This window comes from Nomascus leucogenys, chromosome 8 (assembly GCF_006542625.1).
Source record: "Nomascus leucogenys isolate Asia chromosome 8, Asia_NLE_v1, whole genome shotgun sequence".
Lineage (NCBI taxonomy): Eukaryota > Metazoa > Chordata > Mammalia > Primates > Hylobatidae > Nomascus > Nomascus leucogenys.
The window spans coordinates 4,031,833-4,153,728 of record NC_044388.1 but is presented as its reverse complement, the minus strand read 5'-3'; the positions used below and the strand labels follow the sequence as shown (position 1 = coordinate 4,153,728).

The following is a 121,896-nucleotide window of genomic DNA, read 5'->3' as shown; positions in this document are numbered from 1 at the left end:
GGAACTGTATAAGTATTCTGGGTAGAGTTGGGGGTGTGGCTTTGGGGTACAGGCAGGCAGACCCCTATCTAGGATTTCAGGATCTGAGAGAAGAGGTGTCAAATCCTTCTGGGCCAGAATTGGATGGCTAGATCAAGAAGAGGCTGCAGTGTGGCTATAAGTACCAGGGCCTCAGGTTGGGAGGATAGATGACTGCGGAGACTGGGGCAGGTGGAGGGAACTAAGCTGGTCCCTTCCCCTTACCCCCATCTCCCTACAGAGTCAACAAAGGTGATGTGGTTTCCCCTGTGGTCTGTTGCCCTAGACACCTGCAGTTCTGAATATACATGTATGTGTCTATGTGCCAACTATGTGGCGGGGGACACAAGGAGAAAGCACTGGGACAGGATGGGGAGGGGCAGGAAGCCAGTCTCCTCAAGCCCAAGACTTTCAAAGAAGCTACCACGAATGAAAAGCCGGCAACGGTCACCCCCTTGACTATGCCAGGTCCCCAGCCAGGAGCATCAGGAGAGAGCTAGAAAGGAGACACTGTGGGGATCAGGAGCCTAGGCCGGGAGTCAGGGAACTTGAGTTTGAGGCCCAGCTCTGCCATTAACTTCCTGGGTCACACCTTTCTAAGTCTCAGTTTCCTGCTTTGTAAATAGCAATATCTTGGCTACTTACCTCACAAGGCTGGCCTGAAATCAGATGAATAATACAGGAAAAGATTTGTACCACTGTGAGTTTTAGAATTATTTTCCTGATGGCATAACGAATATTACAATTGCTTACTTTAGCTCCTGCATACACAACACAACCAGCGTGTGGAGATAAGAACATTAAAAACCAAAACAAAAATGAAGCACCTGCCCTTCTCTTGGTCACAGAGTGTTGAGGAAACAAAACAAACACATAAAATACTTGAAAGCCTCTTGGAAGGCCAACTATTTAAAAAATCTCACTGTGTGATCTTGGCCAAGTCGCAACCACCCTGGGCCTCAGTTTTCTCATCTATCAAATGAGGGGGCTGCTTTAGATCGTCTCTACTTATTTTTCTGAGTCTAAAGCAGTTTTCTGATTCTATTATTCCAAGCGCAAATGAGCGCGTCGCAGAGAGGGAAGACCGGAGCACATCAGGGCAGAACACGGCCTCAATGAAGCTGGCAAGTGTCGGTCAAACTGGGTTTTGAAAGAGCCCAGAGATGTGAATCAGAGTGGGGAGAGAAGAGGGGGTGACATTCCAGGTAGGGAGAATGGCATGTGCAAGGGCGAGGCAAGGAAGCAGAGGGTGGCAAACAGATTAGCCAGGCTCAGGAATGAGGTTGGCAGGATTGGAGGGGCCTGGGGAGGAAGTTGGGAAAGGAAGAGTAGAAGGGGGCAGTCCCCAGGGCTGAGTGGCTAAGATGTGAAAGTGGGGGAGGAATATGGGTGGGGAGAGACGCTCTCAGCCCCAGAGTTTGGTGCCAAAGCCTGTGGAGCCAAACTCCACCCAGGAGAGAGGGAAAGCAGGGTCCCCTTGCCAAGAGGCCCCACCCACCAGGGAAAGCCCTTCCCTCCCTACCCTCCTCTCCCAGCTTCACTCCCAACCCCGAGGTGTAAGCAAGGCCCCGCTTAGGCCAGAACCTTGTTCATGGCAGAAACACACAGATGGGCAGCCACCACATCCTTCTATAACAATAATGCCAGCAGCAAAATAATGATAATGATAATGAGGAAATAAACTACCCATCACCTGCTCTCTGATAAAACCCCTCAGCAGCAAAGCCTCACGATGTACCCATTCCATTTACTCGAATATTTGCTCCCAAAAGCTGCAAGTGTTTTATAAGATTATCTAGTCTCTAGGGTCCCCTAAACCTAACACTAGATCAAAACCACGTAGGCCGGGCGCAGTGGCTCAGGCCTGTAATCCCAGCACTTTGGGAGGCCAAGGCAGGTGGATCATCTGAGGTTAGGAGTTTGAGACCAGCCTGGCCAGCACGGGGAAACCCTGTCTCTACTAAAAATACAAAAATTAGCCAGGTGTGGTGGCACATGCCGGTAATCTCAGTTACCCAGGAAGCTGAGGCAGGAGAATTGCTTGAACCCAGGAGGTCAAGGTTGTAGGTGCACCACTGCACTCCAGCCTGGGCGACAGAGCGAGACTCTGACTCAAAAAATAAATAAGTAAATAAAAACCACTTAAAAGAACCTGTGAAAAAAAGATTCCTGCGTCCCATCGCAGACCCCATCAGACTCTTTGAGAGGGTTGGATAGTACCCAGGAACCTGCAGCACCACAGGTAATTCTAAGGTGTGGTTAAGTTTGGGACTCCCTGGTCTAATCCAAACCATTCCTTTTACAGATGAGGAAATGGAGGACATGAGGAGGATGTAAATTGCCAGAGCTGACACGGTTAAGCAGGGCTGGGGCAGGCAGAGAACTCGAGCCCCCGGGCTTCTAGATCAGCGCTCCTTCCACAGCCTGCGCTGCCCAGCCCAGAGATGCCTGTGCCAGCAGAGATTATGGTCAGGGAGGCAGCCACTGGGCCATACTCTAATCATGAGTGAGAAGAAATTCGTCTGAGTTGCAAAATGCCTTTCTGCAGCCAGCTCACCATTACTTGCTCCACTGGGCCCCTGCAGGGATGCTGTGGTCCTCCCACTGGCAGGCTTCAGCTTCCGCCTCGCCATATGCCCCAGCACAACCCTCCAGTTGCCCCAGGGGCTATACTGGCTGGTCAACAGGATCCCACTTTACTACAAATCTCAATGCTTCCTCTTTGGAGGCACATACCTCTGACTCCAGAATCTCCAGGAGAGACCCCTGAGAAGGTCTTGGCCTGAGGACACTCACCTCTCTTTCCCCAGAAGTGTCTTTTAGGGTGGGTTTGGATTATGCGCCTGTGAGTCAGGAGACTAGAGGCAGGAAAGAGAGCAATGAGCTGAGGGTGGCTAAGCTGGGAGGCGAGCAAGGGTGCCCTGGCTGAGACCTTGAAAAACTCCACCCATGATGGTCACCATTATACCCCTCTTCATCAACACACATTTGTTGAGCATCTACTCTGTGCCAGGCACCGTGTCAGGCTCTCAGGCACAGACGCAAAAAAAAAAAAAAAAAAAAAAAAAAGCCACAGTGAGGAATCCATCACCTCCTGGGGAGCAGGATACAATCTAAGAACAGAACCTGGAGTGGACAAAACTGTTGGATGAGGGACTCAAATAACATATGCTGCAAAGGAGAGGGTGGATTCAGAGTCACCAGAGTTCCAGGCTGGGAGACACCTGATGGATCCCGGGATCAATGTGGGTTGGGGTGATGGTTCTGCCCTCACCTGCTGTCCTATGTGCTTGGGGTCTGAGGAAACCCAGAACAGTGATTCTAGAAGTCTCTGCCTCATCACATCCCTCACTTCAGCTTGGTCTAAATGGCTCAGGGTGGGAAGGCAGAGGAGGCAGAGACAATGTGCAGACATCTCCCTTGGGCAGGCCCTGAGTCCTGGGCTCCAGGGTTCCCTGCACTGAGCATATACATATATATATATATTTTTTTTAGACAGAGTTTAGCTCTTGTTACCCAAGCTGGAGTGCAATGATGCAATCTCAGCTCACTGCAACTCCCGCCTCCCGGGTTCAAGCGATTCTGCTGCCTAAGCCTCCTGAGTAGCTGGGATTACAGGCACGTGCCACCACGCCTGGCTAATTTTTTGTATTTTTAGTAGAGACAGGGTTTCACCATGTTAGCCAGGCTGGTCTCGAAGTCCTGACCTCAGGTGATCCACCTGCCTCGGCCTCCCAAAGTGCTGGGATTACAGGCACGAGCCACCATGCCTGGCCCCCTGCACTGAACTTTTAAGAGATCATTTAGGCCTGCGTGGTGGCTCACACCTGTAAACCCAGCACTTTGGGAGGCTGAAGCGGGAGGGTTACCTGAGGTCAGGAGTTCAAGACCAGCCCAGCCAACATGGCAAAACCCCATCTCTACTAAAAACACAAAAATTAGCCAGGTGTGGTGGCAGGCGCCTGTAATCTCAGCTACTCAGGAGGCTGAGGCAGGAGAATTGCTTGAATCCAGGAGGCAGAGTTTGCAGTGAGCTGAGATCGTGCCACTGCATTCCGGCCCGGGTGACAGAGCGAGACTCCACCTCAAAAAAAAAAAAAAAAAAAAAAAGACATCATTTAAAAGTACCCAGAGGAATGGACAGAGTGAGGAGGTGTTGTACTGTGGTTAAGAGCAAGGATTTGGTGTCGAGATGCTTGGGCTGGAGCTTGTTGCTTCCCCACTGCTTGACCTTACGTATATTATTTAACCTTGAGGAGTCTTGGTTTCCCATCTGCAGATTAGGGTATGAAGTGCCTGCTATATTAGGGTTGTTGTGAGGACTGATGAGATGGGGACATGAAGTACTTAACTACAGTGCCTGACACACACTGGGTTAGGGACAGAGCTCCAATGCCCACATCAGTAATAGAAGAGAGACAGTGTCCTGTCTCTTCTGTCTCCCTAAGCCTGTTTTCCTCTATAATTTGAGGTCTCAAAGTGAGCACTGAGCTGATTTATGCAAATGAATCCAGTAGGGCCTATCGTCCAAGCTGACCTTTCTAGGGTATACAGGGTAGCTTGGCCAGGCTACAGAAAGGAGAAAATAGGTACAACCTTCCTGATCCTCCTGAGATCCTCAAGTGTTGTCTTGAAGTTGAGGGGAGCCAGGTCCAGGCTGCGGGGAAAGCCACAGGGACTGCAGAAAGGGCCTGGCCTCCCCTCCCAAAACACTGCACATCTGGAGTGATCTACCCATCTGGCTGCATCCCTGGGGCAATGGCCACAGCTGCTATTTGAGGGAGGAGACATCCAGCTCCTTAGCCAGGGCCTGGGGGTGGGGGGGTGGTGGTGGGGGCTATAAATAACTAAGAGGACCAGGGGGGCAAGGTTGACCTTTGCGGGGGGGTGGGGCAGGAGCTGGTGACTTCCCCCTCTTTGCTTGAGTCCAGAGCCAGAGTTTTAGCAAAACAGGAAGAGGCAGCAGCAGCTTCTGGGAAAGTGGGAGTGGCTCCCCTTCCCCACTTGCCTGGGGCCTTCAGATCCCAGCCAGGACCTGGGAGAGGTGGAGTCATCTACGCAAGGAGAGGGAGGGGCAGACCCACGCAGACTGGGCCCCAGCTTCAGTGCCCTCAAATGGCGCAGCCAGGGCACAGGGAAAGGAGAATGAGACAGAGAAGGGCAGCCCAGTGGAGTATATCTGCCGCCACTGGTCCCCTCCTGTTCCCTTCTATAGGCATTAGAAGTGGAGCTCAAAATGTGCCTGTGACCCAGGTAGTGTACATGGAGGTTCAAGGTCAAGTTGAGCACACCTCCATCTCTCATCCCCTCCCGGCCTGCGGTGAGCTAAGCCTAAGCCAGAGTGCGTGGGAGGGAGGGCTCTAGACAGGAGGAAGGACACCTCTGGGCTTCTGGAAAGAGATCCAGGACCTGGCCCAGGTGGAATGATAGAAAAATCTTCCAATGAGCTATCAAGGTGAGGCAGCCCAAAGGTCTGGGTGGTCCTCGGTGAGTGTTTTTCCAGAATAATGGGGTATCTACAGGGACAAGCTCAGGAGAGCTAAGCTTCAATCCAGAGACCCTCATGAAGTCAAAGACTGAAGGAATTATCCAGGAAATGTTGCCTGGCTTTGCTTTGCCTGAGGGAGGCTGGCCACTGAGAATCTGTCCTTCAGTGTCTGTCTGGTTGGAGCTCTGGCTGGCCCACACCTCTAGTAGGGTCTGTACCTGTGTCTGTCACGGACTGCCCTTGTCTCCTGAGCCTGCAGCCCCACATTTCACCGGCTGGGAGGGTCTAGATCAGCGCTGTCCAATAGAAACAGAATGTGAGCCACATATGTAACTTATTTTCTATTAGCCACGTCAAAAAAAAGGAAAAATAAACAGGTGAAATTCATTTTAGTAGTATATGTATGTAACCTAATATAGTAAATCTAAAACATTATTTTGGTATGCAATCAAAATAAAAAATTACTAATGAAATCTTTTACATTTTTTTCCATACTAAGTGTTTGAAAGCCAGTGTATATTTTATACTAACAGCACATTTCAGTTCTGACTGGCCACATTTCAAGTGCTTAGTAGCCACATGTGGCCACCGGCTACTGTATGGACAGCACAAGTTTAGACTTATAGCTTTGCCTCTTCTTCATCCCTTCCAGTCTCTTGCTGGGGAAGAGGCTCAACAGGTGAAGGAAAAAGCTGGTGAGGCCAGTGTTAAGGGTTAATTTGTTCTAGGAGAGTGACCACTCCCTTTGGCTTTCAAGCACCTATCTCTAGACCTGGATCCGTTCTAGTGTCCAGGCAGGCAAGGAAATTGAGGCACAGAGCAGCATCTTCCCTGACAACTGGCCCTCTCCTGCCCTTCCCAGTGCCCTTTCTCTGAGCAGAAGGTTGATAGAATCCGATTACCTCTTCAGGCGCATTAGCCTCCACCTTCCTCTTTCCTCTTCCAAAAGCGACTCCAAACCCAAAGGTATTTGAGTAGCTGAGTTAGGGAATATGGGAGGAGAAGCAAATTTGGAGGAAAATGCAGAATGGAGCTTTGCACAGGTGGAGTTTGAGGTGCTGTTGGGATGAGCAAGGGTGGGTGTTGAGTGGACAGTTGGAATCTGGAGCTCAGGGAAGAATTTGGAGGTCATCAGTGAGAGATGAAATTGTAGGAATGAATGACACCACAAGAGCAGGGGAGAAGAGAGGAGAGAAGGGGAGGGCAGGGAAGATGGCTAAATACAAAAACCTGAGAAAACAAAGACTTCAGATGGATGAGGAGTGGAAGCTGGAGGAGGCCGGGAGCAGTCACAGATTTCAATGAAGCAAGAGGAAGTGCATCGGAATCCCAAGTGGGAGAGAATGTCAAGAAGGAGAGACTCGCACACGGTTGCAGTTGACAATGCTTTAAAATCACTTTTGTTGTTGTTTGTTTTTGTTTGAGATGAAGTCTTGCTCTGTCGCCCAGGCTGGAGTGCGATGGCGTGATCTGGGCTCACTGCAACCTCCGACTCCCGGGTTCAAGTGATTCTCCTGCCTCGGCCTCCCGAGTAGCTGGGACTACAGGCGCCCACCACCAAGCCCGGCTAATTTTTATATTTTTAGTAGAGACAGGGTTTCACCATGTTGGCCAGGCAGGTCTGACCTCAGGCAATCTGCCTGCCTCGGCCTCCCAAAGTGCTGGGATTACAGGTGTGAGCCACTGCGCCCGGCCCTAAAATCATTCTTATAAAGAGAGCTCACACAAACTGTTAAGAAGCACTAGAACAGTGGAGACTAAAGTTCAAAGCCCAGAAACAGACTCTTCTGGGACAGAGGAAACACAACTCACAAGCAGAGGTAGGGGTATGTTCAACCTGATCGTCCTCAAAGTAATGCCAATTAAAATGAGACAAAGGTTGGTGCCTTTCTGAAACATTAGCAAGATCTCGGTGAAGTGTGTGTGCTGTCGGTAATGGCGTAACCTCTTTTGAAATCAGTTTGGCAATATATAGTAAGAGCTATAACGTGCTTTTACCCTTTGGCTCAATAACCCCACCCAGTGTATCCTAAACTACATTTCTATAGCCAAAATTGGGGGAGGAGGAGCGGAGTATGTGCCTAAGGGTGTCCTCCATCACACTGCCTATAATATAAAAAATTAGAGACAATTTGAACTCCTATGATTGGAAAATTGTGGAGGTAAATTATGATATTATATTTCCACTTAATAGAAAACTATGAAGCTGTTAAGAAGATATTTATATGCAACACAGCATCACAAGAGAATATAGATTTGTGCATACCCTGTGAGTGCAACTGTATTAAAAAACATATAGGCATGGAGGAGAAGGTGAAGAGGAAATATGTGTCATAGGTAATGATTATGTAGAGTGGAATGGGTATATATGGTTTTGGTCTCATTTAATGAGTCTTAACATTGTGGAGAGCGGGAATGAGGGTTGACCAGAAGCTGAGATTTGGGTCTCAGCTATAGGGAGGGCCCTGACAACCTTCCAGGGGCCACAAATGCGTTTATCTGGCAACTTAATGGACTGAGCTCCGACCACAAGGCAGGTGCGGTCACTGTGGGTATCAGCTCAGCATTCTCCTGATAGGAAAAAGCCCACCGTGAGGGGTGATGGCCAGGTGCTCACTGCAGATTCCCTCCCACGCATGGGAGGCTCCTGGAGCTCCGTAGTCTCCTCTACTACTGCTGAGCAGCAGGCCATGGCAGGCACCTGTGGGGACAGCCCCCAGAGGACAGGGCTGCCTACAGGAGGAACACAGCGCCTGCAGTAGTGGCCACAGTGAGGTGAGGAGCTCAGCGGGTATGAGGGCCTCTCTGCTCTGGGGTGGGGGTTGGTGGGCTGTGGTCAGCCACCTGCTGTTTCACATCACCCCCTGAAGGTGACATGAGATGCAGGGGCCATCACCTTCACGGCACCCCCAGGAAATCTACCCGGGCCCCCACCTACAGGCGCCATTAGGCCTCCTGCTCCTCCCCCCTCCACTCTCTTCCCACAACAACACACTGGGGCCTTGAAATAACACATCTTTCTTTACGCCATCATTTCCACAGAATTTGCCTATGATTCATTTGTTGTCAAGCGGTATTAAAACCTCCAGCTCCCAGGCACCCTGGTCTTTGTTCCCCTCCCTCCTAGGTCCCACCACTCCCCTTCCCACGGTGTCCTGCCCAGCTCTTACCCAGTCTCCCTGAGCCCCAGCATCCCAAACTCAGCGCCGCCACCCCCACAACCACCCCACCCCTCTCCTCCCCACTTGGCCCCTTGAGGAACAGCGGGAAGGGGCTGGGGCAGGTCCACATGGCACCCACCCTCCTCCCCAGCCCAGCTCCACCAGAGGAAGGCCCTGTGGGGGCCTGTAGCCTTAGGACTTGGAGATGAAGCCCTGGAAAGGGAAGAAAACTCTTTGCCTAAAAACAGCAGGCGGTGGAACCTTCAGCCACAGAAGCTGCCCCTTTCTGTGACTCCCCAACCCCCTCACTTGGGCAGGCTGGATTTTCCTCATACCTCGAGGCCCGGTCCCTGGGTCCCTCCCCGTCACTGTTTCTGACTAGGCACAGGGGTATAGAGTTTCCACGTGTGTGTGTGTGTGTGTGTGTGTGTATGTGTGTGTGTGCATGTGTGTTGGGGAGTAGGAAGAGCTGTCTTCTCACACCCTCATTACCCAGTAAGGCTTTGGGCTTCCCCTCCCGGTCCCTCCCCAGGGCTGTGTAGGTGTGTCAGGGAGCTAGAAGGTGAGGGTGGCAGGAGAGGAAGAGGGCGAGGGGCGAGGGAGCTGGGGGGCTGCTGGGAGCCAGGCTGGGGTGATGGGAGCTGCTGTGGTCGGGTTATCTGATGTGAGGAGCCAGGTGTGCAGCTTCGAGGCTCTGGGGGTGGGGGAAGAGCAGCCTGAGAGAGAAGTAGAAACGGCAGAAGCAGCCTGGAGCCAGCGAGGTAGACAGGAAAGACAGAGGTGGGAGAAAAGAGCCTTAGTGAACCCAGGAAGGCCTCTCCCCAGAGGAGGAGCACTTTTCTCCTCAAGCTTTGGAGGCAACACCGGAGCAGGCAGGCAGGTGGGCAGGGGGGTGTCCCCAGCCTCTGCCATGGCCCAACTTCCCCAGCTCGCCAGCTCCCAGGGAGCCAGGCAGCCTCCCCTCAACACTGCGGGGCTGATGGGCTCGAAGGTCCGGCTTATCCCTGAATCAGAGCAGTTGGAGACAGTTGAGGCTCTATAATCTCGGTTGGGGGTTAACGGGTGGAGGAGGCTTTGCAGGAGGAGATAATGGGGCGGACCTCAGGTCTTCCGCACTACCCACCAGCACAACACCGTGGAGCTGGGGGAGTAAGCGGAGTTGCTGGCACCACGGGCCGGGCCAGGGCTGTGTCTGCCATCCTAGGAGCTGGGTTGAGGGCCAGCTTGGCCTTTCACAAGAGGGGTCCACCTGTGAATCCCCGCTTCTACCCCGTCTATCCCTGACTTGGAATGTGTTGGAGGAGCGGCTTGTAAGGAAGACGCTATCAGGTTAGAGGTTATCTCTTTAGAGGAGAGAGTCCCCAGAGGATGGTGAAAATTACAGTAATAAAGGCTAACATTTATCGAGCACCGGACTCCATGCCAAGCACAATTCTAAATACTACACAGTAGCTCATGTGGTCCTCATAACACCTAGGAAGTAAGTACCATTACTCTCTTTGCTTTACAGAAGAGAGACAAATAGCCAGCAGTCCCACAGCGACTCAGGGGAGTGCCAGGGTCCAATCCTGCTCCTGCCAGATGCCATTTCTGCTGCTCTTCATTGCTGCCCTAGACAAGGCCAGGCCCTGCGGCGTGCTGCAAGCCTTCCTTCTGTTATCTTTACCAGCTCTACACTGTCATTCACAGATGAGACAGCTGAGGATCAGAGAGCTCACACATTTCCCCCAAGGTTACACAGTCAGTAAGAGACACTATCAGGATTCCAATGACCTACTCTTAAAGTTCATCTCTTATTCACTCATTGCCTCCCTCAAGGCTGAGGAGTCCCGGGGTGGCGGGGAGACCAGCAGAGCTACTGAGCTCAATCTGCCTCCTTGGCCCTCCCAGCCCAGAGCTCTGCCAGCAGCGGTAGGAGGAGTGTGGTAAGTATTTGCTAATGAATGAACAACCGAAGGACAAAATAATGAACTGTCATCTTCCAAGGCAAAGGATTGCAGAAGCCACTGATATCCTGCCCACGCCCTCCTCATCCACTCCTCTACCACCTCCAGTCCTTCCTGTGAACACAGCAGAGGCAGGAGCCTCTTGGGGTGGGGTCCCTATCAGGGAGGAAGTGCAGCTGGCTTCTCCCCCACCCCCTTTATCACTTCTCCCCCATCCCTACTTTATCACCCAGGGCCTCCACAATCCCCTCCCTGTCCCTCTCCGGGGGCTCCTGGGTAGGAGAGGGAAAGACATGTAAATCACTGGGGCTAGGGGAAGCGGAGGAAGCAGAAAGGATACCAGGAGCAATTCCCCGACACGCTTAACCTGGGGCTCACAGTCCTTGCCAGGCTGGGCCAGTGGCTTAGGGGACCAAGCCCTTTCTGAGAGGCCGCTTGATCTATCTGGCCGGCCTAGTAGGCAAATGGGGAAATGGTAGTCTGGAGTTGACAGAGTTGGGGCATCTGCCCTAGCCCCATGCCAGCTGCCACAGATGTTCACAGGTGTCTGCAGGATTGTTTTGTTTTTGTTGTTTTTTGACATAGGCTCTCACTCTATTGCCCAGGCTAGAGTGCAGTGGTGCCATCATGGCTCATTGCAGCCTCAATCTCCCGAGCTCAGGCGGTCCTCCCACCTTGGCCCCCCAGGTAGCTAGGACTACAGGCACATACCACCAGGCCTAGCTAATTTATATTTAAAATTTGTTTGTAGGGCCGGGCGCGGTGGCTCACGCTTATAATCCCAGCACTTTGGGAGGCCAAGGCGGGCGGATCACGAGGTCAGGAGATCGAGACCACGGTGAAACCCCGTCTCTACTAAAAATACAAAAAAATTAGCCGGTCGTGGTGGCGGGCGCCTGTAGTCCCAGCTACTTGGACAGGCTGAGGCAGGAGAATGGCGTGAACCAGGAGGCGGAGCTTGCAGTGAGCCGAGATTGCGCCACTGCACTCCAGCCTGGGCGACAGAGCGAGACTCCGTCTCAAAAAAAATAAAAAATAAAAAATAAAAAATAAAATAAAATTTGTTTGTAGGGATGCCGCCTCTCTATGTTGCCCAGGCTGGTCTTGAACTCCTGGCCTCAAGTAATCCTCCCGCCGCAGCCTCCCAAAGTGTTGGGATTACAGGCATGAGCCACCATGTCCAGCCAGGATTTGGGATTGGGTCAGGGTGGCATGGGCCCTTCCAGAGGCCCAGTAGGCTTCTGAGTGCAAGTGAAGAGTGCAATGGGGAGGCCCTACAGAGCTAAGTAAGGGCTGTCAACCAGGCTCTGTGTGACTTCTCCTTCACCACCAAGGTCTGGAGGTCTAAGGGGAGCTCTGCCCACTACCCCCAAGAGCTCACGGGAGCTTCTTCCTGCCTTCCTCCTCTCAGCAACCAGTATCTAGGAGGCCATGCCTTCCTTCCCAGAGTCCAGCTCAGACAATTTGCAGAACAACCCAGCTTGAAATTTGATACTCGATCCACCCCTCGTGCATCCCCTAGATCAAATAACCCTGGATCTGTGACCCTTGGCTCAGATCTGTCTAATTCTTAAAGAGTCTGTTCAGACTTGGAGTGAGGCTGTTGAGTCCTGAGGAGGGAGGGGCTGTGGCTGCATTGACAAGTTTCCCAAATTCCTGTGGTACCTGAGTCTTTCCAATGATTCCCCTCACCTGAGGCTCAATCTCTCATCACCCACCTGCTTCCCTTCCTTATCAGCGAGGTCTTGAACAATTGAACCAAAGAGCTTCTGGCTCATGTGCTAATGTTAACCTGCAAGAGGACAGTCTTTGGTTCTGTCTCAGTCAACTCTGAATATGGTCTGCAGACCTAGGTTTTGGAAGACACAAGAGCAGGAGGGATGGTCAGAATACTGGATGACAAAATGAGGATTCAAAACATTCGAGCAGGCCAGTATGGGATAATCAAATCAGATAAATATAAAGAGGGACAAATGCTACATTCTGCATTTAGTCAAAAACAAATTGGTGGCCAGGCACGGTGGCTCACACCTGTAACCCCAGCACTTTGAGAGGCCAAGGCTTGGGAGGAAGGGAGGGGGTTTGCTTCAAGTCAGGAGTTCAGGACTAACCTAGGCAACATAGAGAGACCTCATCTTTACAAAACACAAAAAAATTAGCTGAGTGTGCCGGTGGTTCCAGCTGCTCAGGAGGCTGAGATGAGAGGATTGCTTGAGCCCAGGAATTTGAGGCTGCAGTGAGCTATGATCATGCACTCTGGCCTAGGCCACAGAGAGACCATCTCTCTCTCTCTCTGTCTCTCTCTCTCTCTCTTTCACACACACACACACACACACACACACACACACACACACACACACACGAATTAGCCAAGTACAGAATGAGGGGGATGTGGCAGATAATTTAGGGAGAGGAGTTAGTATGAAGTTTCTGAAGCCACATGGAATTAACTTCACAGGTTCTGAAGTTGAAAGGAAGGTGTTTAAATTTGCATAAGTCTGTTTGCATTTCATTTACTAGCAGGGACATTATTAGCCTTTTTGACTCTCATTTTCTCACAAGTGTACAGTGGAGTTTTCCGGAGGCTTCTTGACACATGATATCATAACAGGTTGAATGCAGAAGCCAATATGAGAATCTGGCTGCCTTCTATTAAACCAGACATTAAAGAGATTTGCAAAACTGTGAAACAATACTGTCTTGTCATTAAATTAGTTTTACTTTGGAAACTGGTTATTTTAAAGAAAAATTGTGTCATTTATCCTAACTTTTAATAGATTCATTATTGCCACATTTAAAGAATACACTTTAAAAATGTCTGTTTTAATTTCTAATGGTACATATTGATGAATCTAACCCACATACACAAAAGTTCTTTGGGGTCCTTATTTTTAAGAGAGTAAAAGGATGCCCGGACCAAAATGCTTGAGAAACTCTGGTTTAGAGGCAAGCCACAGAGGTGCATGTTCAGAGAACTGCACGTACCCAGACACAGTGGTCGGTTGGGTTTCAATGTCTGGAACAAAGACAAATGACACTGAAGAGATCATGGTGGGGTTTACACCTCTTCAGAGAAGCAGGGTTCCAACAAACACGGGGATAAATGAATCGATCAAACCCGATTCTTGAAACTTGTCTCGATTCCCTTTTCTCTGGGCATAAGCCACCCCTTGCCAGAGAATACTGACGTTAATTATAGGTCAGTAAATACGCATGTAGTGAAGTCCAGGTGTTGGTGATTGTTGAAGGATTGACATTGACAAATAAAGAACATGACTGAAAGAAGTTGGGGACAGTAGTCACTAGAGTTCCATGTATTTCAGATTCATATTTTATATTCCTACCTTTCCACCTCTTTCCCACACTTTTCTCCCCAGGCAGCTTCCGGTTGGGACCAATTTGGTTTATTAAGTGGCACACCTGCCCCCTGGTGGCCAGGTGGTACTATGACACCTTCTCTCAGTTCTGGTAGACATGGAGCAGGAGTCCCTAGCACCAGAAGCCGACATCCGGAAGAGGGGCCCCAAAAAATCAGCCTGGAGTGAGTCTAGAAGGCCCGTCAGGGATCGGAGGTCGGAATGTGGGAGCAATGTCACCTCCTTGATAAAAACTTATTTGGCCATCTCAGCAACCCAGTAGTGATGCTGGCCAACACTTATGATTGATAACTATGTGCCAGGTACTGTTATAAATGCTTTACACAGATTATATCACAACAACAGCAAATCTATGAGGTAGGTACTATTATTGTTACCATTTTGTGAATGAAGAAACTGAGGCTCAAAAACATTACGTAACTTGCCCAGGGTCATACAAACAGCAAATGGCAGAGCCAGGCCTGGGAGACTGCAGTTTACTTGTTAACTGTTACTTGTAACTTGTTAACACTTTGCAGCTTTCACTTGGCATGCCTTGTACTCATCTGTCTGTAGGGCTGTCTTCTCCTACTCCACAGTGTCTTTCTTGGGGGCGGCGACTGTCTTGTTCATCGCCGTATCCCCAGCACTGAGCTCGGTGGTGTGTCTGGTTAGAAACATTGGAAGGACTACATAACTTGGCTGGACCTCAGAGGGAACCTGCAGCCTCGCTCACTGTCAGCACGTACTATGCTCAGAGGCCCGGGGCACAAGACCCTGGGAAGCCCTTGGCTGAGGTGTGAAAGGGTCAGATACTCCCTGTTGCCTGGGAGGAGAAGCCAGAGAGCAGATCCCTAATCCCATGTCGTTGGCATGAGGAGAGGTAAGCACCACCAGGTGCCTTCAGTAGCAGAGACTCAGAGCCTTGATGAATGTCACTCACATCATGGAGATAGAGAAATGGTGGAAGGGGGATATGATTGGGGCTTTTGGGTGGGTGGGGGCAGGCAAGTGGCTCAAAGCTGTCCCCGTAGGGCAGTAGCACCACCTAGTGGTGAAACTCAAGATGATTTAGGAAAAACAACCCGGCTAACACATACCTGAGGGGAGGCTGGGAACCCCCTCCTTTGGAGACAGCACTCTCCTTGGATAGAGCCACAGGAAAGGGCCTGGAACTCTTCCAGCGTCTCCCCAAGCCAGAGCAGCTCACTCCAGAAGTGCTCACCAGGTTGTATAGAATGTGAAGAAAACACCCCCTATGGACATGCCCTATGGGCCACAGGCTGAAAACAGCCACCTAGCTGAGGTCATGTCAATGAAATCACACGCTCTTCAGGGAACAGCCTGCATCCAATGACTACCTGATGCAGGAATATAGAAATGTCTCCCCCTCACTTCATCTTGGGGCAATCCAAAGGGCCATCCCAGCTTCAGAGATCCGCACACGGGTTGATTGAGACCTTCACTGAGACTGCTTTGCAGCCCAACTTCTCCCACTGCTGATTCTACTTCTTTCCCTTCCACCAGGGCTGATAATCCTGAGACCGCTCCCCAACAAACTCCCTGCACTTCAACCTGCATTTCAGAGTCTACGTCCCTGGAACCCAACTTGCAACACCATCCCTTATATCATGTATGACATGCATGCAAACAGAGATTCGGAGCAGCTGTCTGGAGAAGTGAGCTCTCAGATTCCCCCTGCCAGCCACAGGCTCCACACCCTGCTGTGCTTCTGGGTCTCGAGGAGCACAGACTCCCCATCAGCCTCACGGGCTCCCTGCCCACAATGAGGACTAGTTGCCTATAGGATGTCAGCATGATGAGCCATCTCCTTGGCCACGCTGGAGGTGTCAGACAGCGTCCATCCTTCTTGTCATCTGCAGGGGCCATGGGGTAGGCAGACTGACCTGCACTGCACAGGCAGCCTGCAAGGAGCCTGGTAGAAGCTGGGGAAATTGAAGGGCTCTGGTCACTCCCGGAAGGCCCTGTTTGCCTGCTCCAGGGCTAAAAGAATCAATACTTCCTAGCACACCAGTGACCTATTTATACCACGTGATGCTTTGAGCCTAACAACCCCACGATCTGTGCAGTGCTTTTGCTTTATGTCTCTTTTAAGGAGCAGACTCATTCTCACTATCCCAGGTGTGGCACAGCCCATTGTAAGGGGAGGATGTTCCCTATAGAGCTTCCATATGATGTCAGGTTTGTGGCCATTCTGCCTGACAGATCAACAGAAGCACATGAGGCCAGCATCCTCATGGAGTCATTCACAGTTAGTACCAGATAAGAATGCATTGTGTAGACCAGTGCTGCCCCATAGACTATTCTGCGATGATGAAAATGTCATGCCTGTAATCCCAGCACTTTGGGAGGCCGAGGCGGGCAGATAACTTGAGGTCAGGAGTTCAAGACCAGCCTGGACAACATGGTGAAACCCTGTCTCTACTAAAAATACACAACTTAGCCAGGCATGGTGGCAGGTGCCTGTAATCCCAGCTACTCAGGAGGCTGAGGCAGGGGAATGGTTTGAACCTGGGAGGCAGAGGTTGCAGTGAGCCGAGATCGTGCCACTGCACTCCAGCCTGGGTGACAGAGCAAGACTCTGTCTCAAAAAAAAAGAAGAAAAAAGAAAGAGAAAGAAAGAAAGAAAGAAAAAGAAAGAAAGGAAGAAAGGAAGGAAAAAAAATGTTGTGTATTTGCAGTCTGTTACGGTAGCCCTGAGGTTATCAAATACTGGAACTGCGGCTTGTGCGGTTGACAAGCTAGATGTTTACCTTTATTTCATTTAAATAGTCACATGTAACTAGTGGCTACTTGATTGAACAGTGTAGGCATAGAACCAAAGCTTGGAATATGAAAACTTGGAAACCCTTGATCCTAATTATGCAATCTTCCTGGGGTATATTCCTCTTGGTTTACCTGGAAAAGTTCATTATAACACAGCCTTGGAAATTTTGTGTTCTTCTAGGTCAGCTATAAAAATGCTACATAAGATCCTTCTAACAGTGTATCAGAACTCCATTCTCCACATTTCTCCAGCCAGAGACATGCCCATTTATGCAGCTGTTGATTTCCTTTCTCTAAGTCCCTTCATGTTTCACAAAATAACCCTTAAGTTCTAACCCTGATTCCTGTAAGTCCATCTCATCCCACTGAAACACATTTTAGCCTTTGGTTTGAAATATTTTCAGATGTTTTTGAAAAATCAGAGTGAATCATATCCCCAGGCCAACTTATCCTAAATCAATACATTAGCTGGCATGATTTCCTTATTTTCAGATCACAAAGCTGTGTCCTTGGTTGGTTATTCTTGTTTACTGTGCCTAGCAACGCTACCCTTCATCATAAACCCCACTTCCTTGGGAAGCAGAGTGGAGTGCACTGGCATAAGTTGGGCCCCTTAGTGTGTCCGGAATTGGTGGGTTCTTGGTCTCACTGACTTCAAGAATGAAGCCGCGGACCCTCGCGGTGAGTGTTACAGCTCTTAAGGTGGCGCGTCTGGAGTTGTTCGTTCCTTCCGATGTTCAGATGTGTTCGGAGTTTCTTCCTTCTGGTGGATTCATGGTCTCGCTGGCTCAGGAGTGAAGCTGCAGACCTTCGCGGTGAGTGTTACCTCTCTTAAGGCGGCGTGTCTGGAGTTGTTCGTTCCTCCCGGTGGGCTCATGGTCTCGCTGGCTCAGGAGTGAAGCTGTAGACCTTCGCGGTGAGTGTTACAGCTCATAAAAGCAGTGTGGACCCAAAGAGTGAGCAGTAGCAAGATTTACTGCAAAGAGCGAAAGAACAAAGCTTCCACGGTGTGGAAGGGAACCCAAGCGGGTTGCCACTGCTGGCTCGGGCAACCTGCTTTTATTCTCTTATCCGGCCCCACCCACGTCCTGCTGATTGGTGGAGCCGAGTGGTCTGTTCTGACAGGGCACTGATTGGTGCGTTTGCCATCCCTGAGCTAGACATAAAAGTTCTCCACGTCCCCATCAGATCAGTTAGGTACAGAGTATCGACACAAAGGTTCTCCAAGGCCCCACCAGAGCAGCTAGATACAGAGTGTCGATTGGTGCATTCACAGACCCTGAGCTAGACACAGGGTGCTGATTGGTGTATTTACAATCCCTGAGCTAGACATAAAGGTTCTCCACATCCCCACCAGACTCAGGAGCCCAGCTGGCTTCACCCAGTGGATCCTGCACCGGGGCTGCAGGTGGAGCTGCCTGCCAGTCGTGCGCCATGTGCTCGCACTCTTCAGCCCTTGGGTGGTCGATGGGACTGGGCGCCGTGGAGCAGGGGGTGGCGCTCGTCGGGGAGGCTCGGGCCGCACAGGAGCCCATGGAGAGGGTGGGAGGCTCAGGCATGGCGGGCTGCAGGTCCTGAGTCCTGCCCCGTGGGAAGGCAGCTAAGGCCCAGGGAGAAATCGAGCGCAGTGCCCCTGGGCTGGCACTGCTGGGGGACCCAGTACACCCTCTGCAGCCGCTGGCCCGGGTGCTAAGTCCCTCATTGCCCGGGGCCGGCAGGGCAGGCCGGCTGCTCTGGGGCGGGGCGTGCGGGGGGCGCCAAGCCCACGCCCACCCGGAACTCCAGCTGGCCCGCAAGCGCCGCACGCAGCCCCGGTTCCCGCTCGCACCTCTCCCTCCACACCTCCCTGCAAGCTGAGGGAGTGGGCTCCGGCCTTGGCCAGCCCGGAAAGGGGCTCCCACAGTGCAGGGGTGGGCTGAAGGGCTCCTCAAGTGCCACCAAAGTGGGAGTCCAGGCAGAGGAGGCGCTGAGAGGGAGCAAGGGCCGTGAGGACTGCCAGCATGCTGTCACCTCTCATTAGGAGTCCTGTTTCTGCACAGCAGTCATTTGTAATCCTCCAGGTCACTGGCACAGCCGCCATCTCTAATGGCAGACAGAGTTTTGCCAATAGCTGTTTGGTTTTCATTTTTGAGGGTCTCACGTAGGTGTCATATATTGACTGCACACTTCCTGGGAGTAAAGCACAGTTTGGTCCAGCACCTCTAATATTCCCGGCTCAGGGCCTGCTTTAGGAGAGGGAACCTCTTTTATCTCCTCTCTAGGAGAGAGCTAGCAAGACCATCAGTCATCTGTCAGGTCCCCCAACTCAATAGGAAGCAGGGCAATGTAGCAGTTAATTTGTGGCTTCTGAAGCTAGCTGCCGAAGATTCAAATCCCATCCCTTGCTAGTGTGGCATTGCTCAAGCTATCCCTTCTGTCAAATGGGGGTAATAATGATTCATCTCCCATAAGGTCCTTATAAGGATAAGGCAAATTGGTTTGCATAAAGCATTTATTTACAGCAGTACTTGCAACAAAGTAAGTGCTATATAAGTATGAGCCATTTTTATTACCATAAGCGAAGCTTTCTACATTGGTTGACTTGACAAACTTCTGGCAAACTTTTTTTTCTCTTTGGAAACCATTCAGCAGGCACTGTTTACATCCTTTCGCTGCCATATCTCTAGCTTTCACCAAATCTGCCACATATTCCTGCCTTCTGTTGGCCTCACTTGGATTCTCCTACATGCTTCCAGTTAGCCAGCCAGAGGATTTTCCTGTCTCTGGGAATCTTGTGGAAAATCTTGCATTTTGGGGCACCCTCTCCTTCAGTTATAGTGATATACCTTAAAAGTTTTACATTTACAAATGTCTATTTTCACACTCTCATTCTAAAGTAGAATTGATGATGACCTTTTCTCCCAGTTCAGCCCCATAAAAACTCATTTTCCCCTCTTTTCTTTTCCTCCCAGCTCCTAGACTTCCTTTGGAGGAGTGGCCTAGGTGGTGAGGCCCAGGGCTGAGTAACTGATATTCCCAGGAGTTCCCTGAAGAAGGCAGGGCCAGAGGGAGAGCTGGGAAGGTGGTGACATTACAGACATGTTATGGATGAGGCAACAGCATTATACAAGGCTGAGGCGGAGAGCCCAACAGGCCAGGGCCACGTCGTGGTGGGGCAGGGTCTGATTCACATTGAGGCAGAGGTGAGTCTCCTTCCTTCTCCTTCTGATGGGTTGGTGGAGTTACAAGCCAGGGAAGGAAGGAAGGGGTCCCAGATCCAGACTTGCTCTGTCTGAAATCCAGGGCTACCCCCAGGGACTGGGTCAGCCACCTGGGGAATGGGAAAGGGAGTCTGAGCTCAAACATGGTGTAGTGAAAAGGACACCGGACCATCACTCCAAAGTCTGGTCCTGTCCTGGTCCACTTCTAAGACAGTTTCCCTCTTGTTGCCCAAGCTGGAGAGCAACGGCACGATCTCAGCTCGCTGCAACCTCCACCTCCTGGGTTCAATTCTTCTGCCTCAGCCTCCTGAGTAGCTGGGATTACAGGCGATGCGCCACCATGCCCGGCTATTTTTTTTTTTTTTTTTGTATTTTTAATAGAGACAGGGTTTCTCCATGTTGGTCAGGCTGGTCTCGAACTCCCGACCTCAGGTGATCCACCTGCCTCGACCTCCCAAACTGCTGGGATTACAGGCGTGAGCCACCGTGCCCGGCCTGTCCTGGCCCACTTCTAACTAGTTATGTATGCTTGGGTGAGTCACGCCCTCCTCTGTCAGTTTTCCTTAATGAGGGGATTGACTCGTTTAGCAACTTTCAAGTGTTTTCTCCCACTGAAGAGCAAGCTGGACCAATATGTTCTGCAGCTAAAATCAAACAAGGGTCTCTCCCTAGACCCTTGTAAAATAACAGCAATAATAATTAATGTACAGAAGTTTCACAATGTAAGTTCTCCCCCCATAAATATCTCCAAATCAGTGGTACGTGCTACCCTGTATATTAGAATATAACACAAATGGAGTCTGAGTCTGAAAACAACTCGTATCTAATACATTTAAGATTAAGCGATATATATGCTATTCTGCAGTAAGGAATGTGGCTTTCAGATGTTTTTCCACCTGAAGAATTCTGAGAGACACGGGGTCAGGTGGACACCAAGGCTCTTGCAGTGTGAAGTCTGATTCCTCCCTGGGTTTTCAGGGAACTACGGATGCAGGCGGAAGGACACAGCTTCCAGGAGTTGGGGCGGTCACGTTCCCGCTGACTTTAACTTTCCTGGTGACACAGGGAATGCGGCCGCATTCCCCAAACTCAAGCACTGATCTGAAGAAGCCTCTGTGATCCACCTCGAAGAACGCCTTTCTGTACCGGTCCTGCACACCTACAGCTCACTCTCACAAGGACCCCACCTTGGAGCAAACGGACAGACGCTTCCCACCAGCTGGGCTGAGCTGGCTGCAGAGGGGAGCAGGCACTTGAAGTTCTATCACTCCGCCCCTGCCTCACAGGCCCCTTTTGACCTTTGGGTGGTGGAGTGAGAATAAGAAGGCACCCTACCCTACATCCTGGAACCCCCAAACGCTCTCTCTGACTAGCCACCTGAGACTGCCCCGCTCTGCCTTCCCACACTCTGGGGTGCGGCAGCGCTAGCCCTTAGCCCTGTGGGTCAACAGCGGCCTTGGAACCACATGGAGGCGGCAGGGAGATCATGACTCAGCCGCTGGGGTCTGAAAATTCTTCTCCTCCATCCCACCCTGCCACGTGGAGGAGATGCGGCTCACTGCTTCTCCAGACTGGAAGTGGGGAGGGGGTGGGGGAAGCAGGCTCTCGGTTACTCTCGGTGATCCGAGGAGGACAGGGAGGGCTGGCTCTCCTGGGCGGGAGGTAAGGCACTGGCAGGGGGAGGACGAGGACGGCAGGTGCTTTTCTGCAAACTGGGGACATTTCAGTCCTGCTACATGGATCCGTGGAAGGAGGGCTTCCACCTCAACCAACCCCTTAGATCCAGGGCGAGGAACTGTGGGCTTGGTGACAGGGACAGCTGTGGCCACCATCCATTTTCTTCTGTGAGGCTGTTTTTGTCAGTTTTTCCTCCTTGGGTCTCTCAGCAGGTGGGTTCGTGCCTGTGCTCCAGTGATGGGAAGCAAACCCACCTCACCACAGCTACTGCCTGTGAGAATATAACCAGGGTAATGGGATGTTGGTGGGTACTGAAGGGGGTGGGTGGGAGCTGTGGGCCGATTATTTATCGTGAGTAGGCAGGAGAGGGAGACCCCACTGGGCTCTGGACACGGGGGACCTGCAGTGGGGGGAGGTGCAGGTGTCTCTGTCCCTGAGGAATGGATGCATTTCTCCTGCCTCTTCCGTCAACATCAGTCAGCAGCCACTTATGCAGTGGTGGGGGCATCTCTGGGCAAGGCCCTGCCTCCAGCCTCTGCCCTCTGCCCCCACTTGGGTTTCTTTGTCAAACAAACAGCAACTCCTCATGGCTGAGGTCTCAAGGGACCGGGGAAAGGCCTGCAGGAAAGGGGTTAGGTTGGACAGGAGAGAGAATGGGCTGGGTGGACAGGGGAGGTGGCAGAGGAGGGGCTGAACCCCAGATGGGGTGAGGAGGGCTGCTGAGTAGCTGCCAGCCCCGGGCCTGGCACGTGGCCCTGGAGGAGCAGCTCCACCCAGGCACCGCCACAGGCTGTCCTAGTCAGGAGATCTCATTGCCAAACACTTCGAGCACAAGAGGCGTGAGCTTCATGCTGCACTCAGGCTGGAAGGAGAGGCAGCGGTACTGCTTGGAGTGCTCCTCATTGAGGCTGCGCAGGTCGGCTAGCTTCTGGATCATTTTGGCATAGAGCAGGTGGCTGCCCGGGGGCGGGTGGCGGCAGCGGATGTAGGTCTGCAGTGTGTTGGACAGGCGGTCCTGGATGGCCTCAATCAGCGCGGCATCCTGCACCCCAGGACGATCTGTGGGCGTGGGGATAGAGGAGAAGGCACAGGAGCTCTGAGCTGGGCCCCTCACTGCTCAATCCCACCACCCCCCACCCACACAGACACTCAATGGCAGCACCCCCTAGGCCACCCCTCTATGACTGCTGACCGGTGACACCACTGCCCGGCCCCAAAGCCCTCCAGTGACTTCTCCGTGCATTTAGGATCCAGTCCCAGGTTCTTCCATGGGCCCACCTGGCCCTGTCCCTGCCTGGCCTTGCTCCCTGCCCATGCTCTGTCCACCCCTCAGCGTCCCAATGCGCCGTGCTGTCTGGCCACCAGCCTTCACATCTGTGCTCCCTCTGCTTGCAACTCTGCTCTGCTATCTTTGCCAGACTCTTACTGATCCTTTGGATAACAGCTTAAAAGGTCTTCCTCCAAAAGGCCATTCCTGGCAACACTCTACCTCTGTGGCCCAGACCACGTCAGCTTCCCTCCTATTCTACCCTTCTGTAGTATCACTTACTTTATTTTTGAAACCCTAACCTTGTTAGGAATTAGTAATTAAATAACATTTGTTTAATGTTTCCTCCTAAGCTTCATGGGAGAGGAGCCTGTGTCCTGTTTACTGCTGAACCCCAGTACATAGCATAGTGCCCGGTACCTAATAGGTGCTCAATAAATTGTTGCTAAGTGGATGAATGAATGAGGGAAGGCTGGCTGGGCAGGGGTAGAGGAGCCCACCTCCATTCCTTGAGCCTCCAGTCCAGGAAAGCATCCTGGGCAGAGGCCACTAGCTTGTTGCCTAAACACAGCACAGGCTGAGGCAAGGCCGCCCCTCTTTGGACCTCATCACTGACATCATGTCCCCAAGGTCACAATAACTTCCTCTTCGGTCTTTTCTCCCTCTTCTCACTTCTGACCAGCAGAAGAGTTCAAGGGTCACAGCACACTGCCTCCAAAATCAATCAGGTAAACTATATAGGCAGAACCATCTCTCAGGCTCCAAGGTTTTATACCCTGCCTGCAAGAAACCTCAAGTAACAGGAATGTTGAGCCCAGTTCACATAAGAGCAGAGCTGCGTATTGGGAACGTGCAGGCCCATCTATGGCCCGAGGAACCCTGCTGATCTAGTTCCTCAGAGTCCCCCCTACGAATCGCCTGCAAACTCTGCAAGGCAGAGCCAAGGGCAATGAGGGGCACCTCAGCATCCACACACCACAGGGCCTCTGCAAACCAGCAAAGTCAGTACTTCCTTCTCCGCCTCTCCTTTTGCTACACCTCCCTTAGGTTGCCCAGCTGGCCCTCAGCAGGGCTTTGTCCTTCATACTTCCCGCTCCCCAGCTCCCTGAGCTCCTCCCTGCCTGGCCCCATACCTGGGGAGACGATGCAGATGGCCATGAGCAGCACATGCTCCTCCTCATGCAAGTTCAGCTTCTTCAGTCCCACCTGGAACTTGATGAGGGGCTCAATCAGCTCCAGGCTGTGTCCGGCTGTGAGAGACAATGGCCAGGTACCGTGGGCAGAGCTGAGGAGCTGCCCACCCACCTCCAACCCCATGGGTCCGACCCTCGCCCTTCTCTCCCTGTTGGTGCCTAACTCCCTCCCATGTATCTGATTGGAGCCCAAACCCCAGGAGGGGTGGAGCCAGCGTCTGGGAGCTGGAAAAGTTGGAGGTGGAGTCCAGGCAGACCTTTGGTCACGTCACTGACGCGGTACTTGTAGTCTTGGTTGCCACAGGTCCAGGACATGTCGTCCATGGTGAAGGACTCATTGGAGCGCAACATGATGACCTCAATGGCACTTGACTTCAGCAGTACGATCTGGTCCTCAGAGGTGAGGTCTCTGCAGGGGAGGGAGGGAGGGAGGTCAGGTTACCAGTCAACGCCTTCAAGCCACACAAATCAGTTTAGTGTTTTGACAGGTATACACCTGCTGGGCACCAACATGCACCCTGGGTCTTTCATCAAGGAGCTTGCAGCCTGGCTAGAAGGGACAAGAGTGTTCCTTGAGAGAGAACGGTTCAACACTGTGATCATGTGCCAAGGCCAGAAGTGAAGTAGCTCAGTTACTAAGACAAGAAAAACTCAGAGACCAAGCAGCCGGAGCTATGGGGCACAGGAAACGGAGCCCAGGCATGAATATGGCGGTCTGCAAAAGGTAGGGCCACGGTATCTTCAACAACACCCAAGTTTTCTCCTCCTCTCCCTCCTCCTGTCCTCCAGTCCTTCTCAGTAGTAAATTCAGCCAATTCTGTCTCCAGGATGTCTCTCCAGCCCACGATCTTATTCCCACTCCTACCAGGAGTGCTCTGGCTCAGAGCTCCAGCGTCTTTTCCAATAGCCTCTTACGGGAATCCCAGACTTGTTTCTCTCCAGTCTCTCATTCATCTTTCTTACCACTGCTGCAGGTCAATGTCCTCCTGTGCTCAGAAATCCTCACTGACTCTCAAACACCCTAGGATCAGGCCCACACTCCCTAACTTGGCTCCAACCTCTCATTCCAACTCCCTTTCCCATGGTAAACTCCACCAACCTTCCATTCTAGCAGCATCATGCCACTCCACATTCAGATGCTGTGTGTTCTCACTGTGCCTTTTTTTTTTTCTTTTTTTTCTTGAGACAGGATCTCGCTCTGTTGCTGAGGCTGGAGTGCAGTGTTATGATCATAGCATGCGATAGCCTCAAACTCCTGAGCTCAAGTGAGCCTCCCACCTCAGCCTTCCGAATAGCTAAGACTACGAGCATGCGCCACCATGCTCAGCTAATTTTCTTTTATTAGTATTTTTAGAGACAGTGTCCTGTTCTGTCACACAAGCTGGAGTGCAACAGAATGATTATGGCTCACTGCAGCCTGAAACTCCTGGGCTCGGGCAATTCTCCTGCCTCAGCCTCCTAAGTAGCTGGGACTACAGGTGCACACCACCACACCTAGCTAATTTTTTTTTTTTTTTTGAGATGGAGTCTCACTTTGTCACCCAGGCTGGAGTGCAGTGGCATGATCTCGGCTCACCACAAGCTCCACCTCCCAGGTTCACGCCATTCTCCTGCCTCAGCCTCCTGAGTAGCTGGGACTACAGGTGACCGCCACCACGCCCGGCTAATTTTTTTTTGTATTTTTAGTAGAGACGAGGTTTCACAGTGTTAGCCAGGATGGTCTCGATCTCCTGACCTTGTGATCTGCCTGCCTCAGCCTCCCAAAGTGCTGGGATTACAGGTGTACACCTAGCTAATTTTTAAATTTTTTTGTAGAGATGGTGTCTCACTATGTGGCCCAGGCTGGTCTCAAATTCCTGGCCTCAAGTGATCCTCCCATCTTGGCCTCTCAAAGCATTGGGGTTACAGGTGTGAGCCATTGCACCCAGCCATCACCACGCCTTTGAGCATACTACAGCTCCAGCCAGGAATCCCCTTCTCATTCTCTATTTTGTTTTTCTGGTCCTGAATCCACTGTGTTTTCCCTTGGAGCCCCGCACCTTCTGACTCTTCAGCACAGTTAGGCCATGTCGCTGTGATGCATTGAACATTGCTGGTGCTTTCATTTGCCCTTCTCCTCCAGTTCTGCTCTTTTCATGCTTGTTTTCTACTCCTGTTTTTTTTTTTTTTTTTTTTTTTTTTTTTTTTTTTTGAGACAGAGTCTTGCTCTGTTGCCCAGGCTGGAGTGCAGTGGTGAGATCTTGGCTCACTGCAACCTCCACCTCCCAGGTTCAAGCAATTCTCCTACCTCAGCCTCCTGAGTAGCTGAGATTATAGGCACCCGCCACCACACCCAGCTAATTTTTGTATTTTTAGTAGAGACGGGGTTTCGCCATGTTGGCCAGGCTGGTCTCGAACTCCTGACCTCAGATGATCTGCCCACCTCAGCCTCCCAAGGAGCTGGGATTACGGCGTGAGCCACTGCGCCCGGCCACTTGTTTTCTACTCTTGTTTGTAAGTTACTTGGGGGCCGGCACCTCTTCTTAACACCTTACTGTTGCCCACACACTGACCATTGAGCCCTCAGCACAAGAGGATCAATAGAGATGCGCTGATGATTTGAGAGGCCAGCGATTAGTTCCACTATTCTGAATCACGAATGGGCTTGTCTGAACAATGGCGAGGAAAAGGCAGGGCTCACAAATCATCTTGCTTCTGGCTTTTACTCCCTTTCTCTTCCTGACTGTCTACTTCCTCCTGGATATCCTGTAGATAGGCTGTCATCCCCTCGATGGCTGCATGTTTATATATAAAGACGGGAAGCTGATATTAACTGATGAGAGTGTTGTATCAATGGGTGATAGATGGTGGGGAATGAGAAGCCTTGCATGATCAGGATGGCCAGCAAAGGATCTGTATTGAAAAAACTCACAAAGTGCTAGAGTTGGAGCGCCCCTCTTAGGAACTCTTAGAGATGGCTCCTATATAACCTTTGCAGGACTCTCCTAGGGTCAGGGAGCTTAGGGCCTCTGGACACAGCCATGGGGTTGTTTTTTTTTTTTTTTTTTGAGACGGAGTCTCGCTCTGTCGCCCAGGTGGAGTGCAGTGCGCAATCTCGGCTCACTGCAAGCTCTGCCTCCCGGTTCACGCCATTCTCCTGCCTCAGCCTCCCGGTAGCTGGACTATAGCCGCCCCCACCCCGGCTAATTTTTTTTATATTTTAGTAGAGACGGGTTTCACCGTTTTAGCCAGATGGTCTCGATCTCCTGACCTTGTGATCCACCCGCCTCGCCTCCCAAAGTGCTGGGATTACAGGCGTGAGCCAATGCGCCCGGCCCAGCCATGGGGTTGTTAGCGCCGAGATTAATGACCTCTTCTATTGAGCTACAACCTACGTGATGGTACACTCATTTGTGGTTTACAGTTTTGTACTCAATAAACCCAGAACCAGACTTCTCCACTAGCCATGGGACTTCCTTTGAACCATAGCTAATGGAGGTTTTTAAAAAGGAAAACTACCATGTCCTCCTTCAGATAGTCTAAAGACACAATATCTAAACATCTCACCATCCTTGTCACTTTTCTCTAGATGCTCAATCCACATTTAAAAAACAAAAATGAACACCATCCCCATTTTTGTTTTGACTCATTATACAAGTAAAACATACTCATTATCAAATCTTTGGAAAATACATAAAAATGTAAAAACAAATTAAATTTGCTCATAACCACACTTCACATTTTGGGGTATTTTCTTCCTATCTTTTTTTCTTATTTATTTAATTTTTTTTTGAGACAGAGTCTTGCTCTGTCACCCAGGCTGGAGTGCAGTGGCGCAATCTTGGCTCACTGCAACCTCTCCCTCCTGGGTTCAAGCAATTCTCCTGTCTCAGCCTGCGGAGGAGTTGGGACTACAGGCATGTGCCACCACACCCGGCTAATTTTTGTATTTTTAGTAGAGATGGGGTTTCGCCATGTTGGCCAGGCTGCTCTTGAACTCCTGACCTCAAGTGAGTTCTGCCCACCCTAGGTGTCCCAAAGTTCTGGGATTATAGGTGTGAGCCACCATGCTTGGCACCTTCCTGTCTTTTTTCTATGCAGATATATATATACCCACAAATACACATAGAGAGAGGGAGTATATATTTAACATACTGGAGCTTATACTAATTCTTTATCCTACTTCCTATATCACTCAAAATTATTTAGCCCAGTTCTTAGAGGGTCGCATGATGTTACATCGTAACAGTATACTCTAAGTTATTGAGCCAGTCTTCCATTTATCTATTTTTGAACATTTTGATTGCTTCCAATTTTTGCTATCATAGGTAATTCTGGGAGGAATATCTTTATACATAGCCTTTTGTTCAGTGCCCCACTCAAACAGATGGCCAGCAGTGAACACACCTTCCATGGATGCGGGCCAGAGAGACTTCAGTGGGGTCACTGCTTTTGTGATCCACACATCCTGCTGCTAGGAACACAAACCCAAAACGACCCCAAATGACTGCCCACAGCCTGGAAATACAGGGCCTTTCTAAATACAGCTCACAGCCAGGACCAGGGATGGTGGCGGGGTGCGAGTAGAGGCGGAGTTACAGGGGAAGCCATAAGAGAGCTTGTTCCACGATGATAGGCATCAGCACAGCTCCGTTCCCCCTCCCTCACCTGTGTGACATTTACACCCTCCTCTGTCTTCACGCCTGCAGCCGCTTCTGGGCACCCCAGATGTGCCTGGAATGTGTTGCTGTTTCATCTTTCCCACCGCAACAGGCAGAGCCTGGCCCCTCCCCTCCCACATTCCCACGGTACCTCCGGCAGGCTTGTAGCAGGGCTCTTATCTCCTTGCAGCAATTGTTTACATGTCTATCTCTTTCATCAGACACCAAATCCCTGGATGCCAGGGACTGTCTTCTCAACAACTTTTGTCCCTCACAGTTTATGTAAGAAAGCTATTTGTTGGATGGATGAAGAAATGAATGTGGAGAAAGGCCACAGCACGAAGGAAGCATGATAACCCCCAGGGCTCTTCCCTAGGTATGGAAATGGCAATGAAGGTGAAGGCATTTAGCAGAAGAGGGCAGGGCTGCAGCTTATGTGGCCTGGTCTCTCATGTACTTTACTTGTCAGTGAAGCCTGGGGGTCCTAAGTCCTCGGATCTAAGGCTGCTCTTGGCCATTTAGATGCTGCTGCTGACACCACCTCCTCCATGCGTTTCATTTGCAGTGCCAGCAGGGAGGGAGATTGGTGGGGTGAGACTGAGAGGCTAAGGGAGGAGAGGTGGGAGGAGAGAGCGGGCCAAGGCCACGCTGTAGCACAGTTCACACCCAGAACAGCCCATCCAGCCCCACCCCACGTTGGTCTCATGCCCACACTGGAGACTCATCCTGTGCCCCCGCACACCCACACAGAAGTCTCATCCTGCCTTCCCCACACCCTCCGCCCCTGCCTGCAGGCAGCAAGATCAAAGCCACCAGGGACACAGCCACTGTTCTTCTATGTCTTGGAACAATAGAACCCCTAAGTGTGGAAAGCAGCAGAACAAGAGAGCTACTGGGCTGGCCCACCCTGGGCCCAGTTGGAGCCTAGGTTTGGGCTCCAGTCCAGGCTCAGCATCACCTCTGTCCAGTCACAGAGTGTCCATACCAGTGTCCCTGCAAGCTCTCTTGGCAAGGCCTGCTCCATTTTCATTGGCATACCTTCTGCTCTGGGACTTCTCAAGTCACACTGAAGTCAGAGAGGCCAACCCTAGCATGTTCAGGATCAGTTTCACCCATTTTGCCTCAGTGGCTGGGCAGCTCCTGTACCTGCCCATATGTACCTCACTTTAGCCATGAGTTGCAAGGACAGACTAGGGGACAGAGGGGAACATGATGAAAGGAAGAGGGCAGACTTCAACTTAACCTCGGGAAGAGAAACTGAGAGTAGTGCTATTTGTGTCAGGATACATGTGGGAGGACAAGGGATAGGGGCCTTGAGCATGGGAGAAATTGGAGGCTGGGGTTCCTTAGTGAAGGGGGCAGCACTGGAGTAATCTGATTTAATGAGTAACTTTCTTTTTAGGACAGCTTTCCCGTGTGTGCAATCTCAGCCACCACTGGAATCACTGAACCTGGAATCACTGTATCTGGAAAGGGCCGTGGGGGCCCTCTGTCCTACTCTGCACTAGAGCAGGGAAAGATGAAGCCTGTGTAGACGAGGACTGCTGCCTGACGTGAGGATGGAAGCCGAGTGCTTCCGTGTTTTTTCCCTAGCCGTTTACACAAAACAAGACTTTGGAATATGTGGAGTTTGCAAACAGTAACGTGAAGCGTGGAGGAGGGAGCTGGGACTTGTGCTCTACGGAATGTGTTGTCAGTTCCAAGGAAAGGCTCTGAGGGTAAACCCCGGGCTCAGTGCAATGCTGGGCTCACACGAGATCTGTCGCTTGCTCCTGCCTGCCTGCCTGCCAGAGGGGCCCTCGCTCCTATCACTACAACCAAAATGTGCAGTGCAGTAGGAGTGTCTCAGCATTGTCTGCCAGTTTTCTCTTCTTCACCATTTTCACATTAATTCCAGGAGAAGAGCATCGAAAAATTTCTGGTATTTGGGTTGGTGAGAGGCATAAAATAACACAGAGCCAGTTTTCTCAGGGCAGAAACAAACTGGAAAGCTCTGGGTTTAGCTCTGTGAATGACCATCATTTTACTGGCAAGGCAGTAATTTAGGCAATAACTCATGGCTTTTCTACACAGCTAAGAGGGCCATACACCGATATATGGCAACTCATAATCTGTTTCCATCCAGAGCCGGCAATGTTAACTATTTTCCAGCTCCCCGTATTCCAGCACTGAATCTGAGCATTAGTATCTAGGAAGCATTTTGCCCCTTCTGCCAGAAATACAGCTATTGCTGCTACTTGAAATGACAATAACATTGCTTGAGATTGATTTACTTCTCTTTCTCAACCATATTGTTTATGTATTTTATGGCAATATACCAAATGAACTTTGGGGAAGAATGAAGATACAAATATACATAAATATAGCCATCTCCCAACACATCTATTACATGTGTCAATACTGTATTGTTTTAAGAATATTGGCCGGCGGTGGCTCACGCCTGTAATCTCAGCACTTTGGGAGGCCAAGACGGGCGGATCATGAGGTCAGGAGATCGAGACCATCCTGGCTAACATGGTGAAACCCTGTCTCTACTAAAAATACAAAAAAATTAGCCTGGCGTAGTGGCGGGCGCCTGTCGTCCCAGCTACTCAGGAGGCTGAGGCAGAAGAATGGCATGAACCCAGAAGGCGGAGCTTGCAGTGAGCCGAGATTGCGCCACTGCACTCCAGCCTGGGCAACACAGCGAGACTCTGTCTCAAAAAAAAAAAAAAAAATATTGGCCGGGCGTGGTGGTTCACGCCTGTAATCCCAGCACTTTGGGAAGCTGAGGCCGGCAGATCACCTGAGGTCAGGAGTTCAAGACCAGCCTGGCCAAGATGGTGAAACCCCATCTCTACTACTAAAAATACAAAACTAGCCAGGCGTGGTGGTGCGTGCCTGTAATTTCAGCTACTCAGGAGGCTGAGGCAGGAGAATTGCTTGAACCCAGGAGGCAGAGGTTGCAGTAAGTTGAGATCGTGTCATTGTACTCTGGCCTGGACAATGAGAGGGAAACTCTGTCTCAAAAAAAAATTAAAAAAATTAGCCAGGCATGGTGGTATGCTCCTGTAGTTCCAGCCACTTGGGAGGCTGAGGCAGGAGAATTGCTTGAACTCGGAAGGCAGAGGTTGCAGTGAGCCGAGATCGTGCCATTGCCCTCCAGCCTGGGTGAAAAGAGCGAAACTCCATCTCAAAAAAGAAAAAAAAAGGAATATTAACACTGCATGAGTATTTAAATATAAGTATTATATACGCTATTAGTGTTAAAACAATAAAACATAGGAATAAATGAATGAAATTTATATGAATGAATTGATAAAGGAGGATCCCTTCTCCAGTAGAACTCCTTATACTTATCTATTTTGGCAAAAATGTATCAGTATGGTTAGGAAATGGTCTTCATATTTTTCTTTTTTGAGACAGGGTCTTGCTCTGTTGCCCAGGCTGGAGTGCAGTGGCACAATCATGGATCACTGCAGCCTTGACCTCCTGGGCTCAAGTGATCCTCCTGCCTTAGCCTCCCTAGTAGGTGGGACTACAGGCATGTGCTACCACGCCTGGCTAATTTATAATTTTTTTTTTTTGTAGAGAAGAGGTCTCACCATGTTGCTCAGGCTGGTCTGGAACTCCTGGGCTGAAGCAATCCTCCTACCTCAGCCTGTCAAAGTGTTGGGATTATAGGCATGTGCCACTGTGCCCAGCCAGGAAATGGTCTTTAAATGTATCTTTTGGTGAAGGATGCCAGGGTCATATATGCCAGGAAACCTATCTCTCTCCAGGATTCCTAGACTGTTTCACAAGTCTACAGGGCCAAGCCCTTCTCCTCTGTATCACTTCATTCTGCTCTCAGAATTGGGGTGTGGAGGAATCATATCGTTGAATTTAAAGAGATAATATGAGGATTCCAGTCAAGCCAGCTGGAGTGAACACAGAAGTGAGCTGGGAGTTCTAGGCTTGGCTTTGACATGCTGGCTCCAACGCCTGGAAGCGATCCTGGCTGGCCATTGGACCTCTCTGGGTTTCCACACCATCATCCAGAAAGTGCAGGGATGGACTAGCTCTCCAGTGCTGGCTTGCAGAGTAACGCAGGACAGGATGCACTTTCTAAATACAGATTTCTGGGCCTATGCCAGAGATTCTGATTTCTCAGGTCTAGGGTAGGGCCTGAATCTCTATTTTAAAGAAGCAATGGAGGCTGGCTGCCATGGCTCACGCCTGTAATCCCAGCACTTTGGGAGGCTGAGTTGGGTGGATCACTTGAGGTCAGGAGTTTGAGACCAGCCTGGCCAACATGGCGAAACTCCATCTCTACTGAAAATACAAAAATTAGGGCAGGGCGCGATGGCTCACGCCTATAATCCCAGCACTTTGGGAGACCAAGGCGGTTGGATCACGAGGTCAGGTGACCGAGAACAGCCTGGCCAACATGGTGAAACCCTGTCTCTACTAAAAATACAAAAATTAGCTGGGCGTGGTGGTGCGCACCTGTAATCCCAGCTACTTAGGAGGCTGAGGCAGGAGAATCACTTGAACCCAGGAGGTGGAGGTTGCAGTGAGCCGAGATCGCACCACTGCACTCCAGCCTGGGTGACAGAGCGAGACTCTGTCTGGAAAAAAATAAAAAATAAAATAAATAAAATAAATAAATAAATAAGCCGGGCGTGGTGGCTGGTGCCTGTAATCCCAGCTACTTGGGAGGTTGAGGCAGGAGAATCCCTTGAACCTAGGAGGTGGAGGTTGCAGTGAGCCGAGATCGCGCCACTGCACTCCAGCCTGGGTGACACAGCGAGACTCTGTTTAAAAAAATAAAAAATAAAAAGAAGAAGTGGTGGATGAGTGATCTCCAACCTTTCTTGTAGCTCAGTCTAGGACTGACTCTGTTCCCCAGAGATTGCAGAAGTTTCTTACCTGAATCCTGGGATCATCTTAGCAAAGCCAATGACCTTTTGGATGCTGTAACTGACCAGGTCAGCCAGGTGGGGCAGCATGGAGAGCTGGGACAGCTCTAGGGTCACAGAAGGGTCATCTGAATCTTCTTCACTCAGATCCAGATTGGAGAAGCTGGACGAGTCCATCATGTCTGAGGGAGATGAGGGAAGAGAAGGAGCTATTTAAGGATACTTGGACCAGGCCCCCTCCTGCCAGCCCCTGCAAAGACCTGGTGTGCCCTGGCAGCAGAGCCAGCTGGGAATCCCACAGTGACTCCACAGGTCACCTTCAGCCCCAGGCTTCCCTCTGGGACTCTCTCTGCCTCTTTCAGCAGCATAAGGCAGTAAAATCAAAGAGCCAGAGACACTCAGAGCAATGAGACTTCCTCAAGCAGACCGTGTGCTGTTCCTACGGATCTCAATCAGAAAAGAATTTGGGACCCATCAAGCCATGGAAAAAAATGTTCAACCTTGCTAATGATCAAAGAACTGCAGTGTAGAACATCTATACTTTTCACCTACAAACCAGAAACAAAAATGTTTAAATGTTGATGCCAGTATTTATAAACATGCAGGAAATTATGCAATGCCTATAAGGGCTGGGGTGCTAAAGGAGACGCACATTACTGAAGGTACTCTAGAAAGCTATTTGACATTAGTCAAATAATTGTGTGTACTCTTTGACCAGTAATCCCACTTCCTGGAATTCATTGTAAGGGAAAATTTCAGATAAGTGTAAATATTTAGCTACAAGTATACTGTTATCTTATTAAAACGCTGAGAAATAATCCAGATATCCAATGGTAGGGGATTAGGTACATTATTGTATTCCAGAATACTATGCAGCCTTTAAAAATTATATTCTGGATGCGTACTAACTGGTATGGAAAAACAATGCAATATAAAAAAAAGCAAGTCATCAGATTGTATACAGCACAATTTCTTTTCTGAATATGCATATTTTTTTTGTTGTTTTTTTTTTTTAAAAAAAAAGGAAGGAAGGAAAGCATGATGCCTCCCAGACTCTCAGCTGAGCTGGAGGGGACAGGTCCTCCAGGGCCAGAGTGGTCCCCAGAGCTCAGGTGGAAGGTGGACCTCAATGGGACCAACACGTTCTCCTTCCCACTCCAAATTTCACCTTCTGAAGGGCCCAGGATTAAAATATCACTTAAAGGAAGCAGGTCACCTCCACGGAGGGGGCCATGGGCTGAAGCCTGGCTTAGAGGAAAGAGCATGGGCCCGGGAGGCCGATGCTGCACAGCTGGAATCCCAGCTTGGCCTTTTCCCCAGTGTGGACCCTTGGGCAAGTCACCCCCTTCTGTAACAGAGGGGCTGTTGTGAGGACACTGCATGGCGCACAGGGTTTATGTAAGTTTCCATTAGGGAGCCTTCCACCTCCTTCCATCCAGCAGCCCCAGGGCAGGTGTGGTGGACTCCTCGCCCCCGCTCCCTTACTCTATGGGGGACTGAAGTCCTGCTTACCTGGGGAGGTGATACAGTGATCTGAGCAGGAGGAGGAGGAGTCCCCGGAGAAGCTGGGAGTGTGTCTGGAGTTGGGCCTGGAAGGATGGCTCCCTCCACCATCATTCACACGAACTGGAGGCTGGAAGGGAAAGATGGGGTCTCAGACTCACATTTTGGGGTTGCCTTCCTACCTTGGCCCTGATCTCTGATAGAAATGGCTTTGAGGAAGGTCTACGGGAGGGTGAAACCTCCCAGTGCCAGGGGGCAGAGCAGCCTCCGTCCCTACCTTAGTTCTGTTCAGGACGTTCCCTGCCCTCTGTCCCTACTCCCTGGGCCCTGGCTCCACTAGTGCTTCTTCTCTGGACTGGCTCATCCTCCCAGCAGACAGACATACCCGGAACTGGCAGAAGTCGGAGTAGGTGGGGTCGTAGGTCTTATGGTGGGCGTCCAGCAGTATGGCAATGAGGCGCTGCTGCTCCTCAGACAGCTTGGGCCGCAGACTGTCCTTCAAGGCCTCCTCCTCCTTCCGCTTCAGGATCATCTCCCGCTTCCTCTGCACTTCCTCATCTGTCAGGATGACTGTGGGGTGGGAAGGGGAGTCAGGAGGGCCGGCCAGCAGCTCCTCCAGGAAACCTTCCTCCTGCGGTTGGGGGTAAAGGTCCAAGATAGGAGGGGCTTTAACACTTGGGGCTCCCTCGGGGGTCCTCCTACCATGGAGACTCCCACTCCACTGTGTGAAGAAAAATTGGGTTTGCTATGGTGAAAAGGAAGGCACACGCAAGAAGAAGAAAAAGAGGATTTGAGAGGCGGGATGGTCTGGGCTTTAGGGAGTCGGGGTTCTCAAGAACAAGTTGTGGGACCTTGGGCAAACTCTCTGGGCTTTTGTTCTTTTGTTTGTAAAATGAGAGATTTGGACCACATAAGTTCTTCCAAGGTTCCTTTCTTATACCTTCCTCCATAAAGTGTGTGCATGTGTCTGTGTGTGTTCAACATGCAGGTGGGGGAAGTAATAACACCTGCCTCAAAGGATGAACTGATTTGAGAACAGGATGCATGCGTGGCCCAGAGCAGATGCTCACTAAACGTTAGTTCTCTTCTCTCCCCTACCCTGATGTTCCATGATCCTGAAGAAGACATCAGGGCGGAGAGAGGACGCCAGAGTTCTCACGGCCCCAGAAGTGAGATGTGGAGAGGACTCCTCTATGTGGCTGTCTCCACATCCAGGTTTCCAGACATGGGACTGTGGAATATAGAAAGACTAGGCCTCTTTGGTTCTCTGCCCCACCACCCCTCCTCCAGCCTGTACGGCCTTGACATTTCTGTCCATGGAAGTTTTCAAGTCCTCTTGAAGGCCCCAAAGGGTGAGGCCTTGCAGCTCTAATCTTAGAAGTTCTCTCCAGCCACTAATCAGGGTGTGGGGCCATACAGAGCCCCACCACCACCTGCAGGCTTCTGCCTGCCTCCCTGTGCTGGGGCAGCTGTGGGGGTGGAGAGGATGCTGGGAGCAAAGGTGCCTGGCACGGCGGCTGGGCAAACAGACCTCTTGGCTGTGGCTTGCTGAGCGCTGACGGCAGGAGTGGGCACCGGGGCCCTCGGCCTGTAGCTACTTGCTCGGTGCTGCTGCTGCCAGGGCATCTGCCCACAGAACTGGGGAGTTTCACAAGAGCAGAGAAAGGAACCAGAAGCCCAGTGTGGGTGAGTTCCAGGCTTCGAGAAAGGTCCATTGGCCCAGGCCCTCAGGTAGGGGGAGGACGAGAGAAATTGGTGTGGGGTGAGGAAGAGCCTATGCTGGGTGGGAGCGGACAGCCAATGCCACAGGCATGGCAGGAAAGTGAGCGCTACTGCAAGAGATGGCGCTTCCCTCCACAGGGAGCCTGGGAGTAGACCACACCCAGGTGACTGACTCACCTGCCCAGACAGCTGCCAACTCTCCTCCCACAGTGGGTGTCTGCACAGACCCTACCAGGTCAGGCAGGGTGGGAGAGGAAGGGGCAGGGAGCATCCAGGGAAGGCAATGGGGGTAAGCCCTCACTTGGGGAGCCCAAGATTAGGTGTCTTGTCTTTCCTGCTCACCTGGGGACCGGAGTTAGGGAGGCCTGTTTCTGCCAGCCACACCATGGTGTCTACAGGCACGTAGTTCAGCCTGACTGGACTTTGCTAACTTTCCAGTGATTCTGTGATGCCATTCTCCTGCCCAGATACTTTTCCCGGCCCCTACTGCTGACCACGTCCAAACTAAAGTTGGCTTCTTCCTAACTTTCAGACTTCATGTCTTAGTGCTTCTGGACACAGCCTCTGTTCTGGGCACGCTGGCATTGCTGCTGGCCTGGGAACATGACCTGCTCATGCTTGCCCCTGCATTTCCAGTTGTGCTGGGTGCCTGTCCAGCTGGGTCTCCTCTCCCCCAAACCTGTATGAGTTCTACCAGTTCTTCAGTGCCTACATCATAGCCATCTTTTTCCATGAAGCATTTCTTGATTGCCCTGATCTGCACTGAGCCTTGCTTTTTTCTGCTGAGCCTCATTTCCTATGCCTGCTACATATTTAGTCTTTCACACACACATTGACACCCAATTATCTTCTGCTCTGTAAGACTCATGGTTAGCACAGGTTTCAATTCATTACCTATGGAGGGAGCCCAAGAAGTTCAAGGTCTCTTTCTCTAGATTACAAGTTACTTAAGGGCAGGGTCCATGTCTTACGATTCTTTCTTTTCTCTCCTTTCCTTTCCCTCCCTCCCTCCCTCCCTCCCTCCCTCCCTCCCTCCTTTCTTTCTTTCTTTCTTTCTTTCTTTCTTTCTTTCTTTCTTTCTTTCTTTCTTTCTTCTTTCTTTCTTCTTTCTTTCTTTCTTTCTTTCTTTCTTTCTTTCTTTCTTTCTTTCTTCTTTCCTTTCTTTCTTTCTTTCCATTCTTTCTTCCTTTCTTTCACAGAGTCTTGCTCTATTACCCAGGCTGGAGTGCAGTGGTACCATCTCGGCTCACTGCAACCTCCACCTCCCGGGTTCTAAGCGATTCTCCTGCCTCAGGCTACAGAGTACCTGGGCTTATAGGCACACGCCACCATGCCTGGCCAATTTTTTTGTATTTTTAATACAGATGGGGTTTCACCATGTTGGCCAGGCTGGTCTCAAACTCCTGACCTCAGGTGATCTGCCCGCCTCGGCCTCCCAAAGTGCTGGGATTACAGGCGTGAGCTACCATGCCCGGCCTTTGTCTTACAATTCTTGTATTTCCCCCATGAAGGCTAGACCGGAGGGGCTACCTGGCCGTGGTGCCTGCTCAATAGTCTGACACCAAACATCAAATGCATCCACATAGATTACACCAACTGTGTGCAAATCATTTTCCTGGTTCAGGAAAGGCTAATGAGTACTCTAGTGCTGCTTGTCTCATGCAATGTAGTGAATGGCACCTGGCACACCAGAGAGCTGAGAAAGCTGACCTCTTTTATTGAAACAATTGTTATGGAAAGATTTTTGAGACAGAAAACCTTGTAACGGAACACTTTTAACGTCATATAACCTTTCCCTGATGATTCAGAGGTATCATTCTGAATAATTACTGAACATTGCAGGACAAGGTTACAGCCTCAGAGTTGTCGGAGGCTGTCTGCCCCGCATTGCATGGCTCGGCGTGCTGGGCTTTGGAGTTCTTGGGCTGCTTTTCTTGCTTCCAGTGTCCACCTCTCTGTTAAGCTATGCGTTGTCTTCTTATTGGTGTCTGCCTCTGGAAGTGTGCCTTTCTACCCCTTAAGACTTACTTCTGATCTCCTGGGAGCTAGAAGTTCTGGTGATCAAGTTTGATGTAATAAAAAGAAAATATTCGTAATACTGGATAGTACATAAAGAGTTTTTCTATCTATGAGGCACTATTCTAAGAGCCTTCTGTATATTAACTCATATATTTAGCCCTCATGACAACCCTTTAAGGCAGGTGCTATTGTTATTCCCATTTAGCAGATGAGGGAGCTGAGGCCCAGAGAGGCTTTCTACCTTTCTCAAAGTCACACAGCTAACAGTGGTGAAACCGGTATTTAGACCTGGGCAGTCGGGTTCCGGAGTGGAAAGTCATAACCACTAGCCTCTGCTGTGTCTGATTACATCTGATTGTAAGTGGACCTTGGCTTTCAGCCATGGAGTTTTGACATGCATTGTGTTCCAATCCATCTGAAGAGTGTGAAAATAAAATTAAGTCACAAAGCTTGTAAATTGCCCACTTTAAAGAGACAAAGAAAGTTCAAGTTTAACCCTATAACATGATTGCTCCCAGTCACTTGCATCAAATAGCAACCACCATCTTCTGTGGAGGTAATAGAGGAAGAAATGCTGAGATCTACCAGTTTCAAACAGGCCCAATCCGTGAGCCTTCTGCAAGGCAACATTGCTTGAGGACTGAATAAGTCTGAAGTCTTTCACATATGCAAATGCACTGTGATTTATGAAATAATTTGTTTAAAGAGCTTGTTAATTTCATGGGAAATTTCTTATCATTTTTTCAATGGATTGAACCTAAAATGTCATTACTATCATATAGGAAGACACTATATGATATATGAAGCCATTGACCTAGAATGAGTAAACAGGTTCTGAAAGAGTGTTGGGCTGGTGATTAGGCGTCTAAAGTGCATGAGTTTTGGCATGTGGACTTTGTAAAACCTACATGGCTGCTCAGAAGCTTTTTTTGACTTCCTTTTAAGCTCCTTGCTGAGTGTGAAATTAACTTTGCACAAGTAATTCCCATGCAAGACATGTTCTCTCCCTAACAAAGCCAAGATCTGCAACATAAACAATTTGAAAACATTTCAAGATGCCAAGGATGGGCTAAGAACTACCACAGGAAGAGGACATAAAATCTTTCCAAATGAATGGCACAGACGTGATCGGGTTTGGGAGAATCTTACTGATCTATAGAAATGTGGAAGATATACAGAGAGAAAGAAGCATAGTGAGGAGCTAATATTCCTTGATCCACACATTTATTGAGCACCTACTATGTGCCAGGTACTTTGCTAACACCAGGGAGAAAAGACCTACATCTGTAAAAACACCAAGCAAGTTACCACAATGTGTGGTTCTGTGCAGGACAGGTATAGTATAAGCAAAAAGCAAGAACTCAGTTATAAAATTTCTCGGGTTCCCAGGGTATAAAGTCAACTAAGAATGGAAAAGAGAGAAAATGAGTCTTTGGTGGGACCAAGCTCTCTTCAGTCTATCTCTTAGAGCATGTGAAAGTGCCTGGAAATGCACGATGGAGTGAGCTCCACCCACTGGGGCCACGAGAGGCTGCCTCGGGTGTGGCCCACAAGCCTGACCTTTGGAAGCAGACAGACCTAGATTAGAATGAATGCTGATACCATCATCTTATTAGCTCAGAGCCATGATATTTTAATTCCTCTGAGATTCCTCAGCTATTGAAAAAATAAAAGTATTTACATATGTAGGGAGTGTTGTGAGAATTTCAGAAGAAAATGCATGTGCCTGACATGCTATCTGACACACAGTAGTTGGTCAATACACAGGGTTTCTGTCCTCATCCTTTCCCTTCCGGTGCCTCTTCTATGGAAGGCCCACCTCCCTGCCTGGCCAGCAGCAGCCTGGGCTTTTAGCTTCCTTCCTGTGGTTTTACAAATATTGAGACACTCAATTGTCTCTGGGATGCTATGCCTTGGGGACAAAACCCAGCCCAGATAAGAAATGAGCAGCTCTCCCAGGGTTCCGAGGCCGGGGGACTTCACACTGGTGAGGCCTCCTGAAGCTGGACTAACCTGAGGCTGGGAATGTCTCTTCCTGGACGATCTTCCCTTCGGGAAAGTAAAAAGCAACAGGACGTTTCTATTTTAACTGGATCCCCGCTCTACCAGCCCATCTAGAACTGAGTACTGCTCCCTGCACTGGGATGAGGAGGGTGGCGTGCCGGGAAGCTGCCTTGGGCATACAGCGGGATGGGGACACAGGACTCCACAGGAGAGAATTAGGCTGGGATGGGGGTGGATGAGGCATAGCGCTGATTTAGGGATGGGGTGGGCATCGCTTCTGGGCTGCTGGTTTCCCACCATGTGGTAGGGTGCTTCTGGCAGGGCTCCCCGATTTACCCCAGGCTGGTGCTGCTCTTCACCATGGATGCAGCGCTGTTTATGGGGACCAGGAGGCAGGTAGGAGGGGACATGAAGTCTGATTCTAGTCCCAGCTTGGCCACCAACTTGCTTTCTGACCCCAGTCCTGAGGTCTTTACCTTTCTGAGTCTCAGATGTTCTCTCTATTCTAAGTCAGTAGGACATCCTCTCCCTCCCGAGGTAGGAGAGGGGCCTCTTGGGCATCAGTGAGCTTGGCCCTGAGGGGATCTCCTGTGGCAGTGCCTTATGAAGCGCAGCAGTGGAACCTCGTGCCAGTCTTGGTTAGCTGGAGCTTTAGAAAGGCTTTCTTCTCTGCCGAGTTGGGACTGTGCCGAGCACACCTTGTTGGTGCCTACCCTAACGCCTCACCCTGAGCAGGGCCCACTGAGAATGTGTGTGAAGCCCCTTAAGGCACCCGGGCCTCCAGCCTCCACTTCTTATTCTCTCCAGGATAAAAACAGGAGCCAGGGCGTGGCCGGGACTAGGGTGGGAGTGATCAGCGTGCCCAGGCCTGCACCCTGTGGTGCTGCGGAGAAACCACAGCCCTGGAAACACCTTTCAGGGCTGCCAGTGTTGGCTGGGGAGCCGCCAGATCAGGAGGGAAGAGTCGTGACCCACAGAAGAGAAGCCTAGGTCAAGGCCCGAAGAGGAGGCCCAGGGTCAGGGCCTCAGCTCTGCCTCTGTGTCCCAACAACAGAGAATTGTTTTTCCCATTAAGGGAGAAATTTGCTATCCTCTAAGCCCTGTTCTGTGACTTTTCCTCTGTCCCTGACACATATTCCTGTTACCTGACTTCTCCCCATCCCCCACCACCCCAAACGGTCCCATAGCCAGGAGGGTCTGCATCTGAGCAACATCCCCACCCCGACTCCGACTCCTCAGACCCACAGCTAGGAGGGCCTGGGTTCTGTCCTAGGGATGGGTGGGGGTCTGGATGCAGACGGCAGACAGGAGTGAGCAAGAGAAGGAGAACAAGGAATGAGTGTGCAGAGAGCACCCATGCCCAGCTGGCCTTGCTCCAGCCCAGAGAGGGCCTGGCTGGCCCCTCCCAGCATCTGCTGAATTCAATGGCTACTCTAGTTACCAAATAACTGTCTTAGAGATCCGATGCAAAGTTCAAGTGTTGTTTTCAGTGATGGGTCAAAATATCCATGTAAACATGCCATGTTGGTCTTCTCCAACCCCAGAGTAGGAAGGAAGTTCTATAGAATCACTCCTCTTTCTCCATCTGGATTCAGAGGGTTGCCCTAGAACCCAGTGCTTCCCCTGGCAGACTCTTTCCTCCTGGTCTCTCCCTGGTACAAGCCCTCAGATCTGCTCAAGGCATTAGAGAGGGTGGGAGGCTGGGGCGTGACAGAACGTGGATGCCAACTACGCTCTGAATACTAATTCTCCCCATCACTCCTGCCCTTCCCAACCCACAGCAGCCCTCTCTCCCCAAGCCCATAGAAGCTGGGGGTCCTTGAACCTCATTCTTCCCTCTAGGTCCAGGTAACAGGGAGCTGTGAAAAAAGAATGGCGTCCTGGAGGAAGACCCTGACCCAGGAGTAGAAGGGACTCTTCAAGGCAGTGTCCTGTTTCTCCTTCTTCTCAGGCCCCACTCTGGAGGGACCCTTCCAGGGCCTCTGACACCAAAACACAGATCCTCGAGAGGTGCACCGGGCCGCTGAGTGCATCTGACCCTGTCACCAGCTGCTGGTCCCACTGAGGCCCTGGCCCCAGATGCTGGCAGCTACAGAAGAAAGGCAGGCAGACCCTCTGCCCAAACTTGCAGGGGAGTGGCCAAGGCCTTTCCCTGACTCCAGTTCAGGCCCAAACCCCGCCCAGCCCCTGGACACTCACACTCCTTCATCATGCCGATGTCCACACAGCGTTTGAGCCGGCAGGCCTGGCAGTGGCGCCGGTTGTCCTTGGTGATATGGCAGTCCCCGTTGAAGGGGCAGGTGAATAGTGCCTTCCGCTTCATGCTTCGCCTGCCGAGAGAGCACACACCCTGCCCTGGGTCACTGAACTTCTGGCTCCTCACCCTGTGACCACGGAGACCTGTCTTCTGGGCCCCCTGGTCTCCATTTCTCCAACAGAGGACATGGGGCCCACCCCAGCTGCCAGTCACTCTCACCTCTAGGCTGGGCACCAAACGATTCCTACTTCTCCTTTCATTGCCTGCCCAGCTCCCATCATGGCTTGTACTTACCTTTTTTCTTTTAATTTTTGTTTTTTTTGGGGGGGACAGGGTGTTGCTTTGTAGCCCAGGCTGGAGTGCAGTGGCATGATCTCGGCTCACTGCAGGCTGGACCTCCTGGGTTCAAGTAACCCTCCTGCTTCAGCCTCCAGTGTAGCTGGGAATACAGGTGCATACCACCACGCCTGGCTAATTTTTAGATTTTTTGTAAAGATGGGGTCTCACTATGCTGCCCAGGCTAGTCTGAAACTGCTGGGCTGAAGCAATCCCCTCTCCTAGGCCTCCCACAGTGCTGGGATTACAGGTGTGAGCCACTGCACCCCAACCCTTTTTTTTTTTTTTTTGAGATGGAGTTTCGCTCTGTCACCCAGGCTGGAGTGCAGTGGCTCACTCGGCTCACTGCAAGCTCTGCCTCCCAGGTTCACACCATTCTCCTGCCTCAGCCTCCACAGTAGCTGGGACTACAGGCACCCGCCACCACGCCCGGCTAATTTTTTTTTGTATTTTTAGTAGAAATGGGGTTTCACCATGTTAGCCAGGATGGTCTCAATCTCCTGACCTCATGATCCACCTGCCTTGGCCTCCCAAAGTGCTGGGATTACAGGCGTGAGCCATCGCTCCTGGCCACGCCCTGACTCTTATACTTACTTTTACAGTACTCTGTTCCCCTTCCCATTTTAAAAAATTACACAGGAAATAATGCAAGTATATTTCCCTAGAAAAAACCTTTTTAAATATTGAAATCTCCAGAGTAGCCAGCATAATAACATTTAATGAGCCGCTATGAGAAGTAAGGATGCTAGTCTCAGCATGAAGTCTTCTAGAGTCTAGAGAGCTGTGACGGGAATAGCTCCTGTTCCGGGGATAGATGTGTACACGCAAGGGATAAAAGGCCCAGACCGTAGCTCTAGACATCCGAGAACCTGCCCAGAAAGAGAAGGGGCCAGACAAGCAGGTGGAAATCCTGAGGCCTAGCCTTGGGTTTTTTGAAAGGAAGAGGAAGCAGGAGCTCTGTAGGAACAGAAAACTAGAGCTGGGCACGGTGGCTCATGCCTGTAATCCTAGCACTTTGAGAGGCCGAGGTGGGCAGATCATCTGAGGTCAGGAGTTTGAGACCAGCCTGGCCAACATGCCAAAACCCCGTCTCTACTAAAAATACAAAAATTAGTTGGCCATGATAGTGCATGCCTGTAGTCCCAGCTACTTGGGAACTGGGGGCTGAGGCAGGAGAGTCACTTGAACCCAGGAGGTGGAGGTTGCAGTAGGCCGAGATCATGCCACTGCACTCCAGCCTGGGCAACAGAGCAAGACCGTGTCTCAAAAAACAAAACAAAACAACACCAGAAAACTACTGAAGTGTTCTTAGCTAGAAAGGCGGCACCCTTGAGGCTGGGCGTGGTGGCTCAGGCCTGTAATCCCAGCACTTTGGGAGGCCGAGGCGGGTGGATCACGAGGTCAGGAGTTCGAGACCAGCCTGACCAACATAGTGAAACCCCGTCTCTACTAAAAATACAAAAATTAGCCAAGCACGGTGGCACATGCCTATAGTCCCCGCTACTCGGGAGGCTGAGGCAGGAGAATCACTTGAACCCGGGAGGTGGAGGTTGTGGTGAGCTGAGATTGTGCCACTGCACTCCAGCCTAGGCAACAGAATGAGACTCTGTCTCAAAAAAAAAAAAAAAAAAAAAAAAACAAAAAAAGAAAAGTGGCAGCCTTGTAGCCTATGTAAGTTGTGTGTGTGTGTGCACAAGTGTGCGAGTTTAAGGGCTCATTTTCCTAATTCAAACATTCTCTGCCACTGCCAGCCACAGCACGTGGACTTTGGGAGGCTGCACAAAGGACACCTCCCTGAGGCACTCCCTAGAGGCTTTGCATCATCCATGTCCTGAGAGTCCGATCCTCCTCCCAGCCCCAGCAGGAGTAGGCCCCACTTTTCCGGCATAGTTGGGGCAAGATGGTGGCGGAATCACTGTCTGCATGAGCAGCAGCTTCTTGCAAGGAACTGCTGGGTGGGAAGATGCCCGGGCCTCCCAAGCCAAAGCCCAGCCCCAACCATTTCCTTCCTGGAGATGAGCCACTGACATCATCTGCTCAGGGCCAGGCATTAGTTAGGATTCTTGGTAAAACATGACTCACTGTTCACATTCACTAGAACATAAACAGGGTTGAGGGCAATCGCACTCATCAATTGACAAGCTTGCTCTAGCAAATGGACAGCTGGGGACCACACCGACTCGGGCCCTGGGATAGAGAAGAGACCAGAGTAGGGCTCTGCTGGCAGTCCCAGGCAGGCCCAGATTCTTAGATCCATAGAGGGCCCAAGAGACCGTCAGTGTAACTCCCTCCCTTTATACGTGGGACCACTGAGGTTAAGAAACTTACGGGTGAGGATATTCAGCAAGAAGTGCAGGCTCCTAGGTCTGGAAGTCTTAGGGACCTAAGGCTTAGCCTTTAGCTTCCTGGATTGTTTTCAACCCCAGAAACTGAAAGTGCTCAGTGAAGTTGACGCCCCAAACAGCCCCAGGTGGCTCAAGGCCAAGAATGACCCAACAGTCAAGGAAGCAGCTGCTATTAGTTTTGGACCTTGGCTCTGGTACCCTGCTGTGACAACCCTCATCACCCAAGGGGCCTACCGCAGAGCCAGGGTTGTCAGGAGGTGGAGCAGCACCAGACTATCAGGGGCTCCTTAGCTCCAAGTCTAGCCTGCCTCAGGCCCAGTCCTGACCCTGCAGTAGCTAACAAGAGAGAGGTTATATGCCAGGCTTTTTTCCATCTTCGTGGAAACAAAAAGCCTTTTGCCTTTCACTTCTATTTGTTTACTGCCGCTTTTCTGGAGGGACAAGAGAATACGGAAGCACCTTGGGAACTGTTAGGGTTCCCCAGAAACGAGATACAATCATCCCCACAGGGCACTGCTGTATATTCCAGGACATGAGATTGGTGTCCCTCCCACCACCCTTGTGGTTCTTGAGGCTTCATCCCTCACCACAAATGCTCAGGCCTCAGAATGCCCGTAATCGTCTAAACTTACTCAAGGACCAGAATTTTCTATTTCAGAAGAAACTCTCATTTCCTTTTTTTTTTTTTCCAACAACCGAGCATTTCGCTCTGGTCACTGAGGGGCTGCTCTGTCCTCCCACTGGCTGTCTTGTCTGGCTCAGAGCTCTTCCTGTTAAGCCTGCAAGGCCATGGGCACCAAGAAGACAGCACATCGTCAGCCTAGCCCAGCCACCACCTACAGTGATGTGAGCCAAAGCCTCTCACCAGACCGGGCCGGGGGCTGAGAGCTTCTTGAGGCCCCAGGGCCTATCAGAGGCCCCGTCTGTCCTTCCCCAGGCTCCAGGGAGCCTGCCTTTGACCCTCACTTGGGGTCAGTCCCCCCAGCTGCAGGGTTGCCTGAAAAGAGAGTCCACTGCTTCGCCATCTTTCTCTCATCTTTCTCATGTCACTTTAAATATGAAGCTCCATCTCAGATATCTATACACAGGAGGGTTGGAGATTGCCACTCAGCCCCACTTTGCCTGACAACAGGAATGAGGCTAGGAATAGGACGAGAAGGCCGGGTGCAGTGGCTCACACCTGTAATCCCAGCACTTTGGGAGGCCGAGACAGGCGGATCGAGAGGTCAGGAGATCGAGACCATCGTGGCTAACACGGTGAAACCCCGTCTCTACTAAAAATGCAAAAAATTAGCTGGGCGTGTTGGCGGGCGCCTGTAGTCCCAGCTACTCGGGAGGCTGAGGCAGGAGAATGGCGTGAACCTGGGAGGCGGAGCTTGCAGTGAGCTGAGATCGTGCCACTGCACTCCAGCCTGGGCGACAGAGCGAGACTCCATCTCAAAAAAAAAAAAAAAAAAGGAATAGGAAGAGAAAATAGTGCAGAGCTGAAGTAAGAGAAAGTACTGGGACTGGCGGCAGTGGCGTGTAAGCCCAGCACTTTGGGAGGCTGAGGTAGGCAGATAGCTTAGGCTCAGGAGTTCGAGACCAACCTGGCCAACATGGTGAAACCCTGTATCTACAAAAGATAAAAAAAAATTAGCCAGGCATGGTGGCATGCGCCTGTGGTCTCAGCTACTTGGAGGCTAAGGTGGAAGGATCGTTTGAGCCAGTAAGGTCAAGGCTACAGTGAACCAAGATTGCGCCACTGCACTTCAGTGCGGGTGACAAAGTGAGATCCTGTCTCTAGAAATAAAAAATAAAAGAGAAAGTACTGGGGGTAAAAAAAAAAAAAAGTTTGGTGCCCTTGCTTCTGCTTAAGAGTTGTCATCTGAAGCCCGAGAACACTGAAACGGAAGAGAACACCATTACGCTGTGGAGCGTGGGGTCAGTGTTGAGGGTACAGAAAGCTTGCTCGCCAGCTCCAACTGCCGGACCCAGAGGCTCCCTGGAACTCAGATCCCAGAGCTGGCCTTTCAGGTGTGTCTGGCCCAACATGTCTGTTTGCTGGGCCACAGATCCTCTTGGCTCAGAGGTCCTGTTCTTCCCTGTTCTCCTGCCTTCCAAGGGCACTTCCACATGTGTGGCTGTCATTTACTCTCTGCCCACGAGGAGTCAGGGCAGCCAGACTGCCCAGCCCTGGCTCTGTGCTTTGTCCTGAAGGTCCACACCCTACCCTGCCTTCCTCCCAATACTAATTGCCTGTGAGCTGGTTTGGTTTTGAGAAACAAGAGCCTCAGGTTTCCATGAGAGCCCATTGCCTCAGCTGCTCTCTGAGCCTGGACCCTGTCATCCTCTGGTTGGTTGGCATTTATACCCCAGCTCAGGAAGGGGGGTAGGGGTGGGGCAACCAAGCTAAATATAGATGCAGTTTCTAGAAAGCCAGGGGTGAGAGAGGACATTGACCGATTCTCATGCCAGAGACCAGTTTATCAAAACAGAAAGAGACAAAAACCTCACAAAAGCATCAAGAGCCTGGGGCCAGGGCCTCAGGCCTGGGACAGTTGGGCCTTTCTCCAGTAGGTGGCCTCTGCCAGCAGAGACGCACGTCGCATAACCCAGGCGTAGGGTCAACTATCCCCTCTGGGCTCCATCTCCACTGCACTGAGTGTCACAGAGATTGTGGCACCTGCTCAGGGTACAGGAACTAGTGAGAGCTCCTGATCTGAAAGAGCTTTGTGAGGTGCTGGGAATGCTTACGAGTTTGATTACGGTGATCATTTCACAATGTATATGTACAGCAGAACATCGAGTTGTGCACCTGAAATATAGACCATGTCTATCTGTCAATTATACCCCAGTAAATCTAAAGGAATAAAAAGACCCACATCAAATGATGTAGGGGCCTACATGTATGTGAGAGGCAGCATCAGGGGGTTCTCCTCAGGTGGGTTTAAAAAAACATTAAAGGATGGTTAGCACTGCAGAAAAGAGCACAGACTTTTTTTTTTTTTTTTTTTTTTTTGGAGGGCAATTGGCAATGTGAAGCATGTTAAATACACAGACATTTTAACGCAGTAAAGCCACTTCCAGGTATTTATCCTGTGGGTAGATCTGTCCATGGGCCCAATGGTGGTTACTGTAGCTCTGTCTGGAGAAGCCAAAGACTGAACCTAAATGCCCATGACAGAGGACTGGTTTCTTTCTTTCTTTCTTTCTTTCTTTCTTTCTTTCTTTCTTTCTTTCTTTCTTTCTTCCTTTCTTCCTTCCTTCCTTCCTTCCTTCCTTTCTCTCTCTTTCTTTCTTCTTTCTGACTGTCTTTCCTTCCTTCCTTCTTTTTTTTCTTTTTTTTTTGATGGAATTTCACTCTGTCACCCACGCTGGAGTGCAGCAGCACGATCTGGGCTCACTGCAACCTCCGCCTCCCAGGTTCAATCAATTCTCTTGCTTCAGCCTCCCGAGTAGCTGGAATTACAGGCATGTGCCACCATGCCTAGCCAATTTTTTGTATTTTTAATAGAGATGGGGTTTCACCATGTTGGCCAGACTGGTCTCGAACTCCTGACCTCAAGTGATCCACCCACCTCGGCCTCCCAAAGTGCTGGGATTACAGGCATGAGCCACCGCGCCCAGCCAGGCACTGATTTCTTATCTCATGGGACCTCCATATAATACTCTGTGACTATGAAAAAGAAAGAGGAAGAATGCTGAAATGGGAATGAGCTTGAAGAAGTGTTCTTTGGCAGATAAAACCAAGATGCAGAATGCACACACACATACACACACACACACATATGCACTTTTACATAAAGAATCTGGAAGCAAACACGATGAGCTGGCAAGAGTGACAGCTTCCCGGAGGAGGTAGGGAACTAAGAATTGGGAATTAGTTCCCTAGGGAACTAAGGTGATGTACTTTTCACTTACGTTCCTCTTAAACTGTTGGCTTTTAAAAAAAGCCATATTATGACGTTACATTTAAAAAATCCACTACCCACTATAACTACCTAAACATTAAAAATGAAATGTAGTCTTTGGTTAGATAGATATGTTTGAGTTTAAATCTTAAAGCACAACCTTGGGCAAGTTACTTAACCTTCCCATGCTTTAGTCTCACCTGTAAAATGGGAGCAACATTTCAGAGAGAGTTGTAAGGACTAAATAAAGGAAAAGGGAACAAGACCTGGACAAAGGAAACCCTAAATAAAGGGAAAGAAGAGAAACTAGCAGAAAGAGGCAGTGGGAGGGAGTGCTGAGAGTGGGTCAAAGTAGATTTTAAAGTAGATTTTAACCATCTCATTAAGAATTTGAGACCCCGGAAGCAGCCGCCATGTGTTAGGCCTGCTCTCTGGGTGCCTAGCATGGGAGCCTGCAGGCAGCAGAGTTTGAAACCATATTGCTGTTTTATATGCTGTAGCTCCTGATGTCTAGAGCCACAGCCCCTGTGCTAGTTACAGCAACCACTGTCCAGTTCTGTTGAGCACCAGCCAGTTCTACCCAGCCTTTGACTGACATGAAGCTCTCTCAGAGCCCCTGGCCCAGCCCTTCCCTCTTCATACCTGATATTTAACTCCTTCCGTTTAGGAACCTCTTTTCAGAGACCACTGCCAACATATCACACAGTTATACTTTCCAAGTTCCGTGGTAGAGAAAAGGAAGAAAGGATCATCTGTCTTTAAAACTAAGATACTAAAAAGGGACAATGATACTAGCTATCACCATTGGAAGCTTTCTAGGCCAGTATTTTGCATACTATCTCCAATGCTCTCGACAACCTTTGGGTAGGTATTATCCCTGTTTTACAAGTGACACAAAAAGGCATGGGAAAGTTGAATAACTTGCTTTAAGCCACAGCTAGCAAGTGTGAAAGGTGGAATTAGAATCAAGAACTGTTTGTCTCCAAGGAATCTGATTGATATGGTTTGGCTCTGTGTCCCCACCCAAATCCCAACTCGAATTGTAATCCCCATGTGTTGAAGGAGGGGCCTGGTGGGACATGATTGGATCATGGGGACAGATTTCCCCCTTGCTGTTCTTGTGATACTGAGTGAGTTCTCACAAGATCTGGTGTTTTTAAAGTGTGGCACTTCCCCCTTCAGTTGCTCTCTGTCTCTCCTGCTGCCATGTAAGACAGGCCTTGCTTCCCCTTTACCTTCTGCCATGATTATAAGTTTCCTGAGGCCTCCCCATCCATGCAGAACCATGAGTCAATTAAACCTGTTTTCTTTATAAACTACTCAGTCTTGGGTAGTTCTTTATAGCAGTGTGAATATGGACGAATACACTGATCTTCATATATACTACGGTCGTCATCAGGAGTGTACCATGCCTCAATCCAAGCTAGAGCAGCAGTCAAAAACATCCTTTCCCAAAGTCCAGGAGCATGAAGCAGAGGCTGTTTGAAGGACTCCTCTAGGACAAATCCCTCTAGGGATTCAGGCAGTCTCCAGAAGGATGCTTTGGAAGTGTGGGTTCACATCTGACCATGCTCTCCACTGGCCCTGTATAACCCAAGCACAGGGAAGATCTCAAGTGTGTGCTGAGTGCAAAGTCATGCAAATGAGCCCTGATTAGAGTGCTGAATTTCAAAAGAAATAAAAGAATGACAAAAAGGTAATGTAAAATCCTATCCTTGCAGCTTTCTTTCTTGATAGCTTCGGTGACCTTCCCTCTCCAAACATTTTGGCCTTCTCTACCCAAGCTTCTGAACATTATTCTTGGACCATCCATAGATAACCCCACTCATTCTCTTTCATTCACATCCTTGAATATCTGTGAATGGAGGTCAGCTGCCAAAGTGGACCTGGCCAAAGTTTCTCCAGCAACACTGACTTCTTGGTCACTCATTTACTTGTGCCCATAGAATACCCCGTGTGGCTGTTCCTCCCTTTTTTCTCTGTTTTCTCTCCTTTAAGCAGTTTAAGTTTTAAATTCCTGGACATCTGCCCTATTTCTCTGCTTCCTTTCACATCAGGTTGCTAGAAGAGCTACAAATATCAGTGGGGTGACCTTCCTGAATGCCAGAACATTCCTCATCTTTCTGGATCCTCACCAGCCTACCTTTTGCCCCCTGCACTCCACATGACCCATAATTAACAAAGTCCTCAAGAACCTTGGAGCTAGGAAGTGAAAACGCACTTCTCTGCACTGTCTTTGTTAGCTTGTAGCTTGTAGCGCACAGCTGCACAGTGTCCTTATTAAAGCATCCCAACAGGGAGGAAGAAAACAAGATAAGCAGGCAAACAATGACCTGTTTCTCATCTTGGCTTCCAGGATCAGCTCTTAAACCTCACCATCCACCTTCATGCTCTTCATCAAAGGGGTTCCTCTGATTTTCTTCTCTGTCCATTACACCTTTCCCTTTATATCAGACCCTGGACGAAGCCATCCATGACCATATTCATCCACATGCATATACATATATGGATCATCCACTATATATATCATTTGGAATAGACCTATTCCAAATGTTTTTCCTCCTCTGGCTGTTACTTATGCTTTAGTTGTTAACATACAGCCAAGAGGTGTCTGGCCATCTACAAGCTTGCCTGTGCCAACCTTATATTCGCACTGGAAATATCACCTTTCTCTGAGGATGTCCCTGTATTCCAGAATAACAGGAAGCACAAGCAACATGAAATAGCTTGCAGGAGGAATTGACAAGCAATGGCCTCTAATGCCCAATCATAGATCAATAGAACTGTGATCCCTCTCTAACCTTCTAACCATCATCACACTTCAGCTAGATTATGAGTCTTAGACTCGTTTTGATAACAGCTGACTCCTAGAGCAGTTTAGTTAACTATCTTAGAAGCCAAACCAAATACTAAATGGTCAAATGGGATTGGATTACTGGTTTCCAGGGCTTGGAAAACAGCTAGTGACCCAATATTCAAGCAATGCTGTCTATCAATAACTATCACAAAATGGTCAAGCAAACTCCTTGAGAGCAAGGACTTGGTTCCTGTCATCTCTGTGTTCCCGAGGATGCAAGGATGCAGCGCCCACCACTGAGAAGGTACAGACCCCTGACATTGTCCTTGCTTCCTAGGATCAGAGTTTCACAAACAGATATAAGTGACCACAGGGTTCTCAAGCAACTATTTGGACCAGACCAAAATGGAAAACTTCCAAATAAAATTTGGATGAAGCAAAGAAGGAGAAGCAGGCATCAGGGGTGGAAGAAGAGGAGAAATGATGTATGTATAGCTGATTCTCATTATTCACGGTAGTTATGGTCTATAGTCACTGTGGACACTGGATTAGTGAATATTGAAACATTGTTCCTGGGGGAAACACAGGGTGAGGTTTCTGCAAGCCTCTGGTCACAAAATTTTCATCAACTGATCAACACATAACCTTGTCTTATGTGAATTTTCTGTTTAAAGATATCTTATTCAATAGATATTGTTGAGTTATTAACACTGAACAGCCAGCAGCACTGTTGTCCGCCGGAAGCTTGTCTAACACACATAGTTTCCCTGTGAGGCACATCACGGCCTTGCACTTAGAAACACCAGACAGCAATGCAGCACTACGCTTGGGAACTGTTTTAAACAGCAAAGTCGCCAACAAAAATCAAAAAAAGGCAAAAAACATAGCACTAAATAGATTGTGAAGACCCTGGCTGGGAAAATAGGTGCCAAGCCATGCGAATTTTTCACTGCTCTGCACATGTTCACAAATGACCACAAAGGGGTTGCAAGTATTGATTTTGGTAAATTTTAGCAAGTGGGCAGATTTGCAAATACAGAATCCATGAATAATGAAGATTGACGTTCTGTGTGTGTGTGTGTGTGTGAACATGTGTGTTTGTTTATGTACATATCAAACAAAATTCAGAACCTTGCAGCTGTCTTTCTTGACAGCTTCAGTGACCTTCCCTCAAGTTTCTGAGCATTACTCTTGAACAATCCATAGATAACCCCACTCATTCTCTTTCATCCACATCCTCAAACAAATGACAGACATGTTGGCTCTTTAGAATGTAGCAGCCTGGCTTAGTCATCAAGACAGGGACAGTAAAGAGCTAAGTAAGGTAGACTGAGGACAGGGTCACAAGACAAAACCAGCCTGCAGCCCATAGTGCCAGGCATTGCAGGCAGTGGTTGTGACCAACAGCCAGCAACAGACTCTAAGGGCTCTTGTCAAGGTGGACTAAGAGTGGGTTAAGGTGGCATCATGTGCCCACAAGAAACACAGCCACTCTGTCAGTCTGCGGTGACACAGATTACAAACATACCATCCTTGTTCATTCTGCCATTTTCCACACTCAGCCTGGGGCATGACAGGACCTGTCCTCCCTCCACCCAGATGCCTCACACGCTCCTGTCCTGAGGATTCCCAGCCTAGCGGTGTGTCCAAGGACAGCAACCACAGATGCATGGCAGTCAGAGCCACTCCAGTGAGGAACTGGCCTCCAATATGTCACCACCCAACCAGCTGCCACCTAAGATTCTCATTTCCCAGAGCTGGATCTCAGCGGGGAGGAGGTCTAGGAGGAGAGAGTGGATTTGGGGGTAGAGACTCCATAACCAAATGTTTTGGTTGCAGACTGACAAGATATGACCTTCGGGGAGAATCTCCATATTGACAGCTCCTAGCCCAATGCCAGATTATAAATGCGGATTCAAGTCTGGTGACGGAATGAGTGAAAGAAACGCAAGGCCAGACATGGTGGCTCATGCCTATAATCCTAGAACTTTAGGAGGCCAAGATGGAAGGATCGCTTGAGCCCAGGAGTTTGAGACCAGCCTGGGAAACATAAGGAGGCCCCATCACTACAAAAAAATCACACAAACACACACACACACACACACACACACACACACACACACACACACGAGGAAAGTAGCTGGCTGGCTGGCTGCGAGGCTTTTGTTTATTTTATGAGAGCGTGGTTCCACGAAGGGCAGCAGTAGTGGCCCATCAGGCTCAAAAATCTCAGCTTTTTTCATCAGACTGAAAAAGTGTTTTTCAAAGCACTTTTTTACATGTCATCTCATTAATCCTCAGATTAACACTGTGTAGCAGAGGGGGTGGATATCAATACATGCATGCCGTTAGTTGAGTTAACGAAAACCTAGAGATGTCAAGGACATCCATTTGAGCAAGGACATCCCATAAATTATTGCCATGGCCAGCACTCCAGACCACGCCTTTCTGATGGGTTTCATGGTAGTAAGCAGGCTCTGAGGTGTGTGTTAGATTCCCCTCTCATTAGCACTCAAGGCAGCCCCCCAAGTCCCAGGACCTGGCAGGAAAGGGTCCGTGTGTCACCTGGGACGCACAACTGGGGCTCTAGAAGGCCCACCCTGCAGGATGTGTGGACCTCAGGCCCGAGGATTGGCAAAAGCAGCAACACGACTTAGAGCCAGCGATGCTGCTTGTCTGGTTCCCCGAGCTGGGGAGTAGGCTGCGGGGAAGCCAAGCGGGCAGCCAGCGCCAGGCCAAACAGGCAATTAGCACCCACAGAAACCCCGCTGCCCAGCAATTGCTCAAGGCCATGAAACTCTGGGCCTGCTGATTCCTGAGGCAGAGGGCAGGTGAATCAGGAGCTTGTGTTGACAGAGAGCCCCCAAGTCCTTGAGTAAAAGTCCCATACAAGCGCCTGGACTTGAATTCACTGTGCCCCCAAGGCGAGAAGAGCGCTCCCGTTTAGACAACAACCAAGCCAATCTCAGCATCCTCCTCTGGACTTGATTTGTGCTTTCCTCATTTGATGGTTAGAGCCCTGTCATAGCCACCTCCAGTCTAGACCGCTAGACAGAAGATCTATTTTGGCTGCCTTCTTTCAGGCTACTCTCTGTCTCTCTCCAATACATGCCAAATGCTAATTTCTCATGATTCCCAGTTCCTGCCCCAATTCGTCCCTTTCCCACCCTCCCACCCTGGCTTTGAACGGGAACCTCCAGTGCTTTTCCCACACCTTTCACATCTGTAATCCTGGGCTCATGTAAGGGGAGTGTGTTGGTAAAGAAACTGGCCCTGATCAAACAGGAATGCAGGTACATTCCTGACACTGCCTGGGTGTTCCAAGGTTGGCTTTCAGGCCAGGACAAACAGTCCTTGGGTGAAGATATGGGTACAGATCGTGATGACCCGACAAGAGGTGCCATTTCCCTTGTTCCAAGGAACAGTTTGGATTGGATGGGAAGGCAAGCTCTGAAGCCAAGTTCTTGGGCTTTCCCCAAAGACATGCCTGTCTCTTGGGTGAGGAAGCTGTGATCAACAGGCAGGAGGTTCACTCTGGAAGGATGGACACACGGGTTGCTGCAGGAGGCTGTGGGTCACAGGTGTAATGGAAAGATAGAGACCCACACAGCAACCTCAGGAAAGTGATTTCCAAGTGAGTCAGAGGAAGATCTGGGGCTGAGAGGAGGGAAAAGAAGATACCACTCACCAAGACCCTCCTGCTCCTGTGGCTGTGAGCGCCGCATGTTCCATGGATATTGTAAGGAAAGAGATGTGAAAAATGCAAGGGCTCCCTTCATGGAAACACCTTGCTTCTTCTCCCTCCCTTTCCCTTGGGGAGAGCCTGGGAGGAAGGCTCACCTGAAGAAGCCTTTGCAGCCTTCACAGGTCATAGCATTGAAGTGAAAGCCGGTGGCTCGGTCTCCACACACCCCACAGATCCGGGGTACATTCCGGTCAAAGTCTCCAGGGTCAGGCAGGGAAGTGCTGGCCGCCATTGCCTCCATCCCTGTAAGAACAGCAAGCAGGCCACGGTCAGAGCCAGAATCAGTGCCAGGGCCAGCTGGCATCTTCGGTGCCACCCACCCCCAGCCTCATCCCACCGCCCCCACCCCCCACCACCAGGGAGCTCAGCAAGGGTGGGCATCTCCCCAGGGCCCAGGCCTGAGCACAGTGCCTTCGGAGCCCTCGTACATGATTCTCCCTGCACAGCTAGCTCAGAGCATGGCTTGGAATCAGCTGCCTGGTTTCAGATGTTGCATCTGTCAGGTTAGTTTGGGTTTAGTGGTTCACCTCTGCATGCCCCCGCTGTCTGCACTGGAAGAGGTGTTTTACTTCCAGGGCGTAAGGATCATATGCATGAACCCATGCATACTACTGGCACTAGTTCTGCCTCAGGCACAGACCTGAACCGGGTCAGGGGCTTCTATCCTGCCCAACGCCCCCTCCAAGGGAAAACAAGAGTCCTCCCTCAGCCTCAGCACCTACATGTGGAGAGAAACCCTCAGGTCTCCTCTTCCTGAGGGTGAGGGGAATTGAGGATTTAGGTGCCCTGGTCATTCCAGCCCAGCTCCTCGCAACCATAAAGCTCAGGGCTAATAGGCTTATGCCCCTGATGTTCTGGTACCAAGACAATCAAAATTTCAAGATAATTCCCCCCCCCCCTTTTTTTGGCAATAATACTTAAAACATTATTTTGAATGTCCTTCTGGGTCATGTGAGTCCTATACAATTGTGTTTTCAGAGATGCTTTTTATAAACAGGCATTATCATCTAGAGATGGATTTCATACTTGAGGAAAAGGAGAAGAGACAGAGGGAACGAAAGGCCACAGCTTTGGGCAGGCCTTCTCAGAAAGCAGCTGGCTTGACTCTTTCATTAGCCAAAACTGGGCCCCCGGCTTTGCCTGCTGCGTCTGACCCCGTCTACTGTCAGGCTCAGAGATGATTCTGGGATACCTCAGACTGCCCTAAAATGCTTTCAGACCCTACTGCTTCCCAGTTCTCCCAATTGTATCTGAATCCTCAAAAGGGTCATTACAGGTTTCAGTGACCCCTTTGACCCTAGGCAAAGGGTCCTTCATGTCAGAAGAAAAATAAGAGAGAAAGCCGGGAAAGAAGAGACAAGAACCCACTCCACCCCAGGGTACCATTTCCTCCTGCCCCTGGGTGACAGAGGCAGATTCTGGGGGCCCTTGGGAGGCTCTGAGCTCCTTTTCAATGACTAGGCCCATGATCTCTGATCTAGGGTGTGGAATACCAAAGCTCATTAAGTCTTATTTTACCTTCATACCACTCCATGGTGTAGACGCTATTATCATCATCCCCTTTACAAATGAGGCCCAGAGAGGCCCAAACCTTAAGATATGTCTAGAAACTGCTACTGCCAAATGAATAAAACAAATACTTTCTAAAAATTCCCCGAAGAGCTTCACACCAAGGGAAAGAAGTGGTGCAGATAAGCAAGAATATGTTATCATCAGTCTCAAAGGGACAGAGGGAATCCCGGTCATAGACCTCGGAGATTCCCTAACCTCATTTAGCTTTTCTTTTCCTGGAAACCTTAATGTATTAGGTTGGTGCAAAAGTAATTGTGGTTTTGGCCATCAAAAATAATGGCAAAGATCACAATTACTTTTGAACTATCCTAATAGTAATAGTGACAGTATTGCTAATTTCTTTCACAGCTAGATTTATACTTGCTAAACTCTAATGTATATATAATATATACATTAAATATATAAATACATATTTAATGTATATATTAAAGTTTAGGAACTATATGTACATTAAAGCTTAGCAAGTATAAATATATACCTATATATAAAGAGAGAAGCACTTTCAGAAAAAGAACAAAGATCATTGCAGCGATAGCAAAGACACAGAATCAACCCAGGTGCCCATCAACTCTGTATTTTATTTCTAGATAAAGAAAATACAGTATATGTGTGTGTGTGTATACTGTATATACAGTATATGTGTGTATACTGTATATACAGTATATGTGTGTGTACTGTATACACAGTATATGTGTGTGTGTACTGTATATACAGTATATGTGTGTGTACTGTATATATAGCATATGTGTGTATACTGTATTTTCTTTATTTATATATATATATATATATATATATATATATATACAAACATACACACACACCCTGAAATGCTATGCAAGCATAAAAAAGAACAAAATCATGTCCTTTTTCCTTTGCAGCAACATGGGTACAGCTGGAGACCATTATCCTAAGGAAATAAACCCAGAAACAGAAAACCAAATAGCACATGTTCTCACTTATAAGTGGGAACTAAACATCATGTACATATGGACATAAAGATGAGAACAATGGACACCGGGAATACAAGTGGACAGAGGCGGGGGCTGAAAAACAACCTATTGGGTACTATGCTCGCTACCTGGGAAACCGTTCATACTCAAAACCTCAGTATCATGCAATATACCTTTGTAACAAACCTGCACAGGTACTCCCTGAACCTATAAGAAAAGTTCAGAAAAAAAGAACAAAGGAATGATGAACAGAAACCTTTGGCGAGATGAGATCAGGGAGGGGTGTGCATTATATAGTAGCAGTATTCTATTTCTCTGAGTAGTGAGCATATGGTATCTTCTTCTTCTTCTTCTTATTATCAAAACACTACATCTATGTTTTGTACATCTGTGTTTGCATGCCCTTCTGAATATATAAAACTTTTCATAATTTAAAAACAATTCAAAATAGAAAAAGTGCTTGTGGGTCTATCAACATTGTCCCCAAAGACCATCCCAAGCCCAAGCTGACGCCTGCAGGTTTTAGAACATAGCACACATTCAAGATGTGGCCAGCATCTCGGAGGCCCAATATCATTGTGGGGTAATAGGGGAAACCGTCCAGGATGCTTGTGGCTTAACCCTGGGTGAACTGAGATGCTGCAGCTCCGAGTCATCATGGTGTTGCTACAGAGTCTGGGTCATCCAGGCTCCCAAGTATCCGGTGGATTTCGTGGAAAACAGAGAAATCAAATGGGGGGTAGGAAGGAATATCTGTTAAATCAGTCAACATATGTTCAGCATCACGTGGGCTCATTTGGAGATGCTATGATGCAAGCGAGTTGGAAAAACATACTACCACGGCACAGCAATGGGGCAGTCCTGCAATGGGGTGGGGTGCTTCCCTGACATCAGGAAGTCTGGGGGTGAAGGCTGGAAAGGCTGGATCGAGCAGCCAGAGGCCCACAGTGAACGAGACCATTTCAGGGGAGCTGATAGAAGACCCAACCCTGCTTGAGGTTATTTGCTGCTATCAAGAAGCCAGCGCCCAGGACCAGAGTCCACATGTGGAGAAGATGTCCAAGCCTCCGCGGCTTGAGAGCTAAACGTCCCAGGAATGACAGGCAGAGACTAAAGAAGGCAGGAAAGAGAAAGAGGAGACAGGGGCTGGATAGGAAACATCAGACGCACAGGAGAGCCCAGCCAGGGTTGTGGCCAGAGCCAGCAAGCCCCATCTCCTGAGCCCTTCTCGGAACTCCCACCCGCACCCCACACACTCATGCATCTCAGCTGCAGATTCTGCTGGCCCGGGACCCACCTTGCAAAATCCTGGGTGGTATCCTTTCCTTCCCCTGCCCACCGCCTTCTTATGCCGCCCCTCCCCGCCGCCCCTTGAAAACAGAAAGCCAGGGAAGTTGTGGCTGATGAGGAAACACCTACCTGAAGGAGCAGGGGGCAGGTAAGTGGAGCCCAGGGGTGCTCTTCTGTGAGGTCTCACAGACACTTCAGACCCAAAGGCTTCTGAAATGGAGAAGGGGAAAACTTTTATCTAAGGCAGAGCGCTGACCCCCTCCCCGGTCTCTAAGGAAGTGGGCACGAGAGGCTCTTTCCAGGGACTTTAGTCCCCAGATCAGGGACTGCAAACAGAAGTGGCTTCTTGGGGGCAGGCATGCCATGTCATCGCTGGCAGGGGTGTGGGGGTGGAGGCTGGGCAGCAGCCAGGATGGCCCTCCCTCGAGGCAGGGAGTAGCAGGAGCTGTGGGAAGGGGTGGCGGCAACCAGCCCCAGGCAGAAGGAAACAGCCTCCCGCCTAGGCACTCCTTCTCCTCTCACAGCCCAGGGTGTCAGGAGGGAGGAAGGGCCTTTTCCTTAGGGAGACCCACACTCTCACTACCCCCTCCATCTCCAGATTGTAGGCAGCTCAGGAAGCAGAGCAACTGGGCCATGTGGCCCGCTGCTAAGTGCGGGAAGACGGCTGCCTGAGGCAGGGCAGAGGAGGAGCCGCACAGGAGCTGGGAATGGGGCGGGCTTGGATGGCGGCCCACAGCCTTGGCCTCTTGGGACAGCTTCAAAGGCAGGTGTCTGAGATCTCCTGTTTGTGGAGACTGGGTGTAGGCGGAGCAGGTGCTGCAAGGGTTAAATACAGCAATGCATTGCTTTCAAACAGGATGTTTTCTGCCACTTTTAGCTCTTCCCCAGACACGCTCAACACCCCCAGCTGCAGTAGGGTTTACTCTGCTGCCCAGACTCTGGATCTTAGCAGCTGGCTGGGGGGGCCAGGAAGGAGGGATGGGCAGAATACTATCCTTTCCGCTTCCACTCACACCCAGCCCTGCTTGTCCACCTGCAGATGTAGACAAACAGACAGACACACACACACACTTCTTTCCTTCTCTGATGCCAACAGGAGGTGACCCTGGCAAAGGTCACCTTTAAGTCAGACCCCAGATGGGGTATGTCTAGACCCCAGCTTTTGTCTTTCTTTGGAGACCTCTGTCTTCCAGTGGCCTCAGCAGGGAAGGGGGAGAGCTCAAGGGGCTTCCAAGACCTAGGCCCAGTCCCAGAACTGGGAGCCGGCTGAGGCCACTTGCCACCCCTTCCAGCACTGCCAGCTCCCAGGGAGCATCTGAGGAAAACACCAGTGGACAATGAGCCAAGATAACCTAAGCTGGGCTGGCCCACCCCACCAGGAAGCATGGGCAGTGGGAGGTGTCTGCTGAGGACAGGCATGCTGCCATGTACCCCCAACCCAGGCCCTCCTTTGCCCCCTCTGCTCCTACTGCCCAAGTCCTTCCCAGCTGACCACGCTCTGCAGGGCTCCTCCTCTGGCCTTACTGATTCCTCAGGCTCCTTTCCTGGTGTTCAGGAAGGTGAGGTGGGGACAAGGTGGATGCAGAAAGGAGCACTGCTTTCCTATCCTCAATCCTTGTGGTTTTCAGAGGTCAGAGGTGACATCCAGGTAGACCACTGCCCTGGAACTTAAAAAAAAATGTTTCTGGAGTATTTACTACATGCCAGGCCTGCTAAGCTCTGCATACCTTATTTCATTTAGCCCTCACACAGTTCTGTGAGGCAGGGAGCAGTCCTACTTTACAGGTAGCAAAGCCAAAGTTCAGAGCACTCTGAGTGACTTGCCCCGGGTCCCACAGCTAGGCAAGTGGTGATTCCTGGGGCCAAACGAGGACAGGCTGATTGCAGTGCCCAACTGGGTCCTTTTCCAATGATAATCATCAGAGCAGATGCCTACTGCGCCACACTGGGCCCTGCTCCGTGGTTTCCCTGTGTCCTCACTCACTTCACTCTCACAAGAGCCTCCTCCAGTGGGTACTTTATTGCCCCTATCTTAGGGGTGGAAACTGAGATGCAGGGAAGGTGATTGTCTTTGGAGCTGGATTTGAATCTAGGTAGCTTAGCTCCGAGTCATTTCTGCGATCCTAAGCCCTGGACACCTTTCACTTCCACGAGGTTGGGACCCATGCAGAGAACAATCCCCAGGTCATGAGGGAAGAACCTGGGGATTGTTCTTTTCCTTCCAAGGATCCCCAGGCCAAGGGATGGCAGGCCTCAGCCAGGATCCATCCACTTTCTGTCACCCAGCCCCTCTCATCCGGGAAAATCCCATTCAATAGCTGGGCCTCTCCTCCTCACTCAACTTTCCACTACTGGACGCTCCTTTTAGGAGAGATAGCCTAGATCCAGCCTCTAAGTCCAAGTGCAACCCTATAGGAAAGTGGGGCAAAGACACAAGGTGGAAAAGAGCACAGGTGGAAAAACTGCTTAATACCTGCCCTCTGCCACGTCACACGCCCGCCCCACCAGCAATTCATGTTCTGAGTACACAGAACATCCCACTGCTTTTGCTGGGACCGTCCCCAGAGCAACCCTCTCCTGACCCTGCTTTAGAAATACCAAACCCCCAGCACTGAGCCTCAGAGAAGCAGAGGGGGAGGAGCTCAACTCTGTAGAAAGCCCCTGGCTTCCATCCCTCCAGGGCCTGCATCCCACATCAAAAACCCTGCCCGACCCTGACCCCAGTCCTGACCTTGCCTTAGCAAGAAATGAGAAGATAACATGTTTCCTTCCAGTCACTGAAGCCACAACCATTGCCTCTCCTACACGTCTGCCTGTCAGCCCACACCACAGGCGGCCCCATCTTGCGGCAGCTTCTGTTAAATGGGCATCCCCGGGGCCGTCTCGCCTATGGCAGTCTTGCAGGGTGGCAACTGCCAGGTGTCCTGGGCACAGCCCTGGGAAGACAAAAATCAAAGTCCCTCATGGCTCAGTTTAACTCCACATTGACTGGACCCTCCTAAGGGTGGTAAAGCTGTGACTCTGAGAAGGGCCATGGAGTGGACAAGAAGTCTGACCACTAATGTCTTTTCTAGCTCCGAGAGCATGCAACTCCAAGACTGGAATTCCCATCACGAGAAGCACTATTTTTTTTTTCTTTTTAAGAGACAAGGTCTCCTCTGTTACCCAGGCTAGAGTGCAGTTGCACAATCACAGCTCACTGCAGCCTCTAATTCCTGGACTCAAGCAATCTTCCACCTCAGCTTCTCAAGTAGCTGGGGTTACAGGTGTGAGCCATGCCAGGCAAGAAGACCTTAAATGAGATGAAGCTTTCTCCCTGATCCCTCATTAGCCAGATGAACCCCAACATTCATGCCTCAGTGAGTGAGACTCACTCATCCTCAGACACCAATGAGCAGGAAGGGCACAAAAGATGTGGCCCCTAATCAACCCCAGGAGAGGGGTCCTCTTTCCGCCGGGTTGGGACTGGGGTGATCTAAACTGGGCTTTCTAATTGTTGACGTTGTTCCAAAGTTCCCACTCCTTCTAGAAAGAAATGGAAAGCTAAGCTATTTCCCCACAGAGCTGGGAGACAATTCTTCTTCTTCCTAAAGTTGCCACACACAGTCAGCCACGTGTTGGGCTTTTCTAGGAGAAGATATGCCTGTGTGTCCGCCAGCCGCAACCGCACACGTACTTGTGTGTACAGACCCTTGTCTTGCTATTTTTCCTTTCATCATCCATTAAACTCTGCCCCATCGAGTGCTGAGCACTGCATGACCTACCTGACTTTTGTCATCTCTTTATTCTGGTGCTTAACTCAGGCATAACAATATCATGGCCAGCTAGGGTGATACCCTCTCTTCCTTCTCCACCATCCCCAACATGTATCCATTTTCTTTGTCCAGAAGAGTCTCAGTCCCTCCCAGAAGAGGCTGACAGGGAACAGAGTGATACTAATGGGGAGTGGAGAAGGTTTACTGTATAAATAGAACATATCCAAATCGCTTCCTGCCCCGACTGTCTCTCCAGCTCCTTCATACACACATCTTTTAAATATGGGTAAGAATGGTTGGAAATTATTTTCTACGGACCACAACGTCCACAGTAAAACTCAATAGACAACATTCAGCTCAGAAAATCTCAAGATTGGAAGGCAACAGCACCACCTAGTCCAATCATCTTAAATTTCTTCTGTAATATTCCAGCCAAACAGTTTTCTAGCCCATGCTTGAATAATTTTCCCAGCGGAGAACCACCTCCCACGGCAATCCACTCTCTTTGGATGGCTCTATGCTTAGAAAGCTCTGTATCATGCACAGATGGAACAGCCCCCCATAGCTTTCAATGGCTGCTCCTGGATAGCTCTTTGTAGTCATGTTAGACAAAGCTACTGGGCCATTCATACAGGAGCTCTAGAGGAGGGCTTAGGGGGCCACCAAATGGTACCATATGCACATTAGAAAAAGGAGCCCTGGCCGGGCCCGGTGGCTCATGCCTGTAATCCCAGCATTTTGGGAGGCCAAAGCGGGCGGATCACTTGAGGTCAGGAGTTCGAGACCAGCCTGGCTAACATGGTGAAACCCCGTCTCTACCAAAAAAAAAAAATACAAAAATTAGCCAGCTTTGGTGGCCGGTGCATGTGATCCCAGCTACGCAGGAGGCTGAAGCGGGAGAATCTCTTGAACCAGGGAGGCAGAGGTTGCAGTGAGCAGAGATCGCATCATTGTACTCCAGCCTGGGCGACAAGAGTAAAACTCCGTCTCAAAAAAAAAAAAAAAAAAAGGAGAAGAAGAAAAGAAAAATTAAAATAAAAAGGATCCCTTTTTCTAAGACTCTTAGTTCTAAGACACTAAGCCCTAAGACACTTCTATCAGTCAGAAAATTATCATAAAAATAGAACACTCTATAATGCTTATGGTGTGAGTGAAGTTGCAGGGGAGAAGCAGCAGAGGATAGCCTGCGTTACACTTAATTTTGATTTAGACTCCATCAACTTCCCAGGTTTGATCATGATCCCCACAAGAAGAGTGAATAAGGTGGCAGCGCAGACGGCGTCCGCCTTTGTGGCCTGCACCTGGAGAGAACAGCGTCTGTTCTACAGAAAGGGCCCATGGAGGAGTGTGACTGCTGGGTGTGCTCCCAGCAGGGCTGCCGCCTCCTCTGTCTGCTACTTGGTTCTTTCCAGAGGAGGCTGGGCCCCAGCAACGCAGCTCTAAGAACCTCTAAGAACATTTAAGAGGCTCACCAGTTGTGACTGACTGAATGATGGGAAATTCAGTGGCTGATGACACAGTAGGTTGTAGGGAGGAGTTTACCCCTGAAGCTTGTTCTTCATTAACCCTTTTGGGACTATGCATCACCTTTGAGAACCTGCTAAAAGCCATGGACTGACACCCCCTGCAGTATCAGGGTGTATTAGTCTGTTTTCACGATGCTGATAAAGACATACCTGAGACTGGGAAGAGAAAGAGGTTTAATTGGAATTACAATTCCACACGGCTTGGCAGGCCTCGGTATCATGGCGGAAGGTGAAAGGTACTTCTTACATGGCAGTGGCAAGGGAAAAACAAGGAAGAAGCAAAAGTGGAAACCCCTGCTAAACCCATCAGATCTCATAAGGCTTATTCACTGTCATGAGAATAGCATGGGAAAAACTGGCCCCCATGATTCAATTACCTCCCCCTGGGTCCCTCCCACAACACGTGGGAATTCTGAGGGATACAATTCAAGTTGAGATTCGGTGGGGACGCAGCCAAACCATATCACAGGGCTAGTGGGTCACTCCATGGAAACCAGGCTACATACTCTCATTCACCAAGGCCGCTCTGGGGAGCTCTAGCAGCTTCTTGGAGCGTGGCAGGACTCAGAGCGGGGAGCCCGTGAGGCCTCAGGCAGTGGGGCAGGAGATACATGGCTTACTTAGATAGATTTCCACTTCTTATCAACAATTTTTCCTGCAAGCTGCTTTTTTCCAATGGAAACTCTGCCGTTAGCTTTGTCAACAAGATTTCTGGGCTGATTACTGCTCTCCAGGTAACAGGCAGGCTATGCCCGTCACTGCTGGAGAGTGGCCGGTGACGCATAGGGGACTGGCCCATTTAGAAGGTGCAGTCCAATCTCTCTGGTTTTACAACTGAAGAAACGGAGGCCGTGAAAGTAGAACCATGGGTATTTAGAGGCTGGGATGGGAGGCAGGGAGGGGAAGATGGGGAGAGGTTGGTTAAAAAATACCAAATTAAAGCTGGACAGGAAGAATGGATTCTGGTTTTCTGCAACACTGCAGGGTGACTGTGGTTAACTATAATTTACCTTCTATTCCCCAAAAGCTAGGAAAGAAGATTTTGAATGTTCACAACACAAAGAAATGATAAATGTTTGGGGCAATACATAAGCGAATTGCCCTGATTTGATCACTGCACATTGCGTACCCATATTGAAATATCACTCTGTATTCCATATGTACAATTATTATGTATCAGCTACAAATAAAAAGAAAAAATTCTAAGAAAATCAATAAAAACAAGAAAGTATACTCCCTTACCGTGTGACCCTGGACATGTCACTTCCTCTCTGATGGCCTCAGTCTCTTCTCAGTCTCCTCTGAGGTAATCAGAGAGGAAGTGACATATCCAAGGCCACACAGTAAGGAAGTGTACTTTCTCACCTCCAGCCTGGCCGAGTCCAGGACCCCCAGTCACCTGCCTGAGCAGCTTCAGGGCGAAGGTGCGGTGTGGGGTAGGAATGGGCCACGGAAGCAGGTGTGTGCTCTCCCTTTGGGGCTGAGAATTCCTGTAGGAGGCCTGATGCAGACTGCAGCAGGTCCACCCAGCCTTGACTACATCCTTACAGTCAACACAGAGAAACAAAAATGTCGCTAGGATCACCCACATGCTCCTGCCCGACCAACTCCAGCTCCTGGCTTCAGCTCCTGTGGCCAAAGACATGAACAAGGACTCTAGAGAGGGAGTACTTTACAGGAAAGTGGGATATGCCTGGCCTGAGCTTTCTCTACTCCGGGTGGGTCTTCCTGAGGCACTAGCACGGGGGCACTTCCCAAGGATATCTGCTACAGGGAAAAGTTGATGAGACAAGGAGGCTATTTGTTCAGTGACTTGGAGACCAAGAAATAGAAACCGGGGCATCACCAAAGGGAGAGAGTAGGTCCAGCCCTTCTTTGGGGAGACCCAAACTACTGCTAGTGTTAGTGCAGCTGATGGCTAAATGGGATTTTCTCTAAAAACAAAAACAAAAGCAAAAATGCAGCTCAGGACAGCAGGAGAGAGCTGCTTCCAAGCCATTCCCAAGCCCAGCTTCCAGTGTGCCTGCATGCCTCCCTCCAGGCTAAGCATCTGTCTTAACGCTGGGACCCTCAGCCAGAGTCCACAAAGGCCTGAGCTACTGTTTTTTTTTTTTTTTTTTTTTAATTGCACATCACTCCTTTATTATACTGATCTGGAAAAAGGATTTAGTACAGTTATGCTCAAATGAACACTGGACCCATGTGGCAGGACCAAGCAACTAGAACATGATTCAAAAAATCAGTGAAAGACACACTTGGACAGGACCAAGAGGCATTTCACTGCCATGAAACAAGGCGGGGAGGGATTCTAAAACACACAGCAGGAAGCACTCCTGCTCCTCAGAGGTCAAGGAGCTTATCCCATATTGGAATGAGGAATGGCTTATTTTCTGACGACCACATGTGGGACTATTTCAACTGTCACAAGAAACCCCAGAAGGGTTATTGTGTTGTATTTTTACATATATATATATATAATGTATTATATATATACATAATATATATAATATAATATATAATATATATAGTATATATATGTGTAAATCTGACACGTAAACTAAATTCAGGATTGATCCCAACCTTCTAGAGCCAACTCCTCTGGGGTCAGGGAGGAAACAGTTGTCACGTCACCGGGCAAGTTACATTCATCTTCCACTGGAATGACTAGAGCCCCCAGGCAGTGGCCTGACTGCAGAAGAGCTCCTGGGGGCAGACAGGCTGTCTTGCTTCTCCTCATTGGTTATGGCTTAGCACGGTTCCTCCCCACAAGTCCTTACTAAACAAAACACTCACAAAAACGCAAGTCACTACCTTGAAACTGTCTGGGATAAGGGGAGCTTTCCCACAGCTTGGACTGAGGACGTGTGCCCTAGAAGTGCTATTCTGACTAGATTGTATGAAGGGAGTGGGTGCAGGAGACAAAATGGCTAAAATGAAAATGGGAGCCACTGGTCCCCATCTGCAGCTACAACTCAAGATGTCTACAGATGTGGTCAGTGTGACATGTGCAGGAGGGAGGGGCAGAGGGACGCGAGAGGCAGGGAGGGTGCTCCTGGGGACAGTAGCCTGCCCAGGCCTGAGCCACTCTTGCTCAGGCAAACCTCTCTGAGGCCCAACCACCTACCCCTATCCCGGGTGGCCAGGCTTATTTTCCTTATTTTCCTTCTGGGACCAACGTGATCTCTGAATCACGCAGACTGTTGTGCATTGTGTCAAAGGTCAGTATCCAAAGCCCAGGTCCTACCAGCTCTGAGATATTTGGCATCCTTGGGATCAGACCCCTTGCCTTTGTCCAGCCACCTGGGCCAGCCTGATGCCCCTGGCCACCTGACCGCTGTTCAGATGCCCCCAGAGCCCATTCCTGTCTCCTCATCTACAAATAGGGTAGTCTATTTGTAGACCTGAGTCTTGGGTCTTGTGTGGGGATCAAACGAGCTGATTTCTGAGTAGCCCTCAGAAGGGTGCCTGGCACACCACAAGCTTCATATGTTAACTATTATTATTGGACTGTACCTGCCTTTAGTATAATCACTGGAGAATCCAGGAAAATGAGAAGAGCTTCAGGCCCGAGAGAGGTGCTATGAAGGGCAGGATGCCTGCTTCTCAGTCCCAAAAGCTCCACCCCAAACAAACATTGCCCAGAAAGCCACAATTTCGCTGAGCTGGGAAAAAAAAACTGACCACCCCACCTACTGTCTGTGGCTTCTAAAACTCTTTCAAAACTTCTTGGGGTGAGGAGAAATGAGTTGTTCTAATTTCTCCCCTAACAATCAGAGAAGCCGAGCTACAAATCTGGACTTTTCCTCCACGTCAAACATAAAGCCTGTGGCTCCCAAGTTGTCACTGATTACCAACCCTTACAGCCATCGTCCTTCCTGTCCCTTCTCACCCAGTGTCACCTCTGTCCCCCACCTCCCCCATCATCAAGTTCTGGTCTTGTACCTGCATCTGTTCTCACTCCAGTGGGACCTGAAGCTTGACTACCTACAGGATGCCCCTCTGTCTGTTAGCAGGGCAGCGGCACCACCACCACCCACTCCCACCCACCACCACCTGAAGCAGAAAGCAGAACTCAGGAGAAGGCTGAGGTGGGTACCGAGGGGCTGGAGTCAGGAGGTGGCAGCGAGAACTGTGGAAGCCCTGGCAGAAGAATGGCCCCGCCGTGCCCCTATACCTAGACATGGGGTGGGCTCTGGCTCAGTGGGCCTGGACTTCTGGCTGCCGCAGCTCTTGAAGGCCTGGGAAGGCCATTCACTTATCCTGGGATAGATTCTGAAGCCTGTGTCAGAATCAGGGAAGGATGCCCAGGATCCTCTGAGATGGGCAGGGCCGGGCTAACTCTCCACCAGGCAGCTCTGGTCCCGTACACGGCTGATTTGGCCAAACGCATCCTCTCCATCTTCTGGGTTATTAGTGAGGGTGGACACTTTCCCTGTACCGTGTTCACGCAGCTTCTCGGAACCTGGGCCACGTAGGAAGTTCCCACTCACTTTCAAGGTCAGCAGCAGTCACCCCAAGGTGACATCGGCTGCTCCTCAGTTTCTGATTAGAATGACTTCCCCCGATGAGCTTTTCTAGAGCTGTTTGGTCAGGCTTCTGGCCATCCTTCTGGGTAGGGTCCCTCTTGGGGACACCCCTGGAGGGCCAGGGATAGGATGTGGCAGCATTTCTTCTTGGCCTCACACTGTGGTGGATGTTGATTCTGGCGTCTGCTGCCTTATCTCTGATAGGGTCCCTGCCTATGTTTAAGTGCTGGCCACATGGAAAGGCCTGTACTGGAAGTGAGAGACACCGTGGTGAGCAAGACATAGACCCTGTCCTCTGGGAGCTTACAGTCTACCGCGGGTTGGGGGGTGGGGATGGCGGACAAACAGGAACCTCCAATTCAGTACGACACATCCTACGATCCAGGTAAGTGCCAGGTCTAGAGGGAGCATATGCGAGAGCCTCTGCCTCGTCTTAGTGAGAAAAGAGAAGAGAAGGCTCTTTGGAGGCAGTCCCCTCTCCACCTCTCCACGGAGACAGGAAGGAGCAGAGGAGTTTAATGTGGTAGTGGTAAGAGGCGTAAGGAGCACTCCAGGCAGAGGATACTACACATGCAAAAGCTGAGAACGAAAGGGAAAGAACATGTTTGGGACAGAGAAACTCATTCAATATGGCTGGAGAGAGGGAGAGGGTGCCAGGAAGAGCAGCCTGGGTACACACAAAGCCACTGTCCCCCACAGTCCTTCAGGGAGATCCTTAATCCTGAGAAGAATAGGACCATCAATAGTAGAGCTAGAAGGGAGAGGTGAAGGAGAGACCTGAAAAATTCAGCCTAGCTGAATAGAAAAAAAAAAGCTTTTGTGGGAGAAAATCAAAAGAAAGAACAAATGATTCAATAAGGGCAGATGGAAGGGAGGTTAGTAAACGACTCAGCTGCCATATCACTAGTGCAATCCTTACTTAATTCCTCAGTCTGTCAAGGGTGGTCAGATATGGTTGATGGGCACAGAGAGAGGTGAGTTGCCCACAGCCGCGGGATCCCCAAACCTGCCTCCACCAGTCCACTCAGCCCACTCAGCCCACTCTGTTCTGGTCAACAAGGCCACTTGCTCATTGCCAGGAATTTGTCTAAGGAAGGGCATCAGGCAAAATACACGCTGCTCACAAACAAGACGCACCACGGACATGTGTGGAGCGTCACATATGCAGATAGGCACATGCCAGTCCATATCCTGAGTCCGGCTGTCCAAATTCACTGCTGGCCAACATGACACAAGCCTTGCCTTACGCTCAGAGCTATAATTGAAGATAACCCTCTTGGTTCAACGTTTCAGGCCAAATACCAGAATCTATCTGGAGTTTTCTTCCCCAGGGCCACAAAGTGGTAGGAAACAGCTGTCTCTGTTCTAACCTTTGAACCCTCACCAAGATATGATTCCCCTTCCCCAGCCCTACCCATGGGTCATCTCCCTCTTCTTTGTTTTTCTTTGGTAGCCAGAGGGCAAAGACAGAACAGATTTAAACCACAGGTTACTTTCCATAAATGCTGCCCCAGGACAGAGGAGGAGCTAAACTCAGGGTCCCTAGAGGAACACCCTCTTTCCCTAGAGGAGCAACTTCCTTCCCTCCTGGTGGTCAGCTGTCTGCAGGCCCCGAGCTGCCCTGAGCCAGGCCTGCTGCCCACTGGACCTCTGAACCAGCTGGCAGAAGTTCCACTCCTTGCACTGAATGCTCTTTCTGGCTGAGGCAAACATCCCTCAAGAAGGAATCTGATGGACTAGCTCAGAACCTAGGTTCAATTTAAAGACTTGTGGGTGAAACCCCATTTCCTCTGACTGGGCTGGGCCCCACTAGGTCAGCTGGAGTTGCTGCCAGGTGGGCTGCAGACAGGTAGCATCCTAGGGAGGACGTCAGTGGCCGTGGTCCATCTCCGCCCCTGGGTGAGATGCCTACTGCTTCCCTTCACTCCCCCACCCTTACTTTTCCCAGAACTCCCCCTGACCTGAAAAATAATTCTGCAGCTAGGCTGGTCAGTAGCCCAGGATTGAAGTTTAACAGAGATGAAAATAATTCCCCCAGTGAGTTATTTTCTGCCCAGCTTTTGGAACAATAGCTCAGAGTGACAGGCAGGGTGGGGCGGGGGAGGCTGGCCTTGGGCCACTAACTAGGGCCACTATCTATTTAGGGTCCTTCCCATGTCCACTCCCTCACTCTTGCTGGCGCCAGATTTTATAGAGGTGGGACCCTAGTCAACGGCTCAGACTAACTGCCTGCCACACCTGCCTCCACCTGTGGATCCACGTGGGGCATGAGGGCAGCAGGACAGGGAAGGCCCACGGGAGCCAGGAGTTTCCATCCTCCATGGCTACAACTCTTACAGAATGCAAGGAAGAAGGAGAAAACACTGCTACTTCACCAAGCCTCCAAAAGGAGATTCTATAAGACTGTTGGGTCAGCTGAGATAAATATTCCAAATGTGTTATAAAAATCGTTACACTCTAAAATTACACCCTATAAAAATACTAGCTATTGCATTACTATTATTTTTCCAGGTATTTAAGAACAGGAGAGGAGGAGGAATAAATTCAGGTGAAAAGGGGAAGGCTGTGAAAAAACACCTTGAACGATTGCATGGAGCATGATCCATTCATTTGTTATCTACCAGGCCCATCCCCAAACTTTCTCTTTTTTTTTTTTTTTTGCCTTAAGACTCTATCCTCTGTTAGTTTCCTTCTGATTTTTCTCACACAACTTTTCTTCCAATACCTATTGGGAAATACCTTCCTGAGAAGACAGAGTATGGGAGGGAGAGAAGGAGGAGGGGAGAAAGGAAAGGAAGGGAATGTATTCTTGGAATATCTTATTCTGAAAGCTTTCTTTCTAACTCACAAGGAAGAAACACTCTGTATTATAAAGCTATTATCACATGCTGGGAGGGGTACCTTCTAGTACGTTAGTAAGGAATTCTACAGGAACAGGGTTTTCCCATCCCACTCTATAACAGTTACCTGTTAAAAAAAACTACCAGAGGACGCAGTGGAGCCTGCAGGGCAGACCTGACCGTGATGTGTGCTGTTTGTCACCCGTCCTCCCCCATCACCAACAGTGATTACACATTTCATTTTTTTTAATTGGCTGTCAATGTTTTAGAAATCAAGAGGTTACATTTTCGAAAAAAAATCTGAATGTCCAGCTTTCTATGAAAAAGTCGGGTAATCTGGCCACACCAGGCTGAAGCTCCTGCTGGAAGCCTGCTGGGCCGAGAGGGGCTGCTCCCATCAACCAGCGTGTGCTCTCCAGTCCATCTCACGGGGTCTGCATCCCTCCAGCCTCACTCATGACCCACCTGGCCCCGGCCCCCTGACCAGCGCACACTGACAGCAGAGCTCACGGTTAGAAGTGCAGGCTCTGGAGGCAGCTGGCCTGGATGTGCCCAACCCTGAATTCTCCCTGCCACTAGCTGTGCAACCAGAACCAATGAAATGCACTCTCTAAGCTTCTGCTTCCTCACCTGTGAAATGAGAACAATAACACCACCTACTGCATAGTCTGTGAGGAGTCCGTGAGATAATCACGTCAAGTGCCCAGCATACTGCCTGGCACGTAGTAGCTGCTCAGTAAACATTAGTGCTTATTATTGTGCACAATTACCGCAATGACTAAGGAGACTTCATCTGAGTTGCAGCCCAGTTTTTGAAGATGATTTAACGACGCAAAGCAATTGCCCTTCAACCCTCCTTTCTTGCTCAGGCACCCAGTCTACAGACAAAACCATCTAGTGAGTATATCTGTGACATGTGAGTTATTGCGTGGAGCAGGGGCACTTCAGGGACAGGATTCGGATCTGTTCTCGGGGCTTGGAGAGGAGTGGGGGGAATGGGCGATGACAGCACTGACAGGTGGGGTTACGCACAGAGCTCTCCCCGCAAGCCCTGCCCAGGACCACCCAGGAGCTTGGCATTCAGGAGGACCTGGGGGTGGGTCTGACTCTTTTCTCCTTCTCCTTCTAGGCTCCAAACCTTCCGGGGGGCTTTGCTAAAAGACACCCAACCTTGCATTAGTTCCACTCCATTTCCAGTTTCCCAGGCTGTGCACGTGGTTTCAACAAAGCCCGTCAGACCTCAAATGGAGTTCATGATAATGGAATTTTACCTGAGGCAGCCCCTCCCCCACTTCTTAACATCATGGCACCCAAGATATGGGTGTGCTTGCCAAAGAGGCTGGGCAGAAGTCACTTCCTGCCCCTGGCAGAAGTCCGGAAATTCAGAGCCGTTTGGAACAAAGAACTCTGCCCCGAAGGTGTTTTCCAGCATCTCCCTGGCCAGATTGGAACTGCCCCATTCACCCTCGTGCCACCTGCTGCATTTTTTCCAGCCCTCCTAGACAGGAAGGGGAGGAGGGAAGACTGAGCTGAATGACTAGGACACTGCAGGAAAGGCAATGCACAAGTGAGAAAGAGAACATGCATTCTGGACTTAAGCCTGAATCTAAATTCTGGTTCTGATTTAGTAGCTCAATGTCTTTGGGCAAGGAATTTAGCCTCTTAATCTCTATGAACCTTGGTTTCCTCTTCTATAAAATGGATATAATTTTACCAGCCTCGTAGGATTATTGAGAGGCATAAATCAGAAAATGCATGAAAAGCACTGAACACAGTACCTGGAACATAGTGAGTTATAATAACCATTGGTTATTACGATTGTCAGCTATTACATAATATGGTAACCTCACAAGGGTCAAAGGTTGGTATAGAAAGAGACACTGGGTGGAGCTGGGGTGGAGGGATGGCTGGAGAAGGTAGAGCCCTGTCCCTGATCCCAGCACAGGCCTGGGAGCCAAGGTGAGGGCCAGGGCAGAAGCACCTGCCTGCCCGGAGCTGACAGGCACAGACTGGATAGGTAATTACAAAGTTGGGGGCTGAGGTGGCCCATGCAACTGTCCAGCCAGCCACATTTCTTTGTCCCATGGGTGGCTGGGGGGTGAGTCTCTGGCTGTTTATGTGGCTACCAGGATGGTGAGTGTAGTTAACACCTCTTTTCCCCAGTAGTCCCAGCAGGGTATTCGACCTTCAAAGGGAAAGGGATTCTCTACAGGCATTTGGCTCCTTTCCCCATGGCATCGCCTCTGTTCCCTCCACCCCAAACCTCCAGCTACCCCTTGCTTCTCAGGTTAAACAATTCAAAAGGCCAAAGAACAAGGCCAGACTCTGAAGAGATGGCCAGTAGAGACTACTAAACTTCACCCCATCTCACTGGAGCCCTTAAATGATCAAGAAGCCCAGGACAGATGTGAATCCATCACTGCCCCAGGCCTGTGTGCTTTGATTAGCCAGCAAGCTCATGTTTCTTATACTTCCATGTCCTTTTCTCAAAACTGATGCCCAAGGAAAATATATATTCCTCCCCAGGTATTAATTGAGCACATAGTATGGGCTCACTGCTGACACCAGGCTCTTGGTTGAACTGAGGAGACCACCAGGTGTTTGGGAGGATGTAGAACCGTGGGATCCCTCAAGCACTGCTGGTGGAAGCCCAGAGAGGAAGGGCTTCAACTGTACTTAGAGGCCCAGCACAGAGCTCTCAGAGTCAGGCTGTGGCACGTATGTGGTCACCTGTACACGGTGCAGCAGACAGGCACACACGTGAGCCAGAAATTGGGTCCCTAGGTCATGAACAATACAACTATTATAGCTAATCATTATAACTGTAGAAACTCATCTAATACAACTTTTTCATTTTAGAAATGAAGCCTATATCAAGTGTTGAGAAGGATGGAGAACAATGGAAACTTTCATCCACTGCTGGAAGTGTTTTTTGGGACAACCACTGCGGAAAGCTGTTTGGCACCCTATACCAATGCTGAACATAGAATTCCATGGGACGCAGCAATTCCAACCCTAGGTGTGTGCCCTACAGAAATTCTTGTGTGTTTCTCATGAACCAGAAGACAAGTATAACATGTACACCCCTAGCAGTACTGTCCTATCATAATAGCTCAACTGGAAACAACGCAAATGTCCATCAGTGAGAGGAGGATATACAAATCGTAGTGTATTTTTCCAATGGAATACTACACAGCAGTGCAAACTCATGAACTGCAGTGGTGTGCATCGACATGGATGAACCTCAGAAAACTCACGTTGACTCAAAGAAGAGTGCATCACGGAGAACACACAGGTACGTGAACTTCAAAGCCATGTAAAATGAAACAACAGAGTGTTTTGTAAAATCTACATAGATGATAACTTAAGAAAGAAAAGCAAGGAAACAATTAACCGAAATTCACTTTGGGGTGGGGAGTAAGGAAGGGGAACACAAATGGGGAGAGGCAGAGGGGGCTTTTAAGGTGCTGTGAATGCACCACTCTTAACTTAGGTGGTAGATACAGGGTATAGGATTCTTTAATCGATACATAGACATATAATCTTGTGTATGTGATATATCACAGTTTTTAAAAATGAACAAAAAAGAATTGAAGAACCCAAGTTGCAGAGAAGCTAAGTAACATTCACAAGCTCGTCAGCTAACAAATGACAGAGAGACCAATTTGCCAAATCGGAGTTTAGTCGGGTGCCAGGACAGCCATTCCTGAGTTCTAAATGGGCCTCTCACAAGGACAGGCTTCTGGGCTAGAAATTTTGAAAAGAAGTGCAAGAGTCTCTTTTCTCCCCACTGTTAAATTCCCACACAGTAGGCTCTTGGCCCATATCTACTGAATACACATGCCTTTCAAGGGCCTACTGTGTGCCAGGCACTTGACTTACATCGTCTAATCCTCACACAGTCCTACAAGGGAGCTATTACTATACCCACTTTACAGGTAAGGACACTGAGGTTTGCAGAGATTAAGAAACTTGCCCAAGGTCACAAGCTACAAAGCGACCTTGCCGAGATTTGAACCCAAGAGTCTAACTCAGACCCTGCGTTTCTCCTGTTCTGCCAGGCCACTAGCTTCTAACAGCACTACCTAAAATTTTAGTCATCTCTCAAGGAACCCTGGGGCCCACAGGGGGTGGGGCAGGCTGAGCATCTTCTCTTCCTGCGACCTCTGTCTCCAGGCTCCGACAGAGCGGTTTGTATGGCCAGGCCCAGGGCTGGCAAGCTGTGTAAAGCAGTGGTTACAGGCTGACTCTGCAGCCCTGGGCAGGTGACTGCATCTCTTTAGACCTTGATTTCCCCACTATGCCTGCTAGAGAGGATAACTGTACTTACCCCAAAGAGAAGCTATGAGGATTGAAGGAGACAAGCAAAGCAATCTGCACGGGGCCTGGCATGAGGCTATCAGAGGAGGCTAGAGTCCATTTCTCCTTCCAGTTGAGCTAAGTTCAGGAGTCCTTAAGGGATAGCCAGGAGAGGGAAAAGGTAAGCAAAGTGAGAATAGCTCTCCACTGGCCAATGGGACAATCAGCACATAGTAGGTTTTCAATAAAGAGGCCTGTTTGAAAGATTGTCTCCTATTTGCCTTCCAGACTATTAGAGTCATATTTGATTCCATACAATTTCTCTGCACAATCCTACCTCTCTTGGGTTCTTGTTTGCTGTTCTTAACCTCAGTGCCCGAGACTGCCAGAGAGGCACCAAGATCTAAAAGTGCTGGCAGAGGGAGCCTCCTTCTGAGAGGCCACTGTCCCCAGAGTAACCTTTGGGCAGTCCAAGCCTGATCTCAGGTCAACTTGTTCAAACTAGTTAGTACATCTAACCCCGCAGCTCACAAACATTTACTGCAGGCCTGTAATGTGCGAGACAGGGCACTAAGTGCCCTGTGGCCATCCCATGAATGCAGAGGTGGGAGAGTTCCATGAAGGTTAAGAGCATGGGCTTCTGCAAACCTGAGAGGGAGTCCTGGCTTTCCTTCTCACAGGCTATGACAGCTTGGCATGTTGATTAATCTCACAGAGAATCCATTTCCTCATTTGTAAAGGGAACATAACTGGTTCCTACCTCACAAAGCCTAGCGATAGGTCTGGGAGGCATGTAGCACAGCACCTGCCACCAAGTGAGTGCTCAGTAAGTAGCTGAAGCTACAACTCCAGTACCAGCAGGTGGCACACACTGGATGTGTCACCAGCAAAGCCTTGGGCCTCATGGGTATTCCACAGAGCCTGGAATGTCCCACCTTGCATAACACCTCCAAGCTTCAGGTTGTCATCAGAAGGCCAGTGAGAGGTAGCAGCTTCTCAGGAACCAACTGCCGAGTCTGCCCAGACTCCACTTTCCCGCGGGTGCAGCTGCCCACACCCTGCTCAGGACCAGGACTCTCCCCTGTGCAGAATGAGGACTTTGTATGGCATCTGGTTCTGGGAACACTGCTTAGTCTATTCCTTGGCACAGGACCTGCAGGGCAGGTTTGCAAAAGCATGACACACATTCCAACTCACAGAGTACTGACTGCTTCTGCCTTCCACTCCTGTTATTTACCAACCAGACACCACCATCCTCCCCCAGACAGCCTTGGCGTGGGGGGTCTCACCACCTCCCTTGCCCACAAGTCATTTCAAAGACATGACTTCCCAAGAGATCTTCACTTGCCCTTGTCATTTGTTGGCAATGAGAATGGCTTCCTTCCTGGCACAGTAACTGAGAGTCACTATGTGGTCATCAGGGCGGCTCTGCTCCCTCCATGCCTATGCCTGATCACCCACAGACTGGACCTCTGGGGATCCCAGCCTTTGCATCTGGACCATGAGGACCCAGGACCCAGAAGGCAGGACAGTTTCTCTTCCACATGTCGCCACAGCAGGATGCAGGCACTGCCATCAACGCCTGTCACTTGGATTGAGCAAGAACAGCCTCTCCCCACCCTGGACCATTTCCCCAATAGTCAGACCAGACCAAAGAGGCAAACTCTAGCGTCTTTGGGAACTGACTCTGTCTCTTGCAACGCAGCTCCTCCCTGGCTTTGGCCTCCACTTGGCTTATCGTTTCCCTGGAACCTGATTACAGGTGACCTATGTCCTTTATCAGAGTGGGCAAGGCTTGCCTACCCTTGCCTTCCTGGCCGCTCACCTGCTTTACAGCCAGACTTTCTGTGGGATAGTGTGGTCCCCAGAGGTCTGGGAAGCTGGATGAACAAAACGAGGAGGCTGCAGATATGGAGGAAGAGGGAAGAGGAGATGTGAGGCCCAGTCTTGGCTCCACTATGAACCCCAATTTCCCCAGGGAAAGCTGAAGAGGAGTTGGCAGATCTTCATGTCCCTGTCTGAGGTTGGGGTGGGGCAGGAAAACCAAAGGTGAGGACAGTCACAGGTCAAGGGTGAAGGGAAGTCACACGAGTAGTGGGCTGGGTCCCAGGACAGGGTGGCCGGGAGCAGTGCCGCCCTCCGGGAAAAGATGAGAATTGGCTGATAACGCCAGGGAGCAGGCTAGGGTGTTGGGGGCTGTCCTCAGAATTAAGCTACCCCTGTTTTCCCTTGAGCATTAAGCCTCCCCCAACCTTATCATCCCCTCATCACTGCTGTGACCTCTGCTGAGTTTGGAGTGATGATCACTAGGGTGATTAATATTCCATTTTTCCCTGGAGAGTTTGGGTCTATGTCCATTGTCCTGGTATAACCATGCATGGCATCCCCTTTCACTCTCAGAAGTAGCCCAGTTTGCAAGATACATTACACAGGCACTCTTTCTAGCATATCTAGGAGGGCACTGACACAGGAAAAGGTTAGGGACAAATCAGAGGGAAGCAAAACAACAAGCAAGGCCTTGGTGGCCCAGAGTGGCAGCCAGGCTGGCTTCAGCCCAGCCGGATCCTCTCAGAACTGGAAAATAGTGGAGGGAGAGCCTGAGAACTGCTGCCCACCCTGGGGCTCAAACTGTCTTGGAGTCAGGGGCCTGGTCTGGTGGATTCTGCTTCCTGCTATCCCTCAGAGGGCCTGGAGTCATGCTGGGCACACAAGAGGCTCTTAATCAAATCTGGTCAATTCCTTACTTCCCTCTACCTGCATCCAAAACAGAATTGCAGCAGGGACAAATGGAAGCTGGAGCCCTGTAATTCTTTATTCAGCAACACACCAAATGTCATCTAGGTGGTCCTCCTGTCTCTGGCTCTCTGGCCCCTAGGACCTGACTGCTGCACAGGCAACAGCGAGTTTCTAGCAGAGGTTCCAGATGCCCATCCCAGCCAGGACAGCAGTGCCTCCTTAGGATGGGGGGTAAGGAATGAAACAATGGGAACTCCTTTTCCTGTCTTAGATAACCACCTGATGTAGTAGCCACCTGATGTAGCCCACTCGGCCCCAGGCCTTTCTCCATTCACAGCCTGGGCTTTGGACACCTGTTATCTGTTCTGGGGGTACAGTGTAGGGGTCCAGGAAGTCCTCTTGGAGCTTCCTCTGGGGCTTAGTTACAAAAGAGATCAGTTCTGAGGTCAAATAGGGGAACAATACTGAGAAACCATAAACACAAATTATCAGAGCACCCCAAACAGCACCCGACCTTCCATACTGTTTATACAAACAAAGTCTGATGGCCTCTGCCAAAGAGGAGCAAAGGGTTGGGAAGGCTTTCTAACTCTCATTTTTTTTCCCCTCCTTTCTTACCCCATTTTCTAGTTCCTCCTTTAGCTTGGTAAGGGTCCAAGTCACAGCTGATCAGGACCAGCCAAACCCAAAGCCATGGGACCCAGCCAGAGCATAGACTGTGAATTCCCCAGCTTTTTTCAGTTTGAGTCAGCCCCACAGCTGGATTGGCCTCCCAGGACTCTTCCTCAATAGGTCCAGAGAGGCTACTGAGTGGGGGCCACAGACTCTGCAGGGAGGGCTATTTCTGTTCAACGATCTCTAGCACCCAAAACAAAAGCCAGGGAGAAATGTGCAGTCTTACTACCTTCTGGTCTGGCTGCATGCCAGCCCTGAGACTGTTTCAGAAAGACTCACAGTTCCCTCCAGCACTTGGACAGGGAAGGGACGGCAGAAGCTCTCTCAACACACAACACCCTCAGTCCATAGAATTGAGGCTCCAATGTTCAGATAACCCATCTCCACCTCAGCAAATCACCCTCACTCCCTAGCCTGAGTTAAAGCCTTCTTTGCCAACACCATGACTTCTCTGGCCCCAGACTTTCCTAATTTCTTTTGCTCACCCCCTTCACTAGCAGGGATGGGCCGCTAACGAGACCACTAGGCAGAAATGGAAGGAAGGGCTGGAAAAGCCTGCAGTGCTGGGATGCGCCTCCTTATCCTAGGAGAAAGATGAGATGTAGATTTATCGTAAAGCCACTATCCCTTCACGGTCACCTCCTGCTGGAATCATCCCGTAGCCATTCCATAAGCACTGCTGTGTTGGGTATCTGAGCGCCTGCCCATGAGGAAGACCACCTTCCAGCAGGGAGCTGGAGCAGAGCTGAACTCTGCCCAGGAGAGCTTCTGCAATGCTCAGAAAATGCCTGCCCAACTGCTTGCCTGGGCTCTGGCCCCTTTGGCTGCAACTGAGCTCAGACAGGAGGCTGACTCACTCACCGCACGCATAGAGGAGGAGGAGGAACAAGAGGAGGAGGAGGAGGAGGAGGAGGAGGAGGAGGAATTGTGAGAAGGGCCTGGGCTTGGAGACCCAAGGCTCCCCCAGCCCAGGCTAGGTCTCAGACTCTGGTCCCTGGGTGAAGAGAAGGAGGGGCAGTTGTACACTGGCCCTGGAGACCACAGGCTGTTCCCTCCTAGATACTTCTGAATCTTCCTCACCACCACCCACAGATCCAGGGCACCTCACTTTTCAAACAGAAACTACTCCTTGAGCCCCTTCGTCATTTAAATGCTTGCCCCTGAGTTCCTCTGAACATCTATTGACAGGCTGTCCTGAAAAAAATAGGGCCAATTAGGTCTAAACTCATCGGTAGTTCAAAGAAAAGTAAAAAAAAAAAAAAAAAAAAAAAAAATTACTTAAAAGACCCAGCTCCACTATCACAGGTGACCATACCTGGGCCCTGTAAGACAATAAATAAGGCTACACACCCTCCACTCCAGCAGTTCTGAGCACCGTCGACAGCCAATCGCTCCTTTTCTTATTCCTCCACTCCACGCCAAGGCGCCCCGACAGAGGAAGGAAACAAACGCTTCTTGTTGCCCAAGTGCTGAGCACTGTGTTAGCGGAGCATTGCTCCTAAGCACCGAGGATGTCGCCGCTCCCCTCGCCAGCCTGGCAAGAACTTCAGCCTTCTCAAACCTCAGTGCCCCTTAGTGTCCCAGCCTCATGGCACGACAGCCCGGACCTCAGTAGCCAAGTTTACCGTTGGGACTTAGACTCTAACGCTCGCACCCGGGCGCTCAGGCCCCGGTATCCCCGACGCCCCGACCCCGAGTCCCTATCCTGAGACCCCCTTTCCCGCTGCTCCCGGGTTCGCACCTGGTCCGGCCGGCGGGTGGACAAGCTGTTCCGCGCTCCCGGCGCACACGGCTCAGCTGCCGCCTTTTGACAAGCAGAGACAGCCCAGCACCTGGCCCCGCCTCTCGATCAGGCCCCGCCCCGGCCCCGCCCCGCCCCTCCGCCCCGCCCACAGGTCCAGTCCTCTCTTGCCAGGAGCTCCGTTGGCGCTGCAACCATCTTGACTTGGAATCAACCACCTTATAGGCCACGCTGTAGCCTTAGAGACTCTACCTCGTGAAACTTTCATCGACCGTCATCCATAGGGCAAGGCACGCTTCTGCCCTCTGTGGGACAGAGTTGTCGATGATTATAGGTGCGGATCCCCGCTTCAGCCTGCGTTAATCGGGGATGCAGCCCCCCACCCTTCCTGCCGTGGTTCTACCCAGCCTGCTGCGGACGCCTGAGCCAGGTGCGTCACCCCCACCTGGGCTGACCAGGCCAGGACTTCGTCGTCCGCCGGGCGCTGAGGGGCGCCTGCCGACTGGCACGGGCGGCTAGCTCCGCACGAATGGGAAATCCCGGGCTCCGCTCGCCATCCTGTTACTGCTGCAGAACGTCAGCAAGCTCAGCCTGATCCCACAGATTAGCGTAAAAGATCCCAGGGGGCCGAAGTGGAAACCGGAGTTGCATCATCGCTCCCACCCGATATCACCTTGGCAGCGACCGCGGCTGACCACGTTCCCGGCCTGTCGCGAATCTCACCCAAGGGAGCTGAGTCTCAGCTTCCCTGGTCCCTGGTCCCCAGTTCCCCCTCCCCACCCCCTCCCGTGGCAACGGCGTGAGGGGAAAAGATAAAGAGTACCTCCTGAGACCTGGAATTGTGGATGGCTGCGGAAAATTCACCACAGAAAATTTTGGCTTAAAGTTATTCTCTGCTTCCTTTGACTACGTGATAGGTACCGCTCTATCTGCTAGAGGACAGGTGGAAAAGATGGGGTTCCCTCTTCTTAGAACTCACTGTGCAGTGGGAGAATGTATAAATAAATAGTAATTACAACATAATCTTCTGGAATAGAAATGCCCACAAAATCATCCAGCAGTCGATGACCTCCTTTAGCCAGGGAAGATATTGCTATTCGCCTCTTACAGAAGAGGAAACCATGGCTCAGAGGGACAAGGTGAAAGGGTGGGAAGTTGAGGCATAGAAAGTTTAAGTGATATGCCCAACATGACTCAGCTAATCGGTGAAGGGCTAGTGCTAGAGCCCAGCAAATCTGCCGGTGCAATGGTCTCTGAACCATTTCTGAGACAGCTATGCTGGACTACATCATAACCAGCCCCTCACAACTCAATAATAGGCTTAAAAGAAATAGACTGAGATTAAACAGAAAGAAGAACCTTCCAACAGTGAAGTTTGTTAAGCACTGAAACAGTTCATTATGGACGTATCATGGAAAATTTCTGGGAAGACTTAAACAAAAGACAGAAGAGAGGCACAGCGTTTGATTGAACTTGGGAAAGGACCATTTATTCTGAGAAACAGATGAAGTGCCCCTTTAGAGGTCCTGCCAGTCTGATGGATGGATTCTCTATCTGTAATGAAAGTAATAGGAAGAATCCCCTTGCCCAAAGCATCGTGGGAAAGCTAGCGGTGATTCTTGTGGGAAGAAAAGCATAAGAGGAAATTTCCAACCGCCAATACCTTGGGACATTCTCTGGAAGTCCCATGAGCCTCTGAAAGAGGTTGAGCACTCAGAAGTCACTTTTGTGGTGCTTGATTGGCCTGACATCTTGCAAATAAACCTTATCAAAAGATGGTGGAAGATGCGTACTAAGTATTCCGTAGTAATTGACAGTCTTTTTTCACAGCTCTTTGTTGGAGGAGAGGTACTTGTAATTCACATGTGTAAACTGCTTTATAATATAAAAATTCTTTGGAATATCTTACTTGATCTTTATCATAGCCTTTTCAGACATGAAGAGTAAAAAATACCGTTCCATTGTACAACTGATGTGCAGAGTTGTCAAGGTTCTACAGCTGAGGAGTGTCAGAACTACTGGACCCAGGTCTTCTCTCTGCACATCCCACTGTTTCATGCTGCCTCTAAAAAACAAAAAAATTTCCATGCATGCACTTTTCACAGAGTCGGAGAACTCAGAGGTTCTGCATTTGGCAGATAGGCAAGATTATAGATGTCATCACGGTCCCCAGCACATGCCGTCATCAGCCCCATCACCTTGTCTGTAACCATGTTCTTCTCATATTCCCCCAATACCTGAACTGTTCTCTCTCATCCACCTCTCCAGACCCTCTCCTCTTTCAGGTCCTGCCTATTCCATCAGGCTTTTCCAACATCTCCAGGAAAGGAACTGTCAATTCTCTGGTCTTTGTAGCGCATGCATTGTCTATATTGCATGGTTTGGCACCTGCTAATGAACCATCTTGTATTTACGTTGAACAAAGATAGATTTTTTTTGCCTGTTTTATTCTTGGAAGGTTATTTTGTGAAAGTGGAAAAGCAAGATAATACGAGATTCACTTCTCCTGTGTTCTATTGTAATCCCCAATTGTCTCTGGACCCTACTTCTCCCTAGCCAGGTATACAACTGGAAGGAGGGCTTGCTGTCCCACACCGTGTTCTCTTGATGCCTTGATGACAAGCAGAGTTAACAGTTTTAAATTCCCCTATCTTGACTTCTTTATAAACCATGTACCAGAACGTCTGCAGAAGACATTAATTTTTCTTTTCCCTGAAGTTAACATTTCTCATATTCTCACTTATCTCTGGGATGGGTAGTGGTCTTTATTGGGATGTACAGATTGTTTTTTGTCAGTGCTCATCTCTGCCAATTACATCAGGGAATATCTAGTAAGCACTTGCTTGGTTAATATTAGCCAAGTCTGGTGGTGTGCTAGATGCTCTGCTGTAGTGCTACAGACTCAAAAATCTGTATAGAAACAAAAGAGCCCTTCCCGGTGCATCTGACTTTGATGGAAAGATTCCAGAGGTACTAGGCTGAGGATTTCATTTCATTCATTTCATTCCTGTGCATTTCATTCCACAGACTCCAAAGAAAGGCAGGGCCTGGTCTCTTGACCTCTCTGCCAGGCTCCAGGTACCTGGGGTTGGCCTGGGCAGTTGTGGCCACAGTCAGGCCACAGGATTGCAGCCTGTCCTCATCTCTGGGCTTCCTTTTTCTGCAGCCTGGACACTGTCCTCGAGGATGGCTGATGCTCTCTGCACTTCTTGCTGTGGTGTCAGAGCTAGAGTGGGTCACTTTGTCCCTGTGAGTCTCCCAGAGACCCTGTCCCCATGGACAGAGGTTTTTTGAGCTGTCTAAAGGCTGCTCTGCAGGTAAAAATGTGCCCTTTGAGCTCTCTCTGGAACACTCCCATCTAACTGTTTGTTTTTCCCTTTTTAGGGCCATTTTTCCCCCTTAAATATTTTATGGTTATGAGCATGGTAGGACTGAAGAGAAGCCTCTCTTCAGTAAGCACCCAGAGAACATTCTGAGAGACATGAGCGTGGAGTTAGAAAGACAGAAGGGACCAGGCCATCTTTTCAGTTTGTTCCCTTGTTTTAGAGATTTTTTGAAAAACACACATTAAGTTCAGAAAGATTAATTCATTTATGTTTCCTAACCCATGTTAAGACAAAAAGGATCAGGGATGACTCTCCTTATTTACGTTCCAGATGGTAAAAATAGAATGAATAAATGTAAGAAGCTGTAGCAATGAAAGCAAACCAAGGGGTCTTCCCAGGACAGTGTTTTTCAAAATTTTAACTGCAACCCATAATAAGAAATAAGTTTTTATTGTGACCTAGTTTACTCAGGAATACATATAAGTTTCCTGATACAAAAGATGTTCTACAATGTTTTCTATTATTTTCTCTATCCTCTTTTCCTTCCTTCCTCCCTCCCTCCCTCCTTCCCTCTTTCATTCCTCTTTCTTTCTTTCTTTCTTTCTTTCTTTCTTTCTTTCTTTCTTTCTTTTTCTTTCTTTCTTTCTTCCTTCCTTTCTTCTTTCCTTCCTGCCTTCCTTCCTTTCTTTCCTTGCTTTTTCCTTCCTTCCTTCCTTCCTTCCTTCCTTCCTTCCCTTTCTTTTCCTTCCTTCCTTCTTTCCTTCCTTCCTTCCTTCCCTTTCAGGATCCACCAAATTTATTTCACAGCCCATTAATGGGTTGTGACCCAAAATACAGTATTAAAAATCCTACCCTACACAGTGGCTCAGGCCTGTAATCCCAGTACTTTAGGAGGTTGAGGTGGAAGGATTACTTTGAGGCCAGGAGTTTGAGAACAGCCTGGGCAACATAGTGAGACCCTATCTCTACAAAAAATTAAAAAATTATCCAGGCATTGTGATGTGCGCTTGTAGTCCAAGCTGCTTGAGAGGCTGAAGTGGGACGATCGCTTGAGCCTGGGAGGTCAATGCTGCAGTGAGCTATGATCATGCCACTATGCTTGAGGCCTGGGAGGCAGAGTGAGACCCTGTCTCAAAAAAAAAAAAAAATCCTGCCCTAGATCATGGGCTAGGCTGACTTTATTGTTTGAGTAGCCAACTGACAGAAGACTCCATCCAGGGAGTTGATGGAATCTTGCCTTTCTGAATGACAGAACAAGTCCCTCTCACCATAGGACCCTCTCATTTAGAACTGGGAACACGAGATTCACAGAAATACATTTGAGAGACTGTCAATGGCTTACATGTAGCCCCCTCAGAACCCTGCAGGGGATACATGATGGTTTTGGTGATTCTACCTCCAAGGGTGCATGGTCAGGGTTAGGTCACTGAGGCAGAATGTATCCACCCAATGTTTGCTTTTGTGGCCTTTACTCAACTGATTTATTACCACTCACAAGTATTTTCCAGGTTTGGGGGGTTCTTTTAGCCTCAAGATGCCTATGGCATCTCAGAAATCTTGACTGCTCCAGAACAGAACAGAACAGCTCCAAGGAGTCCTGTGCGATGCCATGAGAAGTGAATGCACACAGACTCAGCCTGCCTTAGAAAGAGTAGGGCACCACCAGTTATTCACTCCAAATCCATCTGGCTCCAGGGCTCCATTCCCAGTAGCCCAGCTCATGTCTTCTTCCTCGGGGCTTTTGGCATTTGTCTTTCCCACCTGCTCCCACATCCTCAAGCCCCAGGCTGCCAGCCTGCTGGCCCGCACACAGCGTCTGCTGGCATGGTAAAGTAGAGCCTAGAGGCCGAACAGAGAAAGGTTTAAACTCCCACCTGCACCTCCAAGCAAACACAGCTCAGAACTCTCTCCCAGGCTCCTAGGTATTTGCTGGGCTCCTGTCCAAATCCAAGCAAACAATGATGACTCTTCTGCAAGCCCCAACCCCAACCATTGAGACCAGCAAAATAGACTAGAGGTTCAGGGTCCTTTCCCATCTATGATTAACTATGGCTGTGGGTTTTGCAACCCCCATGATTACTCTTGTAGGGAGATGAAGCCAGCCTCATTCCCAATGCCTTTGGGGAATTCTTATTCGGCTCCTCTAGGGAAGAGTGTCTTGTGGAGGAGCCCAGGGGTGGAGACAAATGGAGGGGCTCCATGGCATGGGAGTCAGTATCTTGGGAGCAGGTGAAAATGGAGTTAGTGTCACATTGCAGCTGAAGAGGTCGGTAGAGAAAAGCTGATTATTTTGAAAGAAGCTCCCCGTCCCCAGAGGAAAGTTTTCAGGGAAGACGACTGGGCAATGACCTCCTTCATAGCCATGAGCAGAAGCCCCACAAGCCTCATCTTGGGCATGCCTGCTGTTTCTCCAGAAGAACAGGAAGGACATTCCGTAAGCAGCCCAGGAATGTGTTAAACAACTCTCCCCTGGGGCCCCAACTCCAGAAAGATGTGGCTGTTGACAGCCCTTCTCCTTTGCTTTTGGCCTCTGGCCTGGGACAAACTTATTACCAGGCATGGCTGCCCTTTTGGTTGCATTTGCCTCACTGTCCTGTGTCGTTAAAAATGTTGCCATTGTTAAAACTGTTGTTTCTGGTGTCTACCTCCACTTCCAGCTGGATTTGCTCCGGACTGCATGATAGTGGTGGTGTGTTGCTTTGTTATCATCCATGTGTCCAACAGCCAAGAAGCTGTCTCTAAATGTTTTTAATTTAAAAACCCTATTGCAAAAAAAAATTATGATCCCATATATGAATATTGTTTTCAAAGTGCTATCATTAGTTAATATTTGAAGTCACACTACACAGGGTGAGATTCTTCATTAACAGTAATGAGTGGCTTCCATTTCATGGAAACATTCATCTTAGGAACAGGAACTAGACAGACTGGCTCAGAGACACCACATTCCATTCTCTTCCTCTCTGGAAAGTCTCCCTCTAGGAGTTGTAGCTTCTGTATTTAGTATAGTCTGGCTGGGGGCCTGGTCTTTAGCTGGGCCTATCTACACTTGGGTTTGAGATACTCCTACCTTTGAAATATAAAGGAATTGGATTGGTAATGTCCATGTACCTGACGATGTCCCTGTCCACATTTTTTTTTTTTTTTTTTTTTTGAGACAGAGTCTCACTCTGTTTACCAGGCTGGAGTGCAGTGGCATGATCTCGGCTCACTACAACTTCTGTCTCCAGGTTCAAGCGATTCTCCTGCCTCAGCCTCCCCTAGTAGCTGGGATTACAGGCATGTGCCACCACACCCAGGTAATTTTTTTTTTTGTATTTTTAGTAGAGATGGGGTTTCACCATGTTGGCCAGGCTGGTCTCAAACTCCTGACCTCAAATTATCCGCCTGCCTCAGCCTCCCGAAGTGCTGGGATTACAGGTGTGAGCCACCACATCCAGCCTTCCCTATCACATTTCTACAAGGCTCCAGGGATTTAAACTGCAGGGAGAGTGCAGGCAGCAAGTCAAGTTTATAGTGTAGTGGTAAAGAGCTTGGGCTTGGACTGCTTCTGATTGGTCAAATGACTTCGGGAAAATTATTTGATCTCTCTAAACATCAGTTTTGCCATCAGCAAAATGGGGATAAAAATAGTCATAGAGTTGTTGACTTCATAGGGTTGCTGAGGAGGTTAAGTAAAATAACCTATATAAAGCCTTTAGCACTGTGCCTGGCGCATAGCAAGTATTCAATAAATATTAACTTAATAGTTAATATTAATTCATTGTAGTAATTAGCAAAGCCCCTTAAAACTCTCATGGCACCTGGAGTTTCAACAAGATACTACTTCACATCTCTCATTAGGGTGGAAGGAGGGAGCAAAGGAAGGGAATATGAGAGGTAAGAGGAAAGGAAGTGCTTGGCCTGACTGTGATGTTTTTAAATATCTGTAGGTCTATCAGCTATACTGTCACCTATTCTTAAAATGGCTTTGCCTCTGATACACAAAGCCAATTTATTTTTGCCCTTTGCCGAAAATATTTTAGACGTAGCCTAATTTCTTGGAGGTCCTTGACTTGAGGTGTGCTGTTCTGATCAGCTGAGAGAACTGGGGGCCTCCAGACCCTGGGGTCTTATGAGATATTGGCATCATGAAGCCTTTACTGATTGCCTCCAACGGGCCACTTCCTCTTCATGATAAGTAGGAAAAGGGAGGAAAATCCATCTCACAAGAACTAGAAGATAATTAACTGGAAAGAATTGCCAAGGGTGTAGCTACTGTGTATCTCAGGGGGTTTGCAAACCCTCTGAGATGTGGGCTGCCCATTGCTGTGTGGGGGCACACAGTCAGACCCAACAATGGGAGCTGTTTGCACCAGGGCTACCCAGTCAGGAGCATTTGAAATTTTTAGAGTAAAGCGTTTAAGATAATGTTTTGTGCTTTATGCCAACTGTATTCCATATCCAGGAAGAACTCTGTCCTTCGGGGGCCTTATCTCTGGATTACAAGAGGTGAATGGCGTTTCTGTTGTTGTTGTTTTTGTTGTTGTTTAGAGAGATGGAGTCTCACTATGTTGCACAGGCTGGTCTCGAACTCCTGGGCTCAAGAAATCCATCTGCCTCGGCCTCCCAAAGTCCTGGGATTATCGGCATGAGCCACCATGCCTGGCTATGCGTGGGATTTATATTCCATTTTTTCAAGTGAAGATGAAGGTTAAATGAAGGCTCTAGGATATGTGAAATGTGGTTTGTGCTGCAGAAAAATTGTGTTTTACTTCAACAAAAGGTTGTATTCGGATTGCTTTTTGAAAGCTATTTATAAGCATCAACTGGTATTTTAAAAGCCATGTGGGGAGGCTGCTAGGATCAATGCAGTTAGCAAAGGTCCAGGCTGCTTCCTTCTTAAGAAGGCCCCTCTCAGGCAGCAGGAGTCCTTCTGTTTGGTACCAGGGCCAGTTTGCTGTAGCCTACACCAATCATAGTGAAAACTTCTATACTTCTATTGTCCACTTCCACTGAAAGGTACATCCAGTCTTTAAGCAGCTCCATGCAGCAAGCTAATGAGCACACCAGGGACATGAGGAGGGCCTGATGATGCCCTGGTGGTGTGAACAGACCCAGGTGGCATTTGTGGATTATCATGGAAGGCAGGATGCTGAGATCCACAGTGCCATAGACCTGGATTACCTCTCCACGCTGCAGTCTGGCCTTCTGGCTCTTGAGATAGATGCTGAAATTATTTGGGAGAATGCCTCATAACTTCCCAAAGTGCTCCCAGAAACATCTGCTGTGGATCTGCAGCCCCAGAATAAAGAGGATCTCAGGAAATTAGAATCACAGTGCCCCGTGACAGTGCCCTGCTTGGCATCTACCAACTCATATTCTTTTGTAGGTTGTTCAGTTTAAAATCTAGTCTCTGAATCTCTGGGGTTAGAAGCCAGAAGAGCACTTACTTCTGGGAAGGAGGCCGGAGATAATGACTAGGAGAGAGTAGGAGGGGGGTTCCATGGCAGTGGTCACGTTCTACCATGTTCCATTTGTTGACCTGTAGTGGACACCTACATGTGTTCACTTTACGATAATTCACCACCGTGTTCTGCACTTAGCATTTGTGCACTTTTCTCTATGTGTGTGATAGTTCCACTAAAAGCTCACTTAAAATAATCTAGTCTATAAAGCATTCTCGAGAGACTGACTCCACAATGTGGAGAGGAATTTTATTCCTCTCATTTTACAGAATGGAGAAAGTGATGTTCAGAGTGACCCTCCCCACAGGGGCAGCATGAGGAGCTGGGCTGCCCCCTGCAAAGATGACCCCTGGGTGATGGATGGCACAGTGACAGCTGGGTCAGAAGCTCTAGGGTGAGCACCATGTCTTTGTATCCACCAGTGCCTAAGACAGTGCTGTGTGTGTAACAAGGGCTCCATACACTATTTGGTGGTCAAGATCCTCTTCAGGACAGCTGAAGAAACTGAAGCCTGAGAAGATAAATTCTTTGACCTGCCTGGCTTATTTAAGCAGAATCTAAGACAGGCTTCAAGTAGAATTCAAATGGTGCTGTGGGTTTGGGATTCTCAAGGGTCTGATGCCACGGGTCTTTGACCAGATTAAACCAGACACGTAAACAGGACAGGCTCTCTTGGCAGTGGCTATCTGCAGGAGATGGTGTGGTGGCCACTTTTGGGTCATTAGGAGAGTAGCCTTTCAATTCTTCACTTGGCCACCACCTTGGACCTCCCATCAACCCCTATTCTCCAGGAGAGCTGCCCCTCAGTTGTGGTTCCTGGAACCTCCGCAGTCCAAACTCTGGCCACTACCAAGTCCAGAAAGAAGGTGGTGAAGAGGCCAAAGAATGTGGTGAAGAGGGTTTCCATTCCTTCTTCACGGGCCTCACCTCAGTTGACCATTTCACCCTTTTAACTCCCTGTCCCCACCCTTCTGCTCTATGCAGACAAGCCAAGTTCTCCCTCTTAGAGCCTTCCTCCATCCTCTCTCTGCTCCCAGTTCACCTCCTGCACCTCTGCTCCTTATTCACCACCAGGATCCTTGTCTGTTGAGTGGTGGAGCTTAAGGGCCACGGAGAGCTGATGGTCAGTGAATCTATGACTTGGATCTGCTCAGATAAGAGGTCAACATGCCAGTTTCCAGTACTGTCCCTGAAATCCTCCCTTCCTTTCCCTGCAGTGAAACCGAAAACCTATGTGAAGAGAGGTGAGAGGGAACATTTAAACAAGTAGTTCAGGTGCCCAGCCATGAAAACACCCACTGTCGGTTCCTGGCAGGGCTAGGATGGAGGTTCTGGGTAGCATGCTGGACCTAGAACAATGCATCACAACAACTGAATCTTTTCTCTTTCTTTTCGAGACAGGGTCCCACTCTGTCTGCCAGGCTGAGCACAGTGGTATGATCTTGGCTCACTGCAGCCTTGACCTCCCAGACTCAAGCAATCCTCCCACCTCATCCTCCCGAGTAGCTGGGACTACAGGTGTGCATCACCACACTCCACTAACTTTTTGTATTTATTTGTAGAGACAGAGTTTCACCATGTTGCCCAGGTTGGTCTCAAACTCCTGAGCTCCAGCGATCCTCTTGCCTTGGTCTTCCAAAGTGCTGGGATTACAGGCATGAACCACTGCGCCTGGCCTCTGAATCTTTTTTCTATATCCTTGAAGTCATCTCAACAATATCCCAGTTCCCTGTCCTCTTTTCCTCTTCCCAGGAATCTTATGCTTAATCTTGATAGCAATTACAAGTGAATCCCAGAGGCAATGTCAAAATCCCCACAATTGAAGAAATTCAATCATTTCTGCCATACTGAGGGCTGAAGCCCTAGAGAATCAAAAGTCTTGACATCACCTTTCCCTTACCGATCTTTCCCCCCATTCCAAGAGTCTTAAACTTTGGACTGATACGGTCTACACTATCAGTTGTAGCAGTGCAATCTGGGCCAATAGAGAGGCTGATTTGGTGCCTACAGCTGGTTTACTTCCTTATCAAAGCTCTGAATGTGGGGAGACACAATTCTTGCTTTGTGGTTAATAGTAGTCTCCCTCTAATCTCTTGTTATCTTACTGCATTAGATGATCCGTTGACATTTAATCTGTAGTAATTAAGGATTTATTGCCATGTTTCTTTCTCCCAAACAGTATACACCCTTTAAGTAGAGGGCATTTAGAGTCAAGTGGTGTTGGAACCAGAACAACTGACAAAGATGTATCAAGATAGCATTACCTTCATCTTAAACTCAGCCTTGAAAAAGATGTTTCATTTCTAATAGTAGAGTGGATTAGGCATCCTGAATGAGCCTCCCAATTGAAGTAATAATTTTCTAAAATCTTAAATTTATCACCAGGCTGGCACCAAAGAAAGAAATCTGCAGAACTCAAAATGAAGCGAAGATAGGAACACAGGTTGGTAAGCCAGGACCAAAGCTCACCTTAACTTGGAGAGTTCCTGTAGAACCCTGGGAACCTTGAGCTTTCTTTCACTTTAATGGCTTCGCAGGGCATGGGGACGGGAGATAAAGCCAAGGGATCAATCTGCATAAGCTGGGTTCCAGGACTCTCTGTGTAAGGAGAATGAGAAATAAACCTGCACAAAGAAGAGGACAGCAGGGAAACTGGCCTGGGCCATTCTGGATGGTTGGAGAACTAATAAATGTCCCCTTAAAATTCACAACGACAAGCTAGTGTCTATCTGGATTTGCAGTCCAAATTTATATGCCATGCGATTAAAGAAAAAAAAGCATTCTCAAACATAAAATTTAATTTAAAATGATCCCAGGCTATTACTACTCAGATAACTAGTGGAATCAAATATAAATCTTCTCTGGCCAGGCACAGTAGCCCATGCCTGTAGTTCCAGCATTTTAGGAGGCTGAGGTGGGAGGATTGCTCGAGCCTAGGAGTTCAAGACCAGCCTGGGAAATAAGGTGAGACTCCATCTCTGCAAAATAAATACAAAAATAAATCTCTGCAGGACATCACCCCAGTATTCAAAGATTTGCCACAGATGAAATTTCACAGATAATTACAGCTCACAGTCAAAGTCACAAAACACATGAAAATAAAACATGATGAGTAAGAGTCAGCAGAAACAAGCCCACAAAGGATTCAGATATTTAAATTCTCAGGTATAATATAAAGTAACTAATTTTAACAGGTCTAAAGAAATAAAAGAGAAGTTCCAAAAATGGGCAGGTAACAAAGGACTATATAGATCATCAAGAAGACTCAGAAAAGAACCAGAAGGGATTTCTAGAAATGAAAAGTAATAAGGGTTGAATCTTTTTTTTTTTTTTTTTTTGAGATGGAGTCTCGCTCTGTCGCCCAGGCTGGAATGCAGTGGCGTGATCTCAGCTCACTGCAACCTCCACCTCCCGGGTTCACGCCATTCTCCTGCCTCAGCCTCCTGAGTAGCTGAGACTACAGGCTCGCACCACCATGCCTGGCTAATTTTTTTGTATTTTTAGTAGAGACGGGGTTTCACCATTTAGCCAGGATGGTCTCGATCTCTTGACCTTGTGATCTGCCCATCTCGGCCTCCCAAAGTGCTAGGATTACAGGTGTGAGCCACCGTGCCCAGCCAGGATTGAATCTGAAAACTCAGTGGGTAGATTAAACAGCAGATTAGACATAGCTGAGGAAAAAATTAGTAAGCTGGAAGCTAGAGCAGAAAAAATTGTCTAGAATGTAGACCAAAAAGGCAAAGCCATGGAAATATGAAAGGTTAAGGAGTACAGAGGAGAAAGTAAGAAAATTGAATTGTTCATAAATAGAGTTCTAGAAGGAAATAGAAAAATAGGGAAGAGGTAATATTCAAAAAAACAGTAACTCAGATATTTCCAAAACTGTGGAAAACACGAATCTTGAGCTGCAGGAAGCACAGTGAATCCAACAAAATGAATAAAGAGAAATTCAAATCTAGGAACATCATGAGAAACAAAACACCAAAGGAAAAAGAGAAGACTGAAAGCTACTAAGGAGAGCCAGGCGCAGTGGCTCACGCCTGTAATCCCAGCACTTTGGGAGGCTGAGGCGGGTGGATCACGAGATCAAGGGATCGAGGCCATCCTGGCAAACATGGTGAAACCCCGTCTCTACTAAAAATACAAAAATTAGCTGGGCGTGGTGGTGTGCGCCTGTAGTCCCAGCTACTCGGGAGACTGAGGCAGGAGAATCGCTTGAACCTGGGAGGCAGAGGTTGCAGTGAGCCGAGATCATGCCACTGCACTCCAGCTTGGTGACAGAGCGAGACTCCATCTAAAAAAAAAAAAAAAAAAAGAAAGAAAGAAAGAAAGAAAGAAAGAAAGAAAGAAAGAAAGAAAGCAAGCAAGCAAGCTACTAAGGAGAAAGATCACCTACAAAGGAATGGCGAATAGACTATGGCTGACTTCTCAACAGCAATAATGGGGCCACATGAGAGAATGATACAGCAGTTATCTTCAAGGTGCTAAAAGAAAATGACTGTGAACCTAGAATTTTGTACCTAGTGAGACTATATTTCAATAATGAGAGCATAACAAAAATATGTTCTAATAAAAATTGAGAGCATTTACAACTAACAGATATTAAAGAAAATTCTCAAGAATTTTTGGAATTTTTATTAAAGAAAATTCTAAATAATTTAAGCAGAAGGAAAATGATCTTAGATTGGCCATCTGACATGCAAGAAGCAATGATGAATATCTTTATTCTAAGATCATCTTTCTTCTGCTTAAAAATAATAATTACTGTTTTAAACAGTTAATATTGCTTAGCATTTGCCTAACCAATATTTATGTGTGGTAAGGAAAGGCTAGAACTAAAAGAATAGATATTAAAATCATCTGGGTTGTACAGATTGGTGTTAAGGTATTCTAAAATCTTTGAATTGTTTAGGAGGCAGGTGCAGGCATTGATTAATTACAGACTTTACTAGGGTAAGAATGAATATAAAAATAGCTAGGAAAATCATCACAAATAGATATAGGCACCAGACACGATGGCTAACGCCTATAATCCCAGCACTTTGGGAGGCCGACGCAGGTGGATTACTTGAGGCCAGGACATTGAGACCAGCCTGGCCAATATGGCAAAATCCCATCTCTACTAAAAAATACAAAAATTAGCCAGGTTTGGTGGTGCGCACCTGTAATCCCAACTGCTTAGGAGGCTGAGGTGGAGGTTGCAATGAGCCAAGATCATGCCACTGCACTCCAGCCTGCGGGACAGAGCAAGACTCAGTCTCAAAAAAAAAAAAAAAAAAAAAAACACGTAGAGTATATAATTTCAAACCAAGTAAAGGGGAACAAAAGAGGTCAATAAAGGTATATTTAAAGAAAAATAGAAAAATAGAGACACAGCACTTAAGATAGTGGTAGCGATAAATCAAAATATGTCAATAAATATAATAAATTATAATTAAGTAAATGTTCTATTAAAGAATGAAGATAGATAGGGTTTTTAAAATTTCAGATACATGTTATTAAGTCAATTAACCAGGAAGCTAAAATAATTCTAAATTTGTATACATTTAATAACACAGTCTTAAAAGTATGGGGCAAAGAGACAGTATGATAAGAGGAGAAATTCAATATTATAGTGAGCGATTTTAACACACAACTCTAGAGAAGCGGCAGATTAAGGGAACAAAAAATGAATGAGGATAGAAAAGACAATTAACAAGCTTGATTTAATATTCATGTAAGGAACATAACATACAACAATTAGAGTATATTCTTTTCAAACCCTACATGGAATGTTTATAAATGTTTATGAAAATTGGCCACAGGTTTGGCCATAAAGCTAGTCTCAACAAATTTAAAGGATTGCTTTCATCCTGATTGAATCCTTAGACTCCAATTTACCTAAAAAGAAATAATGTCAAACAGGATAGGCTAGATGATGCTGTGGTAATAACATCAAAACTTGAGTAGCTTGATTGACACCACGGAGGTTTATACGTTGCTCAACATGCAGACAGCCCTCCAGGGCAGCTGCTCTCCGCCTGGGTCTCAGTGTTGTAGCCTAGTCTGAACTGCTGGCACTTGCATGTCAACATGTATTTCCCCAATCCCTGTGGAAAGGGAAAGAACATGGAAGATCGCATGCTGCAGTGAAAGCATTTAATTGTATGTATTTAATTGATCGGAGTAAGTCACTTAGCCGTAACTAACTTCAGGGGTCAGTGAGTAACCCTTTCATCGGTCCAGGAAGGGAGGGGAACCGGAAATATTGATGAACATCACAATAGTCAATAATAAAGAGTCCAGGAAAAACCTTTTCCAACCGGAAATTTTAAATGTATTTCTGAAGAATAAACCATAGAGTAAAAGAGAAAATACTCAGAACATAATAATAACAATGCTATATATTGAAATTTATGGATGCAACTAAAATGGTACTTAGAGGGATGTGTATAATACTAATACTTGCTTAGCATTTACTACGTGGCGGACACTGTTTTATGTACTCTACATGTTTTACTCATTTAAGTTTCCTGTTTTGAAATGGGGTCTCGCTCTGTTACCTGGGCTGGAGTGCAGTGATCACAGCTTATAGCAACCTCAACCTCCCGGGCTCAAATGATCTTCCCACCTCAGCCTCTACAGGCATGTGCCACCATGCCTGGCTAATTTTTGTATTTTTGTAGGGACAGAGTTTTGCCATGTTGCCCAAGCTGGTCTTCAGCTTCTGAGCTCAAGTGATCCACCCACCTAAGCCTCCAAAAGCGCTGGGACCGCTGGCATGAGCCACCGCACCCAGCCTTAATTTTCATAACAACCCTTGAGGCAGGTATAAATGAGGAAACTGAAGCACACAAAAAAAAGCTAACTGAAGTCACAGAGCTAGAAGTAGCAGAGCTAGGAATTGGACTTAGGAAATCAGGCTTTAGAGTCCATGTGCTATAGTTGTGAATGTTTACATTAATTTTTTTTAAAGCTCAAAATTAATGTGCTAAGCATCCTACTTAAAAAGTTAGGGCCAGTTGCAGTGGCTCATGCCTATAAACCTAGCACTTTGGGAGGCTGAGGCAGGCGGATCACTTGAGCCCAGGATTTCGAGACCAGCCTGGGCAACATGGTGAAACTCCATCTTTACAAAACGTACAAAAATTAGCCAGGTGTGATGGTGCATGCCTGTGGTCCCAGTTACTTGGGAGGCTGAGGTGGGAGGATAACTTGAGCTTGGGTGGTTGAGGCTGCAGTGAGCCAAAATCATGCCACTGCACTACAGCTTGCACAACAGTGTGAGACTCTGTCTCAGAAAAAAAGAAAAATTTAAAGGGTTGTGCTTGGTGCCTCATACCTGTAATCCCAGCACTTTGGGAGGCAAAAGTGGAAGGATCACTTGAACTCAGGATTTCAAGACCAACCTGGGCAACATAGTTCATGAGTTCATATTAATATTTTTAACTGTCATCCAGAACTCCAAGGTTCATTCTAGCCTTGTTTTCTTGCTTTTCTGTAACCTCCCTCTCCAATAGTGAAAACTTGCTTCTACCACCCATGTTTCATAAATCAATATTCATGATAAACAAATAAATATCAGTTAGTGACTGAATGAGTAAATGAGTAGGGGAGATTAGATAAATCCACTCTATAGGAGAATTCCAAATAGCTTACATAGATACCACTCACTCAAGGAGGTGAAGCATCATTCCCTACTCATTCAGTGTGGTGTGCATGTTATTATTTCCTCTTCCAAGCACAGTATGGAAAAGCGTGAGAAATGTAACTTTACAGTGAGGAGAACTAGCAAACACTACCTCAGCCAGGTGGTCAAGGTGAACATTATTGGTCATAAGTTAATATTAATAGCATATACCTTTGATAGGATATGATGAAAATGACAGTTTACCTCTGTGGTCTTCTTCCCTAAAACACATACTTCCTGTGTAACTATGAAAAAAAGAGATCAGACAAACCCAAGTCGAAGGACATTCTAAAAAATACCTGACCAGTCCTCCTCAAAACTGTCAAGATCATCAAAAACTTGGGAAGTTTGAGAAACCGTCATAGTCTAGAGGGGTCAAAGGAGACATGATGGCTAATGTAATGTGGTGTCCCGGATGGGATCCTAAAACAGGAAAGCTAAAGAAATGCAAATAAAGCAGGGACTTCAGATAATAATCATATAGCAATATTTGGTCATTAGTTGTCACAAACGCACCATCATAATGTAAGATGTTAACAACAGGGGAAACTAGGTGTGAAGTGTATATAAGAACTCTCTTTAATACTCTTGCAACTTTTTTTTTTTTTTTTTAGAAACAGTGTCTTTCTATGTTGCCCAGGCTGATCTCAAACTCCTGGGCTCACACAGTCCACCCACTTCGGCCTCCCAAAGTGTTAGGATTCCAGGCATGAGCCAGCAGTTGAGGCATGGCCTCAACTTTTCTATGAATCTTAAACTATTCTAAAATGAAAATTTATTGAATGTTTTAAAAGGGGGATTTCTTAAGCAAGAAAGAAAAGGGGTAAACTAAAAGACTAACCAATTTGACTGTGTCACAGTGGAGAATCTCTGCTATAAAAAGACAATGGCCAGGTGCGGTGGCTCATGCCTATAATCCCAACAGTTTGGGAGGCCGGGACAGGCGGATCACTTGAGGTCAGGAGTTTGAGACCAGCCTTGCCAACACAGCGAAATCCCATCTTTATTAAAAATACAAAAATAAGCCTCGCATGGTAGCAGGCACCTGTAAATCCCAGCTATTCACGAGGCTGAGGCAGGAGAATTGTTTGAACCGGGAGGCAGAGGTTTCAGTGAGCTGAGATCGTGACCGCAACACTGCACTCCAGCCTGGGTGACAGAGTGAGCGAGACTTCGTCTCAAAAAAAAAAAAAAAAAAAAAAAAAAAGACAACAAAATAGTGAAAAGACAAGCCAAAGAGTGGAACAAGATAATTGCCACATGGTTAGCCAACAACAGATCAATATCAAAGATATATAAAGGATGGCTATGAGTCAATCATAAAAATGTAAGCTATTACATAAAAAGATGAGCAGAAGATTTGAGTAGGCATTTCACAGTAAAGGAAACACAAATGGTCCATAAACATATGAGGGGAAAAAGTCCTTATTAGTAATCAGGGAGATGCAAATTAAAACCACAATAAGATATAATTTCACATCTCCCAAGTTGAAAGGTCAGTCAACTCAAGTTTTAGCAGAGACGTGGGGCAGTCGTAACTCTCATCTGGTGGGTCAGTTAGACCTACCATAAAGAACAGCTGATCTCTACCTAGTGAAGTTTAATGTGCTCAGACCTTATAATCCAGCAATTTCACCCCGAGTTATGTACTCCAGAGAAACTGTTGTTCACATGCGCCAAGAGACAGGTACAAAACATTCACTTAAAAATTGTTTATAATAGCCAAAAAACTTAAAAATATATTCGTCAATGGAATAATGAATAGATAAACTGTGGCATGTTCCAAAAGGGAATACTATATGGCAGTAGAAAATGAAAGAACTACAACAACTCACATCCACATGGGTGGGTCTCACAAACATAAAACTGATGGAATGTATACAGAATGGTTTCATTTATTTAATGTTTAAAACAGGCAAGATTAGAGAGTCTAGTATTCAGGGATACAAATACTATCATTATCTCCTGAGCCAAAATAGTGTTCAGTGCTATAAGAAAATAATGATTTCCAAATATTCTTAAACATGATTTTGCTATTCTTCACATTCATCCCCAGAGACCATAGACAGTTTTAGGGCTGGATAAGTACAAGTTCAAAGACACTGAGGAAATTTACTCTAAAACTCAATCACACAGATGGCAAAAGTATAAAAAGGATGATTAACACAAAGCTTAGGATAATGGTTAGCTGTTGGAGGAGAAAATGCAGGGCCCTTCTGATGTACTGGTGTGCTCCCTTTCTTAATCTAGGTACATGGGTTTTCATTGCAGTATTCGTATTCATATTTAACTGTGCGTGCAATCATAGTATACCTGTTTGTGTATCATGTGTGTGCCTCAATATTCAATGATAACAAACTTGCTAAATAAAAGTTATACTGAGGAACCAGCCATATAGACAGATAGCTGATGGCAGGTGTGAACTGGGAACAATTAATATGCTGTATCCCTTTCCCATTTCTTCTCACTAAGGTTGACTTGATTATCTAGTCCACCCAATTTATCGTTTTAAGTTTTTATTTAAAGGTCTTTTCACTTTTCATCTGGTTATTCCAGGTAATTGTCCACATGGGCCTCTGCGTTGTCGTGCTCTGGCCTTCCCAGCCATTCCTAGACCCATGCTTCCTCCAGAGGCTGCACAATCAGATCTGCTCTGCTGTGTTCCCACCCGGACTGCATTTGCTGATGCCAGGACCTCTCTGTGGGTTCCCAGGCCTCGGGCTCTACTTTTCAAATCTGTCCTGTCATCCAAGGCTGAAGCTCTCCGTGTTTCATGTGAACTCCTGGTAGCCTCCTCTCGTGGGAATCTTGCCCACTCACAATCACGCGAGTCTTCTTACTGCTCTGCTGTTTGTGTTCTTTTCATCTCAAGACAAGAAAAAAATTCAGTTCAGAAGTCTACTTCCAGACCTAGGATAAAAAGATTCCTTTTCCCTACATTACCTTCAAATTCAACAAGTTAAGTATCAATGTTTTGCCTCCACATTTTTGGCAGTATAAGGTAATAATGAAGATCTATGATTCTGGACTCAAACTGACCTGGGTTTAAATCTCAGGCCTGCCATTTAACAACTATAGAACTTGAGCTAGTTATTAAGCCACTCGAATCTCCAACTTTACCTCTGTATAATAGAGATAATTTTTTTCTACCTCATAGAGGTGTCATAAAGATTAAATTAAATAATTCACAAAAAGCACTTAGAAGTTTGCCTGAAGCATAGAAAACACTCAGTACGTTACTTATTACTTTTTAAAATCTTAATTATTATGAATTTGCTTCAGGAGCTGAGTTCTGCCTCATAGTGAAATGATTTCTTGTTAACTTTCCTAGCCTGAAATGGTCCTTTACCCAGATTTCTTACCCTCATACTGTCACTTCCACTGGTTTGAATAAAAAATGAGAGTCCACGAAGTTAACCTAAAATCTACCGAGGCAGATGAGAAGCCCGTCCAGGTCCTGAAAGGCTGCTGAAGGGTCAGAATATTCGATACCCTTTTTCAGTGATTCCTCACAGTCCCACATTCTTCTGCTAGCCCTGAGGGTCTTCCCAACTGCTTATTTCAATTCTTTTTAGGAGGCCCATGCCCATTCACTTAGGTCCTTCAGTGAGCATAAGGAATGACTGACGTTTAACTCCATGATGATGGCTGAAAACTCTTAGTCTCCCTTGCTCTTCTCTTACCCACACAGAGGACTCTTAATTTGTTTGTCCTCCTTCCTCTTTTTCTGTCATTCAGTCATACTGACTAGGGAACTTATGTAATAAAAAAGCCAATAGTCAAGAAGCAGATTGGCATTAAAATATTTAAAACTTACAAAAACAGTTATCTACTTAAATAGCCTTTTATAAAGTTTTAAAATAACCTTTGACCACCCAGGCAGGTTTTGTGATTCAAAATTTAAAAAATCAAAAAAAAAAAAAAAAAGAAAAAGAAAAAAAAGACAGTACTCTCCTGTCTGCTAGATGAAGTCTGCAGTTTGGCTTCAGAGCTTTACTCTGTTAGAACACAAATTCCTTCAAGAGGATACGAACATTTGGAGAGGGATGATACTGCTGACCCTGGTTTGGCAAACTGTGTTCCATAGCATACTAGCTCTACGGGATGTTAATAAATATTTTTATAACAGAAAAAAGTTATATGATCAAAAAGATTGGGGAATGTTATTATAGAGAAAGTAAATACCTTGCAGTAGCCCACGAGGTCCTGTTTGATCTCGCCCCTTCCTACCTCTCAGGTCTCACCAAACATGTCAAAGTTTACTTGAGCTTCAGCACCTTTGCATATGCCAGTCCCGTCGCCCAGGATGCTCTTCCCAGATCTTCACATAACTGGCCTCCTCGTCTTTCAGATTTCTGCTCAAATGGCGCATCCCAGAGAGGGTCTTTCCTCCCCACTCCATCTAAGGTAGACACCCTTACCACACCACTCTTTATGGCAGTCTTTATCGCCATTTGAAAGTGTGAGTATTAATTGTGCATTATCTGCTCTTCCAATTAAAATTTAAAACCATGTCGATCTCACTTATTGCCATTGGTCTAGTGTCTAGAATAACCCCGGCACACTGTAGGAACTCCATAAATATTTGAATGAATGGATGAACCAATATCAAGTAGATTTCTTCAATACAGGACTTCTCAGGGTCTTCCATGAGCAAATCTGTATCGGAACTCTTCAAGCAAGAGACATAGTATGTGGGGTTTTCCAAACCTATTGGAATTATTCTTTGAAGCATCAAGTGGGAAATTTTTCCATTGCTCATACTTTTGGAGACTCTGCTTTAGGTTTTCTACATGACTTTGTACCTAAATGAATTTTAGATTCTGTCTGAAAGCTAGTTTAGAGAATTAGAGAGTTGGGAGGACCCATGAGGCTATAAACAGAGCAAAGATATATAGATAATGAGAGTGGGAATGGAAAAGATCCTATAAGTAAGTAGTAACAAGTAGATGGAGACTTTTACCCAAGATTGCCCCAATATCTAGATGAGTAGATCTCTCTTAGGATATGTCCCTCAGGCTGGACACAGTGGCTCACACCTGTAACCCCAGAACTTTGGGAGGCCAAGGCAGGTGGGTTGCTTGAACTCAGGAGTTCGAGACCAGCCTGGACAATATAGTGGGACCCTATCTCTACGAAAAATACAGAAATTAGCCGGGCATGGTGGTACACACCTGTAGTCCCAGCTACCCAAGAGGCTGAGGTGGGAGGATCACTTGAGCCCAAGGGGTAGGGGCTGCAGTGAGCTGTATTCACACCACTGTACACCAGCCTGGGCAACAGCGCAAGACCCTGTCTCAAAAAGGATATGTCTTTGAATTAAGGTCTTTCTCAGTCCAGTTGTACCTAGCATTAGATCCACTTGCTTCTGCTGAAGTTTTATTTATAAACAGAAAAGTTACCACCCTCAACAAGGGCTTAAATCAGGACAGACTGAGAACGTGCTGAGGAGGTTGTTGTGTCCACTTTATCTTCTGTGGGGGAGATACTGATATGTCTTTGCGAATATGTCTTTTTAAATGTCTTAACTGCTTTTACCTGGGCAGAAGAAAGGTGAACTGGGAATTGAGAAAGGCTCGTGGGCTGGAGGGAGAGGAAGCTGCTACCTTGAGGAAGTTAAAATAACATTTCATCTGTGTCTTGGATGAACTGTAAACAGGTTCAATACTTTAATTTGCTTGAAAAGTAGTTTTTCTAAATGCTTCTAAATTGGCTTAATAGTTCAGAGGAGAGAACATGATCTTTGCGGAAATAAGGCTCCAATTAAACCGTGTACTAGCTGCGGAGGTATTATGATTGAGTTTAAAATGCAGGCACCATACTTTTTTTTTTTTTAGAAAAAGATGTAAGAAACTATCAACACTGACAGGCTTTAGAGAGAGAAACTTGGGTCAGGTGAGGGATGTGTTGAGGGAGATTTTTAGTTTTCATCTTATCTTTCTGTTTCATTTGGCTTTTTACCACATACACATACTACTTTTTAAAAAATGTTAATGCATGAAAAGAATGTACTTCCCTATGTAGGTCACCCATCTCCATTTTCGTACCTGGGTCTGGGGTAGGAAGAAGCAGAAACTGGAAACATGAGAAAAGAACCAGCAAGGGTCAGCTCAGAACTCCTCCAAGAGGGGCTACACGTGGGGCCCAGCTGGGCCACTGGGTTGGTGCTACTTGCCTTATCTGAAGGAGTGCGTCTAGCCATGCCTTATTACTAAAGAAAGAGGATTGTATTAATGGGATCACTGCCCTGACTCCTCAGTTGATGGCATAAAGGCAAGAAATCTAATAACCTATTATCGAAATGTATGATTTTTCCAAATAGAAAAGGGTTGGACTTTTCTTATCCCCCTCAAAACCTTGGTGCTAAACTCAGGGATCTTGCCTGGTTCATATCTGTCTGAAACAGAAAACATTCCCACACCTCCAGAATTTGTCCTTCGTGGCCTGTCCTATTGTCATCTGCCCTGAGAGAGAAGGAATGACCACTGGGCTTACCTATTGAGGACAAACCTCTTGAATTGGCTCTTTTGAATCGATCATGCACTTTGCTGGGAAACAAAGGTATAAACAATAGTTCTTGGGAGTAGTATTACCTCTGGGAGTGGTGAGTAATAAGTGCAGAGTCTGAAACTTTTTCAAATCAAGTTTGAAGAGGAAGAAAGAGGAGGAGGAGGAGAAGGAGGAGGAGGAAGCAGCTTAAGAAAATGGATTGAGGCCGGGCACAGTGGCTCACACCTGTAATCCCAGCACTTTGGGAGGCCAAGTCGGGTAATCACCTGAGGTGAGGAGTTCGAGACCAGCCTGGCCAACATGGTGAAAACCTGTCTCCACTAAATACAAAAAATTAGCCAGGCATGGTGGTGGGTGCCTGTAATCCCAGCTTGGGAGGCTGAGGCAGGAGAATTGCTTGAACTCGGGAGGTGGAGGTTGCAGTGAGCTGAGAATGTACCATTGCACTCCAGCCTGAGTGACAGACAGAGACTGTGTCTCAAAAAAAAAAAAAAAAAAAAAGAAAGAAAGAAAGAAAGAAAGAAAGAAAGAGAAAATGGATTGACCCCAAGTACCCTCAATATCTTTACAGAAATGTGACCCTTCAAACCAGATGACCTTTCAGGTCCTTATCATTATGTCTTGGTAGCCTCTTCCTCTTCCGTTCCTTTCTTGACTCCTTCCTTGACTCCTTCCTTCCTTTCTTCCTTCCTTCCTTCCTTCCTTCCTTCCTTCCTTCCTTCCTTCCCTCCTTCCTTCCTTTCAATAGATGTTTATTGAATACCTCCTAAGTGATGGGCTTTGGCGCAATAGAAGATACAAAGATGAGTAACATACAGTTCCTGCTCTCAAATACCTCATTAATACATCATAAGAGGTCTAGTCAAGAGTCAGTGAATCTCTAGGACAGCTGTTGATTCTGAGTGAAGAGAACAAGATGGCATCATGGAGGGGTTAACATTTGAACTAAGGAGAGAAAGTGAGATAAGTAGATTTTAGGATGTTCCCATGACCTTCACCCCCTGGTCTTACTCCCATGATTATATGGTAGATGGAGATTATCCAGGTGGGTCTGATCTGATCACATGAGCCCTGTAAAAGCAGGGCATTGTATCTGGCTGGTGACAGAAGAATAAGTGAGAGACTTGAGGCATGAGAAGGGCTTGATATGCCATTGCTGACTTGAAGATGGAGGGACCACATGAAAAGCAATGCACATGGCTTTACAGACTCGAGAGAGACCCCAGTGACAGCCAGCCAAGAAATAGGAACCTCAGTCCTGCAGCCACTGGAACTGAATTCTGCCAACAGCCTGAATGAACTTGGAAGCAGATTCTTCCCCACAGCCTCCAGAAAGAGGCTACCCAGGCGACACATGAATTTTGGCCTTATGAGACTCCAAACAGATAACCTAGCAGGGGCCACCTGGACTTCTGGCCTACAGAGCAGTAACTAATACATGGATGCTACTTATCATTAGGCTGTGGTACTTATTATACGGCACTAGAAAACTAATGCAAACGGTTTTCTATTCAGAGGCAAGAGCATGAGCATGACGATATGGGGCACTCAGAGACTTTAGGGGAGAGCAAGGGGCTCAGTATCTTCAGGTATATCAGTGGGAAAGGAGTGACATGCAGAGTCTGCAAAGCTGTTTGAGTCAGAGTGGGAAGTCATTTATTTTCATGCGTGTCAGGGAGTTTGGGCTTTATCCTTGAGCACCATGTTCTACCTCCCCTTCCCCTTGGAAGCTACATCACCTCCTGCCTGGCATGGAAATATCATCTGCCTTTCTTTTCTCTTTTTTTCTTTTCTGTTTATATCTACCTGTGTCATCTTGCCCTTCACTCTTTGCACTGTTGCCCTTGAGGTAAGAGAATCCCCGGGAGCCCTGCCTGCCGATGAACCAAGACATAGCTATGGTGGGAAGACAGCTGTGCAGTCATGGCAAAGGCAATGTCCTCCTGCCCTAGTCCACCAGTATCCACCACCAGCTCTCGTCTCCACAGAGGGACTGGCTGATGAGGGGAGAGAGTGGAATCAATGTCTACAAATGGGAGGAATGGAGTGGACTAGAGCCTCATTTAGACAGTAATGGTAGTGAAGCTCTGAGCACTGACACAAGGATCCCAGCAAGTGCTGTTTGGAGGGTGAAGGAGGTAAGAGGTATCCATCAGGGCCCTAGCAGAAAATACAATTCACCCCAGAGGGGTCAAATGAAGAGACCTTGAAGAAAAGTCAATTGACAGAGGTGTAGGCAAGGTTAAGGGAGTGAAAATGGACTGTAGGCATATTAGGAAATCATTACCACCTTGATCTCAATGGCCCAAGGGATAAGGAAAGAAATAGCAACCAGATCCCAGAGAAAGCTGGAAACATGGAGAATGGGACGCCTGGCAGGAACTGCAGTCGCTGCACAGAGACTTGGCCCTGGAGCAAGGAGAAAGAGGGAGAAATACTTGGCCTCCCTCTCCTCTGGCCCTCAGATCCCCTGAAAGTGCCTCCCCTGCTGGACCCTGTCTGAAGCCCTTCAGTGAGGGAGTCCATGGGGGCGTAGTCCAGACAGCCAGCCTTCTGGGACACAGAACAGGACAGAGAAAGGTGAGAATGGATCCCAGTGGGAGGTGGGAGTGAGGAACAGAGAATAACCCGAGGTAAGGGAACCAAGAGGCTCATTGGCCTTGCCATGATGTTGACTTTGCCATGACCTGGGCCATGTATGAACTCAATCAAGACTACTCTTGACCCTGGCACTGTTGCTATGGCTATACCCTAGCCAGTGGCACCCAAAAAAGGAATGATCTGAAAGAAGAAAGGCTCCCATGACAGCGAAGCTCATATCTTGGCCCTTTAGTTCAGGGACGCTCTATGAGTACAGCCACCTCCCATGACAGGAGAAGGTTTGGAGGAATAAACGAGGGTATCATATGTCATTGTGGGAGCTTCTGGCCAAGGGACATTAGGGGCTTCCCAGAGATCGGAGTCTGAACTATTCAGGATGTATATGTTCAGAGTGGTGGGAAACCATGCTTGGAATTGTGGGCTGGACTGACCATTTCTGCCAGATCTGTAAGGCTGTGTTTTGGAAAGAGAAGGGCGGCAAAGAGATACAAAAGGGAAGGATGTGGTTAAGCCCTTCTTTAAGAGCACAGCTTGTTATCTTGAAAATTATAGGGGATTGATAAATTTACTAGAACAGCAAGAATCACACTGGGTTTTTTCCAGCTTTAAATAAGGACATTCTTTTCCCAAAATATCTTCCTTAGGCTTAGAAGAATCCTAGGAAAGTTTCTGACCAACCCAGACGTAGTCCAGAGAGCCAGCCTCGTGGGACACAGAACAGGACAGAGAAAGGTGAGAATGGATCCGAGTGGGAGATGGGAGTGAGGAACAGAGAACAACCTGAGGTAAGGGAACCAAGAGGCTCATTGGCCTTGCCATGATGTTGACTTTGCCATGACCTGGGCCACGTATGGACTCAACCAAGACCACCTTTGACCCTGGCACCAGGTCAAAAGTGGTCTTGGTTGAGTCCATACATGGACACTTAAAAATTAATTTTGGTGAAGAGCTGCAGTTAGTGCTATTAGGGCAGATGGAGCCCTTCAGTGACCTAAATCCTGCTACAGACACCATGAGGCTTCCTTGTCCAACTCGGACAACCCCCTGCCTCCTCTTAACCTTTTGGCTCTGAAAGGTTACGTATTATCTCTCATCTCTGGCTAACCCTGGAGCTAGACCCAGCCACTGGGCTCACTGAGGTGAAGTTTCTCCAGCCCTGTGGGACATTAAGGACCAGGTCTCTGACTGGGGGCAGAGATGAAGCAGACTGAAGTCCTCAATAAAGGGCCAGAGGATGTGTTAGCCACAAAAGGGGGACATATCCTATGGCGAAAGTGCAGTCTCTGCTTCCTGCAGATGATTCTATGTGGCCTGGCCCAGGACAATGGGACCTTTCCTTCAACCTCAAACAGCTGGTTCAGGGCACTTCTTCCCAGGAACTCAGCTTGTTTACCCTGTGGCCCAAATTCCCTCTTGAGCCCAAAGAAACCCCCGCAATAGAAGTCTGGCCCCATACTTTCATAATCAGACCCTCTTCACTGGGTCTCCAGACACAGGGACACTAGACCAAGATGGGATTAGGAGGCCCAAGTCAGCGTGGCCAGCAAGGAGCGGGGGAGCTGAGCCCAAGACCATGCTGCCCTGTGGCCTCTGCAGCCTGCCTGAGACCACAGGCGAGACGCACACATAGGCATCATTGCCCAGGCCATCCACTTCCTCCATGGCTCCCCAGGGCTCTCAGACCTCTGAGCTTGGCATAAAGCCTGCAGCAAGACTTCTGGACCCATTAGTAAAGGCAGGAGAGGTGGGTAGGGGCCTGGGGTCTGAATGACGATGGGCAGCCATCATCAGAGCCTCCTAGGTTTGATGTCCAAAGACAAACCAAGGGCCAGATGTGACTTAGAGTTTATTAGCATCATTGTCAGCAAGACAAAGCACTGTGCACAGGCGAACCAAAGCTGAGGATCTCTGCCCACCATCAGCCCCTCCATCCTTGCCCTAACCCCCAACTCCAAGCCCCAAGGTGTTCCCTGGAGCAGATTCTGCCTCCTGGAGGCGCCAGGTGCAGGAGCTTTCCCTATCAACAAGCCAGCTTTCAGTTTCCTAAACCCACTTCATTAGGTTCAGGTGTGCCCACCCGCCCCCACCCCAAGCCCAATTACAATCTCACCTGCCATGCTGGTAATCAGTAATTGTGCCAATTACTCTAACCGCCGGGTGCTGAGGATGAAAGGACCCACCCACACACTGCTGCTGAGATGCTTTCTTCCAGAGCTCTGTTTGCCTACTCTGAGTGGGACTGATATCTAGGTGCTCTCTGAGAACTCAATGTACCTTCTGCTCCTGACAACTTGCCTTTCCACCCCCACCAGAGGAGATAGGGCCCGAGGCAAGTCAAGGCGGACAGAAAGCGCTTCCACATCTCCAAGATGCTGCGGATAAACCTCGAGTCTGTTCTCAGCCGAGCAGGTGGGTGACACAAGAGTGATGTCTGTACAGAGTCCATCAGGAGATCTGGGTTTGTGTTCTAGGTGCCTGGGGAAAACCTGAGATCCAGGGGGATAAAAGGATCCTGGAATTAAGACGCATGCCACTCTGTGCTGTGGGCTGCTGCCCCCGGCCTGGAGTTCTTGTTGCCCTGCTCCCAGGGCGAAGAATGCTATCCTTATCTGGTCCTGTCCATCGTGGCCAGCCTTAGCCAGGTAGTATTAGGTGGCTTGGTTATATCAAAGCATGCTTGGGGATGAGCCAAAGTGAAAGAAGACGTTACCAAGTGAAAAGATGCCTCAGTTCCCATTTTAGGTGAGAAGGATAAAGAGCTCCTGCTCCAGGTAACAGCACATGTGGAAGCTTTGGTCTCTTAGCTTAAGCAGTGGAAAGTGCTGTACAGATGCACCCACCCACACCGCTACTGCCTTTTACCCTATCCTTGAGTACTGAAAACTAGGATTATTGGCCACAGAGCATTGTTTAGAAATTGTGGCCGGGTACCATTTTCAGTCAATGATTTGTGAACCTATATTTTTAATGGGGTTGTCTGGTTCCTAAGAACAGGTTATAGTTTCTGAGAACCCTCTCGTTATCAAGTAAATCTGATCCTTTCTATCATTTCTCACCAACAGAAAGGCTTTCAAAGAATGGAAACCAACCGTGGTCCCAAGGAGAGTCTCTGATGAGCTGGTCTTTGGAGTCTACCAGTTCAATGGAGATTGGGTGATGGTGATGGCCCTAATGATACTAAAAAGTCCCCTTCATCATACCCTTCAAATCACTCCCACACCCAGGCTCTGTCGCTCCTGTTTCCCTGGGTCCCTGCACTTCACCTGGCATCTGATTAGGCCCTAAGAGAGCTCTTGCTGGGCCAACAGGTAGTACAGCATTGAGAACAGGTGTGTGCTCTTGTGTTCCCAAGGTCTCTTGGGCCTCTGTTGATGTGCCTGTATTGTACTCCCTGCAGACTCCTCAGGTGCTGCACAAATGCCAGGGCCCTTGCCTCCTAACCATTCAGGGCTTTCAGCCTCAACCTTCCCCAGACCACAGACTCTTATGCCTCCTCCACAGTTTCAAGCTCCTAAGCCACTAAGATAGGAATGTGAGAAAAGATGCCACCTCCCCAGTCAAGCCCAAGCTTACCCTTCTGAGGTCTAAGCTCAGGTTGGATGGGAAGAGAGCTGGAGACTCTAAACCCAACCCTGCTATGGGCAGGAAACATAGGGCTCACTGTGGAGTAACTATGGTGCTGCTTAAATCTCCCCGACTCACGCCATTTGCTCACCTGATCAGGGTATCTACCTACACTTCACCTTTCCCCACTTCTACTCCCCAAACAAAAATGTCTGCTTTTCTGACTTCGAAGAAAAGCAGAGACATTCCTGCCAATGAGACTCTTCAAAGCAAATTCCTCCCTAGCCAGTTATGCTGAAGCCAGCATAGGAATCTGCATATGTGTGTGTATGTTTGCCTGTGCATGCAAGGAGGGAGGGTTGTGGAGGGAACTATGGGATGGGAGAAACCACAGCAACCCAGGGAGAAGAGGACAGAGGAAGATTCAGGTGGACAAAGCCTGGAGAGCAAAGGGTTGGCTCAGACTTGTAGATGCCAAAAGGGCTCACTTTTGCTTACTGAACTAAGTGGGGTTCAGTAACCAGGAGGTGTTGACTACTGAACTGAGTCAACTCCTTTGTCCATCCCTCCCACATGCTGAAGGACATGGACACCCCAAGTAAATTATCCTCCTATGGCCATGCGCAGTGGCTCACGCCTGTAATCCCAACACTTTGGGAGGCCAAGGTGGGCAGATCGCTTGAGGCCAGGAGTTCAAGACCAGCCTGGTCAACACAGTGAAACCCCATCTCTACTAAAATTACAAAAATTAGCCGGGCATGGCAGTGCATGCCTGTAATCCCAGCTACTCGGGAGGCTAAGGCACGAGAATCGCTTGAACCCAGGAGGCGGAGGTTGTGGTGAGCCGAGGTCGTGCCACTGTACTTCAGCCTGGGCAATGGAGAAAGACTCTGTCTCAAAAAAAAAAAAATCCTCCTTTGGATTGTGTGAGCCAAGCAGTGGGGGATAGAGGTACATGGGACACATCTAGGGCTAACAGATGCTGGTGGCAGACTAGATGACTGCACCTGAAGTGGAAGAGAAAGGTAAAATAAGCACAAGATGAGGTAATTTCCAGGACCAGGGAATTTGACAATTCCCAGGCAATTCTCTCAGGAGAACTATGAGAGAACAATTCATGTTCATTTTCCTGGGAATGGCAATGACATCTTCAGTTCCTCTGGATACTTCCGGCTTAAAACCTGGGCAAACTAAGAGAGTCACTGTGTATAATGTTATTGGATATAACGTATCTGCTAAAGAATAGAGATTCTCAGACTGGATTTCAAAAGTCCATCCATTTTGTTCATAATCCGTAACAACACAAAAATGTTTTTAGGGGAAATGATATTAAAAAAAGGTTGCTGTAGCAATATTAATATCAGAACAAACAGAGTCTAAAGCAAAACAAAAAAACCTCACAAGCATTATAGGGATAAAGAAGATCATTACTTAAAGATATTATATCAGGAAGATATAATAAGACTAAATCTGCACGCATTTAGCAATATAGGCTTGAAATACATTAAGAAAAATTGAAACAATTACAAGGAGAAATTAACAAATACACAGAGTAGGAGATTTCTATTCATCATTTTTAGAAACATGAAGCTTAAGAAGCCAAAAATCAAATAAGAATACAAATCATTTGAACAAAACTTATTAAGTCCTGATTTGATAGATGTATATAAAATCTTACTCCCCAAAATCGACAAGACACACTTTTTTAAGAACACATGACAAAATATTTATAAAAGTAAATCCTAAAGCACTTCTCAAAAAACACCCCAAAAAGTTTATATGTTCTGTGACCGTAATAAAGTGAAATAAAAATTCAATTTCAAGAAGATAAAATATTTATTTGTAAAACTTCTAATGCTCCCCTAAATGAGTTAAACCAAAGAGATATAATTATGGTTATGAAATTGTTACAACCAAATAATAATGAAAACAATACACATCAAAATTTGTGGATGCAGTGAAAATGGTTTTGTTTTCTTTTTGAGATGGAGTCTCGCTCTATCACCCAGGCTGGAGTGCAGTGGCACGATCTCGGCTCACTGCAACCTCTGCCTCCCAGGTTCAAGTGATTCTCCTGCCTCAGCCTCCCAAGTAGCTGGGACTACAGGCGTGCGTCACCACGCCTGGCTAATTTTTTGTATTTTTAGTAGAGACGGGGTTTCACTGTGTTAGCCAGGATGGTCTCGATCTCCTGACCTCGTGATCCACTCGCCTCGGCCTCCCAAAGTGCTGGGATTACAGGCATGAGCCACCACGCCCGGCTGAAAATAGTTTTTATAGGAAAACGTATGGTTTTAAATATGATTAGAAAATAAGATTGCATGTTAGTGAGCTACATATTCAATTCAAAAACTAAGAACGTTCAAAGAAAGTAGAAAGAGACAAAAAAGCAAACATTAATGAATCAGGAAACAATAATGACAAACTCAAAAGCTGAGAGAATTAACAAACCTGACAAACCTAAAAAAAAGAAAAGCAAGATTTATCTAGGAAGGAAAAAGAATGAAAGAGGGGCAGAGAGAGCTTCAAAGGCAAGTAGAGATACTATTTTTCTGTTTTGTTTTTTGAGACAGGATATTGCTTTGTCACCCAGGCTGGAGTGCAGTGGCGTAATCATGGCTTGCTGTAGCCTCAAGCTCCTGGGCTCAATCAATGATCCTGCCTCAGCCTCCCGAGTAGCTGGGACCACAGGCACAGGCCACCACATCTGGCTAATTTTTAAATTTTTTGTAGAGACAGGGTCTCACTGTCGTGCCTAGGCTGGTCTCAAATTCCTGTGCTCAAGCAATCCTCCTGCCTTGGCCTCCCAAAGTGCTGGGATTATAGGCATGAGCCACTGTGCCTGGCCCAGAGGTACTGTTGATATGATGAAAGCCTAGAGGATATTATGTCCATAGGAGACAAGTCCCCCTCTCCCTTTCCTGTTGACAATGTGGTGCCCATGTCTTATTTATCTGTGTATCTTCAAAGGTTGGCAGCCTGGTACATAATAGGTATTCAATGGGTTTGGTGTATAGAATCAAATCCCCTTCTTGAGTAGGGTGTCTATGGCCCCAGTATTGGAGTGAACAGAGACTCAAGAATTAAATGCTGCTATTTGTTACTGACGTTAAGAAAAGAACAAAAGTTGTCTGGGCGCGGTGGCTCACACCTGTAATCCCAGGACTTTGAGAGGCTGAGGCGGGCGGATCACCTGAGGTCAGGAGTTCCAGACCAGCCTGGCCAGCATGGCAAAACCCCATCTCTACCAACAATACAAGGAAAAGAATTAGCCAGGCATGGTGGCACATGACTGTAATCCCAGCTACTGGAGAGGCTGAGGCATGAGAATCACTTGAACCCAGGAAGCTTGAACCCAGGAGGCAGAGGTTGCAGTAAGCCGAGGTCTTACCACTGAACTCCAGCTTGGGTGACAGACTGAGACTCTGTCTCAAAAAAAAAAGAAAAGGACCAAAGTTTAAGAAAACTTAAAAAATAACAATCAGAGCAAATCAATATTATCCTTATAATAATATTCTCATTTACTTAGATGAAATTCGCTTGAACAAGAAAGGAAGAGGTAGTGTTATAGCTGCCAGGGAGGGTGTTCATCACCAGGACACACACGTCCCACACATGAGCTTCAGCTGCCATGACTGTCACACGCAGGAAGCAGATCAATCTTGGTAGCTGTGCCCAAGCATCTTCACAGCTAAGAAAGTCAGACCTGCCAGATTCTCACATCACTCTACAAAATCAAAGGAGTTAATCTTCGCTTTCACAGACACACTCGTACGAGTCAGGAGCAAGATCAGGAACACAGCAAAGTCTGAGCATTTCTGGCTCGGAATGGAAAATGGTAAGGCATACAGATCCAGGACACTGAAGACTAGGATTTGCAAAAATGTGACGCTTTCCAGGCACCTATCCCTGAGCCATTCCCTTGTGGTTCTGACTGCCATCTTGACTTCATCCCCTATGGAGAGGTCACCCCAAGCCTTATCGGGCGTTGCTAACTCGGTGTGAATTCATACATCAGATGATTTCCTGACATGAGCATTTGATGGGGGTGGGTTGGGTGGAGTGAGCTGAGGGCACGGGGGCAGGAGGGCATGAGGGCACTGGCTGCCTGAGGGGAAAAACTGGCAGGGAAAACTGCCTAATGCAGAGTCCCACCCAGGGCCAGCCCTGAGCGTGTGGTCAGGTGAAGGGAGAGCCCACAAGCTGGGAGAGACAGGAATGCATTCTGGATGCCCCAGCACAGCTGGAAGCCATGTGGCCTCTCTGGGTCAGGGCCAGGCGCACAAGCAGACTAGCAATCAGAGGGCGGAGGGAGAGACACACAGCATCTGGCTCAGGAAATAACAGCTTCCAGAGAAAGAGCTTCACGTGAGTGCACCATGGAACGGATGCAAGGTTGTGAGCTGCTATCACTACATCTGCCCCTCTCGCCATGTCAGCAGCACCCAGCTACCAGGAGGCTTTGAAGGCAAAGCCCAGCAACCTCAGAACAATCCTAACAAACATTTGTAAGGCACTTTACAATGTAGAGGTCTTTCAAATGCGTTATCTCCCTTGAGTCTCACAACATGCTCCAGAAAGTATGTATTTAAGACTGTTTTTTTTTTTTTTTTCTTTTGCAAAAGAGGAAACTGAGGCTCAGCAAAGACAAGAAACTAGGGACAGGCCTGGGACTTCTAACTCCAGACCTAATATGTTTCATGCCTTTGCTTTTCAATGTGTAGCCCACAGACCAGCAGCATTGGCTCACCCTAGGAGCTTGTTAGAAATATGGAATTGCAAACCTGGACCTCATGAATCAGAGTCTACATTTCAACAAGATGCCCTGGCGATTCACATTTTACATGCACATTAAAGCTTGAGAAGCATTATTTCTACCATATCAGACCACTCCTCATAAGCACCGGATGATGTGCCTGAGTCATACACTCTTAGGGCATCTTAGCATTTTAGAGCTGGAAGGCAATTCTCAAAAGCTCTTAGGCCCACCCTGTCGTAGGACAAATAATGACACTGACACATTTGCAGAGCAAGTCCCTAGCAGAACAAAGGTGAAACCCAAAATCTCTCTTTTGACTCAAAAGGCTTCCATTGTAACTGTCCTGTTCCTATTTCTTTATGTCTTTATTTTCATATTTGGTGCTTTATATTTTGGATTGTGTTTTTTTTTTTTCTGTAACTGGCAGGCCAGTTACGTACAATTTAGGCTAATAGTAAATTTCATTGCATTTTCTGAGCGCGCATTAATAGAGAATGAAACAACAACAGGAACAGAAGCAATAATGGCGTTTTCTAGCATGACCTCCTTTTTAGGATCAGTCTCATGATAGGTAGCTGCAGAAAACCAGCCTAGTATGAAAGATCAGTCCTAGATAATCTAGGACAGTCATGGAGTTGCTTACAAATATACATTAGATGTAATAATATGTGGCGAGATCTACTTAATAATAATGTGTGGAGAGGTATCTATGTATCTGCAAGGATTTAGGCCACCCTATTAAAAGTGAACCTGGCAAGCACAAGTGCAGGACTTTGGCACTTTTCTGGTTAACTTGCTAAATATAGATGGCCAAACCAGATCATTCAGGCCAGTGGTGATTTTTGAACCTAAATATTCCGGTTTGGCTGTTTTCATTTGTAAAATTAACCTGATACTTGCCAAATCACCGCTTCATTCATGCTCTGTGAAGAGAAAAGTAGTGCTCATGTGAGTGTGAGTGTAAACACACATGTGATTTAATATGTGTATTTACATGTAACTCAGCTTTGTTGAAATGAGATGATATGTACTCAGACATTCATCCCACAAATGGTGGGAAATCCAGGTACCTAATCCTAATACCTCTAGGAATGTTTGAGGTGGGAATGGAGTTGGGCTTATGTTTCTTTCAGTCACTTCTGGCTCTAAGTACCTGCTTCTGTGGAATCTTATCTCTTTTTTTAACGTCTTGCCTCTCGTGGACATTTCCACCTCCACCTCCATTGATTCAAACATGTAATTCAGCCCATATTTCTTAATTTCTCTAAGATGTTACCACAAAGGCCAGGCGGTGTCTACTGCATGTGGACTACTGTAGAGCTGAAAGTAACTGAGGGGCAGTTCTTTGCTGCATAACAGAATCGGTCGTAATGTTGATTCTTAGAATCTTTGTCCTTAAAAGTCTTTCAGTTCTTTCCTTTCCCCATATTCCCACCATGGGGAATTGTCTTCTACTTGGACTCAAGCCTCCTGCCATGTTGTGGCTCCTTCCTCATCCAATCTCCTTCTAAACTAACCAACCCTCACCCACAAATTCCTATGTTGGTTATCTCTGTCTCAGTCAAAGCCCACTCCATGGGAGGACTGCCTTCCACAACCCAAGTGGCCTTTCGTGGTGTTTGTTCAACAAAGTGCTTGAGGAAGAATTTTCCCTGTCAGTGACAGAGGCCCCTTTCCCAACACACCAACACCTTGTGTTATAGACAGCAGTCCTTGTGCTAGTGTGTACATGTGAATGCGTGTGCAAGCATGGGTGAGAGCATATGTATGTACAGGTGTGTGTATGTGTGACTGTGTGTGTGCACATGCAGGGAGAGCCCTGAGAATTAGGTCAAACGTTATTGGGAAAAGGCACAAAGTAGATGTTTAGACTCACTCATTAGGTGTTGGATCCAGAGCTAGGAAATCCCACATGTCAGTCTCATGAGGGCCCCAAGGAGGGGATTCCCTATACCCAGACTGCATCTGCTTGAAAAGTAATTAATTAATTGTGAAATGACATAGAGATGATGCAAAGGAAAATAAAGAGATAGAGCCATGGGGAACTGGAAAGACAGAAAAAGAATCCATTGAACAGCAAGTTCCAAGGTCATCTTGATTCTCAGAGACCTGGGCTACAGTGATTTGCCCCACATGCCACTGGGAGGGACAAAGTTAGGTAGGAGTTTCTACTTCTTGGGCATGAAAGACTGTGGGGAGGGGGAGCAGGATGAGCTATATAGCTTCTCCATCCCCAGAGATCTCTGAGGCCCAAGATAGCCCACCTGTAAAAATGGAGCCAGGTCCTGGCCTTCCTGGAGGGAGAAGGAGGGCAAGGATGAGCTCTAAAAGCGAAACCTAGTTTAAGAGATTTCCAAGCAAAGGAACGTGAGCCCAGCTGCATCCCCAGAGTTAGAAGGAATGGCTTCTTGAGGGTTGGGGGAAGAGGATGTGGTTAGGATTTCTTATTTATTTATTTAGAGACAGATTCTTACTCTGTCACCCAGGCAGGAGTGGAGTGGCACAATTATGACTCACTGCAGTCTCAACCAGCTGGGCTCAAGGAATCCTTCTGCCTTACCCTCCCAAATAACTGGGACTACAGGCAGCACTCCCCAACATGCCTGGCTATTTTTTTTTTTATGTTTTGTCGAGACGGGGTCTCCCTCCATTGCCCAGGCTGGTCTCAAACTCCCGGGATTAAATGATTCTCCTGCCTCGGCCTCTCAAAATGCTGGGATTACAAGTGCAAGCCACTGTACCTGCTGGGGTTAGCATTTCACCAGCTCCTTCTCTCACACTGCTTATGTTCCCCAGGGTTTAGAGCCTCCAGAGGAGTGAGGGCTGTAGACAATATGTTCAATGTCACACATGTCCCAGGGAGACGCAGGCAAGACCAGGATGCCAGTGGATGTGTGCTAATGGCCTTCCCTATCGCGTGTCCAGGCAGCCCCACTGGGCCCCGGCATAAAGAGGCCCTTGAAGCCTGTGCTCTGCCCTTGTTGCAGGGCAGCACTGCCAAGCCCAGGAGAATCCTCTCTCTACTTACCTCCTCCAGCCCCACTAGATTCTGACCTGGCTTGAACAGCCGTGCGCCTCCAACTGGGATGACTTCTTCAAGGAACGAGAAACGGAGACTGCATTCCAGCTCCATCCCTGACTTCCTGTGTAACTTTTGCTAAATTGCAGAATCGTCTGAGCACCCATTTCCTTGTTTAGGGAATGGCAGTAATAATGACTACTTTGTGGGGTTGTTTTAGGATGAAATGGAGGGTACCCGACTTTGGTCTGGGGGACAGTGGAACTGGTTTGGCTTCCTCCAGGGCCACATCATGTTGTCCAGTGCTCAAGCACTGAGCACTTGAGGGCAGGGACAAGTCTCACTTATCTCTGTGCCCTTGGTACCCGGCACAGTGCCCAGCTCATTCTATGGTATCCAATAAGCATTTGTTGAGCTAAATTTGGCAAGTCAGAAGGTCATGGAGAAGGAAGCATCTGACAGGTTCTGTCTGTCACCTTCAAAGGGCAAGGATCTCAGTCCCCATCCCCACCCCAGGACCCACCTCCCCCAAGCCCCACCCAGCTCTCAGTGTCTCTCAGCACTTCCTCTTCGCCTCATTTCTTTCTTGGGCCAAGGATCACCCTGGGAGTGTCCCATACGGGTGCGCTGTGATGACGTGCCCTGCTCTTGCCTAAGATTAGATTCCATAACTGCTCCCCCTGAACCCAGGGCTCTGCACACTCCCTGGGTCCCATTACTCCATCGGGCCTGGACCCCCTCCCACCACACCCTCCTCACTCACCTAATCCAGATAAAATAGAGGATACCCAATTAAATTTGAATGTCGGATGCACCTATACTAAAAGAAACTATTGTTTATCTGAAATTCAAATTTAACTGGGCATCCTGCAGTTTTATTTGCAAAGTCTGGAAAGCCTACCTAGGCAGTACCTTTCTACCAACCATGGTCTTCCCTTCCTCCAGACCTGTCTTCCAGTCCCACCAGAACCTAAATGACCTTAGCAACTGGGATCATTCATTCATTTATTCATTCACTCATCCAGTGCATTTTTATTGCACATCTACCAAGCGCCAAGCTGTCTGCTAAGCATTGGGGTTACAATGATGGAAATATCAGACGTAGCCCCTGCCCTGTGGAGTTTACATTCTGGAGTGAACAGCAAAGGTGAAGGTGAAGAAACAAATAAGTAAAATTATTACAAAATACAATCCATGCTATTATGAAAAGAAATTAAATAGAGGACTGAAATGGAAATTAGAAGAGGAGGGCTGGTTTGGACAGGGCAGTGAGGAAAACTTCTCTGCAGAGATGACATTCAGGTGAATGTGAAGAATGAAACTAGGGCCAGCTCAGAGTGTGTGTGTGTGTGTGTGTGTGTGTGTGTGTGTGTGTGCATGCACGCACACGCTGGGGGAGGATGGGATTCTAGGCCCTATGGTAGGAAAAGAAGTTTGACTAGTGGGAGCTGAAAGACTCAAGCACCTGGCCAAGGATAAGGGGTATGAGATAAGGCTGGGAAAATGGGAAAAGTGCGGAATTACTCAGGGCCTCACGGGCTATGGTAACATTCCAAACACACACACAGCACACATGCATGGGCACACTGAAAGCTTCAGGGAAAAATATCATGAACTGAATGCTATTAAAAGACAGTTCTGGTTGTTTGTTTGTTTGTTTGTTTGAGACAGGGTCTTACTCTGTCACCCAGGCTGGAGTGCAGTGGTGCAATCTCAGCTCACTGCAGCCTGGACCTCCCAGGCTTCAGTGATCCACCCACCTCAGCCTCCTGAGTAGCTGAGATGACAGGTGCATACCACCACACCTGGCTGATTTTTTTTTTTTTTTTAATAGATGAGGTCAAGCTATGTTGCCCAGGGTGGTCTCAAAGTCCTGGTCTCAAGTGATCCTCCCAAAAAGACAATTCTTCATACTTCCTGGAGATTGAAATGGAGGAGGTGAGGGTTGGCAGCAGGCAGGCCAGTCATGAGGCCACTGTGGAGACCAGGTAAGAGAGGACGGTGGCTTAGAAAAACCAGGGCCATGGTGGCCATTGAGAAGAATGGTGGAAAAGCAAGTGCATTTTGTGTGGAATCTGGTGGACTGGATGGTATATTGGATGTAAAAGGTAAGGCAGCACCAAGGACTGCAGTCTTCAGCAACTAGAAAGACGAAGGTGAGGCAGGCTAGACTGGGGGTGACAGGGGGGAATCAAGGGTTGTCATCTGGATGCATTAAGTTGAAATGCCCGCGAGGCCTCCAACAGACGTGTCCAAGGGAACTGCTTCTGGGGCTCAGAACTCAGAGGAAGAATGGGGTTTGCCACCATACAGATGGTGTCTAAACCACAGAAACACAGCAGAGGGGATGGCAGGACCAAGTCCACGCAGCACTAGCTTTCCAGTCACTTTGAAGAGAAACCTGCCAAGAGGCCTGAGAAGGAATCACAGACAAGGCAAGAAGGAACCAGAAGGACAACGCCACATGGGGAAGCAGAAGAGAGAAGAGAGGGCCTCGGGAGGGGAGTCAGCTGAGTCCAGGCTGCTGGGAGAGGACGTGGGAGGCACAGAAGCTCTCCTCAGGCCGAGTTTCATATGAACAGCTGCAGTGAAGCAGTGACTGGGGCTGGGGGCGGAAGTAGAGGCAGCAAGTGGCCCTGCTCTTGTGAGGAGGTGGCTGTGGAAGGGTCATCACGATGGACTGGCAAAGACAGATCCTGGAGAGGGATACTTTTAGAGATGAGAGGTAGAGCATGCTGATGGGAATGGTCCAGGAGAAAGCAGGGTGGGGTTGGGGGGGTCAGGGGAAGATATGAAAGACAGCTGAGGCACCCTCTCCCTCAGGTGCCCCCGTCTTCCACCACAAAGCCGAGGGAGC

General features: G+C 48.4%; 1 protein-coding gene across 4 annotated transcripts; it reads right to left on the bottom strand.

The window, feature by feature from the left end:
* Window positions 1-19,229: 19,229 nt before the first annotated feature.
* On the bottom strand, window positions 19,230-82,221 carry VDR (vitamin D receptor). 4 transcript variants are annotated; one of them, XM_030816677.1, is made up of 11 exons: window positions 82,145-82,221; window positions 77,024-77,145; window positions 60,176-60,256; window positions 56,330-56,477; window positions 43,061-43,191; window positions 35,502-35,686; window positions 35,126-35,246; window positions 33,624-33,795; window positions 24,351-24,502; window positions 24,034-24,150; window positions 19,230-22,692 (listed from the first exon to the last, which is right to left on the bottom strand). In XM_030816677.1, exons 4-11 carry the CDS (start codon window positions 56,473-56,475, stop codon window positions 22,433-22,435), a joined length of 1,284 nt encoding a protein of 427 aa, XP_030672537.1. In that variant the 5' UTR covers window positions 56,476-56,477; window positions 60,176-60,256; window positions 77,024-77,145; window positions 82,145-82,221; the 3' UTR covers window positions 19,230-22,432. The 4 variants fall into 4 exon arrangements, with proteins under 4 accessions (XP_030672537.1, XP_003252281.1, XP_012364059.1 ...); XM_003252233.4 differs by lacking the exon at window positions 77,024-77,145 and having other exon boundaries at window positions 82,145-82,212; XM_012508605.2 differs by lacking the exon at window positions 77,024-77,145 and having other exon boundaries at window positions 20,325-22,692; window positions 81,754-82,193.
* Between the last annotated feature and the right edge of the window lie 39,675 nt (window positions 82,222-121,896).

Bases quoted from the DNA above. Each gene is read 5' to 3' on its own strand.
- VDR (XM_030816677.1), bottom strand. From the start codon at position 56,475: ATGGAGGCAATGGCGGCCAGCACTTCCCTGCCTGACCCTGGAGACTTT. The intron at 24,503-33,623 runs GTAAGAAACTTC...CCTCCCCTGCAG, and splicing joins AAGATGATCCCAGGATTCAG to AGACCTCACCTCTGAGGACC. The intron at 24,151-24,350 runs GTCTGCCTGGAC...TGTCTCTCACAG, and splicing joins CGTCAGTGACGTGACCAAAG to CCGGACACAGCCTGGAGCTG.